The 142,230-nt window shown below is 37.2% G+C and overlaps 11 protein-coding genes, 2 long non-coding RNA genes and 3 pseudogenes across 26 annotated transcripts; 6 read left to right on the top strand and 10 right to left on the bottom strand.

The window, feature by feature from the left end:
* Positions 1-10,958: 10,958 nt before the first annotated feature.
* Positions 10,959-12,629, bottom strand: LOC110746054 (uncharacterized). The gene has a single exon (XM_088248595.1). It carries the CDS (start codon positions 12,627-12,629, stop codon positions 10,959-10,961), a length of 1,671 nt encoding a protein of 556 aa, XP_088104721.1.
* Positions 12,630-18,971: 6,342 nt separating this feature from the next.
* LOC110771113 (uncharacterized) lies at positions 18,972-34,780 on the top strand. Of its 7 annotated transcripts, none has more exons than XM_088248824.1 (10): positions 18,974-19,473; positions 21,822-22,100; positions 23,359-23,637; positions 24,178-24,654; positions 25,788-25,937; positions 27,530-27,625; positions 27,868-27,915; positions 28,055-28,482; positions 34,078-34,227; positions 34,424-34,602. In XM_088248824.1, the coding sequence occupies exons 1-10, from the start codon at positions 19,182-19,184 to the stop codon at positions 34,457-34,459; spliced, it is 2,235 nt and encodes a 744-aa protein (XP_088104950.1). In that variant the 5' UTR covers positions 18,974-19,181; the 3' UTR covers positions 34,460-34,602. The 7 variants fall into 7 exon arrangements, with proteins under 7 accessions (XP_088104952.1, XP_088104950.1, XP_088104951.1 ...); XM_088248825.1 differs by having other exon boundaries at positions 34,385-34,522; XM_088248821.1 differs by lacking the exon at positions 25,788-25,937 and adding an exon at positions 27,119-27,181 and having other exon boundaries at positions 34,078-34,780.
* A 669-nt stretch (positions 34,781-35,449) lies between these two features.
* Positions 35,450-38,002, bottom strand: LOC110771112 (GDSL esterase/lipase At5g03610-like). Its single transcript, XM_021975358.2, has 5 exons — positions 37,939-38,002; positions 37,630-37,836; positions 36,808-37,088; positions 35,899-36,205; positions 35,450-35,667 (listed from the first exon to the last, which is right to left on the bottom strand). The coding sequence occupies exons 1-5, from the start codon at positions 38,000-38,002 to the stop codon at positions 35,450-35,452; spliced, it is 1,077 nt and encodes a 358-aa protein (XP_021831050.2).
* Positions 38,003-47,472: 9,470 nt separating this feature from the next.
* On the bottom strand, positions 47,473-49,965 carry LOC148296660 (GDSL esterase/lipase At5g03610-like). Of its 2 annotated transcripts, none has more exons than XM_088249455.1 (5): positions 49,791-49,965; positions 49,444-49,644; positions 48,602-48,852; positions 47,994-48,300; positions 47,473-47,784 (listed from the first exon to the last, which is right to left on the bottom strand). In XM_088249455.1, the coding sequence occupies exons 1-5, from the start codon at positions 49,852-49,854 to the stop codon at positions 47,567-47,569; spliced, it is 1,041 nt and encodes a 346-aa protein (XP_088105581.1). In that variant the 5' UTR covers positions 49,855-49,965; the 3' UTR covers positions 47,473-47,566. The 2 variants fall into 2 exon arrangements, with proteins under 2 accessions (XP_088105581.1, XP_088105582.1); XM_088249456.1 differs by having other exon boundaries at positions 49,444-49,641; positions 49,791-49,963.
* A 1,048-nt stretch (positions 49,966-51,013) lies between these two features.
* LOC110766706 (organelle RRM domain-containing protein 1, chloroplastic-like) lies at positions 51,014-54,774 on the bottom strand. The gene is made up of 9 exons (XM_088247759.1): positions 54,324-54,774; positions 54,143-54,240; positions 53,701-53,941; positions 53,514-53,611; positions 53,362-53,427; positions 51,960-52,049; positions 51,619-51,687; positions 51,424-51,530; positions 51,014-51,259 (listed from the first exon to the last, which is right to left on the bottom strand). The coding sequence occupies exons 1-9, from the start codon at positions 54,677-54,679 to the stop codon at positions 51,170-51,172; spliced, it is 1,215 nt and encodes a 404-aa protein (XP_088103885.1). The 5' UTR covers positions 54,680-54,774; the 3' UTR covers positions 51,014-51,169.
* Positions 54,775-55,473: 699 nt separating this feature from the next.
* Positions 55,474-57,590, top strand: LOC110773906 (uncharacterized). 4 transcript variants are annotated; one of them, XR_015833440.1, is made up of 4 exons: positions 55,474-55,852; positions 56,103-56,230; positions 56,383-57,118; positions 57,263-57,590. It is a non-coding gene; the product is annotated as an uncharacterized LOC110773906 (long non-coding RNA). The 4 variants fall into 4 exon arrangements; XR_002529385.2 differs by having other exon boundaries at positions 55,476-55,807; XR_015833441.1 differs by having other exon boundaries at positions 55,477-56,230; positions 56,383-56,492; positions 57,057-57,118.
* Positions 57,591-66,960: 9,370 nt separating this feature from the next.
* On the bottom strand, positions 66,961-72,550 carry LOC110766704 (uncharacterized). Of its 2 annotated transcripts, none has more exons than XM_021970067.2 (14): positions 71,973-72,550; positions 70,533-70,644; positions 70,127-70,239; positions 69,928-70,050; positions 69,671-69,846; positions 69,448-69,523; positions 68,993-69,079; positions 68,454-68,534; positions 68,324-68,356; positions 68,080-68,133; positions 67,860-67,901; positions 67,670-67,748; positions 67,482-67,552; positions 66,961-67,368 (listed from the first exon to the last, which is right to left on the bottom strand). In XM_021970067.2, exons 1-14 carry the CDS (start codon positions 72,156-72,158, stop codon positions 67,282-67,284), a joined length of 1,320 nt encoding a protein of 439 aa, XP_021825759.1. In that variant the 5' UTR covers positions 72,159-72,550; the 3' UTR covers positions 66,961-67,281. The 2 variants fall into 2 exon arrangements, with proteins under 2 accessions (XP_021825759.1, XP_021825761.1); XM_021970069.2 differs by lacking the exon at positions 71,973-72,550 and adding an exon at positions 70,732-71,029.
* A 4,645-nt stretch (positions 72,551-77,195) lies between these two features.
* On the bottom strand, positions 77,196-83,126 carry NFU4 (NFU domain protein 4). Its single transcript, XM_088249523.1, has 6 exons — positions 82,810-83,126; positions 82,287-82,448; positions 80,607-80,782; positions 79,409-79,512; positions 79,169-79,280; positions 77,196-77,565 (listed from the first exon to the last, which is right to left on the bottom strand). Exons 1-6 carry the CDS (start codon positions 83,021-83,023, stop codon positions 77,497-77,499), a joined length of 837 nt encoding a protein of 278 aa, XP_088105649.1. The 5' UTR covers positions 83,024-83,126; the 3' UTR covers positions 77,196-77,496.
* A 4,675-nt stretch (positions 83,127-87,801) lies between these two features.
* LOC110746842 (uncharacterized) lies at positions 87,802-93,558 on the top strand. The gene is made up of 5 exons (XM_021947074.2): positions 87,802-88,350; positions 89,943-90,648; positions 91,578-91,947; positions 92,576-92,973; positions 93,302-93,558. Exons 1-4 carry the CDS (start codon positions 88,107-88,109, stop codon positions 92,624-92,626), a joined length of 1,371 nt encoding a protein of 456 aa, XP_021802766.1. The 5' UTR covers positions 87,802-88,106; the 3' UTR covers positions 92,627-92,973; positions 93,302-93,558.
* A 1,902-nt stretch (positions 93,559-95,460) lies between these two features.
* On the top strand, positions 95,461-95,877 carry LOC148296659 (protein LITTLE ZIPPER 4 pseudogene; annotated as a pseudogene).
* LOC110746844 (Zn-dependent exopeptidases superfamily protein) lies at positions 95,610-103,486 on the bottom strand. 2 transcript variants are annotated; one of them, XM_021947075.2, is made up of 11 exons: positions 103,236-103,485; positions 103,037-103,127; positions 102,568-102,703; positions 101,820-102,092; positions 101,242-101,389; positions 100,181-100,420; positions 99,333-99,465; positions 98,103-98,284; positions 97,440-97,552; positions 95,971-96,075; positions 95,610-95,752 (listed from the first exon to the last, which is right to left on the bottom strand). In XM_021947075.2, the coding sequence occupies exons 1-11, from the start codon at positions 103,398-103,400 to the stop codon at positions 95,749-95,751; spliced, it is 1,590 nt and encodes a 529-aa protein (XP_021802767.1). In that variant the 5' UTR covers positions 103,401-103,485; the 3' UTR covers positions 95,610-95,748. The 2 variants fall into 2 exon arrangements, with proteins under 2 accessions (XP_021802767.1, XP_088104141.1); XM_088248015.1 differs by lacking the exon at positions 95,610-95,752 and having other exon boundaries at positions 95,967-96,075; positions 103,236-103,486.
* Positions 103,487-109,278: 5,792 nt separating this feature from the next.
* On the bottom strand, positions 109,279-109,933 carry LOC148296658 (uncharacterized; annotated as a pseudogene).
* A 7,633-nt stretch (positions 109,934-117,566) lies between these two features.
* LOC110746841 (cytochrome P450 77A2-like) lies at positions 117,567-119,075 on the top strand (annotated as a pseudogene).
* Positions 119,076-123,164: 4,089 nt separating this feature from the next.
* Positions 123,165-124,226, bottom strand: LOC148296657 (uncharacterized). The gene has a single exon (XM_088248594.1). The coding sequence runs from the start codon at positions 124,224-124,226 to the stop codon at positions 123,165-123,167; it is 1,062 nt and encodes a 353-aa protein (XP_088104720.1).
* A 571-nt stretch (positions 124,227-124,797) lies between these two features.
* On the bottom strand, positions 124,798-126,402 carry LOC148296656 (uncharacterized). Of its 2 annotated transcripts, none has more exons than XR_015833603.1 (4): positions 126,263-126,402; positions 125,339-125,774; positions 125,134-125,241; positions 124,798-125,037 (listed from the first exon to the last, which is right to left on the bottom strand). It is a non-coding gene; the product is annotated as an uncharacterized LOC148296656 (long non-coding RNA). The 2 variants fall into 2 exon arrangements; XR_015833604.1 differs by having other exon boundaries at positions 125,339-125,648; positions 126,263-126,401.
* Positions 126,403-132,172: 5,770 nt separating this feature from the next.
* Positions 132,173-138,431, top strand: LOC148296655 (putative sodium/metabolite cotransporter BASS4, chloroplastic). Its single transcript, XM_088248450.1, has 6 exons — positions 132,173-132,813; positions 133,029-133,134; positions 133,257-133,364; positions 133,458-133,525; positions 134,429-134,507; positions 134,619-138,431. Exons 3-6 carry the CDS (start codon positions 133,283-133,285, stop codon positions 134,651-134,653), a joined length of 264 nt encoding a protein of 87 aa, XP_088104576.1. The 5' UTR covers positions 132,173-132,813; positions 133,029-133,134; positions 133,257-133,282; the 3' UTR covers positions 134,654-138,431.
* Positions 138,432-142,230: the final 3,799 nt, after the last annotated feature.

The raw sequence follows: 142,230 nt of genomic DNA, 5'->3' as shown, positions 1-142,230 counted from the left end.
GTTGGATTCAGCATGAAAAAATGAAAAACACAACGTGGACCAAACTTTCAAAACAGTAGCAGAAAAAAAAAAATGTAGCAATGAAGAAGCCTACGTTTTCAAACAAACACAAAAGCTAAAAACTTTCCAGCACCCCCAAACTTAAATGAAGCATTGTCCTCAATGTTAAAGCAGAGTAAAGATGATTGAGAACATGTAAATGATAAGGGGAAAAGTTAAGAAGAAGGTTTAGAAAGAAAAAAAAAATGAATATATAAGCAACTCACGGATGACCAGTTAAGGGCCTCAGAAAACACAGCCAGGGGATCCGGGAAGATTGGAGGGGTCACAATGGTCCCGCTTAAAACCCAAACTTCTTAGACACCGAAGGTGTCGCCTAAAGAACTCCTAGACACTGTATTGACGGAAGTGCTCACTGGAGTTACCATAAGTCAGCTCATAAGAAAAATCTTTTTAATTTTTTTTTTTATATAAAAGAAACATAAACTTAAAATTACTAAAATAAAAACAAAACAAGTAAAGAGAAAGGATTGAAATGCTCCCCCTTGAAGCGATTAGGTCGAGCGTGATGCATTTGGAGGTCGCGACTTCTCCCACTACTCCACACTTCCTATCTTTGAAGTTGCCATCTCTCTCCATTTTTATTGAGCTATTTACATTGCTAAAACAAACACACACAAAAACTTGAAACGGAATTAAAGGATTATGAAATATAAAAAAAAAAACTAAAAATGAAAAGGAAAAATCAACACAAGTCCAATTCCATGCTTCAAAGCAACAAGCACCAATGGGTTGTGTAAGCTGGGACTTAAACCCAGTTCTCTTGCTTGTTGGGCAATTGTCCTTTTCTGTTGGACTACAAACACAACTTGTCCATTAACGTCATTAACTTTAAAACTTGAAATTGTCCAGTTAAGAAAAAAAAAATAAAGTAGGAAAGCCAAATAGAATCAAACAATGTTACCGATCCCCGGCAACGGCGCCAAAAACTTGTTGTGTAGATTTCAGCTGCACCAAAATGGATTCAGCTGCATCCTCAACTTGTGATACTCGCAAGTGCACGAACCGTTGGTAGTTTAGCGTATGTAAGTGCGAGGTCGATTCCACAGGGATTGGTGATTGAATGATCCAATTCAGTTTTCCTACACAAAACAGAAACAAAAACAAAGAACATGAAAGAAGGAAGAAAATAAGAAAGTAACTCAAGCAAATAAGTTCCCAAGTTCAATTTAGATTAATGGATTGATTCTAGCTAAAGTAGGGAGGTCGATTCCCAAGTTCAAACAAAGCTTGCAATATGACCTACGGAACTGGACTGGCAGGGGGCTGTAGCCAAAATGAGTTTGTCTTTAAGCTCTTCATCCATTCATCCAAATTAGGCCTTAACATGCTTGAATTGCATGAATTATGCTCTCTTGCTCTATTTGCCTACAAAACACACAAAGGGAGGCAAATAACTTAGAAATCTAAGAAACTAAGCAAAAGAAGTAAGTAAATAGGGCATGTATATGTATGAAATTATGAGCTTAACAGGTGACGAGGGGTAAATTTAACTAAACAAACAAGATACAACAACTCAACAATCAAGAGAACACACAGAGTATGCCACAGAGTACCTGCAGTCCTAGAAGATTACTAGTGACAACCTAGGCACTCAGAAGGACCCATCAATCTAGGCATCCCCTGTGCTAGCAACAACTATGGTGAAAGTGTGTGAAGTCATCAATATCAAGTAAACAGCAAACAGCAGATATAGATGACTAGTCAACCACCAAGAACAGAAACCCAGATAAATTTACAGATATGCAAAACAGGTTTTGTTTACCCAGAAACCCACCATTGGGAAAAACTGGGAGTCATCAACCGACTAGGCAATCCACTAAGTAGAAAAAGATTCTTACAAAGGAATACAAGCAAGCTCAAGCAAAACCTAGATCTATTTAGGAAGATGAGCTTTACCTCCTTTGTGCAATCTTCTTCTCCAACTTAGCAAAGCTCCAAGCATAGTTCTTCATGGTAATGGCAGCTCCTACTCCAGCTCGATCATCCCATGGCACTAGCTTGCAAGCTCCAACTCAAAAACGAAACCAAACTTTGGATTCAAGGGAGAAAGACCAATTTCTTCAAGAAACCATACTCTTGAAGAAATCAGTCACGAATCCGATCTAGAGCTATATGAGAGAATGATTTAAAAGGCTAGATGCAGATTCATATTTCAAAAGCAGTTTTTCAAAAAGAAATCAATTAGAAAAACTCATAGATGAAATAAATGGTTTCCTCTTGAGAAGGAAGAAGAGAAAGATGGCAAGCCAATCTTTCCAAAACTTCCACACAAAAGAGACGGCTTCCAAATTGGGAATACACTTGCCTTTACAGACAAAAGATTCCCTTAGGTCAGCCTGACACATGGCAGCTGGGAGAGCAAAGTGAATAGGACAAAACAGATATTTAATCAGCTGGAAATCGCACTGAACAAAGATGACTAGTCAACTTTTATGAAAACAGTTTTAATGCATGATATGCAATGCATGATTTTACCTTTGTCAAATGGCTTGAACATCAATAGGATAGATGAGATTTAAGAACACTTAGAGATGCTAATCTTAATCTATCCTTGAGCTTGATAAATACATATAAAAGTCCTATTACAAAAATGTCAAGGGAAGCCAAAAGAATTAATCAAAATTCATACATTAACAATCTCCCCCTTTTTGGCTTTCCTTGACAACACTCTCTCTCAAGAACACTCAACCCAAAACCAAACCAAGAAGATGATTTAAATGAAGTACCTGCAAAAACAGAAACCAAACCTCCAGCACAAACCAAGCATATTATATCTCAGAATTTTAAAGTTCAAAACAATATGCAATATGTGCTAAAAGGGGGTTGAGATTGTTCTCCCCCTTGTTGATAAGGAAAGAGCAAAAAGGCAAGGAATTACAACAGCAAATAGAGGAAGGAAACAGAGGGCAGAAAAGCAGATGTGAACAACAAAGCACGGATTGATTACAAATCACATTACAGATGTTTCAAAAACAAGACAACAACAACACCCCCAACAAGATGCATAGACAGACCAAACAGAAACAGGGGAAACAAAAACAAAGTAAGTACAAACATAGACTTCTAATCTGCCCAAAATAGACTCCCCTTCAAGATCACATGATCCCCACAATGTGATAACAAATATAAACCAACCAAACAGACCAAATAAGACTCCCCCTATCTAGGACATAACCTAAACAAACCTCTAGCTAAAAAGCTAGAGAGTCAGCAGACTCATCAGAAGCAGCAGAAGAGTCGGAGTCCTCAGTGGCAGGTGCAGCTTGAGGATCCACTTGAGCAGCAGCAGCAGCAGCAGCAGAGGAAGACGGAATGAGGCTCATAAGGTGCTGAATGTGCCTCTCCTTGGCAGCAAGCTCAGCTCTGAGAGATTCATTTGCGGAAGCGGATGACACAGAGGAGAGAAAGGAGCTTGAAACCTTCTGACCAAGGGCAAGGGAGGCCTTGCCAAAAGGAGCAATGAGAGGAGTCCACTGATCCGAGTCAAGAAAAGGCACCTTATGACGCTCACATAAACGCTGAATAAGACAAGGAAAGACAAGAGTGCCCTTGTGTTTCTTTCCATGACTGATAGTCTTGCCAATAATAGCATGATAAATAATATCCCCAAGGGGAATTTTATCATGATTCACTAAGGATATCATAAGTTGACAAGCAGCCAATGTGGGATTCGAATTGTTCCCAGTAGGGAGAACATTATGCCTAACAAAATCCCAAAGAAACTTGTAGAAAGGAGACAAATATGACTTAATAGGAAGACCCTTAGAAGTCAGAGGCATAGATTCATCAGAATAAGCCATGGCTTTAAACAAGTCAATTGAATATTCAGCAGAGACAGCAGTAAATTTCTCAGTAGTAAAACCAGGGAAAGACCTAAATCCCAATAATCGATTTATGACAGAAGGCTTCAAAATAATTGGGACAGACCTAACCAAAACCTGAAATTCGGATTCCTTAGGATTAACAGGAAAATTAGAATAAAATTCCCGAATAACAGAGGAATTAAACTTACCAGAGAGAGCATTTAGGGAGTGAAGATGATAATGCTCAAAAATCTGAGTGGCAGATTCCTGAGCAGCCAAGGGAAGAGCTTCAACATGGTAAGATCTCTCAAGCACGAAATTTCTCTTAGAGACCACATCCGCATAGAAGGAGGCAGCCTCATTGGACACAAATGGAGAAAATTCCTCAACAGGAGGAGAGGAAGAAGATTGATTCCTAGGAACCCTAGGAACAGAGGATGACGACCTGGAGCGACGCTTGGAGGAAGAGGGGGGATTCGAAGAAGACATTGACGCCGGAATAGAACAGGGGTTTCGAACAAGGAAGGGGCTGAGAAGAAAGGGACAGAAGAGAGAGAGGCGTGAACCTAACCAGGTGAGGGCGACAGTCAAAACAAAAAAAATTAAAAAGACAACTGACAGAAAACACAGGAGAAGAAGACGAAGACTCGAGGACACAACCAGGTTTCGATTTTGATTGTAGCGGCTGAAAAAAAAGAAAACTGAAAAGGACGACAACGAAAGAGGGGAAAAAGACCTAATCAGGAAACGACAAAAAGAAACTGAGAACGAAAGAGGAAAAAAGAACCGCTCAAAACAAAATAAAATAACCGCTAAAAACGAAAGAGACGTACCGAAAAGAAAAAGAAAGAAAAAAAAAAAAAAAAAAAAACACAGATGACTAGTCAACCAAAGTAAAAGCACGACAGGCAGCATATTTAGAATTGACCCTGTCAAAGACATGTTTTGGGTCGGAAAAAAAAAAACACAAGTACGAACTAACAAATAACCCAAGTGATCAAAGATGCATCAGCAAATATCCTAGACCAAGTCTTCAAGCACATGATTTTTTTTTTAAAAAAAAAATAAAAATAAAAGAAACATAAAAAGCATATGCAGGGAACATAAGCAAACAGTGCTGAGAGAGAAAGAATGAAATGCAGCTAATGCTCAGAGATAGGGCACATTTTGGAATAGGGGGTTCAGAGCTAAGGGACACACAAGATGATGTCATATCTCTCTTGGAGAGACAAGTAGACAATGAAAAGTTAAGGCATGATCAGAGTAGGCTCAAACAGCAAGGACATCACTCTCTAAAGACAAAATATTGAAAGATTTATTTTGATTCACTTGCACATCCCAGACATAAGTGCTTGAATGGCCCAATTTTACGGCTCTTTGCTCTAGATGCTTCAAACATAACACCTTATATCTTCCTAGAGCCGTGACTACATTGGTCACACTTCCCTTTTTGTTTTTAAATTTTATTTTGATGTGAAATATCTGAATAGAGTGACTAAGAGAGTGAGACAAGCTAAGAGACAATAACAATGATAGTCCAAAAAATAATCATAGACACTTGACTCACCAAGAGGATAAGAGAGCACAAGGTAAGTCTCAACTAAAAGCTCTAAACAAGAAAAGGGGTTGTGCACAAATCTGGAAAGCACAAGAAGCAGCCAAACATCACACTAACAGAGAGGTGAGATATGAAACCATGACATAGGCAATAAAAAAACACATGTTGTTTGGTAAATTGAAATGTGCTGAAGACAAGGAAACAGACATGCTAATCAATCAATTGAGCAAAGGCCAATGGACTGTCTGAGTGTGACATGTTTCTGAAAGTCCAAGGCCTTGGTGAGTATATCTGCAAGTTGTTTTTCAGAAGGAACAAACTCTAAGGTTAAAATTTTGTCTTCCACAAGCTCTCTAATAAAATGATGCCTTATGTCTATATGCTTTGTTCTAGAGTGTTGAACAGGATTTTTAGAGATATCTATGGCACTCATGTTGTCACAATAGATTAGAAAGCAAGATTGAGCAAGACCATAGTCATCCAACATTTGTCTCATCCAAAGAAGTTGAGTGCAGCAACTCCCAGCTGCAACATACTCTGCTTCAGCAGTGGATAGGGAGACAGAGTTTTGTTTTTTGCTATGCCAAGCAACAAGATTGTTGCCTACATAAAAGACTCCCCCGGAAGTGCTCTTCCTATCATCACTACAACCTGCCCAATCGGCATCACTATACCCAACAAGATTGACACAAGTGTCATAGGTATACCACAACCCAAACTCAACAGTCCCACTCACGTATTTAATGATTCTCTTAACAGCAAACAAGTGAGACTCTTTTGGATCACTCTGAAATCTAGCACACACACCAACACTATAAGAAATGTCTGGTCTACTAGCAGTCAAGTAGAGAAGACTCCCTATCATGCTTCTATAGAGAGTTTGATCCACATTTTTACCAAGCAAGTCCCTATGAATTTTAGCACTAGTGCTCATTGGAGTTCTTGCAGATTTTGCACCCTCCAAACCAAATTTTTTCACAAGATTTTTTGCATATTTAGATTGAGAAACAAAGATCCCATCATGACTTTGTTTGATTTGAAGACCTAAGAAGTAGTTAAGCTCACCCACAAGACTCATTTCAAATTCACTAGTCATGACATGAATAAACTCTTGAACATGCAAATCAGAGGTAGAACCAACCACAATATCATCAACATACACTTGAGCAATCAAGACATCCTTTTTAAATCTTTTGACAAACAAGGTTTTGTCAACCGACCCCCTAACATAACCATTTCCTAGAAGATGAGAGGATAGCCTCTCATACCATGCTCTAGGAGCTTGTTTTAAACCATAGAGTGCCTTTTTTAAACGAAACACATCATTTGGATGATGTGGATCTTCAAAACCCTTTGGTTGCTCAACATAGACCTCTTCATTTAAAATACCATTCAAAAAAGCAGTTTTGACATCCATTTGATAAAGTTTGAATTTCAAATGACAAGCAATGGCAAGAAGTAATCTAACAGATTCTAATCTTGCAACAGGGGCAAAAGTTTCATCAAAATCAATGCCTTCCATTTGAGTGTATCCTTGAGCAACCAATCTAGCTTTGTTTCGGACCACATTACCTTGTTCATCAGTTTTATTTTTGAAAATCCACTTAGTGCCTATGACATTTGTGTTAACTGGTCTAGGAACAAGGTACCAAACATCATTTCTCACAAATTGATTTAATTCTTCCTGCATCGCAAGAAACCATTCACCATGATGCAAGGCCTCTTTCACATTTTTAGGCTCTTCCTTTGAGACATAACACACATGGCTAATCTCTTGAGCTAGTTGTTTCCTAGTTCTCACTCCTTGATTAAGAGGACCAATAATGACACTTTCAGTTTGAGTGAGAGGACTATGATCAGCATGAGAGCTCTCAACCGGGACAGATGGGATGGAACTAGAAGTTGAAGGGGTTGACAGAGTAATCGGGACAGAACTTCCAAAAGTTGACAGGTCAACCACAAGATCCAGACCTGGAGGATCATGCTCAAGAGGAGGAGGAAGAAGACCATCCTCATCTAAAGCCATCTCTGTAGAGGCAGCAAAATCATCAATATTGACATTTATGGATTCAATAATGGTTCTTGTCTTACAATTGTACACTCTATAGGCTCGGCTGGAAGTGGAATATCCTAGAAATATTCCCTATCACACTTAGAATCAAACTTAGCAAGATGCTCTCTATCTCTCAAAATATAACATGTGCTACCAAAGACTCGAAAGTATGACACATTAGGCTTCTTTCCTTTCCAAATCTCATAGGGAGTTTGTTTGGTACCAGACCTCAAAAACACCCTGTTTGAGATGTAACAAGCTGTATTGACAGCTTCAGCCCAAAAATGTTTAGCAAGATTTTTGCTATTTAGCATCACCCTAGCCATCTCAACAAGAACCCTATTCTTTCTCTCCACAACACCATTTTGCTGAGGTGTAATAGGGGCAGAGAACTCATGTTTAATTCCCATTTCTTCACAAAATTTAAGGAACTGAGAATTCTCAAATTCAGTTCCATGATCTGTTCTAATTCTAACAAGTGGCAGATGACTAGTCATTTTCTCTTTTTGCAAAAGATGACAAACAGATTTAAATCTTTGAAAGGTTTCAGATTTATCACGTAAGAATGAGACCCAAGTGAACCTAGAGAAATCATCAACCATGACAAGAATATATTTCTTTCCACCAAGAGACAAGGTTTGGATAGGACCAACAAGATCCATATGAACAAGTTCAAGACCTACATGTGTTTGAATGTGTTTGACCTTTTTGTGTGACACTCTAACTTGCTTACCCATTTGACATCCTTCACAAACATGTTGATCAGATTTTTCAAGCTTTGGTAGACCACTCACTAACTCTCTCTTGGACAATTTATGCAAGTCTCTAAAATTCACATGTCCAAGTCTTTGATGCCACAAGACACTTGTTTCATTCACAACCTTGTTGCAAACTATTTCTTTTGCATCATTGACACTATCAATGCAATAACAATTATCCCTTGACCTAGACACACTCACAATCTCATTGCCACCTTTTCCAATGATTTTGCAGCCATGCTTGGAGTATCTAACTTCTACTATTCCATCATCACACAGCTGACTTACACTAATGAGATTGGATGTGAGACCCTCAACAAATCTAACATTCTTAAGCTCGGGTAAACCAGGGATACAAACAGTACCTTTCCCCACAACTTGAGACTTGTGGCCTCCACCAAAAGTCACAGTGCCTCCATCAAAAGGGCTGAGAGATGAAAAAACACTCCTATCACCAGACATGTGTTTGGAACAGCCACTATCAAAGTACCAAGAATTGATATTTGAAGCAGCAAAAGCATTTAGCACAACAAGACATTTGGCATGACCTTTTGTAACCCAAGTAGACCTAGGAACAATGGGTGAACTCATTTTAAGAGAGACAAGTTTGGCAATCTTAGTGACTTCATTTAGCAAATGATCAACCTGATCTTGCAAAGATCTGGGATTCCTTTTAGATTTTGAAGATAATTTTCTGGTCTTATCCTTTTTGTACATATGACAGACTGGTCTAATATGACTGTTAAGCTCATAATTTCATACATATACATGCCCAATTTACTTACTTCTTTTGCTTAGTTTCCTATCATTCTGAGTTATTTGCCTCTATTTGTGTGTTTTGTAGGCCAATAGAGTAAGAGAGCATAATTCATGCAATTCAAGCATGTTTAGGCCTGATTTGGATGAATGGAAGAAGAGCTTAAAGACAAACTCATTTTGGCTACAGCCCCCTGCCAGTCCAGTTCCGTAGGTCACATTGCAAGATCTGTTTCAGCAACCTACACAGCTCGGATGAGGCCGCATTCTTCATGAAAGTTGTTCCAATGGGTGTGTACTATAACATATCCAAAATGCAGCCCCATTGGATAAATCTGGAGTCCGTCACCTAGCAAACACAGATCCATGCTCAGGATGGATTTTTGTCAGCGAGCAAAGTGAGTTAGAATTTCATTTCGGACTTATCTTCTTCATCCGAGCTTGGATTGGGCCAATACTTGTGTGGTTGGATCAGACACATTCTGAACTTCACAATGGACATCTTAAAGCCGTCATTTGCTTAAGAGAAGCCCAAGTTGTAAGCCCTTGAAGTTGCTGGTCATGCTGACCTCAGGATGAGCTGGTTGGAAGCTTGGTCATGGTGAGCTAGGCATGAGCTATTGTAGCTGGTTGGAAGCTTGGTCATGGTGACATGAAGATGAGCTAGGGCTGCTGGTGGGATTTATTGGTGAAGTGCATCAACCAATTCAGATTTTATAATGCAAGTGTTGTATGCATTAGTGAAGTGCATCAACCAATTCATCTTTTATAATGCAAGTGTTGTATGCATTAGCCATATTGAAATCAGATTTATCACTCCCCTCTCCCTATAAATACCACATCCATTCCACATTCAAGACACAACAAATCCTGGGATTCACAACCCCACAATTCACTCCAACCATCCTCAAACACTCTCACAATCCCAAACACTCCAACAATCACCAAAACAACTCCAGCTTTCTTCTCTTCCATTTCCCTACGAATTTCATCTTCCTTAGCCATCACCACTCACTCAAACTCATCCCAAATCACCTCCATATCCTTCATACATCTTTCTAGAAGTGGGGAAGCTCTTGGAGAAGCATTAGAAGTGGAGAAGCACTTGGAGAAGCCTTGGACACCACAAGAACTTCAGAAAAAGGGTTTTTCTACTCTTATTGCATTCATTATGTTTTCTCATTTCTGTTCAAGTCTCTTTTCCATTATGAGTAGCTAAATCCATAACTAGGGCTTCGATGTAACCTAACATGAATATTTTGGGTTTATAAGTTTGGAGTTTCAAGTTTGATTCATGATTCATGTTCTTATTCATTATGCTTATAAGTTAACATGCTTGTTTGAATGATTGATCACCATTAGAACTTGTTTGTTAACTACCTTGGTTTGAATTAAGAGTATACACCATGCTTTAATTCGAATTGAACTATGAATAGGAAGAGTATGTATGGACATTCGACAACAGGGATTAGATACATACTTGGTTGTTTAAAATGTTCTTCTATGCTTAATGGGTTCCTAATGCTTAATTTTAGGTTAGACAACAAATGATCAAATTAGGGAATTAGGAACACAAGGTTAGGACCAAACACCATGGCCTAATCATACTTTAGCTAGAATCAATCTTTGAATCTGAATTAGACTTGTTACTTGAATCTTTATAACCCAGAATTGAATTGTTATGGTGATTCGAATGCCCTAGTCTCAAAATCTGTTTTCCAACTCTTAAAACCACTCTTTGTTACATTTGTTTACTTGTTTTTGTTTTCAATTTCATTTTGCTTCTCTTGTTCAACAATCACAACCACTCTTGTTTTAAATTCTGTTTTAGACATAACCTCCTACTTTCTTGAATTTGGTAATCTAAGTAGATAACTAGTTTTAACTTCTCAGTCTTCGTGGGTACGACCTCGTACTTGTCTTGCTATACTACTAATTGCCCCGTACAATTGCGAGTTAACATAATATTAACAACAATGACCAGTCAACCCGCACCTGTGACAAGTTGGAACAAACTTAGGCTTTTTGACTACCTGCTGAACATCAAGAGATGCAACGGTTGGAGTTTTTGACTTGACAAACTTAGTGGTAGAGCTGGAAAACATAGAATCAAAATGATTAAATCCTAGACCACCTTTGTCCCCATGAAGTTTTCCCATATTCAACATTTTGTCAATTTTTGTGGCACCAATGGTCATAGATATAATCTTACTTTTTGATTCATTCAATTCACCTAGGAGCTGTTTGTTTGAGTTCTGGAACCCAATGTTACTCTCCTTGAGCACATTAACTTGATTTTCAAGATTACTCCTAATTGACATAAGTACAACAATTTCTTTTTCTAGAGACTCAAATTTGTCACTCAACTCCTTTTTGGTTTCTTTTAAGATGAGAAGGTCATGATGAAGTTCTTGGTTATTGGCCTCGAGTTTAAGACTCTCTTCTTTCAAGGAAAAAGTCTCTTTGAACAAGCAATCATATTTTCTTCCTAATGACTCGTATGACAGGTTATCAGATTCTAAATCAGAATCATCAGACACAGGCTGCACAGAGGCAACGAAGGCAACCTGTTGGTCTTCATTATCGGAGGAAGATGAATCCTCTTGAGACACTTCACTTTCACTCTCACTCCAACTTACTTTCATGGCCTTGTCCTTTCCTGTGGAGTATTTTTTCTGATTGTTTGCACAGTCAGCAGCATAGTGACCAATGCCTCCGCATGTGAAGCACTTGACAGATTTTCTAAAGTCTTTAGTGAAAGGCTTGACATCCTTGTTTCTCTCATTAGACCGATCAGTTGATGGTCTAAACTGTCTCTCACTACTAGAGCTACCTTCTCTAGCAAACTTTCCCTTATCCTTAAGAATTCTCCTAAATTTTTTGACAAACAAGGCCATTTCATCCTCAAAATCTGAGGATTTTTCACCACTTTTCAGAGAAGAAACATGCACTCCTTGAAGTGCAACACTTTTTGATTTTTTAGTGTCATTTTCTTCCATATTCAACTCCATCTCATAGGTTTTTAATTTTCCTACAAGCTTGCCAAGCTTAATTTCATTTAAGTTTTGGACCTCCATGATTGCGGTTTTCTTTGCTCTAAATCTAGATGGTAGAACACGAAGAATTTTCTGAACAACAAGAAGCTCTTGAATAGGTTGACCAAGACTCATGGCTTCATTTGTGATCATTTCCACTATCCCATAGAACTCAGAAATAGACTCAGTTTCAGACATCCTAAGTTCTTCAAATTGTGCAAGCACCATCTGAAGTTTTAAGGTTCTAACTTGGTCATCCCCTTCATGAACCACCCTTAGTTTATCCCAAGCCTTTTTAGCATTTGGGATGTGCTGTATATGTGCAAACTGTGTGCTAGACAAAGATGTAACTAAGGCATTTCTGGCCTTCTTGTTTGCATATGCAGCAAACACCTCTGCTTCAGTCCATTCAGACCTAGGCTTGGGCACAACTTCACCCTCAACAGTCTTGACCGGAGAAACCCACTCTTTTGTGAGATATACACTTGCATACTCATCAAGAGCATCAAGAAATATCTCAAATTTTTCTCTCCATGCAGCATAGTTATTTCCGTCAAAATAAGGTGGTGAGTTGCAAGATCCAACAACTCGATCCCTTTCCATAGTGAGTACACCTAAACACCAAAACAAATCCTAGGATCTCTCTATTTGTGTTAAGAGCTGATGCTCTGATACCAATTGAAATTGATACTTAGGTGACAAGGGGTAAATTTAACTAAACAAACAAGATACAACAACTCAACAATCAAGAGAACACACAGAGTATGCCACAGAGTACCTGCAGTCCTAGAAGATTACTAGTGACAACCTAGGCACTCAGAAGGACCCATCAATCTAGGCATCCCCTGTGCTAGCAACAACTATGGTGAAAGTGTGTGAAGTCATCAATATCAAGTAAACAGCAAACAGCAGATATAGATGACTAGTCAACCACCAAGAACAGAAACCCAGATAAATTTACAGATATGCAAAACAGGTTTTGTTTACCCAGAAACCCACCATTGGGAAAAACTGGGAGTCATCAACCGACTAGGCAATCCACTAAGTAGAAAAAGATTCTTACAAAGGAATACAAGCAAGCTCAAGCAAAACCTAGATCTATTTAGGAAGATGAGCTTTACCTCCTTTGTGCAATCTTCTTCTCCAACTTAGCAAAGCTCCAAGCATAGTTCTTCATGGTAATGGCAGCTCCTACTCCAGCTCGATCATCCCATGGCACTAGCTTGCAAGCTCCAACTCAAAAACGAAACCAAACTTTGGATTCAAGGGAGAAAGACCAATTTCTTCAAGAAACCATACTCTTGAAGAAATCAGTCACGAATCCGATCTAGAGCTATATGAGAGAATGATTTAAAAGGCTAGATGCAGATTCATATTTCAAAAGCAGTTTTTCAAAAAGAAATCAATTAGAAAAACTCATAGATGAAATAAATGGTTTCCTCTTGAGAAGGAAGAAGAGAAAGATGGCAAGCCAATCTTTCCAAAACTTCCACACAAAAGAGACGGCTTCCAAATTGGGAATACACTTGCCTTTACAGACAAAAGATTCCCTTAGGTCAGCCTGACACATGGCAGCTGGGAGAGCAAAGTGAATAGGACAAAACAGATATTTAATCAGCTGGAAATCGCACTGAACAAAGATGACTAGTCAACTTTTATGAAAACAGTTTTAATGCATGATATGCAATGCATGATTTTACCTTTGTCAAATGGCTTGAACATCAATAGGATAGATGAGATTTAAGAACACTTAGAGATGCTAATCTTAATCTATCCTTGAGCTTGATAAATACATATAAAAGTCCTATTACAAAAATGTCAAGGGAAGCCAAAAGAATTAATCAAAATTCATACATTAACAGAAGTGAATTCGACCAAAAAAAAAAACCTACAAGAAAATGCAACCATAACCAAACTCCAACAAATGCAGCCGCCACTACAACTCTGGATGAGATAAAGAGATAGTGTTTGGGCCTAAAATTCCACGCGCCAGTCCAATTGACATTAGTACATATCGGAAAGGGGAGCTTCTATAATGAGGAGGTAGAGTGAGGAGCTTATTTGAGGAGGCCCATCTCACCATCAAAAGGGGTGTGGACCCCCCAATGCACCCCCCCCCATGTACTTTGTTTTTGGTTGTTGATGGTGAGATTTCACCTCCTCAAATAAGCTCCTCACTCAACCTCCTCATTTTAGCCTTTTCGATCGGAAAGCAGAGGTTTGGGCTTTATTAGTCCAATTGACATTAGTCCATATGAATTTAAATCCTAATTACTTTTGAGTATTACTTGTTGGCTCAAGACCTTTGGAATGTCATTAGCCTTCAGTTGAACCTCTTAAATCAGAAGAAGATGACCCATCGGTTCAAGGATTGGAGGAAGAAGAATGCCGTACACAAACACCGATACAAAAGAGTCGGGCAACAGTGATGAGAAGAAAATGCTCTTCCATGGTCCAGTAAAGTGTTGAATTATTTCATCTTATTTTTCTTTGGCAATATCATTGTTCTTGGGACTTGGGAGTATAAAGTTTGCGGAGAGGACTCAGTTAAGATAAGATATATGCAACTTGCAAGCAGTGAGCATTTCATAAACCGAAAATGTGGGTGCTTGGCGTCTAAAGAGTATTTTGGGGTGTCGGTCCATAGTATTAGCATCACCCAATTTGATATCAGACGGAAATGGAAAGTTGAAATGGTCACCCGACATGAAGTGAGATTTCTACTCTTCCTATTCATCTCCATTGTCCTTTAGTTTCTCCTCACTTTCTGTTGTTTTTCTTTTTTAATTGTGACCATCTAGATGTTAATATAAACAACGACTATTAGTAGACATACTCGGTGGGCTATTTTTAAATTTTTTTTTTTTAAAAGACTAACAAAGAAAAATCTCTAGTAAGATTTCGCATCATAACAGATTCACATGTGTGAACAAAGACTATACAAGCAAAACCAAGAACTAGACAACATGCTAACTAAACAAAGACCATGACAAAACAATACAGCATTCACACATACACCGATCCAGTTTCCGTTGTTGTTCCTTTCCTCACCCTGGCTTGTATTAAAGAATGCTTGGAATTAAAAAACGCGGTCCTTGTTTCACCAATACTTTAACACGTTTAATATATAGATATATATATATATATATATATATATATATTATAGTACAAGTGATAGTCTAAACTCACACATAAAACTAAAATGTCATGGTGATTCGAACCTGAAACCTCTAGTCTATAAGATAAATTCTCTTCGACCATATATAAGAGCCCGTTGGGGTTGACATGCGTGTGACCCGTCATTGAGACTCAAATTATGTGTTCCTTGCATTATTGTTCAATAAAAGCTGGATTGGATAATGACCAGTTTTTGTTTATAAAAAAAATTTGTGTCCAATACGACCAATTTTACTGATGGAGAAAAGATATAGAGATGGGAGCGGATCCAGAGTCCCCAAACCAAATCAAAACTAAACTAATCCAATAGGTTTTAAGTGTTTTTAGCTAAATTTTAATTTTAAAAAAAAATAGAGAGCATAGTTGTAAATGTTCTTAATCCAACCACCACCGTTTTTGTTTGTTTTTTTTTCAAAATCCACCACCACCTTCAACCTCACCATTGGCGCATCGGACTATTTCCAAAACCCAGATCCAAATGCGGGACCTTACCTAGTACCTACCATCATCGACAAATACGTTTTGAATAATTTGAAATTTCAGTCTTTTGTTTGCTTTTTGCGTCAAGTACTTTTTGAATATTGTGTATCAATTCGGATTTTAAAAATATGTTTTGTTACGAAAAATATGCTGAGATTTCTGATATCCACGTGTGAACAAAGACTTAGACAAAATGCTTATTAAACAAAGACTGGCAATTACCAACATGCTAACTACTTTAACAAGTCATTCTTTACTCCAAGTCTAATTCATTAAATTTATTAAACAAAGACTGACAAAATGCTTATTAATCTATATTTCCTTCACTGTTTGAAATCATTAAATTTCGTGGACACTAATATTATTAGCTCTTTTACAGCAGCAATGACCAAATGTTATGAAGAAGGAAAATAAACTACAAAACTCTTTTCAACAAGGAATTCGTTGGAAACTTTTTGAGGGTGTGTGTGCGTGTAAACTCTAGTACAATAAAGCCAGAGAAAGCAGCGGGAAAGAAGATAGAAGATGAAAGAAAAGGATTGCCCATTAAACAAAAAAAGGAAGAGAGGGGAGAGAGAATATAATAAAATAATGAGGTTCTTAGATCTAGGTCCAAAACAATTAGCTGTCATTGGGTCTAGTCCTCGTGTTTTTGGTTTTAGATGTAGGTCCTTTGACATTTATTACTTTTTTGTTGTGTCGATTTTACCCTTTAAGGTAAATAAGGAAAACACATTGAAAATCTAAATTTATTGCATTATTTCCTTGAAATTGAATTCCAAATTTTGAATTTTTTTTCCTTGATAATATTCCTAATATATAGATAAAATACAATTTAATCAATAAAAAGTAAAGACTCACATATTATACCAATCGATCAGACAAGCCCCCACATTAAATTATGTACCTGACATACAGGTAAATAATGTTAATACATTCAGGTATATATGTACCTGCCTTACAAGTAAGTGTTTTTTTTCTTGAGTTTTCTTAAGCAGTTTTTTCTGGAGGTTTATATTTATATACATACGTACATGTCTTCCATGTAATAGTATTTTTTTTTCCAAGGAAATTTTGTATGGATTTTTATCACAGTTGAGTTTAAAGATCCATACCAAGATATTATATGAGTTCAATTAGCTGGGCTATAGGGTATAACTACCTAGACTAGAGGTAATTTATGGATTTAATTACCTGGACCAGAGGTAATTTATGGGTTTAATTACCTACATACGAGGTGTATGCATAGGTACCTTACCTATTGTTAAGGTATGAAGTTTTTATGAACTCTTATTACAAATTTTGATGTCGGTATACCTTGGGAAAATTTCAGAATTCAATAAATAGATTTGCAATTAAATTCAAATCAAATATGATAATTAATATCCTACAAATCAATAACTTGCCAGTTTTAGGAATTCATAATTTACCTTATTTATGTTTTAGGTGCATAACTGGAACACAAAAAAAAAAAAAAAAAGTAAATATCAATAAATTGAAATAGGCATGTAATCTTATGTGGTGAAAAAGTCAAAGGACTTGGATCAACAACAATTTCTGCGTGGATTGCACCCAAAATCTCTCCTCATAATTGGACTTATGCCAAATTTTCTATAAAATAATTAATAGTCTTAAAAGTTGAGTTGCTCGGTTGTCCCCAATGTTTATTTTTAAATTTGAATGATGTGTGAAAGAAAAGGATTGCCCATTAAACAAATGCAATTCTAGTCGTTGAAACTTACTTAATTCGATAATTTAAATGGTGTGTCAAAAAGTGTGATTCTACGTGTCTCCTAATATTTTTAAATTTGAATGATGTGTGAAATACCATTATTATCCTTGCATTATGATTTTTTGTTTTTTTAAGACTTATGTGGTACATTTAGTCTCTTTGAATGATGTGTGCAAGAATTGAGATGGTATTCAACCAAGGGTATATTACTATTTGGATAAGAGTGTTTTGGCTGTTCATGGAGTCTTGAAACTTGAAAAGGTATTTGTGTAATTATCATGATATGAAGGAATTATATAAAAACCCTAAAAACCTCAAGGGTAAATTACTCTTGGTTGAATTTTTTTAATTACGTCAACGAATTGGAAATGGTAAATCACATAATCCTCACCCTTCGCGGACCCCATTGCTTTAACAAGTGATTACTCAATTGGGTATAGTAAATATAACAGACATTGCAAAGCCTCTCCTGAGTAAGCCCTTGTAAATTGAATTGAATTTATAATTATAATGGTTTTGTTTAAGCAATGACATGTAACAATGTTGTCTGTTCAGAAATTTTGGGATGCAGGAACTTGTTCAGATACTAGTTTGGCTCAAGATTCCGACTGCCGGAATAAATCAGTTTTTAGCTCTAGCCGCTTGAACAGACTTGGGAGTGCCAGTCCACGGTGATGTTGCATGTTCTATGTATTTTTTTGTGTGTATGGCAGGCGATGTTTTGAGTTTTAATTACTCGACCCTGAATCCTTGATGTACAAAGCTGTTCTTAGGAAATCAAAGTTTGGCACCATGGGTGTCAAAAGATGAACATAGTTTCAAAGTGTGAGTGCCCCTTCATGGATTCAAACTCAGTAAAAATGTAATTTCGATTGTGCTTTGTTTACGTATCGAACTTTGGTTCTAGTATTCTATGTACATTTTTTATGAGTCGCTAGAGTTTGCAGTTGCAGTCACATCCCACCAAGTCATTTTCAACAACATTCTTTTTCCAAATCTCATTCACGGGATAAGATCTTTTCACTTAATTGGCGGTGGATTTTGTGGATTTGGACAAAACCACGAGAAGGCACTCTTGATACATACATTTACCACCAAAATCAAATCAACTTCCCAACCACTGTCAACTTTGATTGTAGGGGGATTATTGAAGCTAGAGTTGAAAAGGGCCACAAAGACTTGACTCATAAAGGAAAATAAAAACTAAAAAAAAATGTATCAGTTGAGAAAAATAAAAGTGGGAAAAAAAAAAAAACTTTTGAGAGATTACAAAGTTGCCAGCATAATAAAAGTGAAAAACAAAACTGACAATTAAAAGAAAAAGGACACATAGCAAAAGACGGAAACAAAACAAGAGGGAGAAGAAAAGATAAAGAAAAGAAGAGAGAGAAAAAGTGTCCTAAGTGGACACTTTTATCTTCAACGATATCACCGGAGTTCATCAAACTTTATTGGTCAATTCATAATGTGATCGGACAAAAGCAAGTGTGAATGAGTTGAAACAAGACAGAAACGAACCAGCTGTAACTTGTCCATTAGCAGTAGCCAGTAGGGGCCTATACCAATTAGAAGACTCTTCTGATAAAAAAAGACTCAGTAATGAGCGGGTGTATCACATAATCCTCACCTAAGTAAGCCCTCCTAAGTAAACCCTTCGCGGACCCCCATTGCTTTAACAAGTGGTTCTTCACTCAATTGGGTATAGTAAATGAAACAGAAATTGCAAAGCCTCTCCTAAGTAAGCCCTTGGTCAGATCCATCTAAGAATGGCCGTCTCCACAGATAGAGCTGTTGTGGAACTTCTTGATAGCCGTAACTATGTGGATTGGAGTGTATTGGTTAAAACTTACTTGTTGGCTCAAGACCTTTGGGATGTAGTGGAAGAAGACGAAGAAGAAGAAGCTGATGATAAGTTCAAAGTTTCGAAGAAGAAGAATGCCACGGCTTTACATAAAATCCAAATTTCTTGCGGGCGGGAAGCTTTTTCCCTCATTAGAAACACCACTTCAGCCAAACGCGCTTGGGATACTTTGGCAGAAAAGTTCAAGCCAAAACCAGGTAAGTCCCCAGTTCAAATCTTGAATCTCAACAAATCTGTGAGAAGTAAATATTCGACTTAAACCAGAAATATATATATTATATAACCAAATTATACTCTAAACATTAAATTGATTAACCACAAGACCACTATTTCTGTTTCTTATTATACTAGCACGGATGTAAGGACTGATCAGTTTACATTTTGTTCTTTTAGATTTTGGTCTCCCTAGACTTACTGTATCCGAAAAGAAATATATATCCTTATGCAAATTACATGTAACAATGTGGAAATTAAATCTAACGGTGTCAATTTACCCCATTGGCTCCATGAATCACAAAACTACCCAATTTATACCCCATGCTCATATTCCGAGCAATTCCGTTCAAGATGTCAGGCAAAACAAATGCTCATTTCACGCCATATTCTTTACAAAAAAAAGTTGCCTTGAAAGTCTTTGAAGTTAGTCAATTGCTAAGCACCTAACTTTGCAAAATGACAATTAGTGCCACCTTTTGTAAAGAATATGATGTCAAATGATCATGAGTCTCTTAAAACGTACTTTAATAATTGAGGACATGGTTGAAGTAATAATTGGTAGGAATTATAGTTGGGTAGATTCACCAATTTTGTATATTTTATGGGAAAATTTGGTTGAAATAAAAGTTTGGGGGTAGATTGACACAATCTATATAATTCATGAGGGAGGGAAAACGAAGTATACTTCAAATCGTAATAATATATTAATGTAACAAACGTGCTGCAAAGAGTGGAGGTTTTACTATAAATAAATAAAAAGATAAAAAGTCACTTTTGGTTCTTGTAATTTACCACTTTTATCACTTTGTACATGTCGTTTTAATTTGGTCAATTTTGTCCCTTTAGTTTCAATTTGAAGCAATTCAAAGAAATCTCTCATTTCTGTCAAATTAGAGTAGCTTCTGTTACCCGTGGAGGGACAATTCGGTCAAATTATTAAAAAAATCATTCCTTTTAAAAATAAACAAAACAAAATGAAAAAATTAATTTATAAACATAAAAAAATAAAAAAGCTCTCTTCTTCTCCCTCCCCTTCCCCCTCCCCCTCCCCTAACTTCACCATCAAACCACAACTATCACCCAACTACCTTCACCACCACCACTCCAACCTCACCCAACAAGCCACTGGCCAACATCACCCACCCAGCAACCACCCTCTCACCACAAAACTTCTCAAGACACCCCCAACCTCTCTCTCTCTCTCTCTTCTCCCAAGCCCAACCCGTGACCCACACAGTCACCTACTCCGCCAAGACCTCCCCCTCCCTCGCTCCCTGTTCCGAACCCACCCCTTCTTTCCCAGCACAACTCATCAACCCAAACCCTTCATCCACTCCTAAAAACACAGATTCCATCAACGATGGATCTGGATCTGGCCATTTGGTAACCTCTAAAATGTATTTGTAATATCCATTTGAAATGTATTTGCAAACTGAAGGCAACCCTCTATTTATTTTTATTTTTTCTTGAAGGAATTTAATTGGGTGAGATGATGAATTTTCGAAGCAGGTAGCTAGGTCATGAGTGATGTGATCCCAATATTCGTCAATAAATTCCATTTAAAAAGCAAAAAAACCATAGAAGACACATGAAGATGCAGTCAGCAAGAGAGAAATGAGAGGGAACGGGTTATGGGTGATTGGGCTGGCGTGAAGGAATTGAAAAGTAGACAAGAAAGAGTACATGATCTTGACGTCATAACAGATGTGGTGGAGTTGTAATGGGTTTGGAAGATTGGGGCGGAGTGTGGACAGGTTGGGTTGGTGGTTTGGGGGAGGGCTTTTCTCTCCTTTTCTTTTTCTTTTTCTTGTTTTTCCAGCCTTTGTTTTAGGACCGAAATGCCCCTCAAAAAGTAACATAAGTTACTCTAATTTGACAGAAATGAGACATTGTCCTTGAATTACTTTAAATTGAAATCACAGGAACAAAATTGATCAAATTGGAACGACAGGGACCAAAGTGGTAAAACTAATAAATTACAGGGACTCAAAGTGACTTTTTGCCCCGAAAAAAAATATAGTGGATGTTTTAACTTCAGCCATCCCCTTCGATTGAGGTATATCCCTCCAATCACATTATTGAGGAGACACTTTGTAGGGCCTTTTCGCATATGATAAACTTGTTTTTTTCCTGGATCAAAATGTTGGGAATGATAGCGAAAAATAAAAACTGATAAATAATGATTCTTTTTCTTGGATCATATTCTTGATATGACTGGAAAAAGAAAGAGCTACATACATATTATATGCATGTGTACAATTCATTCAATTATTAACACAAAAAATAAATGAATTATGTTATCTAAGAATGGCCGTCTCCGCACATGCAGCTGTTGTGGAACTTCTTGATAGCAGTAACTATGTGGATTGGAGTGTATGGGTTAAAACAAACTTGTTGGCTCAAGACCTTTGGGATGTAGTGGAAGAAGACGAAGAAGAAGAAGAAGAAGAAGCTGATGATAAGTTCAAAGCTTGGAGGGAGAAGAATGCCACGGCTTTACATAAAATCCAAATTTCTTGCGGGCGGGAAGCTTCTTCCCTCATTAGAAACACCAGTTCAGCCAAACGCGCTTGGGATACTTTGGCAGAAAAGTTCAACCCAAAGCCAAGTAAGTCCCCAGTTCAAATCTTGAACCTCAACAAATCTGCGAGAAAATATTCGACTTAAACCAGAAAAAAAAAAATTATATATTATTATATATTATATATAACCAAATTATACTCTAAACATTTAATTGATTAACCACAAGACTGATCAGTTTACGTTTTGTTCTTTTACATTTTGGTCTCCCTAGACTTATTGTATGCGAATAGAAATATATATATCTTTAGGCAAATTACATGTGTAACAATGTGGAAATTAAATCTATAGTAAATTGAGCTTAGACCCATAAAATTCATTTGTAATCACCAACAACCCTTTCCTTTATTTTTCTATTTAAAATACCCAATTTTTTCAAGTAAAACCCGCTGACTAGTATCCAAGTAAGCAAGTTACCTAATCTAGCTTAAAATCTGATTTATTCTATTTTTCGGATTCCAAAACTGCCCCTATTTACAAGTTAACGTGTTATGTGGAAGTGTAACTAATGAGACACGTTGAATTTGGAAAGATCTTCAAATGGTTGTAATGGATGTAGGAATTAATTTAGAAACTTATTTGAAATTAAATATTAAATTCAACATTAACGTATTAGTAACGTTTTGGTTTATTTTATGACCAAAAAAAAAGGTTTTGGTTTATTTAATAAATTTTTGTTGTTGTTTTCCTTTTATGAATTATACTACTAGAAATCTATTTTATTATAGTTTTATGAATAATAGTGTACATTCTATTATGTTGAAAAATATTTTGATAATCTATTTATTGTTTGTTTTATGAAAAACATTTTTTTTTAAATGAACCTATTTTTTCTCTAAATAATGTACCTATTTTTTTCTCTAAATTATGTACCCTTTTTTCTCTGAATAAAGTACCTATTATTTGTTTTATGAAAAACAATTTTTTTAAATGAACCTATTTTCTCTCTCCAAATAATGTACCTATTTTTTTCCTCTAATAATATACCTAGTAAAACAATATACGTAATTTTTTAAATTAACCTATTTTTCCTCTCCAAATAATGTACCTATACACATTTATAGGTATATTGTAAAATAATTTACCTATGGGTAAATAATGTACCTATATTTTCTATAAATTATTGTGTACCTATTTTTAATTTATGAAAAATGTACAGAAATTTCAATTACAAAGTAACTGACTTAGTTTTTTTTTAATTTAATTTTTTTGGTAAATAATATACCTATATTTTATTTAAATAATATATTTATATTTTATACATCTAAGAATGGCCGTCTCCACAGATGCAGCTGTTGTGGAACTTATTGATAGCAGTAACTATGTGGATTGGAGTGTATGGGTTAAAACAAACTTGTTGGCTCAAGACCTTTGGGATGTAGTGGAAGAAGAAGAAGAAGAAGAAGAAGCTGATGATAAGTTCAAAGCTTGGAGGGAGAAGAATGCCACAGCTTTACATAAAATTCAAATTTCGTGCGGGCGGGAAGCTTCTTCCCTCATTAGAAACACCAGTTCAGCCAAACGCGCTTGGGATACTTTGGCAGAAAAGTTCAAGCCAAAACCAGGTAAGTCCCCAGTTCAAATCTTGAACATCAACAAATCTGTGAAAAGTAAATATTCGACTTAAACCAGAATATATATATATATATATATATTATATTATATATAACCAAATTATACTCTAAACATTTAATTGATTAACCACAAGACTGATCAGTTTACGTTTTGTTCTTTTACATTTTGTATCCGAATAGAAATATATATATCTTTAGCCAAATTACATGTGTAACAATGTGGAAATTAAATCTAACGGTGTCAATTTACCCCTTTGGCTTTATTTATTTATTTATTTTAAAATAGCTAATTTCCCCATAAATCACGAAACTACCCAATTTATACTCCATGCTCATATTCCGAGCAATTCCATTCAAGACTTAATTTGAATACATATAAACCTGTTTTCCAAATTAGAAAAGCTTTGTATCAACTTTATTCAGCCTACTAAAACAAGGATGATATGATTTTAGTTTAGAGTTGTTATTTTGATATAACAATGGTAAACAGAGAAGCATTAATGTCCAAACATATATATATATACTCGACAGATGCTGCAATTGCTGATCCGTATCAACCTTTCTTCACTGCTGTTAAGCTCGGTGATTGGCGTAAAGCGAAGGAATTTCTTACCCGAGATCCCAATGCAATAAGAGCAACATATTCAACAGGAGGGACAGCTCTTCACATTGCAACCAAGTTCGGACATGAGCATATTGTGGAAGAGTTGGTTCAGTTGATGACACCGGAAGACTTGGAAATTGTGGAAGATGGTAATTGGACAGCTCTTCATCTTGCTGCAAGATTAAATCTCAAAATGGTTGAATGCATAGTTACAAAGAACAAGAAACTACTTGGCTTTGTTGAAGAGTCCGAGGGGCTGACACCAATTCTCCTCGCTGCTAAGAATGACCTATGGGATATCGTTCGTTATCTCTACTCCCTCACTCCGATCCAAGACTTAATGCCAGATAATGGCCCTTATGGCGCTGGACTTGTTTGCAATTGTTTCCATGCCAAACAATTTGGTAAAACTCTCAACCAACCCAGACCCACATTATTTATTTATTTATTTTATACAAGCAATATTGAGGTAGGGGGTCTTGAATACGGGACATTGGGTGCATGGGTAACTGTTCTTAAACACTCGTGCGACATGCCCCTTGCATTATTTACTCATTTATTACTCAAGCTTTTAACTTTCACATAGACCCGGCAATATTGCACACGACCCATTAACACGACACGAATTCGCACGAAATTATCAGTATTTGGGTTGAGCTTATTGGGTCGGGTTGAAAACGGGTGAACCCGTTAGCCACCCGTTAAGCTAACGGGTCGTTTCGGGTCGAAAACGGGTTAACCCGTTACCACCCGTTAAGAAGGTTAATTTTGTAATTTTGCAAAATATTTTTCTTTTCTTTTCTTCTTCCCCTTTTCTTTCTTCTTTCCGTGTCTTTTTCTTCTTACCTTTTGTCTTTTTCTTCTTTCCCCTTTTCCTTTTCTTCTTCCTCTCGTTCTTCTCTTCTGCTCTGTTCTTCTCTTTTTCTCTTTTGCTATCTTTTTGTCAAGATTCTCTTCTGCTCTTCTTCTCTCCACTCAATAGACTCCGCCAACCCAGCCACCAGGGATGACTTCGCCAACCCAGCCACCAGGGATCAAGGAGGAGGTATCTAGGTCGGTCCACAGAGGGTGATTGATTCTAGAGTTGTTGGTTTTGGTTCTCTCAGTTAATTTTGAATTTTCTTTCTTCCTCAATTTATTTAGTTGTTGAGTTTTGAAGATATCTATGAGAGAGAGATATATACTGTTTTGGGGTGAGAGGACTGAAATGAAGAGGGAAAGAGGGAAGAAAAGTTAGGGTTGGGGTTTGGGGGAAAAAAGACAGAGAAGGCGTCTTGGTAGAGAAGCTGTGATAGTTTTTTTTTTTTTTTTTTTTTTTTTTTTTCTGGTTTATTCTTAACGGGTTAACGGGTCGTGTCGGATATTCGCGAATTGTAACGGGTCGTGTTTGGGTCTAGTATTTGTCACCCGTTAACTTAACGGGTCGTGTTCGTGTCAACCCGTTAAGAAAACGGGTTAACCCGTTAACGACCCGGAACCCGTTAAAACGACCCGTTTGCCAGCTCTACTTTCACAGTTCCTATTTTCTCTAATATAGATATTGCGTGGGAATTACTTCAGCGTTGCCCACGATTGGTAATTGCTAAAAGTCCGTGGGGACCATCCCCTATATTTGCATTGGCTGATATCCCTTCTGTATTTCTGAGTGGGACGCCGCTCAAATTCTGGGAAAAGTGGATCTATAATGGTTAGTAACACATTCTTTTTTCTCTTGCTACTATCAAATTCACTATATCCCATATATATTTTGCTAAAAGTTCATCTACACCATTAATATATTTTGGGGACCACATCTGCAATTAAGTCTGAAACTCATCACCTACAAGAAAAATAGAAAATATAAAGGAATATAAGCAGCAATCTTGAAGCATATATATCTTCCGAACAGTCTACTTTTCAATAATAAATCAACCTTTGGAAAAAAACCTTCGACAAATCGGAAACCGTTAAGACATCTAGTTGCGACCAACAAAATAGACAGACATGATGCTTTAAGAAAACACTAAAATCATAACCATTCATTGACTAATCAAATGGATTCAGATTCAGTTGATTTTTTGCTGACATGATTTGTGAAGGAATATCTAGAAGTTACGGGCTAAACCTATTTTGGATGTTCAGACCATCTCCAAGGGCTAAACCTATATAATATCCAAGGGTTAAGTTATTTGGATGTTCAAACCATCTCCAACAATATAAATGGGCTAAACCTAAATTTTCACGCTCGTATTATCTGAACACAAACAATTTTTTCCTTAACCTTGCAGACTCAGAATTTGAGTTTGCAACTTGAATTGTTTAATAATGGCTAACCCCCCTTTCTTTTTGCCGTTAAATTTTCCTTGACATTATTTTTGTTTTAAACATTAGTTATTTAATTATCTGAACATTTGAACTTAAAATAATCTAGATTCCAAAACATGTAATTTCACTTAAAATGATTCCGAGTATATATAAAATTATTTTGACCATTGGATGTGATTTTTTTCGGTTGAAATTGCTTAAAAGAATAAATCCTATTAATGATGGTTTCAAAAACTTAAAGAAAAATATAATATATATTAATAACTTGTATGAGATGGAGCAAATTCTGGATTGGACGTCCCTAAATTACCATAGGTTGGTCAACCCTCGGGTACAAGCGGGCGACCACGGCACATCTACACTATTATTGTACATCCTCAATAAAAAGGGTATAATATCTATGCAGACGTTCGGACATTATTACTGTGCAAATACCATGTATTATCTATTATCTCCCCCTACTTTCCTCAATGACATCCGCACAGTATTAATGTGCTTACATCCGAATGAGAGAATAACTTATTACATATATTATTTATGTATATGTTTTGTGGGATTTTTCAGGTGTTCGTATCTTTAACCATCAAAATCAAATTCAAAAAGTATTAGTTAGCACTTTATCAAGTGGTATTTTTCTTTTCAATATTGAATTATATCCCAAGTTTTGGTCTTCCTCCCCTGTTACTATTAACATTTAAACGTATATATGCTTTTGTCCTTGATTCAAAGAGAAATAAAATTTTGGGATCTAAAGCCAGGATTTACGGTCAAAATTCAAAGAGGAAATTAAATTTTACTCGAAAAAAATATTTCAATTATTCGATCACATTACACGGCGGGCCCTACCATAATGGTCCAAATATTTGTTTAAAATCTGTTATCACAAAAGATAATAGTTATTAAAATTGATCTTACATGTCCAAAAATAATATTTATTTATTATATTGACTGAGCTTTGTTCTCTTTTCTTTATAGGTATACACATACAACATCCTCTTGCCATCCATGATGTTCACATAAATGTTGAAAATCTAGAAGAGAAACTGGGCAACCAAAATATCAGTTTCTCAGGTTTGCTATATTCTCCTCATTTATTTCAAACTGTTTTCAATGATACATCTATTTGATAAGAAGTTGATCATGACATAGTTTGCCACAAAAAGAAATTGGTTCTAGTATGCTCATAAACAAGAACTAAAATCTTAATAAGAAGCTGGGAATCATATAGCAAAGCACATTCGAATTCATACTTTGTATGAACAAGGCATATTTATCTTATGGTAAAGAGGCTGGATTTTGAATTTGCATTGCAGTCTTCGGTTTCACGCAAGGGCCTTCTTCAAGCCTCCGCAAGCTTTTAGGTATATATGCAACATTCTTTTCCATCTTTATTTGTTGGTGTCTTTGCACATTGGTTTTCTCATCCACTTATTTAAACTCTATAACCGTATTTTATTTCTACAAAACCTGGTTGTAACATTTTTTCGAACATCAACCTAGGAATCAACCGCATATGTGAAATGAAATTGATCCATGCTCGATCCCTATATATTTTGGATTACATGTGTGAAGTGGTAAAAGATCTAGACACTCAAGAAATGGAAGATGGCCGTGTCTATGATGCAATATTCAAAGCTGTACAAAGTGGGATTATTGAGTTCGTTTTTCGTTTATGTAAAGTAGATCCGGATATATTGTGGCGAAACAATTCAGAGGGAAGGAACATATTTGACTATTCAATTGAGTGTAGCCAGGAAAAAGTATATAGCCTCATATATGGGGTTGGTCAAAGAAATCTTTTTACGACATTTTCAGATGCTTCTGGAAATGATATGCTACATCTTGCAGGGATGCTATCTCCAACAGAAAAACTTGATCGTATTTCCGGTGCAGCCTTGCAAATGCAGAGAGAAAGACAATGGTTCAAGGTTAGATATCTTCATTCTATATCTTTCTTGTAAATTAATTGTATTTAGAGCTAGTTGTGGGATATTAGTTGCTGGAGTTGTAGCTTGTAAAAGTGGTTGTGGGTTGATAGCTTGTAAAAGTGTTAGAGTTTGTGTTTGTCAGGGTATGAAAATGAAGATTAAAGAATGAAAGCGATGATGAATGAATTGTTCTCCTTCTCTCTGCAGAAAACAGAGAGGACTATATTTTCTCTTAATGGAAAAAATTGAGCACACACACTAGCATTTCATGACCGTTTTGCCTTAGCTGGATCCACACACATCACACTTGATCTTAGCCACACATCTAGCTAATTTATAGGATCACTACACATGGCTATTTTAGCCTTACATCTTTTGACCTTACACTTGGCAGATATGCTCAAGGGACTACACAAATAAACTCATCTTATTTCACTAATACTAATCAGCTATAGACTTATAATTGAACACTCCCCTTTAAGTCTTGAGCTGATTTCACTCCGAGCATACTCCTGAGATAGTTGAAACGATCCTTAGCCAAAGGTTTTGTGAAAATATCTGCTAGCTACTCTTTAGTGGGACAATACACCAAATAAATGATTCCTTCCTGCAGTGCATCCTTAATAAAATGATACCTTCTATCAATGTGGTTGGTCTTCTGATGGAACACAGAATTCTTTGTAATAGCAATGGCAGAAGTGTCAGTGAAGAGGAGTAGCTTCAGTTTGTATTTCTCCAAAATCTTCCAAAACAAACCTCAGCCATATTGCTTGAGCTATGGCTTCTAATGCACTTATATATTCAGCCTCTGCAGTTGAAAGTACAACACAGTTTTGCTTGACCGAAGCCCAAGAAAACACACCACTGCCAAATGCGAATGCATATCCTTATGTGCTTTTGCTGTCCTCCAATGAGCCACCCCAATCACTATCACAGAAGCCAATTAAACAAGCTTTCCTTCCCTTCACATACTCCAGGCCATAATCCAGAGTTCCCTTGATGTATCTGAGTACTCTCTTTGTAGTTCCATAGTGTCTATTGGTAGGACAATGCATAAATCTTGCCAATAAACTTGCTGTATACATTATATCCGGCCTTGTAGCAGTGAGATATAGAAGGCTTCCCACAATGCTTTTATACATTTCCTCACTCGCAGATCCACTTCCATCATCTTTAGATAACTTCTCAGTAGCTACAAGAGGAGTTGTGACAGTCTTTGCTTCATTTAATCTAAATTACTCAATAAAGACCTTGCATACTTCTTTTGGTGAATGAAGATGCTAGAGTTAGCTTGAATCACTCCCATTCCGAGGAAGTGATGAAGGAGTCCCAAATCTGTCATCTCATACTTCATTTTCATATCTTCCTTGAACTCTTCTAGCATTGATTTGCAACTGCCAATGTAGACTATATCATCCACATAGATAGAAACAATCAAGATATCTTCTCCCCTTGCTTTTATATACAGAGTTGGTTCACTCAAGCTCTTCTTGAAACCACACTGTAAGAAATAGTTGTCAATCTCTCCATTCCAGGCTCTTGGAGCTTGTTTTAGACCATAGAGAGCCTTATGAAGCTTGTACACATTTTCCTCCTTGCCTTTGACTACAAAACCTTCAGGCTGCTCAACATAGACCACTTCTTGTAGAACTCCATTCAAGAAGGCCGATTTCACATCTAACTGATACAGTTTCCAGCTCTTTTGTGCAGCCAAGGCTATTAAAGTTCTAATGGTATCCAACCTAGCAACCGGTGCATAAGTCTCATTGTAGTCCAAACCGGGCTTTTGTGCATAGCCCTTTGCAACCAGCCTTGCTTTATTCTTCAACACTTAGCCATCAAGATTTAACTTGGTTTTGTAGCATAGTGAACCAAATACTTTCAGGTGTGCTATTCCTAGTTTTCTTCCTCAATAAGCTTCAAAAGGTGTGATGTTGTTCAAAGCCTTTGTGGGACATCTGTTTAGAATGTACATTGATGTATGCACTGCTTCTACCTAGAGAAAGTATGGCATCCTCTTCTCATGCAACATGGATTTAGCCATCTCAATCACAGTTCTGTTCTTCCTCTCCACTACTCCATTTTGTTGTGGAGTATATGCAAGAGTGAATTGTCTTTGTATTCCTTCCTTTTCACAGAATAGATCGAATTCAGATGACTTGAACTCCCCTCCTCTATCACTTCTCAGACACTTAATCTTGAATCCACTTTGTAACTCGATCATAGCTTTGAATTTTTTTAAACAGTTGAATGCATCAGACTTATATCTTAGAAAATAAACCCAAATCATTCTAGTGAGATCATCTATCAACAACATGAAATACTTATTTCCAGCAATTGACTCATTCTTCATAGGTCCACATAGATCAACATGAATTAGTTCCGGTGGAGCAGTTGCTCTTTGCGCTTAATTTCTTGGAAATTCTTCTCTATGTTGTTTTCCAAATTGGCAACCTTCATAGACTCCATTGTAGTCTTCAAGCTGAGGCAACCCATGCACCATTTCCTTGTCTCTCAATTGTTTGAGACCACCAAAGTGTAAGTGCCCAAGTCTCCTGTGCCAAGTCTCAGTAGAGTGAGTGACACTAGCTTTTAAAACCACTTGGTTCTTAGATAATAAAGCCAATTGATAGCACCTATTTACTTTCTTCTTCACTTTCATAACTAAGCATTCCAGTGATGGACCATCATACACACTGCACATTCCACCATCAAACACCAAGAAATATCCATGCTCATCCATTTGACCTACACTTAGCAAGTTTTCTTTTAAACCAGGCAAATACATTACTTCTCTAACATACTTTCTGCCCTTATTTGTATCAATCACCAATGAGCCCATTCCTGCTACATTCACAAGGTCTCCAGTTGGCATTTGAACTTTGTCTGCTATGTTGGTTCTTACATCAACAAGCAATTCTACATTTCCTATCATGTGATTGCTGCAACCACTATCGATTTACCACCCTCCATTCACCCTTGGTTCTGTAACTGTGCTATTTGCATAAAATAGATTTCCTGTCATCTCCAATTGGTTAGCACTGTTTGCCGTTTGCACTATTTTAGCTGCAGTACATTCTCTAGCCAAGTGACCAAATCTGTCACAATTGTAGCACTTTAGTTTCCCTTTGTATCTACACTCACCAAAATGGTATTTAGAACACACCTTGCACTGAGGCTTTGCAATCTCTTGACCCATTGACTGAGATGCATTCATATTCGGATAAGTGTTCAGAGGAGATTTCTGCTGAAATTTGGGTTTTGATTCCCATTTCTTGCCTTTAGAATTTCAGTTTCCCTGAAATCTGGATGAACCAGAGTGAGCACCACTCTTGTTTTGTTCCTTTGGATTCACAGAGAGTGAAGAGAATGCTTTCTCAGTTGAATCAACAGTATGCAAATCAAACCGTTGTTCTTGGCTCTTCAAAATTGCAACTACCTCCTGCAATTCTACAGTCTCCAAACACTTTGTATTCTCAATGACTAGACATGTGGGATCATATGGTTTACTAAGGCTAATCAGAACTTTCTGCACAAGTCTTTCATTAGACAGAATTTCACCAAATGTTTTCATCTGATTAATCAACTCATTTAGCCTAGTAAGATACCCAGACAAAGTTTCATCATCATGCATTCTAGCATATTCGAATTCACGCCTCAGATTTTGCAATATCACAAATCGTACCTGATCACCACCGTGATTCTCTCCATACAGCAAATCCCATGCCATCTTCGATGATTTAGCATTGGCGATTTGAGGGAAGATTTGATCCAAGACTGCATTCTGAATGATTCCCAGAGCCTTTGCATCTTGCATCAACACAACAGCCATTTCTTCATCTACATCATCCTCTGATGATCCTTCAACCTTCTTCTTCTTAGAATCAGAAGTTTTAACTCCCTTCTCTACCAGATTCCACAACCCATGTGATTTGAAAATCGTCATCATCTTGATTCTCCAGAACTCGCAGTTCTCACCGGAGAAAATTGGAGTTCTCACTTCCGAGCCTCCAGATCCAAACATCTTTGGTCTGAATGGGTTGATTTCTCTTCTCATATGATAATGGGTCTCTGGCAACTTTCACCGAGCTTCAACTCAGCTCAATGAGTTCACAGATTTACGCCCAGGCTCAATTGATCGAACCTGGCTCTGATACCATGTTAGAGTTTGTGTTTGTCTAGGTATGAAAATGAAGAATAAAGAATGAAAGCAATGATGAATGAATTGTTCTCCTTCTCTCTGCAGAAAGCAGAGAGGACTATATTTTCTCTTAATGGAAAAAATTGAGCACACACAGGAGCATTTCATGACCGTTTTGCCTTAGCTGGATCCACACACATCACACTTGATCTTAGCCACACATCTAGCTAATTTGTAGGATCACTACACATGGCTATTTTAGCCTTACATCTTTTGACCTCACACTTGGTAGATATGCTCAAGTGAATACACAAATAAACTCATCTTATTTCACTAATTCTAATCAGACTTATAATTCAACAATTGGGTTGGTAGGGCTTTCTAGTTTAGTTGAGGTGCCATATGGAAAGTGAGGTGGGAACCCTAGATGAGAGGATGGGAAGGTTTTGAGGGTCTGGTTGAATGATTTTGGGAAGGAGGCAGTTTGGACTCATGAAAACATTTTTCTCTGCTACGATCTGCTTGTTTTTATGCTAAACATGTCTTTTAAAATTCATCCAAAGGTTAAAAATGTGACACCACACCCACATATTTCATATGCCAAGAAATACTGTAAGGCATATTTGATAAGGTTAAAATGCTCTTCTGTTTCAAGTTGGGAAACGTAGGTTAAAATTCTAGGTAATATGAAGTAAGTTGCAGGCCCAACCCTTTTTCACGTTTATTATATTAACAGGCGAACAAGAGAAAATTTAAGAGCTCATTTAAAACCAAACCCTAAGGATAAGAAAAAAGAAAACCCATGTTGACGCCCTCTTGTGGGTCGGTGGCCTCCCTCCTTCCCTCCCCTTCCTCCACTCCCCCTCCCAGTTCTTCCACTCAGCTCTCCAGTATTTGTATTTTTGGTTTTGTGGTGTGGAATCAGTTGTTGTCGTGACAGCCGTTGTCTTTTGGCCATGTACCCACAAGGATTATTGGCTCCAGTTCTCAGCGTTTGACATGGGTTTGGAGCCACAAGGCGGGGATGTTGCTGGCCTGCGTAGGGTTCAGGTTTAGCCGGTATGGTGCTATGGCTCTCTTTGATATGTTAGGGAGGATACAGTCAAGTGGCTCTACTTTTTAGTTTGTTTATGTCTAATAATTTTACGAAACTCCTCAGGAGCTTGTTATGTTTTGTTTTCTCTTATTGAAAGGTTTTATTTAATGAAATGCACGAGGTGAGATCCCGACAAACTAATATTTAGTAACTACAAAACTTTGACTTGCCTCATAGAAAAATAGGTAGTAAACAATTAAACAACAGTGAAATCCTGACAAGTTTTATTACGTTGTGGTCAACAATGCTCCTTCTCGTATTTCTTTCATGTGTTATACTTCCATAAAAGCAGTGATTCTAGAGTTAGTTACTTGGTAGCCACAACGAACTTGAGGTTTATTTGTTTAATGAAATGCAGGAGGTGGAAAGTGTTGTAGTTACGCCCTCGGGAGTGGGAGTTTTCAATAAACAGGGTATGACACCCCATGAACTATTTACCCAGAACCATAATAAATTGAAGGAAGAAGGAGAAAAGTGGATGAAAGATACAGCAACTTCTTGTACAGTTGTAGGTGCTCTCACTATTACTATCATGTTTGCTGCAGCCTTCACGGTTCCTGGTGGAAACAATGGAGGAACAGGCTTTCCCTTGTTCTTAGATGAAAATATGTTTATGGTTTTTATAGTTTCAGATGCTATATCACTCTTTTCTTCCACAACTTCAGTGTTGATGTTTTTGGGAATCCTTACCTCACGATATGCAGAAGACGATTTCCTCAAATCCTTACCCACAAAGATGATAATCGGCCTTTCAACACTCTTGATCTCCATCGCTTCCATGATGGTTGCCTTTTGTTCTGCTCTTTTCCTTATGCTTCATGAAAGACTATGGATTGTCATTCCAATCATTTTCCTCGCCGGCGTTCCAGTCACCTTATTTATTTGGATGCAATTTCCCCTTCTTGTTGAGATTTTCATTTCTACATATGGAGGAGGGATATTTGACAAGAAAGTGAGACATTGGATATAAATTCTTGATTGTATATGAAAACTTGTATAACTTTGTATGTATTGTTCTTTAATTTGGAAGATATTGTTGAATAGGACAACCTTTACATCTCTCCCCTCCCTTTCACCCGTCCCTTCTAATGTGATTTTTGAGTGATTGAGCTGTTGGTGTTGTTACGTACCCTCCGTTTGGATGAATGAATTGAAAATTACATAGAATTCTTATACGAAGATGTAGTTTCAGGGTATAAAGGCCTAGTGTGGTAGTTGTTAGATTTTGCAACCTTTGTTCTGGCAGCCCCTTCCTTCCTTACCACAGAGATAGTGCAACTCAGATCAATAGGCATGATATGTCCCCTAAAATATTAATAAATTGTTAAATATCTAATAGCATGAATAAATAAATCAAATAAAAAGCTCTTTCTGTTCAATAATGTAACACACACTTCATTCACGATTAGATAAGAAAAATTGGCATTCGAATGTACATTAATTTTCTCATGGTGTTTACTGTAGTGAACCTCTTCAATGGATTTCGAATGCGTTTTATTAAGCGTTGATGCCCATTAAGGTTTTCTAGTATCACTTTCTTTCTTATTCAAGCTATGTTCACTTAAAATTATCTTGTTTGAAGTTAATTACTGCTTCTCATGCAAAGAAAACATTGATCAATTCTCATGCAATCCAACCCTATCTTTAGTCTCTTTCATATCAAATGATATATATTGGGCGATTCTCATGCAATCCAACTTCTAGTGCCAAAGTCTAAACTACACTATACATCACGAATACAATTGATGAAGAGAAGGTTTTATAGCGGCATAAACTTCATGCCAACCATTCTGCGAAGGGTTTACCATATCCCAAAAGAAAGAAACATCAGGGTTATTGCATACAATGTACTTCTTTGCACCAGTCTGATCCACACTCCCGCATGAGTATTCATTGCTCACCCCAACACAACATGGCTTTAGTGTGTTAATCTGGAATGTCGAATATCCTGCTACCCAAAAAAGAACGTGATCAAGTATAGACATATATACATGAGTAGGACCACATTTATTGACCACCACCTTATAAACATATTTAAGGAGAATCCACATGGATGGTGCCTACTATTATTAGAAAGGCGGTGAGCAAGGTGATGAGTAAATGTAAACCAAATAGCACTATCCAAAAGTAATACTAGTAGAAGGGATCAATTAGCGTTCGCGGAAAAGGGATTTATTACCTTGATGATGTTTTGGGGGCTTCAATGCGGACATAAACGCATTATAGAGATCCAAGTCGACAAATGCAGAATTCTTTGTATCCTTGTTCAACTCTTCCAACTTTTGAAGCAGAATCTGGTTATGGAACATTGAAGCCATATTGGCAAATTCATTGCAGTTTTCATATGAAAGAAAGGAAGTTATGCCGGGAAGACATCCTAGGGCCTCTATTGTTGTAACCGCTATTTTTTGCACTCCCAAATTATGTATACGCTTTAAATCCACAGTAAGCTGCTTAATAATATATTTAGTAAATATTGCCAAATCCTGTCATTTGAAGATACGACGAGTACGATCAAGTTAGTATAAAGTCTCTTCAAAATTCAATATATCATGTATGTATTTATGGACATGCCAAGAACCCCCACATAGTTCGGAAACATCTAAACCCTTCAATAATCTTGTGTTTGATTAAAGTTCCGTAGAAAATGATGGAATCTTGAATTTGAATATATGTAAAAAAGCAAACATAACTCCTCGAGAAAAATTAATAGTAGTGTACAAATACCCATCATGTTATTGTTAGATTATCGCTTGTATAAAAAAAAAACTATTAAGAGATGTTATCTCGATTTTCCAAATTCCATGATTCGTCTACTGACACTAAATTATTATTGAAATTGGTGTATAAGCTCAAGTGACATTTCTGTATTTTTTTAGCAGAAAAATTACATTACGTTAATAACTTTTTATATTAGATGTTACTTAGAAGAAATGTTAATACACAACAACAAAACAAGAACAAGCTAATAGAATTGAGGAATTATATCAAGTGCCTGAATTAATTATTTTGAAACAAAAAATTTAAATAGCAGAACACTGTACCAAAACGCACTTACGACAATAAAACCATTAGATTAACCACTTACCTTTGTGTCGTTGCCTGGTCTACCAAAATGAGCAGCGTAGTCGTTCCCCGCAACTGATACGAGAGCAATGGATGAGTTAACAACGTCGTTTTTGGCATAGACTTTTTGTTGCAACAGTTGTTCGAAAAAGTCGATTTGGGTGGTCAAGTTTGGTCCACTGACCAATGTATCGAAAACACCTGTCCCTCCAAATGCAAAGTTCATCCCGGACTGTAGTTTGGATTTCTTCCCAAATTTTCTCAATGCATAAGGCACCGGAGATCTTATGCTCAAAAAGGAAGCTGCAATTTTGCAACACGTCAAAGAGGAACAAATAAAATAAAATTGGTTCGTTTTTGTTCTTAAACTTTTGTTAATCAATGCTGACTTGGGTTAAGCCAGTTGGCTAGAGCAGTGAATCCGGTCCCTTGCACTCAAGTTCGAATCCTCTTTTCCGTAAATTCAATTAATTTAGAGTAGATTTTCACTTGTATCAAAAAGATTTGGCTAAACAATAATTCAAGCAAATTAAAATTCATGCTCCCCTATAAAAAATAAAAAAAAATTATGCCAATACGATCCCAACCTAGTATTACTAACGCAATTATATTTAAATTTTCTATATCTAAATAATATATGACGAATAAATTTATGTCAAATATTTCACATGTTAGCATACTATAAAAACCAAAATTGAACTTTGCCTCCTAATTTTGCTCATTGTCGCACTTTGGTCCATGAACTTAACTACAGTTAATGGAGATAAAAATGACATTTACACCCATAAACTAACATAAATTTTTGGAAAGAGGAAAATACTCTTGAGAAAGAAAGGAAACAAACCTATATAATCAGTGAGGACACGACCGTTCGAAAACCGGCCTGCCGGCTTTCCTGGAAAAGTGATCCCATAAGGTTCCTTCCATGAAGGAGACACAGATTTTCTGATATTCCCAGTATCAACATACGAGTCCCCGAAGACGAAAAGTTTCACAGAGCCATGACTGTTGTGTTGATGAAGGTGATGATGAGCTTCAAGAACTTCTGCCACTATATATCAAAAGCAATAAAGGACAAATAAATACAATTTTATTTTGTCTAAAAAAAATATAAAGGCTGATATCAAGATATATTTAGTTATGAAGAACTAACCTGTAAAAGTGGCGATGTATAAAAGGAAGAGACAAGAAGAGGCGATGGTGGTTTGCTTCTCCATTTGAAAGCAGAGATTTTGGGTGAAAGACACTGGCGTTCTTATATATATATATGGGCATGATACAATGTAGAATGTACCCTACTTAATAGCAATAGGTTTTACAGCTTAGAAAAGGAAAATAAAAAAACGGATTTGTTTTTTGTTTGAATATTTATTAATTTTGGTGACTTTTAACAGTGTCCTTTTCATTTTCCGTTCTATAAAAGATGGAAAACATTTATGACATCCAACAATTTCGTTGCAGCACTTGGAAAGTTTTTTATGTATCTTTTCTCATTTCATATTTTCTCGACATTACTATATAATTCTATAAATAAACTTACTTCAAAGCCTAGCAAATATTGTCATTTTTTTAAATCCAATTAATTTTGCTCACTCCTTAATTATTCTGATGTAGCTTAGGGTTTGTTTGGGCTTAAATTTGGCGCGCTCAAGCCAAAAGCAGAAAGCCCGCATCATTTTATGGCCACCCGATTTTTGACACTCTCAGCCCGTCAACACACCCAGCCCGTTAACAAATAGATAGGCCGAAACAAAGAACTCGGCCCAAAACATTAGAGGCCTGGGAACAGTGGAAACCAGGAAAGAGACTTGGGCCTTGGAAGAACTAAAATTGGGCTAGAAACAAACTGAAACCAACTGGTCTTTTAAATGACACAGTCCCACGTGATCCCTGACTTGGAGAAGTCAACAAAGTCGGCTGAAATTAAAGATTGAACAGGGGCAGGTATGAAAGAAGGACGTCTCTGAGAAAAACTCAGTTGCCAGGAGATCAAACCCCGTTTTAATTATTCAAAAGATATTTCCTGTTCCAGAGAAAACACCATTTTTAAAAGATAAGCAGACTCTGCCTCTGTGAAAAGGAGATAAGCGGGAAACAGGGAGCTGTTCAAAAACTGAGAACTCACCATCTCAAAATTCAGACTCTTGCAAAAGCAGTTGAAATGGAAGAAAAGCATGGCACCCCATCAAAATACAGAGAAGTGGTCACTTCAGGGGCTAATCGTTGAGTGCTTGCTTGCCAGAAATTGGATAGAACCCCCTTCTTTTTCTTTTAAAAAATTAAAGATCTTTTGATTATTTGCCGCCCAATATTAAAAGAATCAACTCTCCCACTCAAGAACATTTCTTATATATACAAGAGAGGGTGAACAGAGCAAAGGACAATCAATCAACACAACCAAAAACTCAGTCAAAAGACAAACACTCAAAATGATCACTTGATCACAAAAACTCCAAACTAAGTCTAGCAGACTCAGAGTCTGAAGCACTTCAATTCTAAAACTTCTCAACAAGCTTGCAGAATCATCTTGCTTTCTTCCAGCAAAGACAGTTAGAACACTGCTTCCGATTTGAATCCCAGTTCACAAGTCAACAATAACGAGATTTCTCTCGTTACAAATTTGGTTCAGCAAAAGCCAAGACAAGCAGAGTTTGAGTTTTCTCAAATACGAAAACCTCAACAAATTTATGGAGAGCCCTGACTAAGCAGCACAGGTACCACAGTACACCTCCAGCTCAAGTCCAGCCACTTCTGTCCCTTTCAGACTGGAGAAGTCCCCAATTATGCCCATCCAAAAGCCTTCCAGGGCTTGAAATAGATTGAAGCTCTGCCAAACTCAAGCTTTGGTATCGATTTGCAGCCGAAGCCTAACAGTTGAAGCTGTTAAAAGTCCAGTCCAACACAGACACATCCAGTCCAGTCCAGAACAGAGGCAACTATCCAGACAGAAATGGAAGCGCAGCCCTTCTTTTGTCTTTTTATAGTCAGTTTTCCCTTTTTGAGTCCTGTAAGAGGGAGTTCTGCCTGAAATTAGTTCAATTTGTTATCATTTATTCTGGCCAGAACTACCGGTTTTATATTGAGAAAAATTATAAAGTCCTTACCAGTCTAAGGCATAGAAAAGAACTTACTTGGGAGATATTCCTCACCCAAATTCACAATCGTTTTGTTCAAGAGTCAATAGCTTGGGGCGCAAGTTATCCTTACTCTCAAAGTCTGTTAGGATTGAAAAATTGCTAACGGTGGCACGCTCAACACATAAAGAAAGTTAATTTATTGACCAAATAATGGTCTTTGAATTAATGGGGAACTTTACCCTACCATCATAGGAAACAAATTAAAACGGGTGAACAGGGTTTAAACCCTAAAAATATTTATGATGTACCTCACCCTAAACCCTAAAACACTACTGTACTTGGATGGGCCTCAGTGACCAAATCATCCCTTTGTTCAAGCGCCCCCTTCTTACCACAAAGATACTGCAACTAAGATCAATAGGCATCATGCCAACAGCATCTAGTCCAATGAAAAAAGATATAGACTTGCAGACTAGTAGACCTATATTATTTGTTTTAGGGTTCATCTTTTTGCTCACTATAAGCAGGGGCAACCCTGAGGGTGTGCAAGTGGTGCCACCGCACAAGGCCTCCAATTTTTTAGGGCCCCAATTCTTTTTAACGTACATGTTAAATATTGTATATATAAAACCCACGTAGGACATTTACACAAGGACGGGTTTGGTAGCCATGTTTTGCTGCACTATAACTTCTACTTATGGCGTGGGTTAGAGGCCCACTTGTGTACATCAATGATTACAGTTTTACATTGAGTTTTTTTTTTTTTTTTTCGTTTTTCTATTGTAACGGCAACAATAAAAGAAATAAAAATTCATGTCTCCTCCTTAAACTCTTATTTTCTACCAAGTAATAATCATTACCAATCTATCGCTTTGGCTCTTTTTTCAATCCTTTAATTTTATTTTTTCCAATATCAAGGATTTCAATATCACAAATTGAAAACACTAATTCTTAAATTCATAAAGGGCTAAGGGAAAAAATAAATATCATAAAGGGCACTCAAAATCAAATAATCAAATTGAAATCTCAATTTAAATTCAAGTATATATCTAAATTTCAATCTACATGACATGTCTCATCATGCTGATTGTTTACAAGTCTTTATATATTTAAATTTTACTATATACAAGTCTTTATATAGTTAACAAGCACTGAAAGGAAAACCTAGTCTTTATACTGAACATACTGGTACTTAAGTTTCTCAAATTGAAATGTCAAAAATGTTATAAATTTGATTTGTGATTTGCATGCTAATTGATGATGATTTTTTATTTAAAAAATAAAATTGTTGTATGCCACAATATAAGTTTGTGTTAGATTATGTGAGAGTCTCAGTTTAAGTTTCACATTGGACCCCCAAAATCTCAAGCCCGGCCCTAACCATAGGAGGACTCACTAGAATAGTCATGGAAAATTCTGGGCTACACCAGGTCATCAAGCTTTTGGTGAAGTTTTCACGCTGCTCATTTAAGTTTACAGGTCTGTATAGTCAACTCGATCCTATGACTGGGCCTAGGCAGTTCTCCAGAAGGGTATCGTCAAGACCTCTCGAGACGAGAATAGACGAAGGGAAGGAAGGAAATCTTTTCCCGGATCAATGATCTAGAGGGGAAACTAAGTTATGAGCTACCCCCTCAACTGTTTGATGGGGGCTATGCTAGTATCATAGCCATCTATCTCTATAGTATCCCGCAATTACTGCTCCTTCTTGTCCTTCTTTTAGTTCTTGATAGCACAGGAAAGAGACTGTTCTCAATCCTTGGCCGTCCTTTGTCCTCTTTTGATAATACCATAGATGCTATTGGTCCCGATCTTCGATTCAATCTGGGAATGGTTGTTAAAGAGACCCGTGGTAATCGTCTTTTTTTATTTATCTGAGGTCTTAGCTATCCTACTCACTTTTCTTTTTTCTTTTTCTTGTTCTTGTTGTTCTTGTTGGGCTACACTAGGTTATCAAGCTTTTGGTGAAATTTTCACGCTGCTCATTTAAGTTTACAGGTCTGTATAGTCAACTAGATCATATGACTGGGCCTAGGCAGTTCTCCAGAAGGCTATCGTCAAGACCTCTTGAGACGAGAATATATGAAGGGAAGAAAGGAAATCTTTTCCCGGCAATGATCTAGAGGGGAAACTAAGTTATGAGCTACCCCCTCAAATGTTTGATAGGGGCAATGCTAGTCTCATAGCCATCTATCTCTATAGTATCTCCCAATTCCTTCTCCTTCTTGTCCTTCTTGTAGTTCTTGATAGCACATGAAAGGGATTGTTCTCGGTCCTTGGCCATCCTTTGTCCTCTTTTGATAATACCATAAATGCTATTGGTCCCGATCTTCAATTCAATCTGGGAATGGTTGTTAAAGAGATCCGTGGTAATCGTTTTTTTTTTGTTTTATCCGAGGTCTTAGCTATCCTACTCACTTTTCTTTTTTCTTGTTGTTCTTGTTGGGCTAGATCAGGTCACCAGGATTTTGGTGAAGTTTTCACGCTACTCATTTAAGTTTACAGGTCTGTATAGTCAACTCGATCCTATGACTAGGCCTAGGCAGTTCTCCAGAAGGGTATCGTCAAGACCTCTCGAGACGAGAAAAGACGAAGGGAAGGAAAGAAATCTTTTCCCGGATCAATGATCTAGAAGGGAAACTAAGTTATGAGCTACCCCCTCAACTGTTTGATGGGGGCTATGCTAGTCTCATAGCCATCTATCTTTATTGTATCCCGCAATTCCTACTCCTTCCTGTCCTTCTTGTAGTTCTTGATAGCACAGGAAAGGGATTGTTCTTGGTCCTTGGCCGTCCTTTGTCCTCTTTTGATAATACCATAGATGCTATTGGTCCCGATCTTCAATTCAATCTGGGAATGGTTGTTAAAGAGACTCGTGGTAATCGTTTTCTTTTCTTTATTCGAGGTCTTAGCTATCCTACTCACTTTTTTTTTTTTTTGTTCTTGTTGGGCTACACCAGGTCATCAAGCTTTTGGTGAAGTTTTCACGCTGCTCATTTAAGTTTACAGGTCTGTATAGTTGTTGCGTCGATTCAGCTGCACCAAAATGGATTCAGCTGCATCCTCAACTTGTGATACTCGCAAGTGCACGAGCCATTCGGTAGTATAGCATATGTAAGTGCGAGGTCGATTCCACAAGGATTGGTGATTGAATAATCCAATTCAGTTTTCCTACACAAAACAGAAAAACAAGAAAGAAAATAAATAAAACAAGGAAAAAGAAAAGAAAATAACTCAAGCAGATAAGTTCCCAAGTTCAACTAGATTAACGGATTGATTCTAGCTAAAGTATGATTAAGCCATGATGTCTGGTCCTAACCTTGTATTCCTAATTCTCTAATTTGATCATCTGTTGTCTAACCTAAACTAAGCATTAGGAATCCATTAAGCATAGAAGAACATTTTAAACAACCAAGTATGTATCTAATCCCTGTTGTCGAATGTCCATACATACTCTTCCTATTCATAGTTCAATTCGAATTAAAGCATGGTGTCTACTCTTAATTCAAACCAAGATAGCTAACATGCAAGCCTAAATGGTGATCAATCATTCAAACTAGCATATTAACTTATAAGCATAATGAATAAGAACAAAAACCATAATTGAAACTTGGAAACTAATCAAACTTGAAACTAAAGAAAATAATTTACATAACAATGAAAAGTAAAGTGGAACTAAGAAAAACTTAAGGAGAATTTCAGCACAAAGATTTCATTACAACAATTGAAAACTAGAAAGAGAAACTAAGAGAATTTGAGGGAGAGAAGAGAGGGGAGCTCTAGAGAAGTGTTTGAGAGCTCCCCCCTTTGGAGGTGTTTTTTGAAGCTTGAAGACTTCTCTAGTTATAGGCTAAGAGGGAGGAACATTATGATGAATTCCAACACCACCATTCCTCTTTTAATACAATCCATAACTCACACTTCATCTTGTCTATGTTAGTGTGGTTGGAATCAATTCCATCCCATACTTCTTTTGCTGCACCTCAAGCTTTCTTCACTTGGAATTTCAAAGGTGTTCAATTGTGGCTGCCTTTTGCTGCCAACTCATGTGGGTTTTCTTTTGGTTGCTGGAAAAAACGATTCTTCAGAACCAGGCTTGGTGTAGGAAGGCCTGAGGTTTCAATATGTATCCAATGGGGCTCAAATTTGGATATGTCATAATAGACACCCATTGGAACAACTTTTATGAAGAATGTATTCCCATCTGAGCAGTACAAGTGTACGTTTTGGGCCTTGCAAGTTGACTGCCGAAAATATACTGGAATTGACTCATGGTGTGCATTTTGATGGGCCCACGGATTGGGCTTGGCTTCATCAATTGATACGTTTGAGCAGTCCATCTTGCAGTTCAGAATCTCTTCTTTCCAACCACATATTAATTGGGCCAATACAAGTTGGGAGGAGGAAGTTAAGGCCGAAACAAATTGCTAACTCAGTCTGCTCATTTTTGCACCATTTTGCATCTTTTCCTATCCAAAGCCACCATTGCTACCTAAGGCCCAATGAACTGAATGATAAACAGAAAAGGGATTAAAAGCACAAATTTAACTCAATAACATAACCAAATCATAAGCTAGAGGGGTACAAAATGATATACAATTATGAACTGATCAATAGTCAACTCAATCTATGACTGGGCCTAGGCAGTTCTCCAGAAGGGTATCGTCAAGACCTCCCGAGACGAGAATAGACGAAGGGAAGGAAGGAAATCTTTTCCCGGATCAATGATCTAGAGGGGAAACTAAGTTATGAGCTACCCCCTCAACTGTTTGATGGGGGCTATGCCAGTCTCATAGCCATCTATCTCTAAAGTATCTCGCAATTTGTGAAACCCTATATATATATTTTTAATATATATATATATATATATATATATATATATATATATATATTATATTTTGGGAAATTAAATATTTTGTTACATATTTAGTTCATAACATAGATAGTTAAATCTATATTGTTTTATGTATTGTTTTAATAAATATTTATATCTTATTTTATTACATATATTATTCTACTATATATACCTTGTTCTATTATATACATGTATATGTTTTAAAATAGCTCTTGTTATTACGTGTCAAAGTAGAAACCTATTAAGTAGTAAGGCTAGCCAACTCACCAAGAAGATAAGAATAGGATTAGAGGAATTGGAAGAGATAAAGACATTCTTCCTTATCTGTTTTACATATTACTTGGTTAGGAAGTATAAATCAACCGCCATCAACCCATCCAATAGGAAGTGTTTTATTGCCGACTTTATTCTAGTATAAATAGGAAGCTTACAAGTTATTTACTACTACTTCCAAAGATAACAAACTTACAACGTGAGAGAGAGAGAGAGAGAGAGAGAGAGAGGTTTGAGTGGTAATATATGAAGATAGGTAGATAGGTTGTCTTGCCAATTTATTTAAAGGGTTCTCATTAGCGAGGTGAGTGGTTTATGTAATGTGTTCTAAAAGTTCTTATTTTGCGATAAAATATAAAAACCATGAATTATCGTGGATTTGTTCTATTTACAAATATCTCTCTATTTCAAGTCAAGTATGTCTAATTTGGTGCAATCTTTCACACTATATATTGATTGGAATATGAAGTATGTATTATTCATGGAACACGAGAACTTCAATGTTGGAATATCCGAGGGATAGATGTACCACACGGGGACATAGGGCAGTGAAGCCAATATAGGGATCACGTGGTTGGTTACATGCTATGAAGGATAACCAGGATATGAAGGGATGATGTGATATGATCTGGATTGGTGTATTTTTTTATATGATATTTTCTAGAGTGTGTAAAACGGCATTGCTTGACTGGCATATTACATAATCTACTCACTGAGCGGTGGTTGCTCATCCCTCACCTTGTTTAATTTTTCAGATGAATTAGTGGGCAAGACAAGGACTAAACCAGTTGAGGATGAATTAGATGAGAGTGTTAGAGCTTTATTTATTATTTGTAAAGTTGTAAGATTTTGGGATCTACTTCTATAATAGAAGTTTATTTTAAACTATGTTTCGGCTTCCTTTTTATTTCTTTATTTTTATAAGAAAAGTTTTATTTTATGCTTCGGATTTCTTTGTATTTTATTTTACTTTTTATTTTCTCACGCACTGGGCGCGGGGTTTCCACCTATCCCCGGGTCCGGGGCGTGACACAATTCCTTCTCCTTCTTGTCCTTCTTTTAGTTCTTGATAGCACAGGAAAGAGACTGTTCTCGGTCCTTGGCCGTCCTTTGTCCTCGTTTGATAATACCATAGATGCTATTGGTCCCAATCTTCGATTCAATCTAGGAATGGTTGTTAAAGAGACCCGTGGTAATCATCTTTTTTTTTTCTTTATCCGAGGTCTTAGCTATCCTACTCACTTTTCTTTTTTCTTTTTCTTGTTCTTGTTGAGATATCTCAAAATTGTCATTGCACACTGCTTTTGTGGGAGCCAAATTCTAGCAAAACCCTAGGTCAAATATTTCCTTCCATTTGGGGATTATTTGACCTAATTGGGAGTTACTCAATTTAATTGGGAGTTACCTGATTTAATTGGGATTGATTTGATTCCTACCTTAATTATCAAATCCCTAATTAAGCCAATCTCGCAAAATCAGGGAAGAATAATTCCTTTCCATCTGCAGAATTATTCTTCTAAAACCTTAGCCTCAGAGGCCCCTATAAATAGATGGCTATGCACAAGCGTTGAGGTACGTCTAAATTCCTACTGAAACTCTGCAGAGATTATCCCTCACAAACCCTAGCCGCCATACTCTCTCTCCCTTTTACACAAGGCTCCAGCCACCACTCACGGCTTCGCCCACCCAGTTTACACCTTACATATATATCTCCGTACCCTATTTAGCTATTGTTTTCCCTAAATCAATTGAACTAACTTAGGTATAGGAGGGCCTTTGGCCAACACCCCTTAGGTGTGGTCCTCTTATTTCAATCTATTTTGCAGGGAGAAAGAGGTGGCAAAGAAGAAAGGGTAATCTTTCAATCGAATATCCTCGTGGGAAGAAATAGCTCCCACAGCTTTCCTTAGGTTTAAAGAACCCCTATGACACATTGGCAAGGTGTCTAATAAAACCCCCCTCCTCTTCTTAACTTTGGCAAAATAAATATATATATCAATAGGCATGATATGTCCCCTAAAATACTAGTAAATTGTAAAATATTAATCTAATTGTATATTAACCTATAGTATGGAAATCTCCCCTTATTGAATTGAAAACTAAAGCGCTAATGCGCCTTATATATATTTTGTAAAGCAACCTTTCGCGCTAGGAGCTCACATTTTTTGTCTGGGTGGAAGCAAGCGGCAGGGCTTGCTTAACCGGACAGTTAGTCTATTCAATAACACATGTTAAAATACTTCATTTTAGCTTAACTAAGAAAATGTGGAATTCGAAAGTACATTACAGTGTCACTGTAGCTCGTTGCGAATGTGTTTTTATTTTGCACAAAGAAGATATGCGAATGCATATTTATTAAGCGTGGATGCTAATTTTAATGTTTTCTATGGATACCTTATATCTTATCTGCTGGCTTCTTATTCTAGCTAGTTAAAATCACACTATTTGTACTTCTATCATGCAAAGAAGTTGATAAAGTATCAAGCAATCCAACCACCTATTAGTCTCTTTTATATCTATTATGATATATTGGGTAAACCAACCTTTTAGGGCCAATATTTAAACTACACAACAAATCACAAATACAATTGACAAAGAGAAGATTTTATAGCGGAATAAACTTCATGCCAGCCATTCTGCGAAGGGTGAATCATGTCCCAAAAGAAAGAAAGTTTGGGCTTATCGCATACAATGTACTTCTTTGCTCCACTCTCATTCACACTTCCGCATGAGTATTCGTTGCTCACCCCAACACAACATGGCTTCAATGGATTAATCTGGAGTGTCGAGTATCCTGCTATCCAAAAAAAAGTTAAAGTAGTATACATGAGTTTATATTTCTTGACCACCTTCTATACAGATGAGGAGGGCCCACATAGGTGATATCGACCTTTATTAGAAAGGTAGTGAGCAAGGTGATGAGTAAATGTGACATATCCGAAAGTAATACTAGTAGAAAGGACAAAATTACCGCTCACCACAAAGAGTTAATTAATTAATTACCTTGATGGTGTTTTGGGAGCATAATTGCAGACAGAGATGCGTTATAAAGATCCAAGATTACAAATGAAGATTTCTTAGTCTCCTTGTTCAACTCTTCAACTTTTTGACGCAAAATCTGGTTATGGAAAATTGAAACCAAATTGGCAGCTTCACTACAATTCTGATATGAAAGAAAGGAAGTCATGCGGGGCAGACATCCCAGGGGCCCTATTTCTGTAACAGCTATTTTTCTCACTCCCAACCCATGTATACGCTCTAGATCCACAGCAAGCTGCTTAATAATGAATTTGGTGACCGCTGCGAAATCCTGAAGATATGATAATTGTGCGGTACAATAATAGTTAAGTAAAATTTTAGAACTGTCACATGAACTCGTATGTTATTTTTTATTTTTTTACATTAGAGAAAAACTTATGTCATCTCGATTTTTCAAAATCCATGATTTGGCTCCATATGCTAACTCTGTTACAGAATCTATTACAGAAAATCAGTGTTGTACACATGTCTCACTTAAATTATTAAATAAAAATAAAATAAAATAAAAGCTTTCCGACTTGCCTACATTGCATGCATGTCAACAAACAGATAGAGTTAGCTTAACCACTTACCTTAGTGTGGTTACCCGCAACTGATACGAGAGCAATGGACGAGTTAACGACGTCGTTTTTGGTACTATAGAGTTTTTGTTCAAGCAGCTGTTGGAAAAAGTCGATTTGGGTGGTCAAGTTTGGTCCACCAAACACTGTATCAAAAACACCTGTCCCTCCATATGCAAAGTTCATCCCAGACTCCAGTTTTGATTTCTTCACAAATTTTCTCAATGTGTAAGGCACTGGAGAGCCTATGCCCAAAAAGGAAGCTGCAATACATTGCAACATCTCAGAGAGGCATTTCATAAAACAAAATTAAAATAAATTAAAATATTGGTTTTTTTCTTGTTTTCTTTTTGTTTTTAGAATTTGGTTAAACAAACAATAATGCAATTACAAATTAAAATATAGATAAAATCATGCACTCACAATCCCAATCTAGTAGTAAGAGTAGTGTATTTTAAGGGGTGTAAAGCAACTTTAACATCCTCTTTACATATCCGAAGGGTGTAAATATAGTTTTTGCTCCAATGGTGAATATGTAAATCCAAAGATGTATATTTGATTTTCTTGTCTAAATTTGTTTTTGTTTTTGTTTTTTTTTTTGGTTTTGTTAACTTTATAAAATTTATTTTATGCGTGTTACGGTTTAATTTATTTTTGCAAATAAATAGACCTAAAAATATATATTTGAATTGTCCATGTTTAAATAATATATGAAGAGTAATTTCTTGTCAAATATTTCACATGTAAACGTACTAGAAAAAGTAAAATTCAACTATAGAGGCAAACATACACTCATAATCTAACATATATTTTTGGATTGAGGAAAATACTCTTAAGAGAGAAAGAAAAGGAACCTATATAATCAGTGAGCACGAAACCATCTGAAAATCGACCAGCTGGCTTTCTCGGAAAATTGATGCCATAAGGTTCCTTCCATGAAGCAGACACAGATTTTCCAGTATTTCCAGTATCAGCATACGAATCCCCGAAAACGAAAAGCTTCACAGAACCATGACGATTATGACGATGATGGTGATGATGTGCTTCAAGAACTTCTTCCATTATATATCAAAGGCAATAAGGGACAAAGAGTAAATATGACAATATAATACATTTTTCTTTGTCTAAATAATAATTTGTGGCTACAGTTAATATATGATTATCAAGAACATGTATATTTGTTTTTGTACTTAGCACTAACCTGTAAATGTGGCGATGTATAAAAGGAAGAGACAAGAAGAGGCTATGGCTGTTTGCTTCTCCATCTAAAAGCAGAGATTTCGGATGTGTTGAAAAATAAAGAACTATATGATATGAAGTGATATTGTGGGTGGAAGAAACTGGCAGTCTTATATATATATATATATATATATGAGCATCATGATGCAAAGCAATAGGTTAGGTTTTACAGCTTAGAAAAGGGGCTCGAGAAAATGCATAGATGATTACAATGATTAAGGGGTGTATTCATAGACAAATTATTAAATACTTTCATACAGTATAAAAGTCACTAGTTATTTAGCAAGACTTTTGCTCTTAACCATTAGCCTTAAAAGTATGGAAAAGTCATTTATTTAATAAGTTTTTTAAAAGTCATTAACTTTTTGGATATCGCCAAACTTTTAAAGACTTTCTAAAAGTCATTACTGAATACCACCAAACTTTTATAAACTCCTTAAAAATCTAAATTGAATACCACCAGGCTTTTAAAAATCATTAAAAGTTTGAATTAGATACACCCCCTTAAAATTAAATGAAATGCGAGAAAATTAGTAAATTCTAAATTTTGGTGACATTAGTACTATTTCCATTCGTGGAATTTTCCATTCTATAAACATTCTGATGTGTATCTTTTCTAAATTTGGTGACCTTATTGGTACTATTTCTCTATAATAAAAAATCATAATTACAGTATCCATAAATAGACTTACTTCAAAGCCAAACAAATTATTTTGATTTAAAAGTCTTCATAACTTGAGCAGATGAAATGAGTTAAAAGTCACCCCATTTAGAGTTTGTATCATGAATGGTCCCTGAATTTTTCAAAAGTCTTCATTTGAGTCCTCAAACTTTTAAACCAATGAATGTGGTCCTTAAACCGTCAACTACCAAGTTTGATTCTGGATGCTATTGGCCTGCATTCTGTGAGGGCCAGCCTAGAGCCTTACATCGTTATCCTGGCCCAAATGAGAGGAGAAATGAGATCACTGTGCCGTTTGTGGTAGCCACTTGGGCCATATTTTAAAAGGGAGAAGGCACAAGGAGCCAACAGCTGAATGCCACTATCCTGCATTTTAGGACTCGAGATATCACTTTGGAAAAATAATGGAAAAATAGCAGATTCTAGGATGGTTTAAGAGCATTTGGGTACACTTCCTTATTAGCCGGTTTTTAGGGGCAAGTTCTGCCCATGGGCTCTTAACATTGCAACAGAAAATATGTAGGTCAATTCTTTGAAAATGCAAAAATATTGTGGTACTGACAAAGTTCCTTATATGAACTCAATGTCAATATTTAGGATGCTGGGCACAAAATAATTCAATTCTTAGTGACAAATCTCTCTATAACCTTCTCTCTCTTTCATCTGGTTGCTGGTCTGCTCTGACTCCTGCTGTATCTTGGAGGGCTAGTCTTGGCAACATCAACAACTATCATCCAGCCATTAATGATCTGCAAGAATCATCAACAAAAAATAGGCTAAGCTTTCCTCTTCAGAATGTTGGATCTGTTTTATGAACATGTAAAACATGTAAACCAAAGACAAGAAAGACTACGCTTACGTGTTTGATTTATTCGAATCAGTTTATAAAAATGAAGAGCATGTTGAAACTTGCCTTGCCATTCATCTCTCTGAGTGCTGCACTAGCAGCTTCCTCCGTGGTGTATTCTATGAATGCATAACCTTTGGACCTTTTAGAAATTTTGTCCATTATTATTTTAACTGTTGAGGCAAACATTTAATTAGAATGAGCATATACTGCCATCAAATTGAAAATCCCATTTTATGCTTTAAAAAAAAAGTGTAGTACCTTCAACAAGCTCACCAAAGCCTTCAAATGCTGCCCGGAGGGTTTTCTCAGATGTATAAAATGATAAGCCTGTTCAGAAACTAAAATCTTTTTAGCAATTTCAAGTGAATATGCAATGAGAGGGAGAAAGAAGCTACACATATTGAAGAATATCGAGATCTTTTGAATAATTACAACGGATAACTCTAGTAAAGAGTTAAAACATAGTTAGCATTACAGGGGTATTTTTGATTGCCTATTTGAAAATATTAGGCTACCAAAGAATCAGATTAACAAGCAAGCAATTATATGTAAATAAATGAACATCAATGTTTCACATCAGAATAAAAGTTGCAACATACCAGTAACAAAAAGTTTCTTTGTTTTTGTCGGGGTTGTTTCACTTGCCTCTCCAGATGTCGACAGATCCGTAGAACTCTGCAAATTCTTACCTGAGAAACACATATTCATAACTCATTGACATTGTTTACAGGTGGAATCTATTGCTGTAATGGTTAGCATTGGTGCCATTAAATAGAAAAGGACCCGAATAATGTTGGGAAAAAACAACTATCATCAATTGCACTCTTAAAAAGAAAATTTTAAAAAAAAAACCATAATAGTTTGTAATTACGAATAATAATGTCAGGTTGTTAACAACCCATTTCATGTTCCTTCGGGAATCTTTAACTTCATATAAACCATCAGCAATAAACAAAAATGACTGAGGTGAAAAAATTATATTGAAATCACTAATAAATGCGGGTTCCTACTACTTGATAAACATGGTACAAAAGATGTCATCCTTTAGTGCAAGGGATTGGGAATAAAGCTAATAATTTAAAGGAAAACTATAGTTCAACACACGTCAAGCTCCATCAGATTATCAGATACTACCAAGCCTCTTCCCAAATATTTAACAATTGTTAAGGAATGAGTAACCAAAATGATGTATTGAAGAACTCTATACGAAAAAATACTCAGGACCAGGAACCCATGACCTGTTATCTGCTGAATCTGTTCTTTCTATGATCAGTAACAGGTCCCTTCTGACAATTATTGGCAAAACTCCAAGACTTTCACATACCATGAAATCAAGCTCTTTCTATTTTTACATTCCAGGATGTGTAATATTTAACTTTGAAATGAGGTTTGCACCATCTCATGGTGTCAGATAACCTACAAATTCGGCTGTAGCAATTATTTCCTTCAGCTTTCTCCTTGTGGTTAATCTCATTTACACCATTTTCTGCCCATATCAAAATTCAAAATATTTCTATGTTTGCGGGATGCTGTGATTTCTATTGCATGGCCATACACCTTCACAATCTTAACAATTGCTCTGAAAATCTTCTTGTGTTATACATTATCAAAGTCTTCCCAATTCCTATTCATTTGTTGACCAAGGAACAAAGTCATCTGGGCATCGATCCGCATAACCTTCTAAGTCCAACCTTTTGGACTAAAATTACAATGACACATTTAAATTTTTCAACAAGTAGTAAGAAACAATTCTCTAAGGACATCAAAAGTTACTCAAGAAATTTAATTAAATTGCTCTATAAGTAATCTCATCAGTGACATTGCTCTCTGAAGTTGAAAAGAAGACATTAAGTTTGCAACATCAATTTAAAAGGCATTCAAATCAAGAAGCAAAGCCTAACCTAGCAACGAGTTAGAAGATATTACATCTGATTCTAAGATGATAACCGTAAGTAGATATTATTCAAGAAAGATCTTATAAAAGTTAGAAGAGGAGAAAACCTCCATAATCTTTGTTCTCCGACTCCCAATTCTTGTCAGGCTCGACAGATAAAACACCAGGAACACCTGCAGCATATAGGATCATCATTAGTCCTCAAGAAGACAATTGTTAACACAAATGTGGCATACAGAAACTAAGAGCATACACTAACCAGCTACTTCCCGTGCACACTCTTCATCAAGTTCACAACAGAACCCAAAGTTAGATTGCCAGGAAACATGATAAATACACATTTGTGCATCCTTCTCACTACCAAAAGAGCAAAATACAGTACCAATTAGAAAAACAAAATAGTTTAAGAACGGAAACAGCATTGATGCTCAGAATCTAAGACTTACTTCCCCAAGACCTTTGTTAGTATCTGAGCATAATAATCAACCATTTGCGCCTTTGTAACAACCCCAATGCTGGGTTTATCCATTCGAACGAGCCACCTTTTGGTGTTGGAAAGAGGAAATAAGAAAGTATTTCCACTTTGAGGGTAAGACATAAAACCTGATTGAACATTTGGTGGACTATAATCCTTTTTGGCAGAACTATAATCCGGATCAGGCTTAACTGATAAAACCCCTGGTAAACCTACATAAATTACATACAAATAATTAAGTCATTCAACAACATTAGCAATAACGAATGACCAAACCTCATAAAAGTTCATTATCTCTTCAAACAGAACATCTCAGAAGCACTCATTTCATGACAATCAAAAAAGAACACAAACATCTAGTCTGTAGCAAAAACCAATTCAATAAAACATCAGTGAAAATGATAGAATTTTACATGCGAGCTTGTGGGAAGTTTCTTCCTCAATATCACAGCAAAAGCCAAAATGGGTATCCCAGGAAGCATCATATATACACATTTGAGCATCCTTCTCACTGAAAACAAAAACATTAAAACACAATTCAGGCGAAAATCTAAGCAATGCCATACTGGAGAAAAGAATTTATAGCATACCCACTTGCCCAAAACACTTTGAAGGGTTTTAACATAGTATTCAATAACTTCTTGTTTCGAATGCACCCCTTGTGGAGGAGCCTCCATGAGCACAATCCAGTGCCGGTTGTCACTGGAAGTGGAAGATATAGGAAGAGAAGTGGAAGGTGTCGCTGTTGTTGATGTTGAAGCTGCACATGTTTTAACTGAGAAACAACTACAAGAACTGTGAGAAACAGAATAAAAAGTAAATGGGTTCTTATGGGTTGGTGAGATGGGGAATCTGTGGTTCGTAGTGGGGGTTTGGGACTGGGTTTTGCGAGGTTTGAGTGAGAATTTTGTGGATATGATGAATGTTGCGGAGGGAGACAGAGACTCCATGGCTGCCTGCTATGGGTTCATTTTCATGAGTAGAGGAACTAAGCGCTCTCTCTGCAGCAGCTGCATAATCCTCTGCTTATCTATTGTCTAATCAGACAAATCTTCTGTAGCAATTTTATTCATTTATTTCTTATCAATAACATTCCATATTCCTATTACTTTTAACAATTTCAATAATAAATTTGTATAAGAGCATCCACAGTGGGGGGTGTAAATTCGGGGGTGTAAAGCCACTTTTACATCCCCTTTACACCTCCGGAGGGTGTAAATATGTTTTTTGCTCCAGTGGGGGTGTAAATTCGGGGGTGTAGCCGTGGGTCCCAGCCTTTTATGTTAACTTTTCTTCATTTTCTTCTCTTTTCTCGGGTGGGTCCCGCCTGCAAGGGATGTAAAAATGGATGTAAATATACATTTTATTTTACATCCCCATGGTGGTGATGTATATTTACATTCATTTACATCTCACCATTGGAGACGATTCCAATTACTCGGGGTGTATATTTAACATACACCCCCATATACACCCCCCACTGTGGATGCTCTAAGTCCCTTCTAATCTAAAAGCACTTCCACCCATTTGTCATGGCAAAAGGTAAGGGCATATACTATTCTCGTAAATAGTCACTACTACAATTATGGAAAACCACGACCCTTATTAGACGACTGTAAAACTAAAAACTGTCGTATTTTTAAAAACTAAGAAATATCACGACGGTTCCTTCTAAAACGGTCGAAGTTTAAAACACGCTAGACAAAATTACGATGCTACCTTCTAAAACACCGTCGTGCTTGAAAGGCGCTGGACAAAATTTTACTTAAGTTAAAAAATTTCACACCAGCTCGCTCTCTCTCTAACATTCTCTCTCCCGACCTTTTCAGAAAACCCTCCCTCTCTCTCAACTCCCTTTCTCATCTCTGAAACAGCGTCTCCATGCCACCGTCTTGGTCATTGAGCTTGTTATCTAGGTCACAGATCTCACCGTCCAGTTCACTGAGGTGGCCATATCCTTGCTTCCATGTCATTGAGGTCGCCAAAAGTATCGCCTCCACGATTTTCACGAGGAGCAAGAAGCCCTTGCCAACCGCATGAACAACATCAAGCGCAATCTCCTCCCTCACGTCGTCGAGGTCAGCAACCATCTCCTTGCGCAGTCGTGGTCAATGAGGGTTTTAGTAAGAGATTTGGGGCTTTTGCTATTTCAAATCCCTAGTATCCTTTTACTGTTTAGATTTGATTTTCAGTAGTTTTCAAGTATCATACAACTCATACTCTCTCCACTTCTTTGATTGATTGATTGATTTTAATTATTTACATGTTATATTTTTTTTCCATTTGATTCTAAGATGTGGCTCTGTTTGCGTTTCATGCTTTTGATTAATTTACAAGGAAAATTTGGCTATTTGATTACTTGTAAATTTGCAGGGGATTTGGGCCGAACCTTTGATTCAAACAAGACACTGGGCTCTCCATGTAACATCCAATCAATTCTAACTTTTGAAACAGATCAATCCGTAGTGTTTGCTAGTCATGTCCATGCCTGCGAACGCTTTGTAAGTGCTCAAAATAAACCTTTTGAAACAGATCAATCCCTTTTATGCAATGCTTTAATGTTCAATAAATCAGTTGTTGCTCTATTTGCCTTGTATATTAATCATAAGTTACAGTTCCTGATACCATGTCAGTTGTTGATCATATGATTTAGCATGACAGATGCCAATCAGTGTGAAGGTAGCTAGTTCAAGGGAAGGGGGCTTGAGGAAATAGTCTCAAGAAGAGTTTATCAGCAAGAACTACATTTGCTGCATTTGAAGGGTGAGTGAAGTTTGCATTTCTCCAATTATATGGTTGTGTTGTGTTTCTCTTATTGGTAGGTAGGTGGATTTTAGATTTCTAGTTTGTTTTTTTGTTTTTAAGGAATGTAAGTGTTTGTAACTCTTTGATGATATCAGAATAACGGATGCTTCTTGATTACCTGTCTAGGTCCATTCTTTTTTGCAATTATTTAGTGTTGGATAATATGTTGTTGTTGGACAAAAGACCAAGCACTTGATATTTTACCCGTAGCCCATCTTGTCTCTTATATGTTTTAAGCAACAAATGCAACAGCCAAAATGAAATGCATGCTCTCATATGTCATTGTTGTTGGCAAGTATAGAGCCATCTAGTGCATATTCAAGATATGCGAAAGTAAGTACCTTGCTTGGTTGCTTAAATTAATGAATTTGACTTCCTAATGAGATGCATGCTAATTTCTCAACAATCCATGCTCAAATGGAAACATTTGGTCTTTTCTCCATGTTTACAAATATCCAAAAATAGCCTATTTGAGTTGCTGATTGCAGGTAGTCGCTAATATACCCTTTAATATAAGTACAGATGTAGTCAGACAACTTCTTCCAATGGGTGAAATCTTTTCTGAAGTAGTACTCTTACTCCAGGTTGGCATTATTCTATTGTTCTATGATTCTCATTGTTTCAAGTTAAGTAATTATATTATGTAGCCCTGTATTAATAATCCTTTCATTATTGGTAATGTTATATGGATTGTATATCTCACTATTACATTATTTTGGCTTGTTAAGCAATTTCCTATGCCATGGAAGTGGTTCGAACGAAGCTACTCCTAGCTTGGGGGAAGTAGTGTTGGTTCAAGCTGCTGTTAGTGGTAAAAGTGGAAGAAATGCAAAGGAAAATTGGTGATGATGAAGGCATAGCTTTGTATGCATATGGAGAACTTGACTTGAAGGATAATTAGGTATAGGAATTTTGGTGTATTATTGTAATTAGGCTTGTAGCTTGCAGCTTGCAGCTAGCAGCCCTAGAGTACTTTTATTTTTTAGATTTTATTTTGTTCTATTGTACTCTTGATATTCTATTTATGAAAAAAAAAAAAAACAATTTTTGAGTATATATATGTATGGCGTGGGTAATAGCATATTTAGTATATATTTCTTATACCATTGGAAACAAGAAAAAAAAGAAGCTAAAATGTCAAATTACGATGTCAGTGTAACAGTTAATAGACGATGGTTTAATTGAAAAAACCGTCGTTTTAGAGTTAATAGACGACGGTTTTTTCAAAAAATCTGACATCTTTGGATACAATAGACGACGCTTTTTCTCAAAACCGTCGTCTATTACATACAATAGACGACGCTTTTTCTAAAAACCGTCGTCTATTACATCTAATAAACGTCGGTTTTTCAGAAAAAGCGTCGTCTATTATACGTAATAGACGACGATTTTTAGAAAAAGCGTCGTCTTTACAAATAATAGACGACGGTGAATAACCGTCGTAGTTTGGAAATTGAAAAGACGGCAGTCGATTTAACGACGGTTTTTCCCCGTCGTCTATTTCAATTTTTGAAGTAGTGAGTGGCAGCCTTTGCAAAAAGTACGGTGTGTTTCCACTTATTGTCATGGCAACCACTATTTACATGAGATATGAGGAGAGGAATTTGTATAGAGTTTTGGTGTGGGAAGTGAAGAATATGACTAAGTATTTTTTTAGATTTTTTTATAATTTTTTGTTGTTGCTGATGTCATTGCTGACGTCAGCAAATCCAGTCTAGAGGTTAGGCTGGTTTAGCCTACGGACTGGCCCTGTCTCGTGGGGCCCACGGCTTGCCTAGGCAAGCTTGGCCCGCTGGAAGCTGCTGCCTGGGCTCGAGCCTTGTCCTGCCAGGGCTAGGGGTTATAACCATTTTTACTTGAGAGTCCCCTCTCCCCTCCTCTCTTCCTCCCCTCTCCCCTTTCCCTATTTGTCCTTATTTTGTAATAATTTTTCCTCCACTCATCACAGATGGATGCGTCTCAGCATTGGATCTCCACCTGTGTTTCAATGTCGAATCTCTACCACCATCTTTTTTGCGGTTTCTTCATGTTTGGAATAAGTAGCAGAGACTCTTTGAGTTTTATGCTTAGTTTTCACCTCTCATTTTGTGAGAGTTTTTCACCTCTCCTTTGTGAGAGCTTTCCACCTCTCATTTGTGAAAGTTTTATTTGTTTTGTTATGGCTTGTTTTTTTCAAGCTTTATCTATTTTTGGTTGTCTATGAGAGCTTTGCACTCTTAGTTGGAATGTCTATGCCAAAGTCTCTTTGATCTTGTATGATCATTAGTGTAGTAGCCCTAGATTGTCTTAATTTTGATGTTAGATCGCTTCGTTATTGTAATTGCCCTTTGTGGCTAGTGACTTTTTTGGCTGAATTATGAATGCAATTCCATAATTTCTAAAAAATATATATATAAAAATTTCAGTTCATGTCCCCTCAATTGTCATTTATGTCAAAAAATTTCGTTAGTGCCACAACATTGGCCATCCCTTAATTATCTTTCTTTTTTAGGAGTTAATTGCTTTACTACCCCTGAAATTATCGTCACATCTCACATTGTCCGTCAAAAGTTAAAATAGTTCACTTTGCCCTAGTCGTTCTGGTTTTTTTTTTTTTTTTTAATAACAAAGACTAAGCTTTACTCGATCATTTTGGTTATTTATAATGATAAGCGAGTTTTGTTGAGAGTCTAAATCCCACATCGAGGTACATATTAAATGTCTTGCTTAATAGTTTAAATTATGGGGGACTTTTGATTCAACCCAAAATGAGGGAAGTATTTATAAAGAAGGACAAGATTCTAGTGTTTGGACAATAATGCCCTTATTCAATTTTAGATTGCCTAAGGAGTACTTTCTCTATTTTTTAGATGGTGCCAAAAAGTCTTGCTTCTTGCTAGACGTATGGAGCCAAAAAGTTAGATTTTCTTGCTTTGATAAACTTTGGACTGATGTTGCGTCTGCTATTATGTTGCTGGGATGATCTCTTCACATGAAATGAAGTTGATGATGCTTCTTCTATCATGAGGGCTTCACATGAAGTTTATGCTTCCAACATGTTGTCTATATTGTGTAGCTTTTCTTCTCCTAAGCTATTCCAGTATGAGTTGTCATTGTCTTCTGCTTCAATTTGTTCTGCTATCTGGTGATAGATTTCATCAAAAACTTTTGTTCATGTTTTGCTTATCCTGAATTCATATGTGTCATATGGTCTCTTAGATGTAGTCTCTAAATAAATCTTGATAAAGTTGGATTGGTGAAGAAGGTTCAGATGATCATCATTGAACAATTGTTGCTCAGCTATTATTGCTCCTCTGTATTTTTGAATATCTTGCTTGGTAGAGATCTTATTTACGGATTCTGCCGGACTAAGCAGTTCTTTATGAGAAATAATAATACTATGTTGTGCTTTATCTAGGTAAATACTATCTGTAAACTACTCTAGAGGTATGCTGGTGAAAATTAATTTTGTGTTCTTCCAGGGAGGGATATAAAAACTTATAATTTTTTTTTTAATTTTGAGAAAAATGAATATAAATGATGACTATTTTCAATATAAAGTTGACCTAAATAATCATACTCTGCTAAAAATGCTGGAGTAATTGTGATAGTTTTTTGGTTATGCTCTAAATGCAATTCTTTATATTCCACCATGTTAATACTAGCTAAATAAATAGTATAATGAGAACAGCTTTTAGTAATAATTGTTATTCCAGGTTGTAGATTATTTTTTAAATTAAAAAGAAAAGCTTGAATGTATAACTGAAGAGATGTATTTTGCTCATATTCGAATCTAATCATATGACTCTTAATATCTTGAGGTAAAAATCTATATCTTTCTCTAGTTAGGGTTTAAAGGAAATATGAATTTTTAGTTTTTTGCTCAAGGGAAAATTCTCTATGAAGCTCAAGTAAGTTGGGCTCATTGGCCTCTTTTTCTTGTAAAATCATGCTTAAATTTTGACATCTTAAATTAATAATTCTAAAATTTCTTACTATTGTATCATACTCTTTCTTTTGCTCTTCAAGTTTTTCCTGCAAAAAAGAAAGCTATTGTTTTGCTCTTTTATAATCATAATTATATGTTAAAAACTCTTACTCAAGGGCTTTAATAAGTTTTTCATGTCTTCTTCTCATGCTTTCATTATTAGTTCTAATGTTTCAAAAGTTGTCTAAAAGAACTTTTTGTTTATTTGCTTATGTACGATATCAGGATTTCTAACTTATTAGTCCTAATATTATTAGTTCTGATATTATAATGTTCCAAAAGTTAGTTCTAATAAGTTTCTCATGCCCTGTTCTCACGATATCAAGATTTCTAACTTCTTGTACTGGTATTCCATTATAATAATACATATTTACTATTGGTCTTGCTTGACTACATATACTCATGCTTAATGGAATACCATCATGTGATAATGTACCATTATTTTTGTTGCCAGAGGATGATACTCCTTCGACCAAAAAAAAAAAAGGATGATACTCCAAAATATTGCATATTTGTTAATGAATAATACAGGACACGATGTCTACTAAAGTATTATATCCGTATATGATGTCTGCTAAAATATTATCCATACCTTTAATATGCTCAAATATTGATCTAAATCCATTTCTTGTATTAGAATCAACAAAATTAACCATCTTCGGGCTGCTTGTTTATTACTAGTATTTTTATGATAATGAGAAACAATATTTTGACAATCTATTCTAATAGTAAATATCTCATTATGTAAAAATAATGAAAATGCTTCAAGGGAGTTAATAACTCCTAAAATTTCTAAGTCAGTGGTTGGTAGTCTAGCTTGTATATCACTAAATTTACCTAATGCATATCTACAAACTTTTTCTTCATATTTAGGTTCTTCTTTGTGTTTCTACAGATATAAAATTCATACCCATCCTATTGATGATGCGTCTGTTTCAACTATTTTGTAATTATTATCTAATGGTAATGCTAGAGGGCTTAAGTTGAGTTATGTATTGTTTGATATTTTGAACTAATTTAATATCTTCACTATTAAAATATTTTTGACCTATTTTACTGGTTTTTCTATGCAATGCTGCAATCTTTCTTCCTAAATCAGGGGTAAAACTTCTAGCACAATTTAATAATCCTAAAAATGCTTGTAATTGTTTTTTATCTTCTAATTTATTTGGAAATTCTAACACTTTTTTTAGCTATGTGCTCTTGTAATTGTATAGTTCCTGACTTAATATACATATCTAAAAATTCTATGTCTTGTTTTTCAAGCTCTACTTTATTCCTACTTATAACTATATCATTGTCAATAAATTCTTTCAAAATAATTTCTAAATTTTTTCTATGTTCATTTTTATTTTTACTACGAACAAGTATATCATCCACATATATACTACAAAAATTATCATACTTCTTAAAAATTTGGTCCATCTTTCTTCGAAAGATCGATGGTGCATTCTTTAATGTAGCCATTCAAAATGTCCTTCGAGACAAGTGAATGATCTACATTGGGTTGATTCTTTTGCAAGTCTAATTTGCCAAAATCCTAATTTACAATCAAATTTACTAAAATATTTACTTTTTTGAATTTTATTCATAAGTTCATCTTTTTATTTGGTAATTTATAACTATCTTCATAAGCGTTATCAATTAATCTCCTATAATTATACAATATTCTAGTTTTACCTCTTTTAAGCTCTGAGTGTTTTCTAACTACAAAGGCTGATGATATATGCCTAGATTTTGAAGGTCTAATTACTTTTAGATTTAAAAGCTCTTTTATTTTTTGTTCAAATTCTTGCTTATCGAACAAGTTACATGGCATATCTGCTATTTTAATTGTTAAGTATGGATAAATAATGTCTAATTTTGCTAATGTCTTATTCTTATTCCAATGTAATTGGGGATCTTCTCCTATAATTCTAGTTTGTTCAGCTAATTGTAATAATTCTTCTAAGGTCTTTGGTTTATCTATTTGCATAATTGCTAAAGGCTCTATTTCTCCTACAATTGGATACTCATGGTCAAATATTATATCATCATATTCTAAATTATTTTGTTCATCTATCTTTTGTTCATTTATTTCTTCTAATTCTTCCATATTATAGTATTTAAAATTTTATTTTTCTATGTTAATACTATTGTAAGACTCTAATTTATTACTTTGATCAGTTGTGATTATGCCTTTCTTAAAAAATGTAATTTTTGGAGGTTTATACAAAAATCCTCCTTGTTTTTAAGAAATTTAATCCTAAGATAAAGGGATATGATTCTACTAGGGATATAAAGTGAAGGGAATATTGTGGGAATGGTGTTGTGTAAAGATTTCTAGAAACTCTCCAACCAAACTTTGAGAGTATAAATCACCTAGCAAGCCATATCTAATATGAAATCAAAAGACCCTCATTTGGTCCCAATCATTATAAGTCTATGAAAGTGTGCACCAAAGACTCTCTAAATCCTATTTGAGATAAAGATAAGATGTTCATACCCTTGGAGCGAACCTTGAAACCAAGAATAATGTTCAAGTAGAGGGAGTGGTCCCTTTGTTGTTGGATCTCCCTTTAATGTTGATTCTCCACCTTGTAGCTCTCCAAATAGGTACAAAGATATGCACCTCTCCAAAGCTCTTCACCAAGGATTGAATGGGATAAGAGAATGAGTAGACAACAAATAAATAGTGGTGCTAGCACCCTCACTTGATGTGATATATTGAAGGGATTAGGGAGAGAGAGCTTGATGTTTTCTCTCTTCCAATTTCACCAACTTGAAAACCCTAGAATGATAGGATTTCATAGCTACACACTTATAGGATCAAAAATGTCACAAGAGTGACAAAAATGCCCCCAAACCCTAGTGTAGCCACACCCCTACCCCCCTACCCCCCTTTTTTGTGTGTCATCTTTTGCTATCTTGGTCCAACACATTAATCCTATAATGTGTCACATATGTGCCTAAGTCCATATGGTCAAATACCTTTTGAATTTCCAAGTCATATGAGACCTTTAATTAAAGTTTCATAACTTAAATTGAATAATTAAATTAATCTAATCAATTTAATTACTCTAGTGACTTGACTAATTCAATCACTCACTTGTCTAAAGAGTGTTGGTCCCGGTCATCCTTAGTTGACCGTGTCAAGTGTCGGGTCAACCATTTGACCTTTGACTTTTGACTTTGACTTTCACATTGACTTTGACCAAGTCACAAAATCATTCATTCTCTTCATAATTTCCCAATCGATTCCTTTTCGGTGTGCAATTTTATAGGTTCTAATTAGCGAGGCAGTGAGTATGAATGATTCACTATGAATCAAGTGTGAATTGTATCGCTCCATACAATTTTTCCTATTGGCAAAGACTAATTATAATTAGTCCTTACAGGGCTTACACAAGCCATGAGTGACACCTAGCAGTATGTTATGGCTACCCAAGCTAAAAAGAATTTATTTAGAGAACCTAGTCAGTTTGTGATTACAATGCAATTCGATCCTTCTCTAATTCAATACTCTATGTCATATTCTCGAGATATGATAAACTTGTGTCAAAATCCCTAATATGACATCTCTAGATTATATGATTCAATTTGATGAAATTGCAAACGTTCTTGTTTCAATTTCCATCCAATACTTTGGCCAAAGATTCACGAATCATATCTTTACAGTATTCTATCTTCTCACTAAAAGAAAATATTCCTTGTTGTACATTCACCTATCTATGCGTACACGCTGAGAATCCTGAGGAACACCTTTAAGTCACATCATTTTGATACGACCGTATAGTGCTCTCAAAGAGAAACAACATATACACAAGACAACTGTGATGTCTCAAGTCTAAGGATTAATTTGCATTATCACAACTTAGAATTCTTTGTTTGACACTTTTGAGTAAGACTTCCATACAAAAATTCTAGAGTTGATCGTGTTCAGTGGACTCCATCTTCTATAGAGCACCTACACATTTGTCTAGTGTCTCTACACGAATGAATTGAGACTAGTCATCCTCCCAATTGAGCAAACACAATGCGTACCAGTCTTTGCGGGTCACCATTGTCCAATTGGTGATCCTATGACTAGGAACAATTTAGGATTCGATATTTATATGTATGGAAAGGTCTCGTGCATCTAACTTCTTTAGACCACTTTCCATTTATATCTTAATCCATGGACTTGTTACTTTGTGTACGTTATGTATCTAAAGTAACGTTCTTGCCCCTTTGATTATTATATATTATTTCATTAGAATTATCCATTTTTTTATTGGCTTCTAGGACATATATCTAACATAAAGGTCAAAAGTAAGTTAAACTGTTGTCTTTCTATCCTAATTGGTATATTATTAATACAATGTGTTAAATATACAGGTCTTGTATCAAACTGTATTATTCTTACTGATCTAGCTAATTTTTGCCTAAACTGTTTTGGCACTGGCTATTCTTTTATTACATTTTTTGTGCTACCTGTATCTATCATAGTCATTGTTTGAATTTTATGATTTTTGACAATTCTAACTCACAATTAATTGTTATTAATGAACTAGTCTTTTGTTTCTCTATGTTAGGGCTATTATTCTTTTGATTATTGTTATCTATTATTTCAGCTATATTTATTTTATTGGTCTATTATTATAACAAGGTTTACAATAAACTATTGTCTTCGTGTAATATTTTTCTATTACTATTTTCTTACATTAATTACATTCTTGAGGACATCTTAAATCAAATATTTAAATTCTTCATGTTCTTTTTGTTCTTCAAACATACACATATAATCATCTAACTCACTATCTGAATTACTAGAATAATCTGATTCTGAGTCTAAGGCATTAACACTATAAATACTTTCATTATTACTTAAATTATCATCAAGACTACAAATTGATTCTAAGTCTTCATCATTTTCTAATTAAAATTGCTCAATTAATTGTATTTTTTATCTAGGTTGCTTTCCTAATTTGGGACACTTAGGTCTAGTATGTCCTACTTCACCACAAAGATAACATTTACATGTACATTTATTGGGTATTTTATATTTTCTAATCCACGGTTTATTTCTTCTTTTTCTAAATTGTTTAGGGATAAAAAAAATTTCTAAGTTTTTTAAGGTTGAATTCTAAAATTTTTATGTTGTTGTTTATAAGGTCTATATTTTCTATAACTCTTTTTATATAGCTTTTTCTGCGTATATTTTCTATGACATCCATATTGTTTAGGTAAATCTATATTTTTACAACTCATGTAAAACTATTTTCTAATTTGTCTTTTTGCTTTTATTTGACTACATTCTGATTGTATTCTTGCTCCTATGGACACATCTAGTTTCCTAGGGTGTTTTTGCCATTCATTCCAAATTCTACTTGGTATTCAACTTTCTGTCTTTTTAATTCTTGTAACCTTTCTTTTATTCTAATAGGTGTCCACCAAGGGCCAAACGTGCAAAAAGTTTATTGTTCTTAACTAGTGATTATGATAATTAACAAAATTTTAACATCTTATGAAACGTTGGTTTTTTATCAGTTGTGTTGATTGACTTCTATCTTCAAGGTACTTTACGTTTACAATTATATCATTAAGGTGCTAAACTAAAGCTTTGATACCATATTTTTCTGCGGTCGTCTCGGTCAAGGTTTCTAAAGGCCAAAATAACAACCAAACACCATGCCTTGAACATGGAACTGCAAAGACGCCAACTTAAAGGGCTATGGAGCAAAACTCAGAGGTTCCCTGACAGACATCCAGTTATTGTTATGGCAAATATCAAACATGACCAAGTGCTCAAACAAAGTATTGATCGTCAGTTTAGTAAGATAATAACATAATTATAAAAATATTTCCCTGTTTTGGACAAGAAGTCTACTAAAAAAAACCAAAAATGAAAGAGAAAAAGACATACACACTTGACACATACTTCACATGCAAACTGATGCAAAACAAACGAATTCACAAGCATTTTAAGACAAAATGCACTCAAAAATATGTACAAACAAACAAAACATTACTGCTGGCACTATCGTTGTGCAATAACAACTGCTGGACAGAGACAAAATCTTCAAACATTAGTCTGGTCTCTTCACATGTTGATGCTGGTGGAGGAAAGAGCCCTAGGACTTGCATGTCTTTGGTGCTAAAGAGAAGGGGGTTTTTCGTCTTTTTGAAAATATTGTGGGTTTACTTGAGAGCTAATTGTTTTGTTTCACTAGATTCCCTTTAAAATATGGGTAATGCTAGGCTTACCACATTTTTCATACCACATTCATACCACCTCTCTAATAGAGGTGGAGCCCACCAATACAATGGGGCCCACCTCTATTAGAGAGGTGGTATGAATGTGGTATGAAAAATGTGGTAAGCCTAGCATTTTACTTAAAATATTGATGGTCAAATTCTAATGTTGTAACGGAGCATGTTGAACTAAATTTGATAGGATTGGGATTGCGTTGGCCTTTGGTTGGACATTTGACATTATAGTGGACAAATGTTTTTGGGGAAAAAGTACTCAGTTTACTCAAGGATGCAAAATATTTACAATATCCCCACAACAACAAAATATTTACAATATCCGCCCAAGGACTACACAAACTATTTGGTGGAGAGCAGTTCTATCTAACTTGACTTCTAAACACAACACATAGAGTGGAACCTACATGGGTTCTACATAATTTTTATCATTTGATGAGACTCAGATAATGTGAGACTGGGGAAAACTCTTTGGTGTCTCTAATATTTTCCTTTGGAAGATTCGGTACATGAAGTTTCCACCAATGCAGAGCTTGGGATGCAGAAATAGGATTAACTATCAGTTAGTAGTGGTGTTTCAATGTCCTCTGGAGAGCGTTCGACCGGTTTAAGCTTGCAAGCAATGCAAAAGGCAACCATCTGGTCATGACCAGATTAGATTAGCATGCATGTTAATCATTAAAGAACATGAGAGAGAGAGAGAGAGAGAGAGAGAGAGAGAGAGAGAGAGAGAGAGAGAGAGGGTGGCTTACCATGCATATGGATGCACATATAATGCTAAAACCTTTGCAGTTGAAAGGGGCATTGCTAGATAGAAACCATGCTAATACAAGAACAAAAAATTCAACCCATCAGAACTACAATGGAAGTGGTTCCGAAAAAAAATTCATCACCTAGAAAAATAAACACCAACACATAACAAACAGAAACATGCACTTACATGTCAATGGACTAATGGCAACTGGAGATAGCAGAGTTGATATTGATTGCACACCAGCTATAAATCCTTGTGCTTTTCCCTGTATGCAATCCAACAAAGCAGTTGTGTAAGAAAAAATACCCAACTGTTTGAAAGTGTGATAAACCAAAACAAAAACAAATTGAATAATGATTCTCTCTGCTCTGCTCACCTGATTGGTTGAGCATGTTGCTCTGGAAATAATTGCAAAAGTCTGCAAAGCAAGAGTTCAATCAATGGAAGCATGGAAAGAAAGACCATCACAATTAAGTACTTACCTGAACCCCAGTAATTGAAATTCAATTTATATTTTTTTTCTTCCAATAACAAGTTCATCAAAATTAGAAAATTTCACAGAAATAACAAAGGAGTTCAATATATATAGTACTTACAGAAGGTTTCACAAGAACGTAGATGACTCCAAAGGAGGCACTTAAGTAGGGTACCTGCATTTTCGAATTTTTCGCGTTACTCTAGAATCATTCTAATTTATGGTACTAAGGGAAATTTCCCTTTTTCTTTTGCCTACTGAAGTAAAAGCATAAAATTAACTAAATGCAAAATTATAATAATAATAATAATGAAGAGAATGGAGGTGAATCTTGGGCATCTTTCTTGACAAGGTAATATGCCTACCCAAGGAGCCCAAGCCAAGCCATAGAGCAATGCCTGTACAGCAAAAAAGCAACATTAGATTTTCTGTTTTGTTCTCTATCATCTTCCCCTGTGGTTTGGGTTGGGGAACAAGCTAAAGATAATGACTTACATAAGCTATTGAGCCCAACAAGGCTGAGCTCAATATCACCTTCTCACCAACCAATGGGTTCACTAAAGGAAGCACCAATATCTGAAAGGAACTCACCAAAACCAAACATATGTTATGCAGAAGAATAGCAGAGGATTCAACAGATCTTCCAAAATGTAAAATAGTTAAACACTTACATTAAGTGACACATAATTACAAAGAAATTCAAGGGGAAATCATAATTACAACGAAATTCAAGGGGAAATTTTTGAAGGATAGAACTTCATGAACACTAACAATTCCTTCATCCTCTTTTCTTTTCGGTTAATTCTAATGGTATGGAAAGAAAAGGTTGAAGAAGAACAGCTAAATATAGTGAGTGGCACACTGCTTTTTACTAGTAATGAGATAAATTTGATTTTGTCCCAAATTTTTGTCCACGAACACTAGAATGAACTTAATAAGAGAACAATCTAAGTCTTCATTTTCGGAAATACGAAAAGAAACTGGGAGCAAGTACCAGGAATTTGGAAAAAGAAAAGTTTTGGACAAGAATATACCTGAGAGAAAATTGAACCTATTCCCACCATCATCAGGATCTCTGAGAATTGATTCTTGTCAAAACCAAAAGCTGCTTTCAGATAGTACTGCACAAGTAGTAAAACATATTTTCTTTTAAGTAAATGATTCAAACAGAAAGCAAGTTATGTTGGTATTATTACATACATAAATAAACTCCAATTGATCATCTGAACTTTTATATTGCTGCTCTTACAAATCTGCAGTTCCGTGTCACTTATATAGCTTAAAATCCACACAATGTAAACAGAACCTATACGATAATTATAGGTAAACCCTGTTTTACTCAGTGGCTTTATAGATTTTGTTGTATAATGAATAAGCATCTTGTTTCATTCCAAGGAAAAGGCATGTTTGCTTACATCCTTCTTTTAACATGATTGTGGTAACTAGGATTATAAGTGCAGGCTTCATTAAGTTTTAAGGGGAAAGATACCAGCAACACAGAGCTGATGCCGGACATTCCCAAGTGATAGAAGAAGGAAACCAAAGAAATGCTTCTGAGTGTTGGACTGCAGAGTACAATGCAGCTCTTCAGCAAGACAATCACAATTTAACTGTTCTAAATATGCATGGAAGCACGAAGAAATTTTTCTTTTTCATTCAAATAAGGAAAGATTCTAAAAAGATCCAGAAGTAAAACCACTAGAATCCATTACCTGCTAACAACTATTGTTGCAGCATCTCTCATTGATGCATATCGTTTACGGATAATAGTAACTATCTTGGTCAGACAAGATAAATCTTGGTCACTTTCAGGTGCCCGTTTATTAGTTGTCTCAGTCAAAAACATTTGCATATAAACTGGACAAAAGATCAACAGGGCGATTGATACCTGAAACCAAAAGGCTTGGTTAGTAAAAGGTTAACTGATAAACATGAACTTAACATATGACAAGTTATTGCTTCAACTTACAGAGAAAATGTACTTCTCGGGAAGAAAGCGTGCCAGAACATTCCCCAAGACATGTGATGCAGAAAAAAGACCTGTGATCCAACTAAACACTGCAGCCCTCTTATTCTCATTGACAACATCTGCCTAATAGAAGGGGATGAAAAGTGTGAACTCCTTACATTTCCTATCCATGGCTATCAACCAGTGAGAATAAACTTACCACATAAGCAACAGCGATGCAGAAAATACTCCCCCGACTTAGAATATATGAAACGGTTCCAATCACATAGTAAGCATACACAAATTCCTTAGATTGATTCCAGGCAAGTATTGCTGCAACCAAAACCCATCAGATTATGTATTCAATCAAAATAGCATGGAGATAAAAGAAAATAAATTAGGCATGCTAGTATATTATATCTTACTTTTTAATGGCTTAGGCAGAAACTTTCAGAAATTACACACAGAGTTTGTTGCCATCTTTCATTAAAAGGAGGACAGATGTATAACTTCAATTCTATTTTGTTTTTCCAAAAGAAAGGCTTAACAGAAGCACCTAAACTGACAGCATGATAGATATGTGACTTCACAGAATATTCCTGAATATATATTTGGACATAACCTACCGAAAGGAAATATGGTTGTTGACACTGTCAAAAGCAGCAGCGGCTTACGCCCCCGCTCATCTGCCAGTTGACCTAGAAGTGGAAGCATCACCACCCTGAAAAGTCCAACAACCTGCAAGCAAAAAATTTGTTCTAAGATCTACCTTAGCTTTACACAAAAAGAAAGAATACATAAATTGAAGAAAATTCAGAATCCCACTTTATTGTCAATATCATCATAGTTCCCAAGAACAATGGTTATTTAGAGTCATTAAGATGAACATCCTTCTGATGAAACAATCTCCACTTTACTGAAATATCTAATCTCACTATCTCTGGGTGCATACAACATACCATCTTCCTTCTGGACAATGAAATTACACCAAAAGAACCTCAATGCTACCCACTGTTCTTACTGTATTAGTCCCATTCTTGAGTATTCAGAATCTAACCATCCCAACAAAAGCTCTAACTCAACTTAGTAAATAGCATTGACAAGAGCACAGAGGCAGCTATGTCGGCAACATTCAAGCAGAAGTCAGACCATCAGTTTTTTTTTAAAAAACTTAACTTTCAGGTAAATTATTAATTATACCTATGAAATACAGCAGATCATAATACCATTCAAGATAATTGTCACTTTTCATCATAAAACAATTGTGACATAAAACATTGCTGATTTCTCAGAGCTGGTTACTTTTTTGTTTCATTTCTGCAGGTGGAGAGACTGTAAATCAATCACCCAAGCGATAAACGTATTAATTATGTTGGGTGCTGCTGACGGCCAAAACCCAGAATTGCTATTCAAAAGGAGCACAGATACTAAAAATAATGGCAACATATATGTACTGTTTTGACTAGAGTAACATGTATGTTGAAAGTTTAGACATTTAATTTTTTTCATACTACTATGTAAATGTTTCTCAAAGAGTAGGGATCAGTAATTTATTTAGGCTTAATTACTCCAATGCCCCAGAAAGTATGGTCAAATATCCCACATTGCCTCCGGAAGTTAAAATGACCCACCTTGCCCCGGAAGTCGAAGTGACCATACTTCCAAGGGCGCAGGTTTAATTAAGCCATTTATTTATTAAACATACTTCTTCTTTTCTTTTTCTTTCGTAAGGTGAATTATTTATGAAATATCCAAGCTGTTAGCACTAAAATACAATTCTATCATCAATCAAGGAAAGTACACAAGAGGCTCCACTAAAACCTTTCAGTACTGATGAAGTTGACTCCAAACAGGAGAAATAAGGACAATGAATTATAAGAAAAATAACCGCATATAATAAAAATAAAAAAAATAAAAAATGGTCCACAATACATAGTTTAAAATATAAAATTATAATATGAATAACTGTGTGCATATTTGAACCTCAAAAATCGAAACATGTAATCAAAATTATTTAATTTAAAAAATAAAAATAAAAATAAAAATAAAAAAGAAGTGGGTTTTACCGTTTGTTGAATACCATTAATATAAATGGCTTGAGAACAAGTTGACTGCGACGGGCAAAGAGCAGCAACAGTAACATCAACAAGGACCGAGACGGTCATTTCCTCAGCGATCCAGTGGACACAAAGTGGCAACAGCAAGTGAAACAGAGGCCTCACCTCTAGCAAAATCCTCTCCATCCAACCCATATCTAAATAAATATACAGCTTCCAGAAAAACTATATATATTTATGTATTTATAGAATGAGAAAGCAGCTAAGGTAGGTGAAGAAGAAGAAGAAGAAGAGAGCAATCTTGGCGGCTAAACGGGGCTGCTGCTAGCTTGAGAGTGCGCATGATGGCGTGTGGCTTGAGCTTGCTTGCTTGTGTTTTGTGGGCACTAGGATGGGCTAAGCTAGTGTCATTTTCCCCAAATTTGTACTTTTTCATAAGAGGAATATTGGGAGATGGGAAATTCGAACCTACAATCTCCGTAACTGTTGAGACTGCACGTGCTAAATTTGGACAAGAGTCCAACTTACTTTGAATTCAAGTTGACCCACTAAATCTTAGAGCATTCATAATCATGCTCTTTATTTTTTAGTTAAAATTTAGCTAAAAATATATAAAAGCTATTTTAGGAGCTTTTTATAAAATTTAAATTCCAATAATCTCGAGTTTAAGGAGTCATAAATGATATAACTCTTTTTTAATTGGCCAATCTCTATTAAAAAATAGTTAGTATCAATTAAAGGTTTAAAATACTCATAAAATAAAGCTGCATTAAATTATAGGAAGCCACTATGAGTGCTTTCTCTCTTCTTGGATTTAGGAGCTCCTAGAGGTCTTCCTATTTTAGAAGATTGATAGGTAGCATGATTAGAGTTCTATTTTTTCAATTCCTCCATAAAATTTGTCTAATGAGGTGGTTTAAGGAGCCCATTGTAGATGTTCTTAGGGTTTAGTTCTCCAGTTTTCCTTTCCATTGAAATTCTGAGCTAAACCTTAAGTTTAAAGTTCTAAAACATTGATTTTGTACCTTAAAATAATAATCCCTAAAATTTATATCCTAAAGTATACTTAATCTTGTACTAATGAACTATTAACAACTGCTAATAAACCTTAAATTAAACAACGAATACGAACAGCATTGTCACACCTTGGCCTAACTACCTAGAAACTAGGAAACAGATGGACAAAATCAACTACAATCAGCCACCAACCGAAAATTGCGTGTGGCTAAAACGGGGAAAAACGGACAACGTCTTTTTCACATTAGTTTCTTTCCTATGATTGAAGAAGAAAACAATAGAGTAAATGGCCAATCAAAGAGGAAAAAAAAAAGAAAAAAGACGCACTTTTTTAAATAAAGCATATACATCATTTCATGCATATATTTATGCAAGGAATGATAAAATAGCAATAGAAAAGGAGTGGATCACAAAGACAATATCCAATACAAATCGCATATACATTTGAGAGAGTAAATAGAAAAAGAGGCAAATACACATTCACCAACAAGGCCCCACACACACAGAGTCAGCCACCACTCTCTCTCCCACATAATTTTCATTCGAAAGGCCTTTACAAATCATTCAAGAGAACAGGGCTTCACATTAGGAGAGAGGGACTCTCATATCCCTGGTCGGGTGTATATACACCCCTCTTCCTATAGCACATGGATTCATATTCAAAAGTCAAGTAGGTGAAGCTTAGCGTAAAAACTCGGCGATATGAGTGAATTTCATTCATAAAAATAAAAAGATACACCTAGTCGGGGGGACATAATGAACCTTATTCTCAAATATGCATCTTTGTACATAAATAAGAGCTTAATGTTAATGGCTCATACCATCACTGTGAGCCGAGCCTATTAGAGAGCACCACATGGCCATAGGGGGGGAGGTTGCCCTTATATTGACCCGACTAGATGGACTATCCCTGGTGTCGATAAAAGGCCTCCTAGTCGAACCCATTAGGAAAGCGTGTGAATTAATGATTGAGCATTCGAACACCTACCCGACCACTGGGATGTCGTGTGTGACCAGAGGCGCATTGATGTTAAATAGGCACGGTCAGACCCCTATCAAGTTAGTCACTCCATCTGTCTGATACAACAGTCTGGTGATGGAAAGAGATCAATTAATGTACTTCACATCCAAAGTCAGGTATCGCTTTACCATTTGATCCCTAATGAGTAGCCTGGTGATAGAAAGGGATCCATTAATGCGCCTCCCATCCGAACCCAAGTGTCGCTTGGCCACCTAATACCTGTCATACAACATGATGATAAGAAGAAGTCATTTAATGTAGTCATGTCCCACAAGGGGGAAGGGAGATAAACATCTCCTCCTTAAAGATCTTTATCTCTCATTCTCGCCCTATAAATACCCTTCACCTATATCAGGACAAAGGTAATAAATATTCTCACCTTACAAACCCTACATCCATTTACCCACCTCTAAATTACTTTTGACTTAGCCATCGGAGGGGGTTCAACTGGGATAAACCCCAGTTTGCTCCTATTCTGATAACTGTTCAAAGTGTGCAGGTAATCTCCTGAGGTATCTCTTCCACAAGATTGAGTATAAGCCCTACCTTAACCCAGGTTCGAGCCATTTACTCGGCGAGAAGGACGCACGGTTTACACTTAACCAAAAAAAAACTAGAAAAAAAAAACAAGAAGTAAATGCAATGCAACACAAAACTAGATTATTTAAATCTAAAACTTTACCCTACGAGGCTTAGAAATCTTAAATTCATCAATTATCTCTGCATTATTGATACTATTAGCAAACTCTCTTTCAATGTGGAGGATCATGCAATCAGCAAGGAATTCATCAGCTATGGTGCTCTGAAGTCGATTCTTAATAATTCTCTATGAAAAAGCTAGCTCCGTTGTTGCTTTAGAAACATGAAGAGTCAACACCAATTGAATCAACCTGTAAAGCAAATGGTAGTTTTTTAACAAGTTGTTTCCACCAATTGTTGACATAACTGAGGAAGAGTGGTGATTTCCTTAAAGCAGAGAAGGCGATGTATATCAATGAAAACATAAACTCAAAGAACATCACAGCAATATAGTTACTCTCTACATCACCCCAATAGGAGATGCATACATTTACTTGAGGAAAAACCCAATAGGAGAAGATAATTAAATAGGAGAGCATGAGAAGAATACTTGTTGCCTTAGATAGGAGAAGATGCTGCTAAGAGAGAAGTTATTGTCTGCCCAAAGAGAGAAGTAGTACCAAAGCTGCCAAGGAAAATAGGAGGTGGGGACTGTCGGCTATGCACAACCAAAAGGGCTGGCTGCTTATATTTCTTGGCTTTGCTTTGCTTTGTGGATTGCTTTTAATTTTTTTTTTGTGTCGGGTAGACATGGGCTTTGTATATTTCACATCATCACATGTGTTGGGTAGGAATAAGTATGATTACACATGAATGTATGCACCCGGAAATAGGTAACATTAGTGTTAAGTTCAGTTGTAAGATTCATCTATAACATGCTCGGAGAAAATACAGAAAGGCCCCATAATTTATGAAAGAAATTTCATTGAGTATATCACACTGTTACATCACGTGGTATTACTAGTTTAGTCATGTTACAATACGAGTATTTATTTATTAATACTATATCTTAAATCCATGAAATATCGACCATGCCGACAATGTGTCCATCACACCAAAAGGAAAAGGATTACAAATGCGAGCAACAAAATTACCAAGTACATGTGATCATGGGCGGCCTTGATGGTGTGCAACATGCCCCCAATTTTTTTAGGGTCTTCAAATTTTTCTTATGTGTGTGTATATATATATATATATATATATATATATATATATATATATATATATATATGAGCAAACAACATAACTAGTTTTGTCGCCTTTCTATATTTGTTAGGGGTGTTGGTTTGATTACCACTTGTGTGTTTTTGTGTTTTCTTTATAACAATTCTTTTCAAAATAACAAAATTTTTCCATAAATGGCACCAATAAGAATTGACGCCATGACATCGAACAACTTTATCACACAACACCACTAAGCCACGTATGCCTTCATGGAAGATAGTTGTATTCATTACTTTTATTGGTTTATGGCATCAATTCACGATAAAAAGAATATTTATAATATTTTCATATTAGATGATTCGAGGGCCCTTATTTAAGTTCCACACAGGGCTGATGTCAAGTCATCCAGAAACATTCCAAGTACACCTCTACACTCCACAGCCTAGGATTCCTGTGGTCCATCTTATTAGTGTTTTGCTAACTCACTCTGCACTATCTCACGCAGCCAAGCACACGTATCACCATGGCAAAAGAAAGCCTTATATACCCCGAAAAAGGCATGTAAGCCTTGTAACATGATGAGTGAGATAAATAAATAAAAATGAGTCGTGTTGTATTCATTTTACCCTAGTAAAAGCTCATAGGTAGAACTTGCCCCTAAACACCAATGATAAAGGAAGGGTGTTCAAGGGCTCTTAAACCACCTTAGGATATTTTATTTTTCCTATGTAGGATTTTGAGTCCCAACACAACCAAATTTTCGCAGAAAAAACAAAAGCTTTTGTCGATTAAAAAGGGAAGTTAAAAGTCTATTATTAAAGATATGGGATTTTAATTGTAGAGGTCCCTGAACTTTACCTCGAATTTTAATTAAGTCTCGAAACTTTTTTTGAGGCAATTACATCCTTTAACTCAACAAGTAATTGCAATTAGATCCTACTGTCACATTTTGTCAATTTAGCCGCTTGTTTCAAGGGTAATTCAGAAAATTTACAACTTATGAAATTGTCTTTAAAACACATTTCTAGTTTTGCCCATATGACCCAGGCCCAATGCTTACACTTGCCCAAAAAGAAAAAGGGAAAACAACACAAACTAACCAAGAGTTTTATTTTTTATTTTGTTGTTTAACAGCCCTCCCTTCTTAGATCCAAAATCGACCAGTCAACAAATGAGCGACTAAGTGATAAATATGAACAAGCAAATAGCATAACTGTAAGGAGAAGCAGCAAGCTGTTCACAACTATCAGACCAAGGCAAGACCTCTCAAGGAACAAATCACATGCTTCAGCACAAAATGGCAGATTCGCTTAAAATTTTCAAATCACTCGGTCCCTTTGTCAAGGTATTCATCGCACATATTGGACAGATTTAAAGCCACCGGAACGAATAAAAAATGATTCAATAGTTCATCTCATAACAACAGACCAGCATGGTGCAACGCAACAATATAGGAAAACAAATAAATAACTAGCAGTACAGGGACAATGTGAATATTAAGTAGACTTCTAATGAACAAAAAAATTGAAGTGGTAACAGTAAATCAATCGTCCTTCCCCTTGTTATACAGTGTTCTTACAAGCTCAAAATTCTTATGATGCAACTACCTACACCAATAACTCCATAATGCTCTACCATTTAATAAATTAACTATAATAACTTTATTTGCTCCTGTACAGGAATTGCACACCCCAAATACCTCTTGAGCTCACCTTTATATAATACGCCTGTTTTGCACAGAATTATATGTTTCTATTCCATCTGACCCGTTAGTGCTGCTCCTTCATCATCAGCATCGTGTTCTTGCTCTACACTTTTGACCTGCAAATGCCGAGATCTATGTCACACAAAGACAAATCTGATTTGAATAGAGAGAGAGGGAGAGAGAGGGGCCGGGGGGTTGCAATTCTTCAAAGACTTGGTTCAGAGTTTCCCATACACTTGTTAGAGCCACTTGGATCATTCTATTTTTTTAAAATTTAAATTATACAAAATCGCTTGTACATAAACCTCTGCCCATTTCAAAAGATTAAACTAACCTCCCTCGTCAAATTAAACTTTATATTATAGTTTCCAAAATCCTTAAAGTGTAAATAAGTTAGTATTCATATAATACTATTAAAAATACAGTTATTGTGATACATTAGTCTCAATATGCACTGAATTCTATTTACAATTCAGAGGTAGTTCTATCCGACATGTACTGAACTTCTTGTTTTATTCATAATAGGCCTTGGAGGCAAAATGCCATTTCGAATAGAATCAAGGAACAATAGTGAAGCTTCAAGGACTGAAGGACGTCATCTTAAAATTACTCGATGGAAAGGTCCTAAAAGATGAAATTTGTTGGAGACCAAAACCTAAAAAGAAATTAATCAAATAATGGAGAACAACACGAAGCTATTTCATAAGACAGCAAACAGAAGTAAAAAAAAAAAACAGTGAACAAATTGATGAATTAATTGGAGGATATGCAATACTATTGAGATCGAAGCAGGGAATTGTGAATGAGGTCACTGGCTTCTCTGAGAGTTCAGATTTTACGCGGATGGAATGGATTGTTGTCCAATTGGTCTTGATAGTGCAAACTGGTTGGAAAGGCCGCTTGAAGAGGTTGCTTAGAAGGGCAATGGTCGACTGTTGAAGGGAATAGCCCCTTGAGGATGAGATAAATTTCAGGTGGATGAGATAGATCGTATCCAATTAATCCAGAGAGAGAAAAATAGTTGCAAAGTCCCTTTGAAGAGGATGAAATTAGGGAGGCAACATGCCCACCGTGGAAGGGAACAGACCCCTTGACCAAAGGGGTTTATTTTTATATGGAAATTTTTGGGGGATTATTTGGATATGATTAAAGATAGGAACTTTTTAGGAGTGGGAATGTGAATGCCTGCACCAATGCAGATGAAACTATTTTCACTTCGGTGCTGAAAGAGGTTATTTGAACTTGGTTAGGTTTTCAAAGTTTTCGGATCCTCTTAGGTCTAAATATAAACACACCAAAAAACAGGGCGGCTAACAACATTGAGGATACAAGTTTGGAGGCTCTTTCTAGGAGGTCGAGCTGTGAAATTAGAGCTCAGTCTTTGAAATGTTTGGGCCTCCCCATTCAGCTAACCCATGTTCTTTGAATTTATGGGAACCAGTAGTGGGAAAAGTGAGAGCATTTAGATTGGTGGAAGAAAAGATGCCTCCCTAGGGTTGGTAGATTTGTTATACTTCAGTTTACAGTAGCATTCCTAAGTTCCTAACTATTCCATGTATAGAACGCCAAGTAGCGTGGCCAAAGATTGAACATTATCATACCAACAAAGATTCAACATTATCGTACCAACAAAGATTCAACATTATCGTACCAACAAAGATTCAAATGCAAAGGCATGCACATTGTTGAAAATGAAAGCAAATGTTTGCTGCTTGTTACCTCAGGTACATAATGCATTAGCATATTTTCAATGCCAGATTTCAGGGTGACTGATGAGCTTGGGCAGCCACTGCATGCTCCTTGCATTCTCAATTTAACTATTCCAGTTTCTCTAAACACAGATTAAAAAAAGAATTAGAAAACAAAAGAAGCAAAGAGATAAAGCCAAGAAGCAGAAATAAAATTTCGGCCTTCTCCAATATTACATTAAAAAGACTAAATTAAATGAAGGAAACTTACGGATCAAATCCCCTATACTCAATGTCGCCACCATCATCTTGCACTGCTGGTCGGATGCGAGTCTCCAACAATTCTTTGATCATTGCAACAATTTCTGAATCATCCTGCAACAGAAACCACCAACATGGTTATATATTTGAGATTTATGCACAAAAGAATTGATAAAACAAATACTAAAGAATGGTTAAATATATCCTCAAAAGTTCCAGTTCTAATTTCTGCTCTTTCAACTTGACCAGCTTTGTCCATCAGAGCCACATGCTTGTATACAGCATGCCTCATCACTGAGGTTTCCACAGGATTTTAAAAAGTTAGATCCATTGATGACTCAGCCCATGGTTCTCTAATTACACCAAAAAGAATCAAAGGTCTTTGACATTCAGTAAGTGCATATGAAGTTATTGTAGTTAAGCTTAATTCCATTTTCCTTCTACTTGTCAAGCCCTGCACACTCTTTCGGGTTTTCTAGTAAATAAGTTATCTGTAAACTTGAGGTGTTATGGCACTCAAATAGGCAGTGGTTAGCAGAGTCTTTCATTCTTCTTGACAGGCCCTCTTAAGGGTTTTCTAGTATATGAATTATCTAAAAACCTGGTGGTGCCATAGCTTCGTGGCAGAGTCAACAAAGACGGAGGTAGGATTGACTACAAGCACCATTAGTGGGTTTGGTAAGGTCAAATATAAAGGATTCTGAAGGCACAATTATGGGGTAAGATAAGGTTATACTACACTAGCATGCTCAAAATAATAGATGTCGGCCTGAATTTGGGGAGAGCACCCATTCTTAAGTCTAATATAAAACTGCTATAATAAAATAAATCACTTGCTTATGGTTACAAAGAGAAATCAAGGCACAGTTACTTATGACGGTGCCTCAAACAAAAGCTACAAGCCTCAAGGTTACTCCTTGAACTATGGTTCTAACAACACTTCACCCAAAATAAAAAAAGTGATTCTAAAACTTCAATAACACCAAGGAGCTTCCTAACCTAGAATGTTACTCCCACTTGGGGGTGAGTAAACACTAAGCATATACAGTCCATCAAAGCACGTACAAATTCTAACAACATTCTTTCTTATTTAAGAAGTTAAATAAAAATATCTTCAAATCAAAAGGTAAAACACTGATCTGAACACTCTGTCAACAAGTTGACCCAAAAGTTGAAAAAAGTTCATGGAGTTAAATTTCAGGACATACTTCTTGAATAGCAGTGTCCATCGCTGATGCAGTTTTTGAGTCTAGAAAGAGTGGCTGCCCAGAAGAATAGAAGTCCATGATTGCTGCAAAGATTTCAGGCTTCAAAAGATCCCAAGAAGCATCTTCTGACTTTGTTACAGTAACAAAATCTGATCCATAAAACACTCGAGTAATTCCTGTATTAAAAGAAACCCGCGTTAGATTTATAAGATCACCAAACAAAACAACGCTGAGCAATTAAAATTTCAGGAGAAAATAAGAAGAAGAAAAACCTAATTAAACCAGAGTGAACAAAGTTCAATGAGTGGAAGAAATTGCCGGAAATTGACCATTCTTATAGGTCATTTGGTCTTACTTTACAATTTATGAAGTCAAGTTATTGTACCAACTGAATCAATTACTAAGTGAATTCCTATTCCTACAGGGAAAAATCTATCAGTACTGTCCACTTGTGGTATCAGCACTGACCTGCTTGCTTTTCTCAATTATCAACAGCCTTAGTCCTTAATACCTATCTTCTCCCAACTACCCTAGAAACCTCCCATAATTTCCGTATCTATTGAGCTGCTTTAAACCCTTCAAATCAGACTTGAAACATTCAAACCAACTACTGCCCCTGAAATTCCTACAACCATTATTTTTTTTTTCTTTTTGGATAAGTATAACACTTTTGTTTACAAGAACAAACCAGACGTTAAGTTCATGACCTATGATTATAGTAACAGTCTGTACCGAAATGCAATGGCTCCAGAGGAAAACTATTCGTGATCCAAAAAGACAAGGTCACTTTAGCACCCGGTTTGAATTCTCTAAACTACAGTTGTTTCTTTCCCTCTGTATACACCAGGAAGCCATTTTCCAACAACCATGACACTCCCGGCCCGTCTGATCCCAGAAGAAGTCCCTCACTGAGTAGCATATAGTCACTCGAACTCAAAGAAAGCCAGGGCAAAAAAATTGGAAGATATTAACATCAATTTCTTGATAAACTAAAAAAATGAAAACGGCTAAATACAAATAGGCTTCTAGTGCACTTAATTACAATTGGAAGCGAACACCAAACCTGAAAAGTACATAACTCCACAACTTAACTAAATTTTTGTAACAAACTCAGCATAATGTCTGAACAGCATAGCATAGCCAAAAATACGAACCATACAGCCCATTTTCAAATAGTAAAGAAACATAATTTACAAATCAAATAGTAACTAGAGTAGCCAACAGCTGAGGACAGATTTCTCCCACATAACAATTAAAACCATTTTTTGAGAGGGTTTTAATGATATATTTTGGGAGTTATTTTGATATAAGGTTGCCTTTTACACTTATAGGCTTCTAGCCTGCACCAAACTTATTTTCCACTTTTCAGATGTTCTCTTGAAACCGAGCTAAAATAACAACAATATTCAACTACTAGTCAGATTGAAATTAAATCGTATACACCGAAAGTAGAAAAATAAAGGTTCTGCAGTCATAGATAACAGGAAAAAAGTTGTTACTACCCTTGAAGTCAAATCAAAGCTAAAAGTATTGTATCTTTTCAAGAATTATTAGTGAAGACCAATAAAAAGAGGGCATATTAAAGTTAAATTAATTTGCAGGCATTGTCCTCCTGAAAAGAAAAATTACAACAAGGAAAAGGATAACGCTGCATACTAGAAATGGGAATATCAATCTTACCATCAATTCCATAAAGGGCTTTGGCCAGTGTTGAATTCATGGCCGAACGGGCATTCGGAAAGTCCGCACTGCCAACTTCCATAACAGGCTTCCCAGGATAAAACATAAGAGATGCAGGGTTGGGTGTGGATTGAGTTTGAATAAACATGCTTCTCTTCTGCCCTGTGGAAAAGCAACGCCAAACTTAAATCTGAAGCTAGTTATTACCTCAACCTGAGGATGGCCAAGCCAAACTACTTTCTTTTTATTAATTTATGTCAAATTTATGAGTGACATGAAATGATACCTCCTCCAATTTCCAAATGAAATTAAATCTTAGCTTGAAAAACCCATGATCATTGATAAAATGGAATATTGAAAATGAAAAATAAAAAACAGAAAACCATTTTCTTTTCATTTCCTTCATTTTCCTAGATATTAGACAAAAATGAATAAAATTTCAATTTCAATTCGACTCCCTTTTCTTTTTCTCGATATTCCCAGAAACCAAAAGCACTGCAAGTTTAACAAATAAGAAACTAACCACCGAGAAAGCCCCATTTCATAGAAGTGAAAGGAGATTCAGAAGACGAAAAGGGGGAGTTATGGCGACCCTGATACGACGTCGTGGCAGGTGAATAAGCAGATAGTAAATAGGCCCGGCGAGAGATGAATCGGAAGCCATGAAATTGTCCAGAAGCTTCGCATCCTCTGTGAGATGAAAGACTTTGTCCAACCAATCTTCGTAACCCTCTCATCCCAACACTCTCTGCCTCTGTGCGGTGGAGTTTCTGGTTTTTTTTTTTTTTTTCCCTTCTCTCTTTTGGAGGAGGAAGAAACGCAGCAGAGCAAGGGAAGGGACTGCTCGAACGAGTTCTTGTAACGCTACATACAGTATTTTCTTAAAAGTCACGTGGGAAGCACGTGGGATTACATGTATTTTTCTAAATATTCTAAAACCGGTTTTGAAAGGTTACCGATAAATACCTCTCCTGAAAAAGGAAAAAAAGAGAACCCAAACATCTAATGAATATTTGTGTAAACCCCCCTTTAAATTATTTATACTAAAAAAAGGAAATGCTAGTAACCTTCTCTCTAACCTTTTTTTTTGGACCTTATCATTTCTCCTCATGACATGTGTCACTTTTTCTACACTTAAAACAATGACATTAATGCATTAGACAATATATCTTTTGTTCCCAAATTTATCCTTATTAAATGTATTAATTTTATGTTTCCTTCAATTTACAACTATGGGGGGCTTTTTCGTTCTGGCAGCTACAGATGGCCCTGGGTTGTCGTAAAGAGCGAATGGCTGAAATTACCCCATATGTCTGAGTTCAAGAATCAGACCCCAAGAATGCTTCAAAAGGGTAGCGGAGCCTTAAGAAGCACCCTGATTATCTTCACCAACAAAAAAGACAATTGCTTGCAGATAAATATTATGGAGGCATGAGAAGCTTGTGGCATGGGAGCTGAGCATTCGTGAGTTTAGCATGAGAGAGATAAGGCTTGGGTTTCCTATGAGAAACAGAGGCTCTAAGTGTGGGGAGAAGGGATTTTAAAAGGGTTTGTTGAGGAGAGAGAGAGAGAGAGAGAGAGAGAGAGATGCGGGAAGAACAATGGGTGGTTTGAGTAATTTTCCGGCAGCTTGACGAAAGCTCTGTCAAGCTCTGGAATAGCTTGCCATAAGAGAAAATGGGAGGAAATGGAGGAATATGGCACGAAATTGCTAGGTTTCATATATGAGAGATAATGCTTGCTCTCTGGATGTGGGTTATGGGAAAGAAAGAAAGAAGATGGAAGCATAGGTGACTTTAGCAGATTTCCAGCAGCTTGAAGAAAGCTTCGTTAGGCTGCTGGGTGGCTTGACAGAAGAGAAAAACGGAAGCAATGGAAGAACATGGCTTGAAATCGAAGGGTTCCAGATATGAGAGGTGATGCTTGCTCTCTCTGGATGTGTTTATGGGAAAGAAAGGAAGAAGTTGGAAGAAGAGAGCATGAAATTGAAGGGTTCCAGAGGGGATGCTTGCCTTCGATCGAGTTTCATGGTTGCTGGGAGGCTTGTAGCAACCCAGGTGAGTTGTTTTGCTGGGTAGAAAGTGCCTCCTTTTATAGGCGCTGGAAGCCCTTAATTTTGTCAAGCCTCCCTCCCCCTTTTTTTCACTTTCTTCCATTTAATCTTGTTTGGTGAAACTTCCGCAGCCTGAATCCATAGGCACGCAGCTTTTTGGGGTTCCAAGGCCCTCAGGCAGCAGGACTTATTAATGGGGTATTTCGATTTGGCAGTAAGGTCAGAACAATATTGAGGTTTAGGTTTTCCTCTAATGGTCCTACGTGGGAGAGTATATGGTGCAATGTTAGGTGGTTCGGAAAATACCTCGAGTGTTTCTTCATCACGAGACGATTGGTCCGATGGTAGGGCAAGAGAAGTTGTATTTTGTAGTTGATCATTGCAGACATTTGGATTGTTTCCTTCGGGGTCTTCACTGAATAAGAACGACATTTCTTCAGTACATTCATTGTTGTCCAAGAAAACACCTTCGAGATCACTGGAGCAAAGCGACCAGTTGTTAGGTTCTAGATGACCGGTCGTTTTGGGATAGCTTGTATTTTCGTCGTCGCTGGAGCAAAGCGACCGGTCGTTGAGTTCTGAGCGACCGGTCATTTTTGGACAGGTTGCTTGGCGACCGATCGTTTCTGGCTAGCGACCGGTCGCTTCATGGCAGTCTTGAATTTTTTCTTGAATTTTTTCATCCTTCTCTTCACTCCTCTTCCTCTGAAGAGAAGGGGGCTTGGAAGCTTCAAAGTAGGACAAATCCTCACGAAATGTGGCATCCATGGTGACAAAGAGCTTGTGAGTGGGAGGATGGTAACACTTGTATCCCTTTTGATTTTATCCATACCCAATGATCACACATCGAATGGCACAAGGATCCACCTTATTCATTTGATGAGAAGGAACATGAGCATATACAACACAACCAAAGATGCGAGAAGGCAACTTGAGGACGGTAGGAAGAGAGACGTGACGAGCCAAGGTGTCGAGTGGAGTCTGAAAATCCATAACACTACTAGGCACCCGATTAATTACATAGACTGCAGAGAGAAGAGCATGTCCCCATAAGTAGTGAGGGACCGATTTATTCAGCATGTATGCACGAGCACTTTCGGATTATGCTTATGTTCGGGAAGAGTATTTTGAATTTTGAGGAAATGGTGCAAGATGTGATGACGCATCATAGGATGTCCCAATGTTCAGAGGAGAACTCTCAAGATGCGGGTCTATTTGCAGGGAACCGTTCAAGCAAGCGTGAAGGCAAGAGAAGCAAAGGAAGGAATGCTAAGTCCAAGGACAATGAAGGGTGCTTCGAGTGTGGGTCTAAGGACCATTGGAAGCGGAATTGTCTGGTATGGAAGGAGAAGCAGAAGAAGATGAAGAAAGCCGAAAGTTTAGCCAACATGTGCGATGAAGACACAAGTGATGAACTTTTGACGGTTACGGAGGATAGTAACGGGGAAAACATGGCAAGTTCTTCGGGTAAAAGTTCTACTTCAAGTTGGATATTAGATTCCGGGTGCTCATATCATGTGTGTGCAAATAAGTTAATGTTTGACACATATGAGGCTAAGAAGGCATGCAAGATTATGTTGGGAGACAAAACTACATGTGAAGTTTTGGGCATAAGGACTGTGAAGATCAAGTTGCAAGATGGTGAAGTTTGGAGTCTTAGTGAGGTAAGGTTTGTACCTGCACTAAGAATGAATCTACTCTCTCTTGGCTCTTTGGATAGAGAAGGGTGTTCTTACAAGGCTGAAGGAGGGAAGCTCATAGTCATACAAGGTTCTGTTGTGGTTATGAGGGGGGAGATTCAACCAAATAACACATACAAGCTTTTGAGTGGTACATTTGCAGGAGGTGCATAGAATTGTACCAAGGAAGAGTAGACAACATATCTTAATATCAAGGAGCCGATTCAACATAATGCAGCTACAGGTTTGCTCAAGACAAGTTGGGCAAGGAAGGTTAGTCAAGGTTGTGTGACTAATAGTTCATCATCAAAGGTGCTTGATTTCAAAGGTGCAGAAGCTGTGGAGTCAAAGGAAAAGATCCACAAAGGTGAAGTCAAGACAAGGGATGATGGGGAGAATGTTGTTGAAGAGAAGCTTCTTGCCAAGGTGGTGATGGAAGAGACTCCATTTGAGGTAGAGCTTGACACAAGGGCTGAAGAAGGAGGGCAACAACAACAAACTCACAAAGAAGTTCTACTTGAGGTGGAGCCATCATCAATTACAAGGTCCGGGCCCAAGGAATCCATCAAACAGTTCCTAGGTTTTGGATGGATGGACCAAGAAATTCCAGCCACGTTTCGGAGTGCTATAGAGAGCATGAAGCGGGAAAGTTGGAGAGGTGCATTGATGAAAAGGGATATGTTCTTAAATCCAAGAGCAAAGTTAGCTAAGTAGGGATTTATTGAACAAAGGATAGGTATGCAATTGGCATATCAAGGCATGTCTAAGATTCAAGGTTCCAGAAAGGCATGGAGTAAGGAATTTGGCATGGGGGATCTCTCTTCTGCAAAAGAGGTCCAGGTTACCCAAGTTTAGAATTGGGTGGAGCACCTTCCACCAAAGGTGCATTGAGACAAGAGGGTTATTGCCATGGTGGAGCTCTTGGAAATTACTAGAACGATTTCTAAGAGATTTGAAGAGGTTCTAGAGGTTAACAATATTCACGGGTGATTAATGGTTCACAAAGGTAGAGATTGTTGTAAAATTGGCTCACAATTAGTATGTAGGTGAAGCAGGAGGCGATCGGTCGCTAGGAAGGAGCGACCGATCGTTTTGAAGCAGAGTTGAAGAAGATGGAAGTCGCAGCAAGCGACCGGTCGCCAGGTAGTAGCGACCGGTCGCCAGTAACGTGCGACCGGTTGCTGGCCTTGCTGTGTTGATTTCTTCACGCGTTTTTTCAAGGTGTCTTCACATGTGTTTGTTCCCTACCAAATCCTTCAGCTTGGCACTTGGGAAAATAGGGGGGAAAGTGAAGCCATCCTCTCAACTTGGGTTTTGTTTTCCCTCCTTATGGGAAAGTTTGGGAAAATGAGCCAACATTCAATGCACATTTTTCATGACCATTTTGTCCCAATTAACAATTTAGAATTACAATGTAGCATTAAATGCATTCTTTTTTTATTTGATTTAATATAGGTATAATTGGAAAATTATACAAACCTTGTTTTCAATTCTTACTCAAAATAAACATGGGAAAGGAAACAAAGTGAAATCTCCAAGTTACTTTCCCGGCATCACCAAACGTGGGAAAGAAATCTTCCATTTCCCATTTCTGAGAAATGACATAGGAAATGATTTCCCCTTAAATCCATTCCGTGAACCAAACGGGGCCTTGGAGTAGTCACTTTAAAAGTGGCTATCTAAACGAATTCATATAATTTGTCGAAAAATAAAGAAAGAATAGAAAACGGAAAAGGCCACGTGGTACGTGAGAAAGAAAATCCCACCCACCCGCAAAAACACGCCATCCATCGTCAAACTCAAACCCTATCTCTCTTCCTCTTTAAATCCCATTCAATCTCATTCTATCTGTTTATTTTTCTCTCTCTTCGTTCTCATCCCGAAACCCTAGAATAACCCCCAAATTCACATGAAATCCAAACCCCAAAATCTCGTTGGGGTTTCAGTCTCAGAGGACACATACGTCCTTTGATGAATTGTTCGCCAACCATCCTCAAACCCTAGCCTCGTCTTTTGCCCTTTGCTTTCGATTGCGTATTCGTACGTATATTGGGACAGAGAGAAGGAGGGAGGAGGGATCGTCTGGCTATGGAGGGCTCTGTGGTGGAGGATCTCGGAGCCCCAGAGTCATGGGAGGTCGCCGGTTTGGACGAGGCCATGAACCGCCTTATGCTTTCCTCCAACAAAGACTCCAAGCCCCAAGACCTCAACGATGTCTCGCCTTTGGTTTCCTCGGCTTCTGATGCTTCTGATAAGTTTTCCGAGGATGCCCTCAATCAAGTCGACCAATTCCTTCGCGAGGCCTTGCAAAACCCTAGGGAGCGCCTGTCAAGTAAGCTTCACCTAAGTATTAGGTAGTTTGATATATGTGTTTTTGTTCCTATAATTGCCTACTCCGACCAAAAAAGTCACGTTCATGTTTTGACCGTCAGATTATTCTTAAGCTTCTTCAAAAGTGCAGGGGAAATTGAATCAAAATTAGGGTAATTTGGTTTAGTATGTTTGTCTTTGGATGGGTTGTATGCAACTGGTTTAGTATGTCATTTTCGTTGACCTTGAAATGTTCTCTCTATTGGAAGGTATGTCCTTTAATGGGGTGCATTATCCATGAATGAATAACAGAAATCAAGACACATGCAAAAGTAATAAGCTACTGGATGAACACTTCCATTCAAATTTTGAGCTGATATCGTTAGAGGGCTTTCGTACCTCCGGAAAGCAAGAAAGATGAAGATCACATGATATAACATCTCTTCCAGTTCTTGACTAAATGGCTCTCCCTTATTATTTTTGGATGTTTTAATGTACATGCGCATCAAAACAGACTCAGGAGTTCCTTCAGTTTTCTATTTTAAGATTCTGTAGGGTGTAATAGCTTTGCCGGTCAGGGACGGAATTTACCTTACTTACAAAACTTAATTGCAAATCCCTAATTGATAATTCATAACACTGAATTGAAAATCCCTAATTTATACTTCATGAACCTTAAAAAATCCCCAAATTTCAGTAACAACAAATTGATTAAAGAAAATTGTAAGATTCCACCAATAAAATAATTTTTTTGCTAACATTCCACCAATAAAATGACTCGCCAAGAAAATTGAACATGTTAAAGGACTGATGCGTGAAGTGGGGTAGGCTGTACGGTAAACCCCAGGTCAGCCTATGGTTGGGTCCGTCCCTGTTGACGGTGAAAGAGTGTGACTACTGTTATACATTATCAAATTGCATTGCAGTATTTGACATGAATTTATGTGGAATAAAGGGAGAAATGTGTGTACGTTCAGGGTTGAAGGATGGTTTGTTGTTGTGATAGAAATAAAATCTTGCACGCACCTGTAAAAAAATGCAAGGCTGGAACTGGCAAAAGGGAAATTCGTTCAACTCTCCATGCTAACTTCTAACAGTGTGGCCAATGAACTAGATGTAAACCTTATTTCTTGGGATCTTTAGAAACAGTTAACTTAGAAGTCCATATGTACAACATAACTGTTTCATGGATTTTTCAATGTAAAATATTAGTGTGTGCGCATCTAAAGATTTTCACCCCGCCCTCCTGGCTCTCGAGATTCTCCTGTTTTGTGTTTGTCCAACAGTACACTTTCTACTAGTTGTACTAAACTATGGATTGAAAATGTTCCTTGATATTTTTAAATCATAATTAAGCTCAAGATGCAGAGTAAAGCCTGAATGTGATACACTATTTTACAAGAAATGAAAAAGATTGACCTAGAAGATGTTGTGATAATAATTGCACCCTTCTTTTCTCTTTATACTTCTCATCATCCTCATCATCCTCTTCATTCATTGCTATTTTATCATAGTTGCTGTCATGATATGTTTGGTTCATGCAGTCAGGATGTGCTGTCTTGTTTGGATTTATCTCTTCATAATAATGAACTTCATAGATATCTTCTTGTGCAGTTTTACGGATGGAGCAAGATGTTGAGAAGTTTATCCGTGATCCTATTCAGCAGCAGCTAGAGTTTCAGCAGTTGCCCACTTCTTATTTACGCTTGGCTGCACACCGTGTGGCTCAGCATTATTCACTTCAGTCAATGGTTTTATTAGATAATAATTTACCTGATGGCTCTGGTTCCAGAATTATTGTCCGTAAAACTTCTGAGTGTCGACTCCCTCAGATTCGCCTTGCAGACATACCTGTTAGTTTACCATCAGAAGACGGTGGTGTTACTAAGGTTGCAATAAAACAGAGGCCACAGAAACGGTCACAGACTGCCAACAATGCAAATTCAAATTCGGCAAAAGCAAACAGTTCCAAAACTGTTGAAGAACGGAAAGAAGAGTATAACAGGGCTCGCGCACGAATATTTAATTCGAGTATTAATATGAGTGGCAGTTCAAGTGGGAAATCAGAAAGTGAACCAAGACTGCAGGATACTCCACAACACGTTCCCTTGGTGATGCCAAAGGTGGAAGATAAGTCAAGTGTTTCTGATTTACATTCTGGTAGGGGTTTAATTGAGTCCTCAACAAGTAGCAGTAGAACAGCTAGAAGTAGGCCAGAGAAGGAGCCAGTTGGGCGGTACAAACCAAATAATAGGGTAGCTATATTTAGGGATCGTGAGATTGATCGGAAGGACCCTGATTATGACCGGAGCTATGACAGGTATGGTATACATTGTCTGTATTTGCTTTTTTCGCCTCCCAGTTTTTTCTTTGGAAGGGGTCATGGCAGGAACATTGTTTTTATTTTTCCTTGGGAAGGAGATAATTTCTGTTTAATCTAAGAAAATTGTTTGGAGTCAAGATCTTGTCTCATAATTGTTTTTGCAGTCGGGTGGCCCCATTCAGTTTTCTATTTACTTAAGCTAATGTCTTTCTCTTTGTTTGACATGGTTTTCTCCTTGTTTTTGTGGTAAACAAAAGAAAATAAGATAATATGATAACCTTATCTATGCAAAAAATAATTTCTTACCAACATTGTAATTGTTGTCAGTATTGAAGCCTGTCCTTTCATCCATATGGTGACCATGAATTTTTTGTCTTTGGAGGCCAACTCTTGTTTCATAATTTTTATTGTGGTCAGGTGGTCCAGTTAAGTTTTGCTGTTTACTTAAGCTACCGCCTTTCTTTTCTTTTAACATGATTTTCTTGTTTAAAAAAAAAAGATAATGAGATTATCTTATCTATTCATGGAAAATTGGTTCCTTATGAACATTGTTATTGTTGTCAGTATTGAAGTCTGTCCTTTCATCCATAGGGTGACCTCTGTTGTTTGTGGACAATCTGCCAATACATGTTTCAAACTCCTAAATATGCTTTCTGATATTTCCCCTCTGTACTTTTTTTATCCATCTCTACTTATAATAATAATGAATGCTATAATTGATAGAAGCCAACAAAGTAAGAACTTAAGGGTAGAATGTTGTTGTCTATCAAGTTTTCCATGTAGCCCAGACCAGAAAATTGTTCTGGAGCATGCATTGTTGTATAGCTCCAAGTGTACTTAGTTTTGTTATTTTATAGTTAGCTAAAGTTTTATGGTCTATGGTGGATCAGGATGAGAGTAAATCCGGTAATAAAATATTTTTTCAGGTACATGCAAAGATTCGATCCTGGGTTTGGATTCACTGGTGGACCGTATACCATCCAGCCTATGTATACACCTGCATTGAACTACAACACCGAATTTCCTCAACTTGGTGCTGCTCATAGGCCTCAGATTTCTACTGAACATCAGCCTCGTCCTCTTCCACAACACCTACCTGGGCCTTGGGTTGCACCATCAGTCCCTGCAGGAATTGGTTATGGTCATCCAGAGACTATAATCACACCATTTAATGCGAATCATGTTGGTGCGCGATCTACATCTGGCATATATCTGCATTCATCCCAGTATCCTTGTCAGCGCCCTGGAATGCCCTTTCTCCATCCTCATGAACATATGCACCAACCTTTTTCACAGGTGTGGCGATTTAACAGCTATCTTCTCTAGTGTTTTAGTAATCTTGTTAATTTGTTGTTGAAGATGTAATCTCTTTTTTTTTTAAAATGCGGAATGTGAGACTTCTGATCACTTTTTCTCGAGGAAGGGGGACCATATCCTTTTTTCCTTTTAAATGTTTTCAACTTCATTGTATAGTGCTAATGGATTCCTTTTGTGGTCTTTACCTCGAATTTCAGTCCATATTATGATATTTTTAATACCAACTGGCTTATTATCAGCCATTGAAGTAGCCTCAGCCTTATCATCAAGTTTTTTTTTTCTTTCTAAAATCCTAGTGTACGAAAAGAAAAAGATGTTTTTTTAATTGCTTCCCTTGAATAACCTTTGGCATAAAACTGGTGATGTGTTCAATTAATTTTAAATATATATTTTTTTTCTCCTCCTGCTAATCTTGGAAAATAGTAATCTAAAGTAGAACCACAGATATGCATATTAAATTGCAATTTCAGTGCAGTGATTCTAATATAAAAAACCCTGTTGATGAATAAAAAATTGTGGAGAGTTTTTATTTATTAGTAAAATGCTTCTTAAGTAGCAGGTTCCACATGTTTTGACTGCTTGTAATATGATGCTTGTTTTTCTACAGTCTCATCAACAGCAACCTGATGCAAGTTTTGGGTTAGCCCGGCCCCGGTGAGGGGCAGGGGCCATGCCTGCACCCTGCCTGCTCAGAGTTGAGCATAAAGTGTGATGGGCTGTGAGAGCCGCACATATTTCAGTTGGCAGGAGTGCAGGCATAGAGAACCAAGGTGGGCTTGAGTGGATGGATCAATTCTATGGACACCTGCATCATCCATTCCCCCCTTCCTTGGTTGCAATGGAAGCTTCTCCCATCCATGATGAATGATGAAGAAGCTCCACGTTTCTGGAAATATATCTAAATCAGCTCTTTTGAGAGCTTTGTTTACCCCATATGATGACGAAGACGATGATCTAGAAGAATTTTAACAGAGCTGGGAAAGTATGTGCTCTGCTTGGATGAAGGTATGCTCTCAGGACACGCATGAGTGCATGTATATATGGACACACAAATACAAACACAAACACAAACACAACACAAACACACATTCACACATGCTCATACACCACCCAGAATGGTGTTTTATTGAAGATCCAACTTGAACACTTGCATCATCTTATGAAAAAACTTGAGTACTTGCACCGACGATGAGATGCACAGTAGGTGACAGTGGATAGGATGATCTGATCTCGCAGTTGATATGCCAGTTTCCAACTTCTCCTTGGATAGACTTTTGTGTATATATTCATTAAATAGAAGCATGAACAAATCGCTTTGGATTTTGTTTTGCAGGCTTTGGTAGTTTGTTTAGAGAGTAAGCAGCACAATGAAGAGCCAGAGGGAGTGCGAATAGGAAGATAAAGCTATTTGTATGCCTCTGGGAGCTTTGGTCTACATCCAGGTTGTTCTGACAAAAGATCTTATAGTTTACTTTTAAAGCTTTACTAAAACAATCTGCAGAAAAAAATAAAAAAAAAAGTCATTCTGCATCATGTATCATATAACACTTTGGTCTGCATTTATTTATTTTTATGACCACCTTTGTTTTATTTGAATGTGATAATTATCTGTTGTAGCAATTCTAAAACCCTCGCCAGGTCTGTGGGTCGTTAAATTGTGTGCACTCTAGACATGTTGTTTTTCAGGCTGCATCCAATGATATCGCATGAATCTAAAAAGTTTTTGGTTGTGACTACCTAAATTTTTTCATTTTGGTGTGGTGTTCTTTGCCGGACAAGTATTTCGAGTTTGGACACAATGTGCCCGAGAAAGTAGGTCAGAATTCACTATTGGGTGTAGCTACAGGGGCTTGTAAGATGTTTGTCAAAAGAAGGTTGCTTTATTTCCCGTATGCAAGCTCACTGCTCTGTTTCTTGGTCGAAAGCGCACTGCTCTCTTAAGAGTCACTAATGGTGCTTTTACAGCTTGTAGTAGCAAATGTTTTGAAAGCAAGATGCGAATCACATGTTTATCAAAAATGGAATCATTAGCCGGTGCACCTGACATGACATTTCCACGATTAAATAATATTTCATTCTGGTTGTTGCCACCAAGTCTCTTGCTCCTATTAAGCTCAGCATCTCCGTCGTATGAAGGGAAATCCCAGCCTTTGATTGAGCTAGTTTAGATCGTAGGTTGATTTGGATGCAATGGAATTTTTTCATTACTCCAAAAAAAGCCATCGAGTGAGTCCCTACTTTTGATCGAGCTAGTTTAATCTTCCTCTCCCTAATGGTCAAGCAACTTTCACCTGCACTAGCACAAAGTCCCGCTCTGACGGCCCGACGAGTCATCTACTTAAAAGGACCCTCCTTGCAGTGCGCCCCTCCAAGTATTTGGCTGAGGCTGTTCTGACTGTTGTATCTTTTTTGAACCGAATACCTTCCCAGTCATCTCTGGTCTGTCTCTTTTTGAGAGAAGATTGTCTACCCCGCTTGGACGGGTCCCCTGCATCATCAGATGAGGGACACGTTTTCTCCGTTGACCTAAATATGTTACAGGCTTAAGAAAGACGAAATAGGAGCATGCTATTGAAGACGTTGCAACATATGTCGGTGAGGCCTTCATTGATTGTGTACAAACAAAATACGAGTCCTAGGGCAGGGTAAGCATTAGTTTGTAGTTTAAAATTCATACACCCCACAAGTTGAGATTTACTAAAATTCGAATAAGTGGTCATGTTTAAACTACAAACTAATGCACTACAAAATCAATGAACACGATACTTTAAGAAAGTACTAAAATTTCAGTAACACAATTGAGTGGTTAAACAATATTAGATTCAAGTGATTTTTTTTTATAGAGATGATCTTTGAATGATTATCTTAAATATAGACGGTTTGGATTAGTGAAATACAATGCTGAGTGGGCTCTACAAGGGTGTTCCTCAAATAAACTAATTTAAAAGATCTCTCAATGAAAGTTATATATATATTAAGCCACTAAACGTTTGACTAGGAAGCTATATAATCCAGCTCGCCATATGGGTCTGTACTGTAGTTCTTTCCTTAGGTAGTCACTCCGCAACACGTGCATAAGCATGGTGTTGAGGCTGCATCATTGTCATGCGTGTTTGTTTTTTTGTTTTCGTTGTCTTAGACCATGTCTTCCATTGTTTTTAGTTCTCACATTTTTCTCCTCCTTGTCCCTCGAGGAACTTCCTATAAACAAGTCATCCTCACGTGCAATGCTCACCCTTACGTGCAATACTCCCCTCTTCTACGTGAAAAACTCCAACTTTATCAAAGGTGCTCTTTCAAGTTCCAAAACATGAAAAAGGCAGACAAGGGGGCTTTGCAGATGGGTGTTTCTTGTTTTCAAGTCGGTATAGTTTCCCGGGTGCTTGTTTTGTTCCCTATATGCGAAGATGTAGTATTTATATGTCCAATTGAAATTAAGTTCCTCACTCTGTTTCTCCAACAACATTAGTTCATTTAATCCAACAATTTGGTATGGAGAAGCTGAACTCGCAGATACATTTGCAAAACTGTTATATAATCCGACAAAATGAAATGCTAAGGAAGAAAGCTCAAGTGCTCAACCAGGAGAACCAGGCTTTGTTATCTGAGCTGAAGCAAAAACTCTCCAAGGCCGACACAAAGCTAAGAGGTAGTCCTGACATTGATGTTAGTTCTGCTTCCTCCTCAGATTCCATCAATTCCAGTAAACCGTAATTGAACAGATGCAACCTCCATGTGCCCAAACTGTCTTGCTAGACTTCCGCTTCAACGAAGTTCTTGTTACCTTTCAACCAGAAAAAAAAAAGTTCATTGTTCTTGCCAAAATCTAGCCTTGAACAAATTTTCCTTTTGCAGGGAAAAACAATGTGATGAATAATAAGATTCTTGAATGTAAGGAATTATTTAAAATCACTCTCTCTCTCTCTCTCTCTCTCTCTCACACACACACACACACACACATAATGAATACTAAATTCAGACAAGGCTATAAAGGCAACTTACGAATCTACATTCAGCTTCTTGTCTATGCTGGAGAAAGTTTGGTAAAATGCTTTGAAGTGCTTGTAAGCGATGTCTATATCTTCCTTCCCACATATCTCTCTAACACTGCAGTTAACGATAGAAGTAAAGAAAGGCAACAGTGATGATTCATTTCAACATACCAGGTTGGAGAGAACAGCATTGTATCAGAGAGTAACAAAAAATGAATGGCAATCCTTTTTATTTATTATTTTTAATGTTTCTTTTCCTTTTCCTTTTCCCAAAAAGCAGTTCCGACAGGAAGAAATAAGCCAATTGATTCTCTCACAAGATCAATTGACTCTTCTTAAAATGTGAATCAATAGAATCACAATATCACAACATGGAAATGCTTTCTTTATTATTTTCCTCTCTTTTTACTCAAACAATATCCTGTCTTCTTCCTGACATCATCTCATTGCAAAACAAATTTTCAGCTCATCAGAATAACAGCCACAAAAAATGGAATCAAATACTTAATGCAGTGAACAAGGTTACGTGCCACTAGAAAACCAAGAGCACGAAAAGCAGAAATTGGAAAAAATAAAAAATGAAAAAACAAGATCCAGTAGAATGAGTAGACAAATTAAACCAAAAATTGCATGGCCTTGACAGCTTTTCTCCTAGGATATTTAGAGATGAAAGACTCTACAAGGTGTATTCAGTTGGCTGCATATCCTTCTAACGCAGGACTAGGAGTTTGTGTGTGTGCAGCTACTAACACTAATATGTCGCATTCTCTAGAAAGAAATAATTATTACTCCTCTAGGTATACATCCATAAGGATTATCTGAAATTTTAAAATTCAGACATACAATATTAACGTATCTTTAACCTATAAAGGAGCGCTCATATATCAGTTACATATAAAGGAGTGCTCATATACTTTAACCTATCTTGGTGGGAAATATCAAAATGCTTAAAGATCTCATCATTCTTATGACGATAGTTAATCAATAATATTTATTCACTTTACTAGTTTAGTTTCTCAATTTCATTTTGTTTGGAGGAAAGGCTCACTATAGTTAACTTGTTAATAATTTAACCCAACCCCAGATGCAAGACTGAATGTACTAAGTCCCACCCAATGGTAGTGTCTACTCATCACAAAATATCGTGATCAATAATACTAGTCACCAAAAGCTTTTCTACACATAGATAGTTGTTACTCCCCACCCAGTGGTATCCGCCCATTAAGAAATATAATCCAATTATTTCTTAAAGCCAATTATTATGATCAATAATACCAGAGTCGCCAACCACCACATGATGCGGCAGATAACATGACAGTATCATAGAAATAAATGGCCGAGTCCAGAGTGAGACCACAAAAATTACAAAATGATAATATTTATACCAAAAATAAAAATGAAAAATGAAACACAAAATAGCAGTTGGTTTAAAAATATTCGAGATGTATTTTAATGTGACACATCAATCTATTGCAATACCTGTGCATGGAAAGTTGAGGGATGCCACAATCAACAGTACGAATACCAGCCCCTGAAGCTAGTATGGGACCTATGGTAGATCCGCATCCCATATCATTTCTCACCACAAATTCCTAATCAGAAATAATCAAATAGGTAAAAAGTGATGAGCTAAATTACAGTTATCTGAGGTAGAGATTGTAGAAAAAGAATCAACCAAACATATAAACCACTCAATATTCTTTATTTAGGTAAAAAAGTGATGAGCTAAAATATAGTCATTTGCTGCCACTTGTTGACCTCATCCTGAAATGCTTTAAAATGAATTCCAAAACAGGACTGATTTATCCTTGAGTGATGTACCTCATCATTGAGGTCGTTCTATAGAATCTCATCCACAAAGGAGACGCTAAATTAAAGGGAGAAGAGGAGAAGGAGGGTGGTTTTTAATATAGAAAAGAAAGTCACTAGTGACCTTCAGAGTTTCTAAGCGATATGGATTTCAATTTTTGCTGTAATAGGTCAGCAACATTTGAATATACTTTTAGAAAGTAATCTTTTTATTTTTTGGAGCCAGTAAATAAACGAAAAGAAAGAAATTACTCGCTAACAGTGAATACCTGACTTATTTAATGCAAGATTGTTAAACGGGTTAACCAAACTGGGTTGGCCAACAGTGAATACCTGAGTTGGAAGGTTGTGGATTTTGCCAATTTCTTTGAAAAGAAAAGATGTAACTCCACTAGTAGCATAGCGTTGGTTTGCATTATGCTTGATAACGAGTCCCTTTTGCATTTCTGGTCGATGGTGTTCTTCATGCTTGTCCATGAAATTTGGGTGTACACCATGAGCCATGTCTGCTGACACTATTAAGAGAAAGCATCCAAAATACACACTCAGAAAATAGAAATTGAACGAAATAAGTTATATGCCCGTCACAAAAGAATAAAATGAGCTATATAACAGTCTATCAAAACTTCTTTGGGGTTTGTTAGATTGTACTGGTGTCAGGACCAACACTAATGTCTTTGCCTGCTCATATATTTATGGGGTTTCATCAAGCAATGGCCCTTGAACTTTTGGGCTTTCATCAAAGTGGTAACCCAACTTTAATTAATGTGGTCCTCGCCCTTTCCCTATGTGCATTAGTGTGGTAGCTCTGTTAGAATCTGTTTGAGTACAAATTTAGTATCCAGGGATAACTCAATTAAAGTAGAAAATAAAAGAATGTACAATATCTATGTATTGTCTTAATTATTCCCAGCTTCACTGTCTCGAACATCATTGTCCACTCAGTATTTTATCATTATATGAAATTATTACATGGTTTCCATTTGAATGGAAGGATTTAAAATGAGGGCTTTGGATTTGAATTTTTAGTGTAAATTGTTGAACTGGACTTTAGAAATATTAATTCCTTATGTCAATCAAATACAAATTTGATTGTCTTAGAAAAGGAGGGATTTGAAAATAAATTTTTCACTTGAATATTTGAAACCTTTCCTGTTCATAAATAAACAAATTTATGTGTGGTTTATGAACATAGGAAATTCATACTGCTAAAGGCCAATAAACCAATTTACAATCAAACCCAAACCTTATTTTTAAATTCTTCCATTGAAATGGACCAAACTGTAGTATATCATGGTATAGTTCTAAATAATAGGTCAAAAACTTCCTAGAATGAAATTATGAACCCTAAGTTGGGGTACATTTATTTTCAGGCATGTGACTGGAAAAGTTGATGACATTTGTTAATACCAACAATAGTACACGGGGATAGAATTGTAGTGCTTACACCTTTTTCAACAATTTAACATACATAAAGCTAAACAAAAAAAATCTAACGTAATGACGAAAAGAGAATTATAAAAAGTCCAGCAGGAAAAAAAATAAAGGTGCACTCAATCATACCAAGAAATGATTTGCGAATTGCACGCTCAAAAGCACCTTCACCAACATATTTGTCAGCTAAGCAACTAATTATACGTCTCATAGCCTGAAACATGGTTGGAGCACCAGCCCCCTGAATTGAGCCTGAACCAACCTAAACAATAAGAGTTAGAGATAACATCTGTGAACTGGTCCAAAAGGCAAGAGATAATGCACATGTAACACTACTATCATTTATAATTGCAAAATGAGTAGCAAGAGGATGTGCCTTGTAGAAATAAGAACTAACAAATCGAAAGACATCTGACAGACAGCGATAACTGGTTTTATTAATAACATGTTGGTTAAAAACTAGCAATTCCATAGCAAACTCATGTATTCAAAAAATAATAACATAAAGTGAAAAAGAACTTAAAACATGGACCTCTACACACAGAGAAAAAGTAAATATCCGCTTTCCAGATAGTGTGGCATTTGTGTTCATGACTGACACTCTGAAAATGTGGGGTCCGTACTTGTCACATCATCAGTTAACGGCAATTTGGAAGATTTGTAATGGAGGTCTAACGTTGCAACGAAATCATAATGTCAGGTCTAAAAATGCAATGTGTTAAAGATGAGGTATGAAATTGACTGCAGACTTGGAGGGGGTAAAGTGTAATTGGCCCTATGTGTATAATCCTTCAAGTAATTTTAGAGTTCATCACAAGTGATTAAATGATTAACTAGATTCTCATAAGATAGAGAATTTGTGAGGCACAGAAACTATCCTTAGAGACACATGACTCTGAATCTCGCATAACAAGAAAATTACTAAGATCAGGATAAAGGAAACTTCATGCTGTGAGAACCTGTGAAGAATGAAATACCTCTTCATTGTCAAATAAAGCAACCATCCGTATAGCCTGTTCACTTGATAAATCTCCAGGTGATTTACATGAATCAATGAGAGCCCTTAACGCGCAATAACTTGAGGCAAGATTATCTAACCTTCCTGAAAAAATAAATTCATCGTTTCCACCTCCAAGGCAGCTAGGTTGTGTATCACAAACATTCAGCTCAATACTCACTATGTCGTCAATGTTAGAATTGAGCTCATCCGAGAGAGCCTAAAAATCATAGTTGTGTGTATTAGTTCAATGAAAATGTATTTGACAACTAAAACTACTTCACAAAACTCAAATTAGTGCACCAAATGAATAAGTTGAAGTTTTAAGTTAAAGTTGACGCTAGATATAAGAGTTCACAAGTGCACAAGTCCAACACTATATATCTGTGATATAAGTCAAACATAAAAACTGGACCATTCTGGCCATTTGATTTGGGAATGCCCACATAATATATCCAACGTAATAAAATCACATCACATACGTTTCTTTATAGATAACTACCATTTTTATATAGTCTCATGGTATTACCATTTCTGTAGAGTTTAGAGAATGATATGGATTGAATGCTTTAACTTAAAATGACAAGAAATTTTTGGGCCTCTTAAAGTTGCATAAAAAGGATACATAGAAGAGGCATTCTCATTTCTAACACCGGTGACATTATTATGAATATAGTAATTTTCTTGCACTTTCCTGTTGAAAATGTACCTTTACCATATAAAAAGCAATGGAGATAACTGCACAAGCACTGTTTATGTACAACTCTTACAAACAATGCAGTTCCTTTCACTTTTTATTTATTATAATGTTGAAAAGACATTTCTTGAATTTTGTGAAACAATATGCTTCTAGTATTTTAGAGTGACATGAATAAACCTTTTTTATTTTCAAAACATAGTCACATTAAAAAAGATCATGGAAAGTGCAAGCTCGAATATCACACCACACCGGAAACACTCAAAGATCTGATATCCCAGCCTATACTTTTGAAAGATACCTTTAAGTTTTTACCAACTAGTTTTGGAAAACCAAACAGATACCTGCATGAGCAATGGATGATGAGCCGCTTTTGAAGATGTTGTGGTACTTTTCTCTTTTGTCTCCACAGACGCTTCTTCTAGTTTCGATGCCAGTAATGGAATTAGTTGAGTCTCTACATTTGGTTTAAATCCATCCTTGTTCACTGTGCTAAACCAGCACACAAAAAACAAAAAGATAATCTGAGGGATCACCCACTACTTATAAATCACAACACCATGACTACTCACAAGCTTTGGCTTGGAGAAAACAGTGTCGGGAATTGGAGAAAATCAAGTTTTACCATATGCCTCATGCTAAATTTTGGCTTGATTGCACTGTATATTTTAATCATTGCTTCCTTTAAAAAAGAAAACGGATATAATTTTACCTCTTAAAGAAATATTTGAATGTACTTTCTAGGCCTTTTTACTATCACACAATAATATTTTAGGGTTTAGGGATGCTATCATCTATAATCCTCAATGAATAAGGTCTTCACCATTCACATACAGTGGTCACGTATTCTTAAAACAAAGTATGTTGGTTAAAAATAAAATAAACTGAAAAAAACTGTGGATTATAGAAGACGTTTGCTAACCGGTCAAGGTGAATGGCCAGTGTTGGTATTCGTAACAGAGGTCTCTTCACTTTGACAAGCTTATGCACAAAGGAACCGTTGCTGCCTCTCAATATGACCCTGCCTGCTACGCTTAGGTCTCTATCAAACCAAGTATGCCATAAACCACCTCCATATGTCTGCACATTGATCATTAGATATCCAGACTTGGATGATGCAGATCTTGGTTTTAATTTTAGACATGGACTGTCTGTGTGTGCAGCAATCACATGGAAACCATTACCAACAGTATACCTGAAAAACTAAGAAAAAGTTTTGATTAATTAAGTGCTAATCATGTAGAACTAGAAAACTAAACGTAACAACGGAAAAGAAAAAAAGAAAGAAAGAGCGACTTCAGTTGTATACGAAGCAGTAAACCAGTTAGAAAGTATAACATGATAAACTAGAAAAAAATATGATGGAAAAGTACTAACCTAGGGAGATTAAGAAAATAGCAAGCAGTGGACATATATTATATTGTTGTAAGGACAATTCAATGAGCGACCTGATAGACAAACTATGTTACAAGAAAATGAGGGCCATACAAGGATACAGAAGTCAACACCAATGGCTACACAATTTACAAACCCACTTCACCAACTGTAACCACCAGTCACATACTCAATGAGGTTATGAGTAATGCAGATTGAATTGCTAATTATAAAGCCTAAAACCATTTTCAACCATTTAGAGAGAATTTATCAACTGGTAGGATTGTTTCACTCACTTCTCTCCAACAGAAAATGCAACCAAACAAGACATGTTTCGTGTAAAGAAGTAGCATCCACCAGGCTTGAGGTCCCACTCATCATTCTCATTCAGCAAATGAAAACCAGCAGCAATTAGTTGTCTTTTCGCTTCAGCTGCAAAAAAGACCAATTCTTAATTGGAACAAAATTACGACCATACACCATAGCTAATTCAGCACCTCTTTCTTTAAAATAAGAGCATTATTCAGGCTCAGAATCCGATCATTGCTAAGATTGGAATCTTAAAAATAAATCTTAAAGACCGGTTTTTCTAGTCCACATCTTAGCAGTTACACATAAGATAAGGAAGCTACAGAGTTTAGACTGTTCTTTTCTTCTCCTTTCCTTCCCCTAATTTTCCCAGTAACCAAACGGAGGAGTACTAACAAATTCATCAGAAAAACCAGAAATCTAAGCTAACAAATATACAAAACTTAATTAAAATACCCGTAGCATGAAAATGAGTCCAAGACTCGTTGAGGTAGTCGAGTAGATCCCCAACAATTGACGCATTTGCTCCCACCTTTGAAGCCGAGCTCTGAACCACACACATTCAGCACATTGACATACACTTTACATCTCACATATATATCTCAAGTATGAAGAGAGAGAGAGAGAGAGAGAGAGAGAGAGAGAGAGAGAGAACCTCGGGGGTGTTGTGAGAATTGTTGGAGCAGAGGATTGGAGAGGTGGAGAAACTGCGAGGGCGTGAGCGAGTGAGTTGTTTGGGCTTGTGAAAGGGAAGGGAACGCCTGAGGGTGAGAGGAGGGTGGAGGAGTTGCAGTTGCTGCAACCGAGTTATCGCTGCCATTTCTCTCAACTGGTGGACTGTGGACCCTCTCTCTGTCGAGTGTTTTGGAGCTTGTACAAAAAGGCATGAAAATAAGGATACCTCAAAATGAGTCAAAATTTCTAACAAATGAACTGCAATGCAATCCCATCCAAATAGTCTTGACCAAATTTTTTTTTTTTTAATAAATAATTCCATCCAAATAAAAAAGATTTTTTATTTTTATATAAGCAATACTTTAATCTAATCTACAGATTGGATTCAAATTTGGATGCAATGTGGACTGAATATAAACTTATTTGAAATTTGTGTGGTATATTGAATTTCAATTTGGCTTTCTGGTTGCTAATGAGAATTTTAACAGAAATTGTCAGCCTTGTCAATTGAGGTAGTTCGCTTGAGTTCACCCCTCTTTTGGTGATATTTTAGGGTTTGTTTGGTATCCTACTTGAATTTTGAGTTCAAAGCCACAAAACCCCATTTGGTAGGCCCATTTTTAGAAACCCAAACAAAAAAACAAAACTCAAAAACATAAATTGTTAAGGAGCTTGACGATTTGGATATTAAGGAAGCTACTATTAGGGAACCAGAAAAGAGAGTTCGCCAAATGCAGGAAGAGCACGAAGCTAAGAAAGCTTCCTTCAAAGCGCAAAAGATGAACTTGGGAGGTTTCTTTGGATCATCAGAATGAATAAGCAGCAGTGCTTCAACAATCAAGAATTGATGCTAAAGAAGATCTACTTCCCCAGATTAGGAGCACTCAACTGTCAATGAAGGCTCAAGAGCAAGAGATTCACCAATTGATCAATGCCATGGTTTCCTTATGTAGTGAGCCCTAACAGATGAGATTGTTCCTCTTTTTTTTTAGCATGGTTTTTTTTTAAAAAATATAAATAAATGTTCTTGTAATGTGGTTCATCCACCAAGAACCCGTAGGTAGGATTTTGTTTCAGTATTCCTTGCTCTTATATAGTGGTTTGTCCACTAAAAATAATTTTCCATAATAAACATGTGGTACGATTTTGCTTTCCTATTTTACAGTTTATACTCGTGTGATGTAACATCCCGACCCAAATTTAAAAGATTCGATAATTTAATTAATTTAATAGAATATGAATTTACAATTTTACCCTCAGGGTAGGGGTAATTTGGTCACTTTTTAATATGGTAGGATTTTGGGGAAATGACCAATACTTTAACGTAGATCGTACCGAGAAGAGTCCATAGACACGTAGTGTGCTCGAATCGGAGTTGTAACGAGGAAGTTATGATCAAAATAAACCCAGTGGCATAACTGTAATATTTTCGAAATTGGTTTTTAAAAACCAGAAAATTCTCTCTCTCTCTCTCTCTCCCCCTCTGGTTCGCATGACAGCAACCCCCCCCCCCCCCCCCCCTCCCCCAATTTTATTTTAAAACATCTGCACGGTTTGGAGGCCACTGCCGCCGCCACAGGCATCCATCGGCCACGAGGCCGAACCCAAACGAACCGCCGCCACCTCCACTTTCCTTCCCGACCAATCTCAATCGCCGCATTTCGCCGGAAAATGCAAAAACCCGATCGGTTTTGACCCATTTTTTCCATCGTTCGTTCTCATCCTCTCAATGTGTTCTAGCTACTGGTTGTGTTATTTAGGAGCAATTTCTGCGTTTTGAAACGAATTTAAGCAATTAAAGTTTTCGCCGATTTTGGCCCTCGATTCCGACCACCTCCGGTCACTTTTTGGGGTTGGCCCAAGGACAAAAGATGCTCCACTCAATGTGCTGATCATGCAGGTATAGGTTTTGATCGATGGTTTTGAGATTTTCTGGTCACCGAAATTTCTCTAGACACCCAAGCGATGTCGGAGCGTGTGGCGGCTCATGGGCACTGTTTGGGTATGCCTCTTGATCCTAAAATGTTCCCCATGTCATCCTGAGCACGACGGTATGCTTAGATTTAAATTTGGTTATCGTTTGATCGTCGATCGGATATCGCATATTAGGCATTATCCGGGTTCGATATGTTTGGGCCGTTGGATCGACTTCATTTTAATATATGTTGATATAGGCATCCCTAGGAGCGTGTAGGAATTCGCGGATCGTGAATCGGAGCCCCGAATGTTTCAATTCAATAACTTAAAGTTTGCGTTAAACGATAACCGTCCGATCATGCAATCGCGAGCGATCCGACCGTTCGATTCAAACCAAACTTGCAACGTGTACTCTAAACTTTGTTGAACTTTATAGGAACTTTCGGATTGTAAATCGGAGGTCATGGGCCCCGCGGGCCCAGTTGACCAAGTTTGGGTAGATTGACCCTCGGTTGTCTGTGAGTCATCTGAGGTAGTTTCACCTTTGGAGGAGTACTAGAATGATCTTATTGACGAGTCTTGACTGTTATTTGAGTTATGTTGATTATGTGGGATTAAGAGATTATTTTATTGTTTTAAATTGTGGGGTTATCGGATGTTATATTGTTATTTGAAGTTTATGCAATATTTGAAATTATGGAATATATGATTTTGGGATACTTGATTTGGTTGGTTGTGAAAGTGAGTCTTGGGACTCGGCTATGATTATTAAGAAGTGAGTGGACTTTGTTTTGAAAGTGCATTATTTTGATCGATTGAATTAATATGCATTAAACATGGATTATTCTGACTATGGGATATATATATATATATACATTGCTAAAAATTGGAGTTTTGACTATTTCGATATTTGAGAATCATGGTGGTTTTGAATATGAATTTTATGTTTTGAGAAATTGCAATTCATACTATGATGAAGTAATTGGGCAAAAGATTTATATGAGTTAAGATACCTTGTGATGGTGATGTGAAGATGTGAATGCACTATGCTAAGTACCCTCCCCTGGTTGTTGTACTCACACGTGGCGTTGGATGATTCCGGCATGTGGGCATATATGGTTGGTTGTTAATTTATCACATGTGGCGTTGGATATTCCGGTGTGTGATAAAGTTGTCTGCGTGCGTAGGACTTAGTGCTATGGTACCCACACATGGTGTTGAATGATCCGACGTGTGGGCATATATGGTTATGTGGTTAGCTTATCACACGTGGCGTTAGATTATTCGGCGTGTGATAAAGCAGTCTGCGAGCATAGAACATGGTTTGGTTACCTTACTACACGTGGCGTTGGATTATTCCGGCATGTCGCAAAGGATCCTGACATTTTGATTACTGTTACTTTACTACACGTGGCGTTGGACTCTCCGACGTGTAGGTAGTAAAGTAATGGGGACAGGGACAATGATTATTATACTATGAAGGGAAAAAGGGTAATGTTTAAAAGAATTGTGGTCGGCTTATGTGCTTTGTTAAAGGGATAGGGTTATTGGATCATGAGTCTTGAGTATGAAGGGAGTAAAGAAAAATGGCTTTGTTGTTCATGGGCAGAGATATGGAGATTTTATTTAAAGGGAAAAGATGATTCTAAAATTCAACTTGTGGGTATTATTGAAAATGATGGTATGTTATCGGAACCACGATTTGTGACATAAGAACTACCTGTGGCTTGATCCCTCACAAAGGGGTACGTAAGTAGCCTGGGGACTTACCTAGGTGTAGCCGCGAACTAAAGTTATTTTTGGAACTTTAATTTAGTCGTTCGGATCTAGTCTCACTTCTTTTGGTCTTTGGATAAGTTTGGTTTCGACTTTATCGGTGGTCCTTAAGCTCGATTGAAAACGAGGCTTGATTGAGTGTTTATTCGTATTCCCGTTTGACTAAGTGAGTGCTGTTAAAGTGTGGTTGTGGTCAAGACAGGTATGAAACCCATTTTGGATTGTTGTACGATTTGGGCCGAGCCCTTAATCTACTTGCGAATGTGTTTGGTTGTTAGACATCGCATCATGATGAAATTTGGGAGGATATTTTATGTTATTTTCGAAGGGCATGCATAAATTAGTTTGAGTTCATTAATTGCTTTGTTTAAGTTCTATTTTTTTTTTTTTATACTTAAGAGCATTGCTGGAGGTGCTGCTTCGAATTATTTGAAGGCCGGAGGCCATCTATGTAAACTGCATGAATTTATCTTGTGCATGCTGCCGGTTGGTGATATTAAATGTGTTTTTAATAGGTTGAGAAATTTGGGGAAAGTCCAATTTTCAGGGGAGACTCTGCCAAAATTTTCGGCAGAAAGTTTCTTTTTGTTAGTAAGTGGGCACGACATTGGTTTGATGTCAGAAACTCCACAGGATTCATCCCATATTTCGAGGAATTCGGGGTGGATCCTGTCATGTGATGTTGGAGTTATTGCATAGCATAAATCAGTTTAAGTACATGCCAATACCATCGGTGGATAAAATGCATTTGTGATAATTTACAGCTGCACCTAGCTTTTTAGGCTAACTTGCCTACTTATCTTGTGAAGGGATCACGTCAAATGTAGTTCACCCTCTTTGAGTTGAGGTCATGAAGGGGGATTTTGATACTTGTGACTGAATCTAGCTTTTTAAGAATTAGACTACCTACGTACCCCTTTTGAGGGATGAAGTCGACCGTAGTTCTTTTACTCATGACACCATCTTTAGGTTTTGAGCCCAATAAGCACTTTTTTTCCACCCTAATTTTTCCTTGCACTGCACTTTTGGGTTTTCAGTCCAATGAGCTATTTTTTCTTCTCAAACTTCTGCTTGGGCCACTCATTCGGGTTTTCAACCCAACAAGCCATTTTTGTTGTTGTTGTTAAAAACTAGCTTTTTTCGAGCTTCCAATGCATCGGACCATTAGACAAATTTTTTGTTGAACTTCGCATTAACATAGGGCAAAACACGTTTCCCTTCAGAGTTTGACAACTCGTAAACTCATTAGCAAAGACCTTAGGAAAGACGTTAGTCCCTGCTGGTTGAACAGTGTTAATGTAATTCCTCTACATTTGGATGGTTGACATCTTGCTCTCTTTTCTCCTTGACGGAGGTGCAGTGAACTTGAGCGATGTCGTTGTTCCATGTTAACCCTTTTGAGCTTTTTGAAAATCGCCTTTCGTTGACTCTTGGTCATCCATTTTTTTTGTTGTTGGTGTGAACCTTCCCTTGTTGATGATTGGAAAGATCCTTTAAACGTTGAAAGACTAAGACGCGAAGCACCTCTGTACCCACCTCATCTCCTCTATACACGGATTTTTTGAGGTTAGTGAGAAGTTCAAGTTCATAAACTTTTGAGTTTGGTTTTGGGAGAGTTGCTTTGAGTACTCCATTCACTTGTTGAATTGTGAGGGTTGCATTGCTTTTCTTCTCCTTTTACCATTTTGATATATATTTTTTTTAATATTTGGCGGAGAAGATTATGATGTTGGCCAAGATACTTTCTTCTAGATGATTACTCGTTTGTTTGGGCTATCAGTTTTCAAAACTAATGGAAATTACCATACTGGCCCTTGAATTAGGCTGATTGGACATTAAGCTGCATCAAATTGGCTATTAAAAGATTGGAAAGATTGTGTTGGCTTTTACTTTCTTTATAAAGATTATCATTTGTTTGGTTTTGTTGACTAACTTATTGCGTGCAACTATGTGGTCTTGCCATAATTTTGAATTTTGATGACATAATACTTCGAGCCTTACTTTGTTATCTTTTTTATTGACTCGTAAGTGGAAATTAAAATGGATATGCATTGATTGATGACTTTGCAGATTAGTGGTTCACCATCTTGGTTAGGGTCTTTCCTCAGCATTATTTTGGTTTTGCTCTTAGGGCGTTGGCACAAGCTTCTCTTTCGTCACTTCTTATTTAATTGAGCATTTTGTCATTGAGGAGTGTGCTTCATACGATACTTCTTCCAGATAACGAGCTTCCATCCTTCATCGTCATTAAAAGACGAGTCACCAATGATTACATCACCACCTCGATAGTTCGGTTCGCCCACCACTTCTTTTGCACATAGATCATCCACTTAGTATATGCCCCTCATTGATCGAAACTCCAATCTTGGTGACAATGCTGGCACCGGCACATGATCAAAGGATCCAAACGCAATTGTAGCAACATTTGTATATGTGACTTTGTAAACGTCTAACTCAATCCTTCCTTGCCTCGTCAAATTCATAATCAACTCCTCTAGCACAAAGCACTCCTCTACTGGGTGGCTAACAATTCGGTGGTACTTGCAAAACTTAGGGTCGTTAACTTGATTCATCTCTTCAAGTCGTTAACATTATGGCAATTCAATCACCTTTTTTTCGAGCAAGTCCTCAAGCATACCTACGACATTGGAGTCAGGGAAATGGTACGTTTTTTCCTCCAACTCCTTCAAGGTGCGTCGACATCTGTCCACCTCTTGGGATGACTCCATCCTTTTGACTTTTCTCTTCTTATCCCGGGTGGAGATTTTGACGGGGACAGTGTTGATTATCATTGCTTCCTTGGTAAGCTTCTTAGTAGGCTTGTCCGTCTTTTGCCCAAAAACTCTCTTTTTTATGCTCCATGACAGGTTCATTATTTTCCCCATGGCTAGTGATACTTAACTCCATATCATGGGCATGAGTGGCTAGCTCCTCAAACGTGCATGGTTCAATCCCTTGTGGAATGTAGAGTAACCCCCAATGCATCCCTTGAATGCACATCTCAACTATCGATATCTCCAAAAGCATATCCTTGTAATATAGGCTTAATAACGAGTGCCATTGATTGATGTAATCGACGATGGGTTCATCCTTCCATTGCTTGTATTCGCGAGTTCCATCATGCTCACGGTGCTACGAGTGCTATAGAATCAATTCAAGAAAACATCCTAACCTAGGAAGGAACGGACTTTTGGTCCATATGATTATTATTAAGTGCTCGTTTGGGAGTGCTTCTTCTTGAAGCGCTTATGACATAAGCAATTCTACAAAGAAGCAGTTTGTCATTTGGATGTCGCATTTAAAAGTGTTTTTACACTACATAAAAGCACTTTTGATAATTTGTTGAGTGTCTGGTTGACACAGTAAAAGCGTTTTTAAAAGTACTTTAAAAAAATTTAAAGAATCCCAAAATATTATAATAAACATAGGAAATAAAAATTATATAGCGATGGATCCCTGCAAAAGACCAAATCCTTAGTAGTTAATTAAGGAGATAACATAGAGATGGATCTATGAAATCAGGTAACAATGGGGTCACAGGGCTGGGATTTGCAGCATTGTTAAAATCAATATACCTATATTGATTACCATAATGCTACATTGAAAAAACAACTAACCTTAGAATCACATATCAGATAAATAATTGAATGTTTGAACATGCAATTTGAGAATGCTTTGTTCAATTCCACTAAACTCATCAAACCAATTCCATTGTTTTATCTTCTTGGTTGGGTCAGGAATTTCCAAACGCTTGGTTTGAGAATATAATGACAACTAGTATAGCAAATCTCCTTCTTCCTAAAGAATTGGTTTGAGAACACATACCCCACTTACAAAGCATTTCTTAGGCTCTAGTTTCCAAAAATATTTCCATATACAGTTTTCAGAAAGCAGTATAAAACAATGGCACTACAATTTCTTAACCCAAAATTGAAAAATTATTTTAAAAACAATACGTTTCCAGCTTTCCAGCTTGTTATGAACACCTTTTTGGCTGCATTGATTCTAGATAGTATGCAGACGAACAAATCAATACAGATTGACCCAAATTAACGTATGAAACTGTTAATTCAGTCAAACCTGCTGCAAATTTTACTCATGAAACAAAACAAAAAGAAATTGACAAGTCCGGTCATACAAATTTCAAAAAAGAAAAAAAAAATCAAAACCATGAAAAAAGACTTCAATTCCTACCCACTAAATAAAAAATTCAAAACCATGAAAAGGACTTCAAGGCAGAGAATATCCAGTTTCATCCAAATAAAAAAAAAATCGTAGGAGAACATATCCAATTAGAGAACTCAAATAAGGACATCCAAAAAGAAAGAATGCCTAAATGGTTTTTAATGATTAGAATACAATCTGCAGGAGGAGCAAGGATGGCCATGGCCTTCAATTGATAGTCTTGTCTTCTACCCGGAAAGAAATCATGAGGCCAAGAGAGAGAGAAATAACACCATGGAGTCTGATGCGAAGCGAGCGACAACAGATGAGGGTATTTTGGCATTTTAGAAAATTAAATAGGGATATTTTCGGTGTTTTGCAATTTTCATTAAAGAGGGCCAAGTGCTTCCCGTGTATTTACTTGGCAGCACTTCTATGAAGAAACATTTCCCAAGTGCTTCTTAAAAACCTACTTCAAGTGCTTTTGAATCCCACCCAAAGCGCTTTTACAATTTCTGCCAAACATCATTTTTAAAAGATAGAAGTGCTTTTACCCATTTGGAAGCACTTTTAGCAATTTCAAAAGCACTCCCAAACGAGCCCTAAGTAACTGTGTCACAACTACTAGAGAGAGAAAACAAGGGTTCAGACGATTTATAAATGTTGGTCGTAAGACTTGTATATAACACTGCATTAGCATCAGAACACTTACTAAAATCTGTCTCCTAGACTCAGTTATGCCAGGCCCAGAAGCCGACCTAGCAAATGTAATTTTGTCAATTTTGTTCATATGACTTTGTTTAATAAAGATAAAAGCATGTTCAAACTTTTGTTGCAAGGGACTTGTAGCTCAAGTGCATTTATCTCTACACCTAAGGTCCTAGGTTTGATTCCCCCTCATCTAATATCACTTGTACATAAAATAAAATAAAAAGAATCAAACTTTGTTAGAAATTTTCTGTGAACATCTTGGTTCATATTTATTCTTCACAGCTCTAAATTAGTGGCATATTAGCTTCCTATAAATCTATGAAATAAATGCATAGAACCCAACTGGAAATTAATTATAATCAAAAGTTCGATTTGCTATTAGTATCAAAAAAACTAATCTAGAGAACCTAATACTGCTAAGTTTATGATGAAGATAAAAGAAGAAGTGAAATAAAATAAATAAATAAATAAAAGTGATGCTTCCATTCTTCATTGAAGGGCATCGCTTATGTATTGATACTTTTCATTCAATTTGAACCAATAATTCAAATGCATTTGTTCCTTGTAGTTCACTTGTGGGTTGTTGTCAAGTTGCTTCGTTTTTTTATTTTGCCACCACTAATTGAAGAAAACTAAATATCGATTTTATATGAGATATCGGTAACCAAATGCATTTCTAATCTCATGGCTGGTTCACTTTTCTCATCCATTGAATCATCCATTCCCTCCCAATTACCATAAATTATGTGTTTATTTGTTGAGATAAGATTCTTTGACAATTTGCTCATTGATCATAACGAAGTTTTCGATCTCTTCTCTCCCATCAAACTCATTCTGCAACGAAAAAATGCAACCGCTCATCCTTAGCAGATAGAAGCTACCAACCCAACAAAAACCGCTCAGCCTTTAGTCTACGGTCTACCCAAATTATCCAAACTGACAATCTCCATCGCTTCCTCTACCGAGATCGCAAGACTACTAGTAAGTCCCTTCACACCTCCATAAGAAACCCGACAAAATGCACTCCATCGCTAACCAAACGAACTTCAAGGGCTCGTTTGGTACGGCAGACTGTCATGGACTGGACTAAATACTAGTACTGTCTTGGATTGGCTTGGCTTGGCATAAGCTGGATAACACTAGTACAGCGTTTGGTGTCTGTTTGATTGGACTAGGACTATTTATTTATTTTTTAATTTTTTAATTTTTTAATTCGTCAAAAAAAAAAAAGGATTATTTTTTTAATATATTTTTTTTGACTTTTCTTCTCTCTCTCCATCTCTTTCCTCGTTTTTCCTCTCTGCTTCACTTTCTTCTTCTTCCCATCTGCATCTTCTTCTTCTCCTTCTCCATTTTCTATCTACTTTTCTTTTCTTTTTTTTGCGAAAATTTTCTCTCCTCTTCCCAGTTTTTTTCTAAAATTTCATCTCCTCTTCTTCTCAATTTTCTCTCCTCTTCTCAGTTTTTTTCAAAATTTTTATCTCCTCTTCTTCTCCATTTTCTTTCCACCCATTTTTATCTCAAAAGAGAGAGAGAGGTTGGGCACTGGGCAGTGGCGTGGGGGTTGGGCTGGGCATAGGGTTGGATTCTGAAACTTCAAAACAGTTATTGCCGGAGTTAATTGAGTTATTTCCTGACTTGGGATTTTGCAGCAGACTTTGAGAGAGAGAGAGAGAGAGAGAGAGAGAGAGAGAGAGAGAGAGAGAGAGAGAGCATCTGCCATTTATGAGGGTGGGAGGTTATGGCCACGACGAGGGGTGAGAGGTGATGGCTGCGACGAGGGGTGTGGTGGGGTGGGAGGTGTTGGCTGCGACTAGGTGAGGAGCGAGAAGGAAGTCGGGAGCGATAAGAAGAGGAGCGGATTAACTAGTCCCCCCTTCACACACGGGACTCAGGAAGCACACCTAAGGAGGTGTTCTTGGTGGGCCCAGGATTGTTAATTCCATTTAACACTAGAACCATGTCACACCAAACATGGGATAAAAAGTTAGTGTAAGCCAGTCCAAGCCTAGAAGGTGTACCAAACAAGCCCCAAGAGACCAAAATAGTTTTAGAACAGTCAACCACCCACACAGGCTTACAACAACCCTAGGGCGAGATATCATGCACGAGAAGCAATGATGGGGCCAAAACCCTAAGGAGACTTTTAAGAAAAAAAACAGAAGGAAGGGACTTTTGGGCCATATAATTATTACTTAATTATTATAGTAATAGTGTTACTGTGTAACAACTACTAGAGAGAGAAAACAAGAGTTCAGACGATTTATGAATGTCGATTGTACGACTTGGACCCCATTGTTGTGATTGCCAAACTAACAAAGCCAAAAGTGTATATTATTGGTACAATTTCTAGCCGCAAATAAGTTCCCTTTTTTGGGTATATGTGGTGGCCCATTTTTAATACTGAATACGACAGATATTGGTGAGCTTTAAAAACACCTAATGATGGAGAAATTATATAATAATATGGATGTACCACGTCATCATATGATACTACCATTAAAATTTTGACACGTGTCCATTTTTGAAAAGAAATTAATTACTTTATTACAACTGGACTTAACTTTTATCTTTTAAAATGAAATTAGAAAAGTCTTAAAAAAGAAAATTAAAGAATTTTCCAACCCTCCGTCTCCAACTCAAAACACCCATAATCCCCAACCTAAGCCACCCCTCTCCCTTGCTCTTCATGTCGACCCCTTGCATTTCTAAAGCTACTCCATGCTCAAATTCCTAGGGTGGCGTCTGTAGCACCTTTCAAAGTATGCTTCAACTCAATCCACATCGGCTGTGCCTTCCACTGATTTTGTGTTGTAGAGTGAGTGCACTAGAGGGTGTGTTTGTAGCAAATTCAATGGTGCAAGTGCGCAAAGATGTGTTGTGTTTGGGATTTGTGGATGCTGGGCTATGCCCAAGTAACCCAAGATGCTGCCATTGTGATCAGAGCGCATCAATTGGAGGACAATCTTCTTCAATTTGATTTGGCTAATAAAAGACTTGGGTTCAAAATCGGATTCTAAAGTGAATTGTCTGCTGAGCATCCGATTTTGAAGAGGAAGAGCAAGGAGAGGGGTGGCACATGTTGGGGGGTTATGGTCGTTTGGGTTGGGGTTGTTTGAAAATTCTTTCTTTCTTTCTTTTTTATTTAAGTTTTTTATTTTTCTAATTTTATTTTAAAAGATAAAAGTTAAGTAAGTCTAGCTATAATAAAGTAATTAATTTCTTTTGAAAAATGGACACGTGTCAGAATTTGAATGGGAGTATCTAACAAGAGATGGTCGAAATTAACGCGGACAAAAGCCAAAAATAATGATCGAAATTAACGTGGACAAAAGTCAAAAATAAAAAAGAGTAAAAAATAAAAGAAAATAATCCCAAATTATAGAATAGTATAGATGTACCACATCAGCGTATGATAATCCCATTCAAATTTTGACACGTGTCCATTTTTCAAAATAAATTAATAACTTTATTACAACTAGACTTACTTAACTTTTATCCTTTAAAATAAAATTAGAAAAATAAAAATGCTTAATTATTGATATGCCTCCTGTGCTTCACCGAAAATCTCACTTTGCCCTCTACACTTCAAACTGAGTCAATAAGCCCCCTATGCTTTATTTTTGTGTCCCCCGTTACCCCCTTCCGTCAATTTGGTCAGTAAAACTATTAACTTGCTTACGTGGCATGAGCATTTTAGATATTTTAGCTATTAAAATTTTTTAAAATTTAAATTAAATTTTAAAAAACTGTTTATAAAACATTTTAATAATTAGAAAGATCTTTAAAAAAAAAAAAATTAAAGCCCCTAGCACCCGAATAGCCCCACCGCTACAACAACCCAACCCTTCCCCACCGCCACCCGCCCTCCCCGACCTAAGGCCACCACTCCACCATTGTTCAAATATGATATCCCCACCCAGGTGATGCACCCACCCCAAACCATTAATAACAATCAATCCCAACCCACCTAGCCACTTTCAACCCCCAACCATAAAAACCCCTAGCTGACACCCCAAATCCACACCCAACCTCACAAATCCAATTTGCCCCAAGCCGTAGCCATCCCAACAAATTATTCGAACGCCAAAACCCCAAGGCGCAAGAACTTCTCTTATCTTCTCCAACTGGGTTTGATTTCATTTCATGCTTGTCATTTTCACATATTCTTTGTGCAGCCATGAGGGTTATGCGATTGGAGTTTATAAACAGTAAACTCATATTGAAGAACTTTATTTTGTGTTTTATTTTTTTACCATGACAGAGGAGAAATCAGGGTGGCAAGATGGGGAGGGAATGGTAAGCATGGGTTTGGGGTAGTTGTTGGCGATGGGGAAGGGTTGGGTTGTGGTGGTGAGGGGTTATTCGGATGCTGGGGGATTTATTTTTTCCTTTTTTCCTAATTTATTTTATTATTAAGATGTTTTAAAATTGTTTTAAAATTTTGAGAATTTTTAATAGTTAAAATTACTAAAATACCCATGCCACGTCAGTAAGTTAACGATTTAACTGACCAAACTAACGGAATGAGATAACGGGGGACGCAAAAATAAAGTACAGGGGGCATATTGACTTAGTTTGAAGTATAGGGGGCAAGTGAGATTTTCGGTTAAGCATAGGGGTCATATCAATAATTAAATAAAAAAGAAAGAAAGAAAGAATTTTCAGACAACCCCAACCCAAATGACCATAACCCCCAACCTGTGCCACCCCTCTCCTTGCTCTTCCTCTTCAAAATCGGATGCTCAGCAGACAATTCACTTTAGAATCCGATTTTGAACCCAAGTCTTTTATTAGCCAAATCAAATTGAAGAAGATTGTCCTCCAATTGATGCGCTCTGATCACAATGGCAGCACCTTGGATTACTTGGGCACAGCCTAGCATCCACAAATCCCAAACACAACACATCTTTGCGCACTTGCACCATTGAATTTGCTACAAACACACCCTTTAGTACACTCACTCTGCAACACAAAATCAATGGAAGGCACAGTCGATGTTGATTGAGTTGAAGCATACTCTGAAAGGTGCTACAGACGTCATCCTAAGAATTTGAGCATGGAGTTGCTTTAGAAATGCAAGGGGTTGACATGAAGAGCAAGGGAGAGGCGTGGCGCAGGTTGGGGATTATGGGTGTTTTGAGTTGGAGACGGAAGGTTGGAAAATTCTTTAATTTTCTTTTTGAAGACTTTTCTAATTTTATTTTAAAAGATAAAAGTTAAGTTCAGCGTCATAAAGTAATTAATTTCTTTTCAAAAATGGACATGTGTCAAAATTTGAATGAGAGTATCATACGTTGACGTGGTACATCCGTTCTATTCTATAATTTCTCGTAATGTAGCTAAAGCTTCATGATCTCTGGCTCATAAATAAGAGCATGTGCTCATCGAGTGGTGGATGTACGCATCTGCAACTTTATGCTTATCTGTTTCTTGACTGTGGTGGGTTTCATATATTCTTCAATTTCTTTAGCCTACAAAGAAGTTGCTAGATTATTTTCTCAGCTGAGGTAGCAGGCAAATTATACTGAAAATAAGTAAGCCAATTCGGTTCATTCTTTTTGTTACCCTTCTCCAATATCGCCGGTATAAAAAATAAAAAAAAATGGTAGCAAAGGTTCCATTTGCATATAATATGGTCATGAATTAAACATTAATTTTGGAAATTACTTTCTTCTATTAATCATCAGCTGATTAAATTGTTCTTTGCTTATTGTTTAATTTGTTCCTAGTGGTAGTCTACATGGAGATGATGATGAACCTCTTTTTGTTGTGCCTGGGGCGTGTGTTTCTCCAGCTATGGCAGCGCGGTTACCGGTGGGTGAGCGGTGGCAGTGGTGGACGGAAGAAGTTGTTGCCGGGGCCGCCAGCGTGGCCAATACGGTCCAATCTTCCGCACGTAGATGGGGTAGCGCACTCTCATATTTGTCTCCAGCGCTAACCTCATCCACGAAGCCCTCGTCCAGAGAGGCTCCGAGTTCGCAACCCGACCTGGCATCTCCCCATGCCGCCTCCTCTTCAGCAATTGCGACATCTACACTGCGGAGTACGACCCTCTCTGGCGGACCCTCCGCCGGAACTTGGTCACTGAGGTGATCAACCCAGGAAGGATAAGGAAGTGTAGTTGGATCAGGAACTGGGCCATCCAGTCTCATCTCGACAGGCTCAAATCCGAGGCTGCTGCAGCGAACAACTTTGTCCATGTCTTGAGCAACTGCAGGCTCACCATCTGCACTATTCTCACATGCTTGTGTTTCGGGACGAAAGTATCCGAGCCAAAATCAAAATGATCGAGAGCTGTTTACTACAAGAGGTTATGATCATGACGACACGAATGCTGCCAGAGTTCTTCCCGACGCTCGCTCCTTTTTTGTTTTGCGGGCAATTCAGTAAAGCCAGGGAGTTGAGGAGGAAGCAGATGGAGTATTTGGTTCCATTGGTAAGAAAAAGAAAAGCATTTCTTGATCAAAGTATTAATGGCTCTGATGATCATGATTGTATGACGATGGTGAGCCCTAAGGGTGCTACGTATATTGACTCCTTGTTTGAGCTGGAGGTGCCTGGAAGAAGAGATCGCCAGTTGGGAGAGGAAGAGCTAGTGATGCTTTGCTCCGAACTCATCATTGTTGGCACCGATACTACTGCTACCATGTTAGAGTGGGCTTTCCTTCATATGGTGACGAACCAAGAGATGCAACAAAAAGTCTACAATGAGATTGTGGAATGTGTTGGGGGAGAATATGGTGAACTTGTTGTCATAGAAAGCGACGTAGAGAAGATGAGCTATCTTTCTGCGGTGGTGAAAGAAACGTTTCGCAGACACCCACCCGCCTACATCGCTTTATCTCACACGGTGGTGAAGGAAACGAAGCTTGGTGGCTACACCATTCCACTGGAGGCAATTGTTGAGTGTTACCTTGCATGGGTTACGCAAGATCCGGATTTGTAGGATGACCCGAGTAAGTTTCGACCCGAGAGGTTCTTGGACGGGGACGGGGTTGACGTGGACATCATCGAGACAAAAGGCGTGAAGATGGTGTCGTTTGGAGCTGGAAAGAGGATCTGCCCGGTGTGGAATTTGGGCACTTTGCATGTGAGCTTGATACTTGCTCGGATGGTGCATGCTTTCAAATGGTTGTCGGTTCTGGATGCCCCACCCGACCCGACTAAGAGTTTTGTTTTTACTGTTGTGATGAAGAACCCTCTCAAGGCCGTCATTTTGCCTAGGTCATCATCTTCATGCAGCATCTAATGCTTCAACTCCCACCTTGCTGCTGGCTCATGTGATGAGTCATGATAGTAAAATAGGTGGGTTAATCTAGAGTATTTGAATATTGTAACCTATATCTTAATGACCCTGATGATAATAGGGTTATACTATATAGTTATTAATTAAACCAAATGGGATGTTTTTGTCACATTCTCAATTAGTCAATGAATAAATTTTGGTGGTTTTCTTTTTCTGTTTGGATGTAGAGAAAATCTGAATGAAACTCAAACAACAAATCATTCTAGTTAGAGCATGATTAAGGAGACAATACCCTAGCAAAGAACCAGGAAAGTGGTCATTTGTTTCAAGTGAGACAGCCGGACGGGAACACCAAATCAAGAATTTTAAAGTGTAACATTTCATGAAATTTCACATAACAAAAACAAAAACAAAAACAAAGTGTCATCTGCCTTCAAGTTGTTGTTCATATGCTTTAAATAAATGCAGACTTTAAATTCAAACATTGACAAATTTCTGTCCTTGCAAATTGTGAGGTTTGCAATAATGAATTTGGTAGCAGCATAATTGTTGTAAGATTTTAGCTTAGGGGACTGTCATTAACTTTTGTTTAAAGTGGATTCATCCATTCATTTTGGCAATGCATTATTGCACCAGAATTGACCTCTCTCTCTCTCTCTCTCTCTCTCTCTCTCTCTCTCTCTATGTTAGAATTTGTTGGAATTCTTATAGCTTTAATCTGATTAGGTTTTGGATTATTGGTAAATGGAGCTCTGAATCTAAGAAGAAATGAAAGAACAGAGAACTTGGAGGAAAACGAAAGCACAAGAAATGAGTCTGTAATCTCATCTATATTTTCACGCACACAACATGCTTGAATATAAAACTGTTAGGAATAAGAATGTTCCTCTCTTACATCAGCTCAATCTAACCATCCATTCTTCTACCCTATGAGATAGAGACACATGGCACAAACTAACACTTTCTCTAAGTTTACATCTTAGCTGTCCATTGGACTATAATCCAATGGCTCACATTTAAGCAAACAGAAAATACAATCTGAAATAAACTAAATGAACATTTCAGCTATTGCACTTATATTTCAACACTCCCTTCTAAGTGATTAGCTGAAATGACACCAAGCTTCTTCCTCAAATATTCAAACCGATCTCTGGCTAGAGCTTTAGTAAAAATATCTGCTGTCTGCTCTTCTGTCTTGCAGTACAACAGATCAATTTCTCCATCTTGTAAGGCATCACGAATAAAATGAAAACGTCTATTTATATGCCTTGTCTTGTGATGATGCACAGGATTCTTGGTTATAGCTATAGCTGAGGTATTATCACATAAAATTGGAGTAGCATCAGCTTGTTCCTCACCAAAATCTGAAAGAACAAATCGCAACCAAACTGCCTGAGCAGTAGCTTCTGCTGCACTAAGGTATTCTGCCTCTGCAGTGGATAGAGCTACACTGCTCTGCTTGACTGATGCCCAAGAGAAGACACCTGATCCAAGATGAAAGGCATAACCAGATGTACTCCTCATATCATCCTCACATCCTGACCAATCACTATCGCAATAACCAACCAGCATTGTCTCTTTTCCTTTCTCATAAGCTATGCCAAAGTCAAGAGTGCCTTGAATGTATCTAAGCACTCTCTTGGCAGTTCCCATATGCTTTCTAGTAGGTCCATGCATGTATCTAGCTAATAGACTTGCAGCAAACATGATATCTGGTCTTGTTGCCGTTAGATATAACAAACTCCCAACAATCTGTCTATACATTCTTTCATCAGCCGGTTCACTCCCATCCTCCTTTGATAGCTTCTCATTCATGGCAAGAGGAGTTGCAACAGCTTTGCAATCTTTGAAACCAAATTTGTCCAATAATGTTCTTGCATATTTTTTCTGATGCAAGAAGATGTAGGACTCAGCTTGTATCACACCTAAACCCAAGAAATGATGTAGTAAACCAAGGTCAGTCATCTCATATTTCCTCATCATCTCAGTTTTGAAACTCATCACCAACTCCTCAGAACTTCCTGTATATATGATATCATCTACATATAAGGAAACTATGAGGATTCCACTTTCTGCAGTTTTCACATATAATGTGGCCTCACTAAGACTTCTTTTGAAACCTGCAGTTGTGAAATATGCATTAATTTCTTCATACCAAGCTCTTGGAGCTTGTTTTAGACCATACAAGGCCTTCTTGAGTCTATAAACTCTATCTTCTTTGTCTTTAACCACAAAACCTGGAGGTTGATCCACGTACACCTCCTCCTGTAGCACTCCATTCAAAAATGCTGACTTCACATCTAGCTGGAACAGCTTCCACTTCTTTTGAGCAGCTAAGGCAATCAAGGTTCTCACTGTATCAAGCCGAGCAACTGGTGCAAATGTCTCATTGAAGTCTATTCCAGGCTTTTGAGTGTAGCCTTTAGCTACTAGCCTTGCTTTGTTTTTCTGAACAGACCCATCTAGATTCAGCTTGACTTTATAGATCCATTTGACCCCAACTATTGGCTTGTCAGATGGTCTTTTTACCAATACCCAAGTATCATTCTTCTCAATCATTTCAAGTTCAGTTTCCATGGCCTTTTTCCATGATACATCTTTGATAGCATCTTCAAAAGTTTCTGGTTCAATGATGCATACATTGCATCTTTCATATACCTCTGCAAGGCTTTTGTATTTCAGTGGAGTGTGGTCAATGTCATGTGAACCTGTGTCAATTCCTGCAGATTCTTCTTCACAGTCTTCTGGTAATCCATCATTTGTAACTGAGTTCTCTGCTTGCACCATGATTGCATCATTTGTTGCATTCTCCTTGTTAAGCACCATTTCAGAGAGAGGAACTGAAACACTGCATTCTTGATGTGCATTCCAATCCCAGCTAGCATCCTCATTAAATACTACATCTCTTGAGATGATCACATTTCCAGTGGTAAGATTATACAGTCTATACCCCTTCTCACAACTGCCATATCCAAGAAACACACACCTTTTGCTTGCCAAGTCCAGCTTCTGCCTCTGTTGGTTTGGGACATGTGCATAGCACACAGAACCAAACACTCTTAAGTGTTTAATACCCGGTTTTCTTCCACTATAAGCTTCAAATGGCGTTTTCTTGTCCAAGGCTTTAGTAGGACATCGGTTGAGAATGTACACTGCAGTATTAACTGCTTCAGCCCAAAACTCAAGTGGCATTCCCTTTTCAAACATCATGCACTTAGCCATCTCCACTATAGTCCTGTTTTTCCTCTCGGCCACACCATTTTGTTGTGGTGAGTATGCCACTGTAAGTTGCCTTTCCATTCCCATTTCATCACAAAATCTGTTAAACTCATTAGAAGTATACTCTCCTCCTCTATCACTTCTTAGCTTCTTCACTTTATACCCAATTTGCAGTTCAACTGTGGCTTTGAACTTCTTAAAAACAGTAAAAACATCAGATTTATACCTCAAAAAATAGACCCAGCACATCCTTGTGCAGTCGTCTATGAATGTGAGAAAGTAGCAGTTTCCAGCCTTTGTAGTTGTTTGCATAGGACCACAGACATCACTATGTATCAACTCAAGAGGAGTTGATGCTCTAGTGATGGTCTCTTTTGGAAAACCTTCCCTGCATTGTTTGCCCAGAACACACCCTTCACAAACTCCTTTTCTTGCTGTAATTTCTGGCAAACCAATCACCATATCTTGTTTCTGCAGCATTTGTAAACTGTCCATATTTAAGTGCCCCATCCTTCTATGCCACATGATAGATGACTGACATACATTTACCTTGTAAGCAATATGCATCTCAGCCTGTAGTTTAAGTGGAAAGCTCCTGTTTCCTCTCATTGGAACTTTTGCTACCAATTTTGAGTATGAACCATCATCATAGATTTCAGCCTTTTGATTGCCAAACACTAAGTGATAGCCATGCTCCATCATTTGTCCAACACTCAGCAGATTTTCCTTCAAACCCGGCACAAGCATAACCTCCTTGATATATCTTCTGCCTTCTTTAGTTTCAACCACAATGCTTCCTTTTCCAGTCACATCTACCAACTGTCCAGTACCCATTGCCACCTTTGCAGTCACATTCTTGTCAATATCAACAAGTCAATCCTCCTTACCTGTCATGTGATTACTACATCCACTGTCAAGATACCAAACATCAACGCTTCCTTCCATACTAGCACTCACTTTACTAGCATAAAACATTGTTGGTGTATTGGTTACCTGAGTAGCATAATTAACTTGCTGCACAGGCTTCTTACTATAACAATCCTTTGCAATGTGACCTAACTTGTCACAATTATAGCATTTTGGTTTGCCTTTGAATCGACACTCTCCAAAGTGCAATTTACCACAATGCTTGCAAGGATTTTTAGCTCCATCAGTGGGTTTGTTATCCCACCTTTTCCCTTTATCTTTCCAATTCTTATGATGCTTATTATCCTGATTTCCAGTCACCTTAGCAGATTTGGAATCAACACTCAGACTAGCAAAAGCCTTTTCAGTCTTGTTCTCATGGTGTCTCTCCAATCTTTGTGCAAAGCTTTTCAATGAGGCAACCACCTCTTGAACCTCAATCACATCTAAATCCCTTGAATGCTCAATTACAGAGCATATAGGATCGTACACAGGCAGCAGACTAATTAACATTTTCTGTACAATTCTCCCTTTAGGCAACTCTTCCCCATAGCCTCTCATTTGATTTATTAGATCAAACAATTTTGTAAGATAAACAGATAATGATTCATCCTCTCTCATTCTAGTATATTCAAATTCTCTACGAAGACTCTGTAATTTCACACTTCTAACCTGTTTATCACCATGGAATTCCAGCTTCAAGATGTCCCAAGCTCCTTTAGAAGACTCTTCTTGAGAAATCCTTGGAAATATGTCATCCGAAACTGCTCCCTGAATCAGACCCAGAGCTTTAGCATCCTTCATGCATAGCTCAGTGAGAGTCTTCTCGGCTCCACTCGAGTCTTCCTTTTCTTTCTTCTTTTCTTCAGATTCGCCAGCTCCCTTCGAATCTGAGCATTTCATTCCCTTTTCAACCAATTCCCAAAGCCCATGAGACTTGAAAATGGTTTTCATCCGTATGCTCCAAAACTCATAGTTCTCACCATTGAAGATTGGTGCTCTCAGCTCACCACCGCTTGATCCAGCCATATTAGACTCGGATCGCGAAATCCCAAGCTCAACTTCAAGAACTTCAGCTCACAGATCGAACGCCCAGTATTAATCGATCGAACCTGGCTCTGATACCATGTTGGAATTCTTATAGCTTTAATCTGATTAGGTTTTGGATTATTGGTAAATGGAGCTCTGAATCTAAGAAGAAATGAAAGAACAGAGAACTTGGAGGAAAACGAAAGCACAAGAAATGAGTCTGTAATCTCATCTATATTTTCACGCACACAACATGCTTGAATATAAAACTGTTAGGAATAAGAATGTTCCTCTCTTACATCAGCTCAATCTAACTAGAGCTGGCAAACGGGTTCCGGGTCGTTAACGGGTCAATCCGTTTTCTTAACGGGTTGACACGAACACGACCCGTTAAGCTAACGGGTCAGAAATACTAAACCCAAACACGACCCGCACATATTCGCGAATAACATGACACGACCCGTTATGACTAATGGGTCGTTTTTCACCCGTTTCACCCGCTTCACCCGTTTCACCCATTTAAAAAATAAACAATATTTTTGCTGGAATTATTAAATAAAAACACCTCAACTTAGAGATATAATACAAATAAAGCTGAAATCCTTAAATAAGTCTTCCACATTACACATTGGCAAACAAAAAAACTCATAGACAACATGAGTTTCAAATTAATCTCAATTGAAACAAGTTTTAAACAAAATGTCAAGGAGAAAAAGAATAAGTCTAGTGCCTCCTCCATGAACTAATCTCAAAACTTCAATCCTCCATGAACATAATCTCAAAATTGCAATTTTCACCAATTATGCAATCTCTGTGAAGAAAAAAAACAAAACAGACAAAAATGAGAAAATAACATTAAATTATGGAGGGATACAATATGAATAAAATATCAATTATTTATAGTTACCTTTCATCAATCATCAAGTGGAACATTGTCCTGATCTAGTCTCTTCACAAGTAAGATTGAAGATATCTTCAGTAAGGCTTTCCACTTCTGTACTTCCTTCATCTATTGCTAAGCATAAAAAAAAAACAGAACTTACAAATAATTCACATGATGGAAAAACATAAAAGAAAAAAACAGCTACTAGTATTAAGTTATATAAATATACCTCCATTTCCAAAAAGCCAATCTCGCGTGCACAACAAAGCTTGAACAGTTTCTGGTAATAATGAACTACGATATTGATCTAATACTCTACCGCCAATACTAAAAGCTGATTCTGATGCAACGGTAGAAATGGGAATTGTTAACACATCCCGAGCTAACTGTGAAAGTATCGGATAATGAAAATGCTCCATTTGCCACCAAGAAAGAACATCTATATCTTGCTTTCTATCTAGTCTTTCCTCATCTAAATACTTATGCATTTCATTTTTCTTACATGAACTTGAACCATTTTTGTAACTGTTATCAAAATCCTACACCATAAAAAATAAAAAACACAACTATTAGTTGCATGCAAATGCAAATATACAATATGAAACATCAATAGACTCCTCATCTGTGAGTCTCATAGCTTCGGTACTCTCTGTAACATCCATAAGCTTCAAAAGAAAAAAAAAGGACATAAATTCAATATCAATTATAGTAATGTAAAACTCACGGATGGAGTGTTTCAAGAATCAAAATAATAGCCTAGTGTGCAGCAAATCAATCATTATCATACCCATTGAATATCCAATAAACTATCTTTCAGCAACTATCTTTTGCTGTTTCCGTATGGATATTGTTTTACCTCTTTTCAAGTTGCAATTGTTTGGTTTTTTTAAGTAGCAAGTCTTCATCTAAACCAATAAATAAATCAAACAAAGAAAATAGGAAAGTAGAAATTAATAGTGCAGCAAGTTGACAAAATAGGTAGAAGCCACTAAACTAGTAAAGGATTGGATTGATCGGTTGGTGTTTTATTATATTCCCCCAATTTCTATGAATCAATGAATCTTAACCTGAGCCTACTTTGCTAAGAGAAAGACAGAGAAGGAAAAGACAGACGGCATAAAAGAAAGCAACCGTTTCCAACTCAATTTCATACCTTTTTTCGTTGGAGAAGAGGAAAGGTAGTTGATGTTGATCCTTGATCGTTTGGTTTGGATCTATGGAGAAAAAGAGAGAACTTTTTTTTCTCTTGAGAGAAAGACAGAGAGCGGCGTGAGGAGGAGGAATAACAAAATTGAAGCTTCCTTTCAAGTTCAACCTAGGTTAATTTTTTAACGAAAATTACAAAAATGCCCTTGCTCCTAACGGATGTAACGGGTTCACCCGTTTTCGACCCAACACGACCCGTTAGCTTAACGGGTGGCTAACGGGTTCACCCGTTTTCAACCCGACCCATTAAGCTCAACCCAAATACTGATAATTTCGTGCGAATTCGTGTCGTGTTAACGGGTCGTGTGCAATATTGCCAGGTCTAAATCTAACCATCCATTCTTCTACCCTATGAGATAGAGACACATGGCACAAACTAACACTTTCTCTAAGTTTACATCTTAGCTGTCCATTGGACTATAATCCAATGGCTCACATTTAAGCAAACAGAAAATACAATCTGAAATAAACTAAATGAACATTTCAGCTATTGCACTTATATTTCAACAGAATTAAGTGCATACTAACCCATTGAAAGCTAAAATATCACAGGGACCACTATTGAATCAAAGGCCCTCCCCCTAACTGAAAATAGTTGGGTGTGACACTACACCTCACACCAATGGCGGAGCCACAGTGGGGTCAGTGGGGTCGCACGACCTCTTGGAAGCCATGGAAATAGGCTTAGAGGTCCCTTGGAGCTGAGGGAGAGACCCCTTGGAGTTGCACACCAGGTGCTCGACGTTTTTGCTGAGAAAGAAAGAAGCTGCGAGGAAGAAGAAGCACTGTTGTTTTTTTTAAAACATCCTGGGCAAAACTATGTCGTTTTGACCCAGGAATTGTCTTTAAAATGGCATGGCCCAGCAACTCCTCCCAAAGTCCAAACCCACCCAATACCTCCATCCCATTGCTTTCAGTCATAAAACTTTACCAAATCTGAAAAATATTGGCTAAAGTTTAATATTGGCCAAATCTGGAAAATATTGCCCAACAACCTTTCATATTTCCCAACAAGATTTATGAAAAACATAAAAATACTAAAATAATTGTAATAAATACCATGTCTCTGCTCAATTCAACTCAAACACTTAAATGGACTCCTAAAATCCCCAAATTCTATTATTTTCTACCCTAAACCCTAAACTAAATCTCCCCCCCAAACCCTCAACATGGCTGAAAATTTTATTCTCTTCCTTCTCCAACTCTGATTTTATAAATTTATTGTTCTTGGTATACTTATGTTACATTCTTTTGTTTGATGATAATGCCTAATATTTTTATTGGATAATGATTTATTGGAATGGATGAATATTGATGATTTTGTGTGTGGATGATTTATTGGATTGGATGACTATATATGATTATTTGATTTGTTGGAATTTAGGGTTTATGATTAATTTTGTGATGGATAACTTATAATAAGATAGGTTTGTTCATTTGTTTCTTTTATAAAAAATAGTTGACTATTTGGTTTGATTAATTTAGGCTTAGAATTATGGAACGATAAGCGGAAAGTAATATAAAATTATCTTTTAGTGTTATTTTCATCTTAAAAAAAATATCGGAACTTTTACACTAAGACCCCTTGGGGTAACAATCCTGGATCCGCCACTGCCTCACACCGACAAAGCTTTTCCGAGGGCCACAAATACGCATGAAAAAATATTTTTTCCAATTGCAAAATAACAACCCTCAGAAAAATGTCACCACGATGCTTTGTAGTTCCGATATACAGATATTGTTGAGAGTTAAACCAAGTCCACCGAATTCAAAGCCACTTTTAATACTTTATTCACTTTGTAAAAGCATGCCCATGCTTTATGTCAGATGTGTTTTGTTTATTGGCTCAAGGAGTGAGGCTACTGTGGCTATTTTGTATTAGGCAGGCTGTCGGCCGTGTGCTCACTTGTCTCTAGAAAGTTTTTATTGTTTTTGCTGAAAGGTCTCTCTTTCTCTTAAAAGAGGCGTTGCCTCTATTTGTATTTAGTGCTGCTGTTGTTGTTTGAAAGCAGGTGAACGAAGCTTATCAGTTTCTTGGTTTTTAGTCTTCTTCCTTCTATTCTCTTCCGTGTCTGTGTGAGTTCATTGAGGGTGTGTTTACAGACTTGATTTTCTTGGGTTTCATCTGCATGCTTGCATTTGGTGTTTGGTCTGTTTGTTGTCTGTGAGTTTGCTACCGTGAGTTTTTAGTTTGTTCTACAGATATGCTGTCGGGAAAAAGTCTCATTGATTGTCTAAAATGTATGGTTTTTGGCGGGAAAAAAAGTTGGCGCCAACACTATTAATGACAAAAGATATAGTCTTCATAGATGGAGTGCTTATTTTTGAGTTCTCATTATGTCAAAAATGACAGTTTAGTCTTTCTCGATAATAAAATTTACAATGACTATTGGACATTTTCGAAAGTGTCTTATGTATTTCCAAGGAGTATTAGTTCTTCTCTCGGTAATAAGTTTATCTTTCCGACAACATTCATGCATCGTTAGAAGTGATTGAAGTATTCCCGAAGATATTTCTCTTTTTCTGGAAGAGATAGTTTTATTTATGACTATAATTAATCACGGTCGTACATAGTTGTCTTTTTACGAGAGGATTGTAAGTTTTGACGTAAAGGTTGTCTTCAACAAGTGTGTTGTTGGAAAGACCTTCGGGAAATTTTTCATGCGCATGAAGAGATCATCTCATCCAATGGCGGACCCAGGAATTTTTATAGGGGTAGGCTAAATATATATATTTTTTTTTTATAGAGGAGATATATTATAAGCCTTTTTTTTCTCTTGAAACAAAAATGTACATAAAATTTTATAAATCAAACATGGCCACATTACAAGCAAATATAACATAAAGAAGTACAAAATATAAATAAATACCAAATCAAATACATTGTCCAACTTAAAAAAATCATATATGCTAATTAATAATTCAAGTTGCAAAAATAAAATATATATCAATAGTCTCCAAAAGTTTTCACCCTAACCCTAAATCATAAAAACTTAACAACAACAATTAAAATTGGAAATTGAATATATATAAAATAAAAAAACTTACCAAGATTGAAGAACCTACTGAAGATAGGTTGGTAAATTTTTTAGAGGAGGAGAGCTATTTCCTCTTGGCTCTCAAGATTCAAATATGGTGTTTTGGGTGGCTAGAAGAAATTTTTTTTATGTTTGCTCTCTGTGGGTGTAGCCACTGGCGAATCCAGAAATTTTTTAGCGGAGGTGCAATATTGACTAAGTATGAAAAATGGTTTTTTGGAATAATCATTTTCTCAAGATAATTTTTGGCGGCTTTTATTCCTTACACATCAAATAAGAAAACTTGATTTTATGGGATTTTAATATGAAGTACATATTGACTTAATGAGCCATCATTTTTAGCCTAAATCGTATTTTGCACTAAAACCGATTTTTCATATTTTGATTTGGTGAGAATTTGATTTTCTAGTATTTTTATTTGAATCCAAATGGGGGGTACTTCCTTATTTACATTGTAAACTTAAGTAAATGGAGTAATATAAAAATAAATGAAAGTAAAAGGACAAAGACATTTACTTAGATGTTGAAAATGGAAATAAGGTAATATGCACACCAGTTGAGCAAATGGGCAATTTGAAGCACTTACCCTAGGCTGGAGCCCACTCCAGCCTAAGCTTAGGTCCGCCCTTGATCTCATCTGCATGGTACCAAACTTTACAAAAGAAAGTGGAGCCATGTTTCACACCATACAAAAAGCGAAAGAAAAACTTCTTCTTTTTTTTTTTTTTTTGGGGTAAAAAAAATAAAACTTCTTTGCCACCATATGAAAAGCCAAGGTAGACTTCCAAGGTAATATTTATAAAAAAAAAATTGAATAAGGGCATTATCATCCCACAACTATAAAATACGTCCTTATTTAACATTATGAATCTTATAGGGACTAAATGAAAAATGCCCCTATAGCAATCCCTTTATGGTAACTTTCTTTTGGTTTGCTTTGTAATAGTTTTCTAACTAGGTAAAGTTTTTATTTTAATTTTGATAATTTGATGGGTTTTCTAAGAAAAATAAAAATTGATCGATGGGGATTCTTGTTGCTTTTTGGGATAGTCAACTCAAGTTTGAATTTCCCATAAATTAGATTAATTTGAAATAATTTAAATTATCACTGTATAAAAAAAATAAAGTGTATTTTGAGCTCTCTCTCTTTTTTAGGTTAGCTTTCTTCTACAAGAGCGTGAAGATATGGATGACAATGGGTCCAATCGAGGGTGGGTATGTCATTCACATTCCATCCTCGTTAAGCATTTTCCTTCAATCCCCGCCTTCATACCCGTAATGTTCAAATCAAGGATTCCTCATCCTTGCCTTTGTTCGGGAATAGGTTCCTTGATCCGCACCATGACGGAAAAAAAAAAATCCAATTAAAAACTACTTTGTTTTTTTGTTTTTGATAAGAAGCTCATAAATTGTATTCATTAAGAAAATATTACATCATCGTTTAAATAGAAGACAACCAAAGACTTACTCCCTCTAAAACCCTAGCCGCTTTCTCCCTTTGTGAGTCCCAAAGGAAAAACTCCATAAAGGGAGGGTGGAGGAAGAAGTGTCACTGCCTCTCCTCCCCCTCCTCTCTTCTTGTCTTTTCCTTTTGGGTTAGTAAATAACTCCACTGGGGCGTTTTGAATAAGAAGCCCCCCTTGTGGTGATTTCTTCTGGGTCATGCTCAGATTGAAGTTCTCCATCACTTCTTTTAGTCTATATTCTCAATCAAATCATTCTCCCAAAACTCGCTCTCTAACATTGCTCAGGTTCTCTTTTGGTTCTACATCGTCTTTGACGGATGTTGCTGCAAATCACTCAATTGTTTTTTGGCATGGTTTTGGTTTTCATTTATTTGTTCGCTATTATTCGCAAGTAGATCGCTGGAAATCATATTTTTCCCAGAGCTATTACGAATGCGGTGGTAGGTGTGGCCACGACGGCAGTTCTTTAAATGGTGGTGGTAGGGTTCATTTAGGCTCATAGGTTGGTTTAGGTTTTGGTCATGTTGGGTTTGTGGGCTTTGTTTGGACTTATGATTAATTGTGATGATGTTGGCTAGTAGTTTTAGTGCGGCTTTTTTTTGCTCTAGTTTTGTTTTTCTCATGTTAGTTTGTTGCTCTCTTGATACTTTATATGTCATATTGGGGTTAGTTTGGCATTGCTGTGCTGTGAAAATAATCGCTGTCAGATTTGCTGTGAGAGAAATCAGCTGTGAGAGAAAGCAGTTTGGCATTTGGTAAACTTTTTGTTAAAAGTGTTATTGGTATTGATTTCCTCATAATCAGAAAATGATTGCGGCATAATCATTAAACCCAGCGCCTCTTCAAAACTGATTCATGCATAATCAAAAAATGAAAGCACCTCATTAGCTGCTTTCCCTTATAACTTTCTCTCACAGCAATTTTTAATAATAAGTGATTTTCTCACAGTTTACCAAACGAGCTGGACTTCCCAAATTTTTTTTAAAATCACTTATCACTCCAAATAAGCAATGCCAAACGGGCACTTGATGTCTTTGGTTGTACTATTAAAGTTTATCTAATGAAATTTATCTTTGATAAAAAAAAAAAAAGAAGACAACCAAACATGACCATCTTCCATCCAAACAACTAAGAGTCCAATTTTCCTGTTACCAATTTCCCTGTGCCCTCTTGTTTCCTCGTTAGTTTTGTGACATGTGGCACACAACTTAACAGTAATTTAACTCTGTTAACTCTCTTAAACTCTTTTTTAAAATTAAAATAATTAAAATACACGTTTGACAAAAACAAGTTTGCACGGCTCTTCATTTTCAGCCCCTACATCTTCTACAAACTGCATCTTCTTTGCTCTGCAAAAACGCATCCCCTAGATCTGGTTTGATCATCTCTTCCCCCTTTTTGGCTGCTGGTCTTGGAGCCATCGCATACAATACAATTGCAAAATTGAAGGCTAATCGAACGATCCTGCATATATTATTAGGCCAATAGTTCCAGAACCAGAAAGAAGCAAAATTCTCCTTCCACTTTTAATTCAGTAGATGAAGAATCCATCTAATTTTTCGCCTGGGAAGCATCGCGAATTTTTGCCTCATACTCCATTTTATCCCTCAATATTCAGACTAAATAAAACAAGAAAATCATCTAGTTCTAAATTAGTATAGTAAACAAGGTATTATATATTAACTTAATTTTTATTACCTAAAAATATAGACTATTTAAACAGTAGCATTACTCTTTCCTAATTCACCCGTTTTTCTTTCTGATAACAAAAAGGGAAAGGGAAAGAAAAAAGAGTGAGGCGCGTTTTGACTTTTGCAGTAATTCCCATGGCGGGAACCATGCATGCCCTAATTCTCACACCTCGACCCGCCAAATCGTTGCCGTTTGCTCACCGAATCCCACATTTTCCGTCCAAACATGCCGCATTCCGTTTCAATTTTCAACTTAGCCGCTCCATTTCGAGGCCCGTCAAAGCTTGCCAACAGTCCGATCAGGTTCTGTTTACTTGTTTGTGCGCTGTTTGGTAACTCACCAATAATGATTCTAATTTTGCTTTGTCTTGGTGTTTGGACATGGTTATAGTGTAATTGGAATTTCTGAAGGAAATTTTTGATAATTTGGTTTAGGATTTAGGTACCCAAATGATAAGTCTCAAAATTATATGCTCTGTTTAATCATCTTGTTTAAAGAACTGTGAATGTTTTTTCAGATAGATGGTGATGGAAAGAAAGCTCATAACCATTCTGGTTCAGTGAATGGCTTGAGTTGAGCTAAACCATTGTCGAATTTCGTGGCGAATAATTTTCTTCCCTTAGGTGACTTCTAACTCTATATTTGGTTGAAAGTTTTGTGTTTTCACAGTGTTATCATAATTAATCACATTCCGTTTGTTGTTTAGTATTGTTATTGATAAATGTCTGTGCAATATTATATGCAGCTCTTGTTGGTGGAGTAGCTGTAGGGATGGCAAATCCTAGTCTAGGTTGTCTGGCTGATACGTATTCTTTGTCAAAATTTAGCACGTTTGGGATTTTTATCATCTCAGGTTAGAATTCTGCATTTCTCTGGTTCCAATCTGTTTGATTTTTCTTTAGTTTATGCTAATAATGGGCCTAATTTGTTCAGTGTGATTCTATAGGGTTGACCTTGCACACTGGAGAAATTGTTGCAGCTGCACAAGCATGGCCTGCTGGAATCTTCGGGCTAGTATGACCTCAATGTTTCATGTCCTTCTCTTTTGCATGTTCTTGGCTACACACTCACGAACACGCACATGGACACACAGCTGCACGCGCATACACGCACATATCTTACACTAGTATGCAATGCATAGAGGGCCTGCGTTTGAATAGATGTTATTGTTGATAAACTCTACTTACTAGACTCAGACATGAAAGACAGATTTGGTACATGTCTTTATACAGCATCCATTTCATAGTATTGAGTGGATCAATGTCTCTATTTCTGTATTTTATATGTTGCTTTTAAAAAATTCTTTCTTATCAAGTATAACTGTATTTGAAAATGTTTTAAGGACACGCTTTTGTTCCTTTAGATGTTTGGGAAAAATGGAGAAACTCATGTCATCTTTTATTAAAACGTTTTGCATCCAGTGGTTTAAACTTATGCTATGCTATGCTATGTCATTTATGTATTGTGTATATCTCATGTGTTTAGCATTGCGACTGACAAATATGACTTTGGATTAACTAATATAGTCCCTTGTCTCCATTGACCTCTCCTATTTCAAGTTGCCTGCTGACTGGCGTGATGATTGAATCTCTGTTGTTTCTTATAACAAGTTACAGTCTTATATGCCTTAATATCTGTAGATTGGTGAAAAATGTTAGGGCAATATCTCATAACTGAGAGCTTGTTTATCTTCATTTTGTTTCTTTAAGATGTGTTACTTGATTTTTTTCTTTTTCCTAACTGATACTTTAAACTGAGATTTGTGGATTGCGTTGATTTCCATTGCTTCTGAATATGTTATTATATAATTAATCCATTGGCCATTTTTAAACTGAGGCTTATGGATACCACTTGCATTGACATTTCATTAATGCTAGCTAGATCTGTTACATATTGGTAATCCTCTCCATGATTCAGGTCTCCATTCTATTATTTACTCCATATTTTTGGAGGATAATATTGCAACTGCAGCTCCAACCTCCAGAGTTTGTTAGAGGTTTGGCAATTGAATTTATTTTCACCTGTAGTGTTGGTTGAGAGGACAATTCTGTTATTTAAATATTATTGTTTAAATATTTGAGAAATTCTGAATGAAATTGTTATGAAGTTTCAGGCCTGTTGTGTATGAGAGTTCTGTTGTGAATTAATGACTAACTCACTGCCCTTAAAGATCTTGTTGTTGATGGACTTTAGACAAAGAACTCAATGATGGATGAGTCTTACACACACTCACAGAAATTAACCAAGCACAAATGACACAAGTGTTTATAGAGGTTCAGCAAATTGCCTACATCCTCTTTGGTGATCACCTTGAGAAATTTCACTAATGAAGATAGGTTACAACTTTGGTTTACAAAAGAAACCCCCTTAGAACACTACCCTCACAATCTATTTCTCTCACACCCTTGCTCAACACCTTGATACACTTAGAGAACTCTCTTGCTCTCCCCTTGGCTATCTTGACAAAACTGAAAACTCTAACTCTCTCAACTCAGAATTCCAGCTTCTACCACTTACTATTATTCAACTTGTTTTCTCCTCTTGTGTTATCTTACTTCACCCCATTTCCTACACAAGCCAATTGACATAAGATAAGGCACCATCTTTGTCCTCCACGTTCCTCCTTTAGTCAATAACTTAGACTAAATGTCAGATCAAGTAGGTAAATGATATTCCACTCAGCCACCTCCCACTTACACCAGAAAATGGAGAGTGATCTCTTTGAAATAAGATAACCAATTAGCCATGAGTGCTCTCCCAACTATCCAGCAGGTAGTCAACGTTCATTTAACTCAGAAGTGACCCACTAAGCCTCTGAAATCTTGTGGAAAGCAATAGCCATCGAAAACACAGTTGAAAACACGTAAGGAAACGTCACAGTACGACTGGAGCGATTGGTCGTCAGGAATGGGCGACCGGTCGCCAGAAGTTTTTTTCCTCCAGATTTGAATCTGCTTCTAAACGACCGGTCGCAAATGTCACGCGACCGGTCTCTCGTGCTTCCTGCGACCGGTCGCTCGTTGATATTGCTCCAGACTTCGAATCTGCTTCAAAACGACCGGTCGCAAATGTCCTGCGACCGGTCGCTTTTAGACAGATTCAAAATCATCCTTTCAGCGCCAAAACACACTTGTATCCTTAGGTGAGCCATTTTTCCAACAATCTCCACCATGGCGAGCCTAATACTCCTTGTGGACATCATTGCCTTTCAGGACATCTGTAATGTCTTGAGAATCGTCCTGATAACTCTCAAGAACTCCACCTCAATCTTTAGCATGTAACAAGATTGAGCAAGCTCAAACAATGCTTGAACTTTGCTGTTGTGACTGGCTTTGTTAGACAATCTGAAGCGTTCTCCTTTGTATGAACCTTCATTATAGTGATGTCTCCATCATTCACCCAATCCCTTATCCGGTGGTATCGTATATCAATGTGTTTGGACCTTCCATGGAACACTTGATTCTTCACTAGACATATAGCACTTTGACAGCCACAACTTGCCTTCATTTCTGTCTCTCCTTATCTCCATTCCTAGGATCTTTTGTGCAGCACCAAGATCCTTCATGTCAAACTCCCTTCCAAGCAATGTCTTCAAATTCTGGATTTTTGACATGTCTTTACATGCAATTAGCATGTCATCAACATAAAGAAGCAAAAGGATGATATTACCATCCTTGAATGCATGAGAGTAAACACAACAATCAGATTCACATCTTCTATACCCAATCTTCATCATGTAAGAATCAAAGCATTTATTCCACTGTCTTGGAGATTGCTTCAGCCCATATAAAGACTTCTTCAACCTACAAACCAGATTTTCCTTCCCTGCTTCAATGAACCCTAGAGGTTGGCTCATGTAGATGTCTTCCTCCAATTCACCATGAAGGAAAGCAGTCTTCACATCCATTTGCTCCACCTCCATGTCCTCTTGTGCTACTATGGAGAGTAGTAGTCGTATAGAAGTATGTTTCACCACCGGAGAGAAGATTTCATCATAATCAACTCCCTCCTTTTGCAAGAATCCTTTTGCCACCAACCGAGCTTTGAATAAGGTGGCACCCTTCTCATGCATTTCTTCTTTCTTCCTAAACACCCATTTGCAGCCAATAACCTTGCGACCTTTGGGTTTAGGAACTAACTCCCAAACTGAGTTTTGGTGTAGAGATTCCATCTCTTGCATCATAGCTTCCATCCAACTTTCCCGTTCCTTGTTCTCAACAGCCTCTTGGAACGTTGTTGGTTCTTCTTCACTAGCATTTAGGGCATAGTGAACTGCATCCTTTTCCCATCCAAACCTTTGAGGTGGTTTGATGGTTCTCTTGGGCCTGGACCGAGCTATAGATGATGGCTCCACCTGTTCTTGAGCCTCTTCTTCTTCTTGAGTGTGTTGTTGATGCTGCCCAGCTTCTTCCTCTTCAATGTCAGACTCCACCTCCTCCTGAACGTCTTCAGTTGGCTGTTTCTGAGAAGTCTTTCTTGACACCTTCTTGAGTGGAACTTCAATGGTTGTTTCTTTCTCAACAACATCTTCCTTTGCCTCTGAATTCTTGACTTTGTTCATAGGTATGGTCTTCTCATCAAACACAACATTTCTGCTGAGTATCTTCTTGTGGTTCACAGGATCCCACAGCTTGTAGCCCTTCACACCACTCTCAAATCCGATGAAAATACATTCAAGAGACTTTGGCTTCAACTTGGATCTTTCATCACTAGGAATAAGTGCATATGCACTGCACCCAAACACCTTAAGATTCGAATAATCGATTGATTTATTAGACCATACCTCCTCTGCACATTTGAACTCAAGATTTCTTGAAGGCGATCGGTTAACCAAATAGGCAGCGTGGTTAACCGTTTCTGCCCAAAAAGATTCGGGCAACCCTGCATGAATTCTCATACATCTCTCAAGCTCCATGAGAGTTCGGTTCATCCTCTCCGCAGCTCCATTTTGTTGGGGTGTCTTCTTCACAGTAAAGTGCCTTTTAATGCCTTCATGTTTGCAAAACTCAAGGAACTTGCTGTCCTTATATTCACCACCATTGTCACTCTTTAGGATCTTGATCTTTCTTCCGGTTAGGCTCTCTACTTCCGCCTTCCACTCTTTGAATTTGGTGAAGACCTCAGATTTCTCCTTCATGAAGTAGACCCAAACCTTCCTTGAAAAATCATCCAAGAAAGTCACGAAATAGCGAGCTCCACCCTTCGATTTAACCGGTGATGGCCCCCATACATCCGTGTGAATATAATCTAGCACACCTGTGCTTTCTTCCTCTTTGTTTCGCTGCTTGAAAGCTATCTTTGATTGCTTTCCCATGGTACAAAATCTGCAGAACTCCAGCTTGCAACTTTGAACACCTTTCAACAATTTTCTGTTGTGTAGTTCCTGCATGCCCCTCTCACTCATATGCCCTAGCCTCAAATGCCAAAGCTGAGTTTCATCTTCCGAGTCCTTGCTTGTAGATACAGCTGCTCCACCTATGATTGTTGTACCACACAACCTATATAGACAGTTAGGTTGAATTTCTCCCTTCATAATCACAAGTGAACCTTTTGAGATTATGAGTTTCCCTCCATTTGCTTTCAATGAATAACCATTCTTATCAAGAATTCCAAGGGAAATGAGATTCTTACGCAACTTTGGAATGTGCCTTACCATTCCAAGAGTCCTAACAGCCCCATCATGCATCTTCACCTTGATTGTACCGGTGCCTTTGACTCTACACATTGAGCCATCCCCCATCATCACTTCACTGCTATCTTCTTTCTCATACGTGTCAAACCACTCCTTGTTTGAGCACATATGATATGAGCATCCGGAATCCAAAATCCAATCGGAAGAGGAACACCTTGAAGAATTAGCCAATGCATTTGTTTTAACATTGCTATTAACACACAAAAGCTCACCATCACTTTCTGTGACATCCTCAGCTGTGTTTGCTGCATTCTTCCCTTTGTTCTTCTTCTCCTTCCATATGGGGCAATTCTTTTTCCAATGCTCCTTTGACCCACACTCGAAACAACCTTCCTTTGCCTTGGATTTGGACCTTCCTCTATTGCCTTTCTTGCCTTCACGCTTCTTTGAACGGCCTCTCTCTCCGGTCTTTGCAACTAGACCTTCGCCTTGAGAGTTTTCTCCCGAACGTTGAGTCATCCTATGGTGTGTCATGATGTCTTGCACCACAGGCTCAAAATCAAGAGTAACCTTTCCGAACATAAGAGTGGTTCGAAAGTGTTTATAGGACGAAGGTAAGGATGTCAACAACATAAGAGCCTTATCCTCCGGACTATAATTCACATCCATTCTCTGCAAGTCAGCAACACATCTATTGAAACTACTTAGATGTTCCATTAGATTTCCTCCCTCCTCCATCTTAAGATTCAGGAGTTCTTCATTGAGGAAGTGTTTGTTGGACAACGATTTCCCTGCAAACATCTCTTCGAGCTTCTCCCATGTTTGCTTCGCTGTATCCTTTATCACGTTGATGAGCACCTCATCGGAGAGATAGTTTTCGATGGCTCCTCTGGCTAACTCGTCAAGAACTCCCCACTCATCATCCGTCATGCTTGCTGGCTTCTTCTCCTTGCCAACCAACACAACATGGAGCTGTTGTTGTGTAAGAGCTGACTTCATCCTTCGTTGCCAAAGAGTGAAGTTCTCCTTCCCTGTGAAAGGCTTTAACTCCACCTTCATGCTTACTGCCTGTGGTTGCTTCAGATGCTGTGAACTGCTACCACTCTCAGCTTCCATGTCACTTGCCATCTTCAACACACTAGCACTCCAAGAGAAGAACTAGCTCCAGCTGCCAAACACAGCTCTGATACCACTTGTTGTGAATTAATGACTAACTCACTGCCCTTAAAGATGTTGTTGTTGATGGACTTTAGACAAAGAACTCAATGATGGATGAGTTTTACACACACTCACAGAAATTAACCAAGCACAAATGACACAAGTGTTTATAGAGGTTCAGCAAATTGCCTACATCCTCTTTGGTGATCACCTTGAGAAATTTCACTAATGAAGATAGGTTACAACTTTGGTTTACAAAGGAAACCCCCTTAGAACACTACCCACACAATCTGTTTCTCTCACACCCTTGCTCAACACCTTGATACACTTAGAGAACTCTCTTGCTCTCCCCTTGGCTATCTTGACAAAACTGAAAACTCTAACTCTCTCAACTCAGAATTCCAGCTTCTACCACTTACTATTATTCAACTTGTTTTCTCCTCTTGTGTTATCTTACTTCACCCCATTTCCTACACAAGCCAATGGACATAAGATAAGACACCATCTTTGTCCTCCACGTTCCTCCTTTAGTCAATAACTTAGACTAAATGTCAGATCAAGTAGGTAAATGATATTCCACTCAGCCACCTCCCACTTACACCAGAAAATGGAGAGTGATCTCTTTGAAATAAGATAACCAATTAGCCATGAGTGCTCTCCCAACTATCCAGCAGGTAGTCAACGTTCATTTAACTCAGAAATGACCCACTAAGCCTATGAAATCTTGTGGAAAGCAATAGCCATCGAAAACACAGTTGAAAACACGTAAGGAAACGTCACAGCACGATTGGAGCGACCGGTCGTCAGGAATGGGCGACCGGTCGCCAGAAGTGTTTTTCCTCCAGATTTGAATCTGCTTCTAAACGACCGGTCGCAAATGTCACGCGACCGGTCTCTCGTGCTTCCTGCGACCGGTCGCAAAGAACTAGCGACCGGTCGCTCGTTGATATTGCTCCAGACTTCGAATTTGCTTCAAAATGACCGGTCGTAAATGTCCTGCGACCGGTCGCTTTTAGACAGATTCAAAATCATCCTCAAACAATGCTTGAACTTTCCAACAATTGGTATCAGAGCTCACCTAAGGAAAGGATGATTTTGAATCTGTCTAAAAGCGACCGGTCGCAGGACATTTGCGACCGGTCATTTTGAAGCAGATTCGAAGTCTGGAGCAATATCAACGAGCGACCGGTCGCAAGTTCTTTGCGACCGGTCGCAGGAAGCACGAGAGACCGGTCGCAAAGCAGATTCAAATCTGGAGGAAAAAAACTTCTGGCGACCGGTCGCCCATTCCTGACGACCGGTCGCTCCAATCGTGCTGTGATGTTTCCTTACGTGTTTTCAACTGTGTTTTCGATGGCTATTGCTTTCCACAAGATTTCAGAGGCTTAGTGGGTCACTTCTGAGTTAAATGAACGTTGACTACCTGCTGGATAGTTGGGAGAGCACTCATGGCTAATTGGTTATCTTATTTTAAAGAGATCACTCTCCATTTTCTGGTGTAAGTGGGAGGTGGCTGAGTGGAATATCATTTACCTACTTGATCTGACATTTAGTCTAAGTTATTGACTAAAGGAGGAACGTGGAGGACAAAGATGGTGCCTTATCTTATGTCCATTGGCTTGTGTAGGAAATGGGGTGAAGTAAGATAACACAAGAGGAGAAAACAAGTTGAATAATAGTAAGTGGTAGAAGCTGGAATTCTGAGTTGAGATAGTTAGAGTTTTCAGTTTTGTCATGATAGCCAAGGGGAGAGCAAGAGAGTTCTCTAAGTGTATTAAGGTGTTGAGCAAGGGTGTGAGAGAAACAGATTGTGAGGGTAGTGTTCTAAGGGGGTTTCCTTTGTAAACCAAAGTTGTAACCTATCTTCATTAGTGAAATTTCTCAAGGTGATCACCAAAGAGGATGTAGGCAATTTGCTGAACCTCTATAAACACTTGTGTCATTTGTGCTTGGTTAATTTCTGTGAGTGTGTGTAAGACTCATCCATCATTGAGTTCTTTGTCTAAAGTCCATCAACAACATCTTTAAGGGCAGTGAGTTAGTCATTAATTCACAACAAGTGGTATCAGAGCTGTGTTTGGCAGCTGGAGCTAGTTCTTCTCTTGGAGTGCTAGTGTGTTGAAGATGGCAAGTGACATGGAAGCTGAGAGTGGTAGCAGTTCACAGCATCTGAAGCAACCACAGGCAGCAAGCATAAAGGTGGAGTTAAAGCCTTTCACAGGGAAGGAGAACTTCACTCTTTGGCAACGAAGGATGAAGTCAGCTCTTACACAACAACAGCTCCATGTTGTGTTGGTTGGCAAGGAGAAGAAGCCAGCAAGCATGACGGATGATGAGTAGGGAGTTCTTGACGAGTTAGCCAGAGGAGCCATCGAAAACTATCTCTCCGATGAGGTGCTCATCAACGTGATAAAGGATACAGCGAAGCAAACATGGGAGAAGCTCGAAGAGATGTTTGCAGGGAAATCGTTGTCCAACAAACACTTCCTCAATGAAGAACTCCTGAATCTTAAGATGGAGGAGGGAGGAAATCTAATGGAACATCTAAGTAGTTTCAATAGATGTGTTGCTGACTTGCAGAGAATGGATGTGAATTATAGTCCGGAGGATAAGGCTCTTATGTTGTTGACATCCTTACCTTCGTCCTATAAACACTTTCGAACCACTCTTATGTTCGGAAAGGTTACTCTTGATTTTGAGCCTGTGGTGCAAGACATCATGACACACCATAGGATGACTCAACGTTCGGGAGAAAACTCTCAAGGCGAAGGTCTAGTTGCAAAGACCGGAGAGAGAGGCCGTTCAAAGAAGCGTGAAGGCAAGAAAGGCAATAGAGGAAGGTCCAAATCCAAGGCAAAGAAAGGTTGTTTCGAGTGTGTGTCAAAGGAGCATTGGAAAAAGAATTGCCCCATATGGAAGGAGAAGAAGA

Source organism: Prunus avium, chromosome 2, assembly GCF_965620075.1.
Source record: "Prunus avium chromosome 2, drPruAviu1.hap1.1, whole genome shotgun sequence".
Lineage (NCBI taxonomy): Eukaryota > Viridiplantae > Streptophyta > Magnoliopsida > Rosales > Rosaceae > Prunus > Prunus avium.
This window is presented reverse-complemented; position numbering and strand designations above follow the sequence as displayed.

Coding starts and splice junctions, on each gene's coding strand:
- LOC110746054 (XM_088248595.1), bottom strand. CDS start 12,629: ATGGAAAGGGATCGAGTTGTTGGATCTTGCAACTCACCACCTTATTTT.
- LOC110771113 (XM_088248820.1), top strand. CDS start 19,182: ATGGCCGTCTCCACAGATAGAGCTGTTGTGGAACTTCTTGATAGCCGT. Junction 23,638..24,177: donor AAAGTTCAAGCCAAAACCAG/GTAAGTCCCCAG, acceptor TATACTCGACAG/ATGCTGCAATTGCTGATCCG. Junction 28,483..34,077: donor GAGAAAGACAATGGTTCAAG/GTTAGATATCTT, acceptor AATGAAATGCAG/GAGGTGGAAAGTGTTGTAGT.
- LOC110771112 (XM_021975358.2), bottom strand. CDS start 38,002: ATGGAGAAGCAAACCACCATCGCCTCTTCTTGTCTCTTCCTTTTATAC. Junction 36,206..36,807: donor GACCAGGCAACGACACAAAG/GTAAGTGGTTAA, acceptor TTCAAATGACAG/GATTTGGCAATATTTACTAA. Junction 35,668..35,898: donor GCCCCCAAAACATCATCAAG/GTAATAAATCCC, acceptor TTTGGGTAGCAG/GATATTCGACATTCCAGATT.
- LOC148296660 (XM_088249455.1), bottom strand. CDS start 49,854: ATGGAGAAGCAAACAGCCATAGCCTCTTCTTGTCTCTTCCTTTTATAC. Junction 48,301..48,601: donor TTGCGGGTAACCACACTAAG/GTAAGTGGTTAA, acceptor TCATATCTTCAG/GATTTCGCAGCGGTCACCAA. Junction 47,785..47,993: donor GCTCCCAAAACACCATCAAG/GTAATTAATTAA, acceptor TTTGGATAGCAG/GATACTCGACACTCCAGATT.
- LOC110766706 (XM_088247759.1), bottom strand. CDS start 54,679: ATGGAGTCTCTGTCTCCCTCCGCAACATTCATCATATCCACAAAATTC. Junction 53,428..53,513: donor GTGTGCACGGGAAGTAGCTG/GTTAGTGTATGC, acceptor TATATGCTGCAG/GTGTTCCTGGTGTTTTATCT. Junction 51,531..51,618: donor CTTTGGTGAGCTTGTTGAAG/GTACTACACTTT, acceptor TTGCCTCAACAG/TTAAAATAATAATGGACAAA.
- LOC110766704 (XM_021970067.2), bottom strand. CDS start 72,158: ATGGGTTGGATGGAGAGGATTTTGCTAGAGGTGAGGCCTCTGTTTCAC. Junction 68,134..68,323: donor GCTTGGCTTGGGCTCCTTGG/GTAGGCATATTA, acceptor TCGAAAATGCAG/GTACCCTACTTAAGTGCCTC. Junction 67,553..67,669: donor TGCCATTAGTCCATTGACAT/GTAAGTGCATGT, acceptor TTCTTGTATTAG/CATGGTTTCTATCTAGCAAT.
- NFU4 (XM_088249523.1), bottom strand. CDS start 83,023: ATGAGAGGGTTACGAAGATTGGTTGGACAAAGTCTTTCATCTCACAGA. Junction 80,783..82,286: donor AGCCCTTTATGGAATTGATG/GTAAGATTGATA, acceptor CTTTTAATACAG/GAATTACTCGAGTGTTTTAT. Junction 77,566..79,168: donor TAATGCATTATGTACCTGAG/GTAACAAGCAGC, acceptor CGGCATTTGCAG/GTCAAAAGTGTAGAGCAAGA.
- LOC110746842 (XM_021947074.2), top strand. CDS start 88,107: ATGGAGGGCTCTGTGGTGGAGGATCTCGGAGCCCCAGAGTCATGGGAG. Junction 88,351..89,942: donor CCCTAGGGAGCGCCTGTCAA/GTAAGCTTCACC, acceptor CTTCTTGTGCAG/TTTTACGGATGGAGCAAGAT. Junction 91,948..92,575: donor TGCACCAACCTTTTTCACAG/GTGTGGCGATTT, acceptor GTTTTTCTACAG/TCTCATCAACAGCAACCTGA.
- LOC110746844 (XM_088248015.1), bottom strand. CDS start 103,400: ATGGCAGCGATAACTCGGTTGCAGCAACTGCAACTCCTCCACCCTCCT. Junction 103,128..103,235: donor ATTCTCACAACACCCCCGAG/GTTCTCTCTCTC, acceptor TGTGTGGTTCAG/AGCTCGGCTTCAAAGGTGGG. Junction 100,421..101,241: donor ATCATCCATTGCTCATGCAG/GTATCTGTTTGG, acceptor TATGATTTTTAG/GCTCTCTCGGATGAGCTCAA.
- LOC148296657 (XM_088248594.1), bottom strand. CDS start 124,226: ATGGCTGGATCAAGCGGTGGTGAGCTGAGAGCACCAATCTTCAATGGT.
- LOC148296655 (XM_088248450.1), top strand. CDS start 133,283: ATGGCAAATCCTAGTCTAGGTTGTCTGGCTGATACGTATTCTTTGTCA. Junction 133,365..133,457: donor TGGGATTTTTATCATCTCAG/GTTAGAATTCTG, acceptor GTGATTCTATAG/GGTTGACCTTGCACACTGGA. Junction 134,508..134,618: donor ACCTCCAGAGTTTGTTAGAG/GTTTGGCAATTG, acceptor ATTGTTATGAAG/TTTCAGGCCTGTTGTGTATG.